General features: G+C 44.1%; 2 protein-coding genes and 1 long non-coding RNA gene across 21 annotated transcripts; 1 reads left to right on the top strand and 2 right to left on the bottom strand.

Annotated features, from left to right (window-relative positions):
* Positions 1-3585: 3585 nt before the first annotated feature.
* On the top strand, positions 3586-51772 carry epb41l2 (erythrocyte membrane protein band 4.1 like 2). 19 transcript variants are annotated; one of them, XM_076756457.1, is made up of 26 exons: positions 3590-3743; positions 4596-4928; positions 19495-19733; positions 19883-20068; positions 21506-21745; positions 24994-25098; positions 25276-25318; positions 28323-28398; positions 30476-30572; positions 30694-30818; positions 30983-31070; positions 32797-32949; positions 33053-33150; positions 33628-33803; positions 34849-34922; positions 38905-38955; positions 39161-39193; positions 41856-42023; positions 42565-42741; positions 43740-43808; positions 44197-44832; positions 46054-46182; positions 46486-46584; positions 46818-46898; positions 48050-48164; positions 48456-51772. In XM_076756457.1, the coding sequence occupies exons 3-25, from the start codon at positions 19509-19511 to the stop codon at positions 48152-48154; spliced, it is 3234 nt and encodes a 1077-aa protein (XP_076612572.1). In that variant the 5' UTR covers positions 3590-3743; positions 4596-4928; positions 19495-19508; the 3' UTR covers positions 48155-48164; positions 48456-51772. The 19 variants fall into 19 exon arrangements, 18 of the variants coding, with proteins under 18 accessions (XP_076612572.1, XP_076612575.1, XP_076612574.1 ...); XM_076756459.1 differs by lacking the exon at positions 42565-42741 and having other exon boundaries at positions 3592-3743; XM_076756458.1 differs by lacking the exons at positions 3590-3743; positions 4596-4928 and adding an exon at positions 15210-15462.
* Positions 49325-55022, bottom strand: LOC143336353 (uncharacterized). The gene is made up of 3 exons (XR_013078517.1): positions 54676-55022; positions 53839-54026; positions 49325-52236 (listed from the first exon to the last, which is right to left on the bottom strand). It is a non-coding gene; the product is annotated as an uncharacterized LOC143336353 (long non-coding RNA).
* Positions 55023-83713: 28691 nt separating this feature from the next.
* Positions 83714-99956, bottom strand: tmem200a (transmembrane protein 200A). Its single transcript, XM_076757092.1, has 5 exons — positions 99164-99956; positions 88427-88564; positions 87951-88189; positions 87673-87836; positions 83714-87030 (listed from the first exon to the last, which is right to left on the bottom strand). The coding sequence occupies exons 2-5, from the start codon at positions 88555-88557 to the stop codon at positions 85912-85914; spliced, it is 1653 nt and encodes a 550-aa protein (XP_076613207.1). The 5' UTR covers positions 88558-88564; positions 99164-99956; the 3' UTR covers positions 83714-85911.
* Between the last annotated feature and the right edge of the window lie 2232 nt (positions 99957-102188).

Raw genomic sequence — 102188 nt, 5'->3', positions numbered from 1 at the left:
CCTGTGACTTAGCTCCATCCATCCAAGCACACACAAAGACACACACACACACACACACACACACACACACACACACACACACACACACACACAGCAGAAACCTTCAATGAAATGAATACTCCTGTTGCACAGGCGTATGATGATTGAGTAACATTTTAATTATCCTTTACTGCCCCTGATAAGGTAGAGATGCCTCCCATATCTCTCTCTCTCTCTCTCTCTCCCTCTCTCTCTCTCTCTCTCTCTCTCTCTCTCTCGACCACTCATCTCTTCCCTGTCCTCTGCATCTTTCTTTATCTCTCTGAATATCAGCCAGTCATTGTATCTGTTGGTCCATTCTGATGTTTCTCTTTAATCGTCTTTCTCTCTCTTCCTCTTCTCCTTAGCCGACATTTGATCCCGGAGTTTAGAGTTACCACACACACACACACACACACACACACACACACACACACACACACACAGAGAGAGAGAGGTGTAAGAGGAAGAGAGAGAGAGGGAGCTGGTGGCTGACATGACATAAAACAAACAGGTGTGAAGTATTTGTTCAGTATTGTGGTATTTGTACAGTTCAGGTTAAGCTAGAGAGAGAGAGCGTGAGAAGGGGAGTCACATGACAAAACAATCCAGTCAAGCAGCTCGTCCCAGTCACTATCGACTGGCTGTCAGGTAACGTACAGTTTGTTGTGTGTATGTGTGTATGTGTGTGTACATTCTGTTAACATGTTTGGGTTAAAAGCATGTGCATGTCTTCAGGTTGGATGTGTACATTTGTGCTTGTGTTTTCCTATCCGTGCATGCTGAGGGTGAAATTTGTGAAATATGTTCAGCCAGTAGCACAGACACCAGCTTCGTCCATAGGATTGTACTAAACAGCAGTTGGGTTTGTGTTTATGGCAGTAAAATGTCAGAAAATGAGCAATGAGCATCTCCTGCATTACTGAGCACACATGGTGGTTTGCATTATGGACACTGAGGTATGTGCTGAGAGTTTCAGCGTATTTCTGATGATTAATAAGATCTGTGTTTCCTCCAGTGGTGACTGAAAATGACTGAGAATCCTTTTTAGGAGCTTAATCCACATTCTTCCATGCACATGATTTACCAGACATCAGTTTGTTTAATACGAATGTAAAAATAGGCTTCACTCAAGTAAAGTGGATAATGGCCGGTGAAGATGTGGTAGCGTTTTTGTACAGTACAGTTGTCTAATTGCACTTTAATGAAGTCAGCTGACTTCTTATGGAGCACATTCTTGAACAGTCATGGAGGCAGGGAGGGTCCCTGTAGAGAATGAGTAAGTACAGGGTCGAGAGTTTTCTGCTACACCCCTGGAACTGTAGCTGACACCCTGAGAGCACACTGCACAGACTAAAAGAGGAAGAAAATAAAAACAGAAACATTAACATTTTTGTATGCTAACTGTATTTCACAGTAGCTATACAACACTTGAATATTAGACTGATAATGAATCACTATTTATATTTCAATCATGAATATAAGGTGCTTCAAATCAAATACCTTTTTTGCTCCAATCAGCAAAACACAGAACAAGAACAGCAAATCACACATGAAATGCAGCTTTAAGCCACTTAATTAAAGCGTGCTTTCATTCGCTCTGCAGCAGCTGAATGGATAGAGTACAGCTTTTAATGTTCGGGTGACTGAGCCAGTTTACTGCTTTCTTAAACCAGGGTACAGAGTTGAATGAATTGGCTGTCTCTTAAATCCGGAGCGGAAGGATGAGTGGGCGATAGCTTCTTCAGATTAGGGCACAGAGTTGGCTGGACTATGCTCGGTCTAGTGGGCAATGTTATGCTGTCCAGATGGCTGTGTCAGGGTAATTCTCCTCAGAAGGGCTCGCCACTAATCCTCCAGAGAATCTGTACCGGCTTGATCTCATGCCTGCATGGGAAACTGCTAGCAGCTAGCCTACTGTAGCTCTCTGCCTGCAGGACACTGTGTTTCTGCCAGGTCTTTTTAGCTTGTGGACACTAGCACAATGTGTTGGTATACAGTGAGGACACTGCAAGCGTGGACGGTCAGCTCGGCACTGTGAGGCCAGGCAAAGAAAGGCAACGAGACAACTGCTGTGTCCACTGGGAGGTTACTGTAGATTAGGACGCGAGACGAGGAAGTGGAGAGACGTAGCAGAGAAGAGTGAGAGCAAGGGCAGAGAGATACCCTCCATCAGGTCAGGCTGATTAGGTTTAGAGTCAAGACTGACAACTGTCTTAATCTCAGTGTGGGAACCATTTCTGCAACATGGGACCTTTGACAAGCAGGTACAGCTTTCTGACTTTCTTGGCTTTTTGTGTCAGTAGAGATGTAGAAAAACACGGAGGAAGCTAACTGTAGTTAAGTGTCTTCATTGTGATCTTATCACAGCTGTAAATGTTACATCTCAGGAATGGATGATATAATGAACTGAACCAAGAAACCGTCAGAAACTTTCGTGATGCATTTACTGACTCATAGACTGCATCTGAACAAAGCACTACAGGTAGAAAATAAGAGTTCTGTTGTTTGTCATTCAGCAGATTTTACAGTGTTCCTCTGTTGTTCTACCTCTCACATTTTTACTATTAATGAAGTGAAATTACCCTCCAGGCATTCTGTATTTTTACACAGCAAAAAACATGATCTAAATGAGAAAACATCTTAAATCGAGGCAATACATGCTTGTTTTTTGTCAAACGAGGATTTTCTTCTTACCAAGCAGATTTTATGTAAGAGCTTTTCATGTGTTTCAGGCTTTTTTGTCCTTAATAATCTTAATAAGATATTAGAACTTCTTACTGAAATTTTATTGGTGGTTCTGAGTAACATAATGATTGAAACTTGAATTTCTAGAATAATAAAGCTGTTTGATCGATGCTGACGAGTACAAAATTGACTTGATGAGGTCAGAATTTCTTGGTATCCAGGCAAATGTAGTTATTTTTAGCCTGGTTGCATTATTTTTGAGACAACTGCAGGTTTTTTCAGACTAGATATTTTTACTTGTTTTAAAAATCATAGTATGTAAACGTTCCTGTTCAGTTGGCAGATAACTTTGCTTATCTTACGTAACGTTTCCTCAGTTTTATTACTCTTTTTTGCTTGGTTTTGAGAGCTGAGTTTGTGCAGCTTCATTATGATCCAATCTGAGAGCGATAACGGTCCTCAGCAGGTTGCAATTCAATTTAAGGGCTGGTGAGTCAAAAAGGGTCGAAGACTTCAGGGACAGAGGGAGGGGACTTTAATTCAACTATCCATTTATTATTTGTGTGATTAAATGTTTCCTGTTAGTGCATTTCCTCTCACTGCCCTGACATGCGGATATTATGTCAATAAAACGACTGTTTGCTAGAAACCAGACTATTTGCTGTCACGCCAGAGGGGAGATCTGCTGTGTGCTGTCTTTTCCTCTTGACTGCTCCGGGTGTCTCATGTGTCACTCTTTGCCTCACTCATTCCCGTCATACTGTATGGATCGTGCAGCTGGAATGAACCAAACAGCCAGTAAAATCAGCGTTTTCTGTGTAATGTAAGTACATGAAGTGATACTATAATCCCTCATTACCTTGATTTTCAGCTAAATCTGAGGTCTGAGACTGTAGCAGGTGCAGCTCATAAAATAAACATGTCGGTGTGATGTGCACTGTCTAATCGTCTTCTCCTCTGCTCTCTGTTCTTTTTGTGTGTGCACGCTCTGCTGGACTGCTGGGTTTCTCTGCTGGGTCCATGCTGCTCCACTTATGGTGAGTCCACTAGCAAACACCCTACCTGCCTCCTGGATACTGAACTGGGACCCTAATCAAGTTGCATAATGTGATAACTGACTGTCTTACAACCAAACTGCCCCTTTTCTCTTGCTGCTGTTTGTCACAAAATCTTTTAATTCGCTAGTATTTATAATACTTCACTCACTGAACTTCCTCTTTAGGTTGTTTGTATTATTCTACTGTACATTAATGTTGTTCATATGTGGTTGTTTACTCCACCTCTTTCGGAGATGTCAAATCTTCACACTGCCTTACACTATAAGCCAATTACTTCAGCTTCTCTAATCTGGGTGTGGGTGTGTGTATATATGTAAGAGGTGTGTGTGGGTGTGTGCAGTGGCAGTAACCATGCCTTATGTTAGACAATGACAGGAGTGTTCCCTTTGTTTGTGTGTGTGTCAGTAAGAACGAGTGAAGAAGTAATCAACATAATTCAATAATCAGTTATATTCATATTACTGCACTGCAGTGTTTCTCAAAGGCTCAGTTTGTGTCAGGTTGGAATTTAACTGTCTGTGAAAGTTAAGACTGTAGGTGCGAATCACCAATGCAGACAAAGCAGCTTTGCACGAGAAAATAAATGTCTTGACAGGAGGCCATAGCCAGAATTTTAGAAACAATGAGGTCCAAGCAACCTTATCAGCCCAAATACTGGATTAATTCTGACCAAAACTCATCCACTTTAAAGACACTGATTTTAAAAAAGCATAATGTATCCACTTTTTAAAAAACATCAGTGTGTCCCATTAAAAGACTAAAAACAAAACAAAAAAATAAAACAGTTATGTGCCTCATCAACATACTGCAGTGATCCTATTCGTCCTCTAGAGGGAGCTGCCTCGCTACACTAGCACTGCCACATCCGCATCGAACGGCCCTCAAATGCGAATGGACAGCGCGGACGACCAATCACATCTCAAGATCTGATACAGTATCCCCTCTGAGCCAATGGGAGACGGCCAAGAGATGTTTTTCACTGTATGGGGCGGGTCTTGGGGATGATGGACACGTCTGACTTGAGCCCCGGCCAGATTTTCGATGTGTGGACTGTAGTGGAGATTTTTGGAGGCTGAGGGACGTACGTTATTTTTTGGAGGAGAACAGAAGTGAGAGGCCACGTTTGGAAAAGTTCCCCACACGCGTCGTTGGAAATTACAACAGGTAACATTTGATTTTACCACCTTTTAAATCACGTGATATAACATTATCGACTGCGGTTGGTCCAATGCTTTTCGGGTATTTAGCGTTTTCTATTGTTGATTTTGTTTAGGTGAATTAAGCTGTAGGTACTCAACCTGCACCAACGACCACCGTCATTAGACAAAGCTTTTTGAAACGGTTTGCAAACCGCCCTCTTCCCTCTCAAATCCGTTATCCGGGCTTGAAATCATACCTTCGGCGGCGCTTCATGGCGCCTATCTCCCTCCACATTATCCCTGTTATCATCACTCAAACTACTTTCATGTTTCTCTGTGTCCCGCTTGGCTGTGTTTGATGTGGTTAGCATCAAAGCTTTCGTGGAAACCTTTAGCGTAGCCGAAAACAATGTCGCTGACACGTTTAAAAGTCATTTTCTGGCTAAATGACTGGTCCCCGCTCGGTTGCTGGTGGTTGTATTTCCTGGTGTAGGTGAAGGCTGCAGCGACGTTCACGGTGATTTAACGTCGGCCGTTGGCTCCTCTAATCATGCTAACGTCGTCGTTACGTCTCAAAGACTCAGACTGATCAAACATCCGTCTCAGGTTTTGTGGGGCGGTTCGTGGAGCTGCTTCCGACCGCCGAGGTAACAGGGAGTAGACGGTTGTGAGAAAGCGTGAAGCTGTGGAGAGCAGCATCTCATTTGAAGCCGTTTGTGAAGTTGTGTCCGCTCCATGATGTACAGGCAGCGCCTCCTCCACGGGCAGCAGCACCGCAACACGTTGCTTCACTGCTTTTAAATCATCTGGTTTCATGCTGGGAAGTGATTTACAGGGATGTTTGACCGTAATGAAAGAATGGCTCTGATATGGTGATGAAATTAAAGATGGGACTGAGGCAGCCGAGGTGTTAGCAGAGCATCTAACATCCCAATGAAGGAATAACAGTGTGTGTGGAAAGGCATCATTTATTAGGTATTAGTCTGCTGTGTGTGTTCTTGATAATTTAAATATAAGTTGTCAGCACCTCGCCCATATCAGCTTACCAGAGCCCAAACTGATGTGTTAAAACAGCTTCTAGTCTGACCAACATCAACAAGAGATGCTCTTCAATTTATAAAGATAAGAAACAGAGAAAATGAAGCCAGTCTTTCCATTTTCGTGTTCTGATCAGCTAATATTTTACAAGTGCCTCAAGTGATCAGTTTAGAGCTGCAACGATTAATCAGGCCAGCTGATTTGATAACCGATGAATGAGTAATGAGTAATTTGTTAAGGAAAAGTCAAAATTCTCTGCTTCCAGCCTCTTAAATGTGAGAAAATAATCATCACATTAATTGACATTGGAAATGGTCGTAAGTTGCAGCCCTAGATCAGTTGGACTGTTGTTTAATTTGATCACGTTGGGTTGATTTTAATAGCCTAAAAGTGGACTTTAAACTCTCAAAAGTTAAGATTTTCCCTATGCTTTCTGTAAATGTGCCTGCGTACATTCAGTCCTTTACATGTGCGTTTCCACACGCAGCCTTAGTGTCATGCTTCGTTGACAGATGGCAGGGTTCAGCTGGTTCACACACAGATAGGCGGACAGGCAGACCGGACTGAGGTTAGATTGTGCTGACTTGTAAAAAGTCAGCTGCCATTGGCAATCATATCTATTAGATCAGCCTAATTCAGTTTTCATCAGTTCAGTCAATGTCTGCCTGGTGCCACAGTCAGACGTAATGTGAGTGGCTACCTCTCAAGTTATCTCTATTAGTCTCTTTCTGAACAAACATACCTGACTTTATCAATATATCTGATGTATGCCTTTTGCAATTCATTGTTTGACGTGTGCTGCAACTTTCTCATGACTTACCATCACAGGCAAGTGGTTAGAGTTAGATTTAAGGGTGATTGTTAATAGCACAGCTCTAATATTAGTCTGCCTACGCTGTGCGAGCGTGTGCGTGTGGCCTCACAACTCCTCTTTGGTGCTCAAAGCCTTCTCGTCGTGTCTCCTCAGGGGGAAATGAAGGTAGGTTAGATAGAAATGGAGGGCATCAGGGCAGGGACAGACAATGTCATGGACAGAAGGACTGTGCAGGCTGCAGTATGTCTCATCATGTTTTAAAGCAATTTCATTGGATTGTTTTCCATGAATGGCCCAGACCCTGTTTGACTTTGCATCACAGTTTATTCTCCTGTGATGGGCATAAACTACACTGCAGGTGATGCCACGCTTAATTCTCTCTATCGTGGTCTTTGTGGTCCGTGCTGGCCCATCTCTGTTTGAAAATGGAGCACAAGGCTGTAATCTTTCTGCACAACCCTAAAGCTCTCTAACAGAGGAGTGGAAACCCTGTGGAACTGAACAAATTACATAACAGTGTCGCCATCCATCCAGCCACGCCGCCCGCCAGCGACATTAAGGAGAGAATGAGTTTTAGAGCTTCTTGCCCAGTCATTTTTATGGAGATGTCTGCTTTTAAAATTTCATTGTTGTGATGCTTGGCGTGCTGATTTCGGGAAATATCAAACAATCAGACTTTCTTAGATTCTATGTTGGCATTACAAATGTGTTCCCATTCGTTTGAGAGTGGAGACAAATAATCCAATCAGCACAGAGCTAAGGACCTGAAAAATAACACCTTTCTCTCTATACTCTCAGCATCTTTTGAACGTCACATGCTTCACAAAGGTATTATTTTCTGCTGTGCTATTGTGTGGGATTGTATTGCATTACAGGTGTTGTTTAGTGCAGCAGTGCATGAGCAGCTTCAAGTTTTCACAATGTGCAGCCACGCTGGATACTGAACAAGCTAAAACATTTACTACTTAACATAACTTAGTGCAAGCAGGAAGGATTCTTGCTTTGGTAAGCTGGAAGGGAAATCCAGCAGTGAGCATGTCTGTCGCTCTGGTGTGCTTTTCCTGTCAGGCCCCTCTCTCTGTGTGTATAGTTTATCTATAATCACTGGGGGCCATGTTCATTCTCAGACTCTCAGGATGTGTAGAACAGTGGCGGCACTGTCAAACCCACTAATGAGAGAAGCCTTAATTGGTTGTTCTGGTGGGAGAATCTGCTCATTAAAGGTAGCTGGAACTAACTAGAATAGTGCAGGATTTCTTTTTTCCTCTCAGCATGGCTGTTGTCAGGCAAAAAAAGGGTACGTTCACAGTCATTCTGGGATCATGTGTATTTTATGAAATGATGTTTTTGAATGTATTTTCAGTGGTTTGGTTTTCAATGTGTTGCAGCATGCAGGGGTCAGAGCTGTAGCAGTTGAAATTAAAGGTCTTGCACTGAGATAAAGAGACTGATTTGTCTACTTTGTCTTAAGATGGCTGATATATAGTCATATTTTAGGACTTCTTAAGGGTTTCTAATGTGTCACTGCTGCATTAGTTGAAGGAAAACACTACATATGCACCTTCAGATTCACCCACTGTACCCAATTTCTCTCTCTCTCACCTTGTGAGATGCACAAAGGCAAGATGGAGAGACGTGGAGACAAAAATAGGAAAATGGGAAACCAGAGATGGAGTGACAAAAGCAGAAAGGAAGGAGCACAGAAACGAGCAGAGAGGAAGAGAGGCTGAGTGAGAGCGACAGAGAGTGTGAGCGATATTGCTTAACCATTCGGAAAGGCTATGGGAACATCCCTGTGTGTGTGTGTTTTCATCCTGACCCTGTCGGTTCAGCAGGAGCACAACACGTCACTTCAGCTCAGGCACACACGGACGTGGCCCCCACTGTCCCACGTGGAACCGAATGACCAGAAAAGAAGCACATACAGAGAAAACTTCATCCTCCCGCAAGGTGTCACTTAAAAAATCAAAATGCAAAGAGTTCCAGTTGATTACATGTATCGTGGATTAGCACATTGCATCGTCCTCCTCTAGTCTATCAAAGTGGTTTAAGACTGTAAATCCAAATCACAATCTTGCATTTCCACGATCGCAGCAACACAGGGACAGTCACAACAATTACCAAGGTGGACATATTCTACAGTGTAGCAGTCGGCCGTGACCGGCAGAGTATTAGCCTCTAGCTTTCAGAGCCGCTCGGCCGGCGGGCACCGCGGGACTTGCATTCACGCAGAGAAGATCAGAGAGGCATGGATGAATGGAAACTGTAATGCAATGTTCAGCTTATTACCGCTACAGAGACAGTGAGGGAAGGAGGGGGGTGAGGTGGGAGAGTGAAAGAGATAGAGATGTAAAGGATGTGTCCAACAGAGGGGACAAAAAGGGAGGCAGAGGGAAGAGAGTTAGCTAACTGCCAAAAAATGTAAATGTATAAGTGTAAGATAAAGGCTTAAAATACGCTGTTATCTTAATTGCATTGAGCCAAAAAGCGTAATGGAGTTTAATAGAATAGTCGTAGATTAGCAGAGTCATGTTGTTTTGTTAAATAAGAGGGTCTATTAGAGGAGAATAGAAAATCCTTGTGTTGAAGGGGGACATTTTTACACCAGAGAGGGAGAAAAAGAGGGCAAACCGCCTTCCCCAGCAAGTGTCCGGCTCTGAAAGAAGCAACAGAATAAAAAACAGAGAGAGAGTGTGGGCCCGTGGCTTTGGCGGGGGGCCAAACATAGTTAAAAACAGATTAATCAGCATAGGGTCACATTCTCACAGAGAGAGGCTGAACGGAGCATGGCACGGCGGGCCAGAGCCTTCGTCTTTTTAAAGGCCACATCTTAGGGAGCAGCACGACAAAGTGCTGGCACCGAGGTTTATATCGGCAGAAAAGTGGGTCATGTTGTGCTTTCGGTGCTGATACCTGATCTAAACATCGGCGATAGCGTGGTGACACATCATCCACACAAGTTCAGAATATCAAGCAAATTGGAGAAGATGAGATTCTTCTTTCCGTGTGATCAGCGCAGTTCATTTTTCTGAGCCAGCTCGTCAGCCAAGTCTCCTTAATCATCCAAGATTAAGGAAAGACATTCAAGATATTTGACCAAGAGCACAAGAGAGTGTTGAATGCCAAAAATGGGATAATGAACCAATTAGGGATGCATGATAGTGGATTTTTGCCAATATGCTGATATTTTCCTGCTCATTTTGGCCAATAGTCGATGCTACGACTGACACATGCACGTATTTTTTCCACCTAATTGCAGGAAACAAAACAGCACTGAAGAGGTAATAATATGGCTTTTTTAAAAGTGTGATCAGACATTGATTTAACCAGATAACTACAGGTTATTTGTGTATAACTCCAGTTAGATTTTTAGATAAAAGGATAAAAGGCCACCTGTGTTTCCAAACATCCGTTCATGCTCAGAAACCAGTAACTTGAATTGAATTCCCCGCCTAATGTGACCTAACTACCACATTTTTGTGGTGGATTGTGCCTTTAAATCTGCTGTCATCTGCTAAAACAAAAGATTTTCTTAATTTTATTAGGTCATTCATTCTTTCACTGATGGATTGATGGATTCGCTCATTCGTCATTTCATTAATTTAATCGTTCATTCATTCACTTCATTCATCATGTGTTGACCATTCACTCACTGGGGCTGTCAGAAAAGAGTCGGGGAAGGGCTTGAGAAGAGAGGAGGAGGGGGAGCGCAGAGGAGGTGGGATATCAGGGCAGAGTGCTGAAGAGGAAGGGATGAGGGGAGGAACAGGAAGGGAGAGGAGAGGAGTGTTTGGGAGTCCAGACCAGCTAACTTGTTGTCATTAGTGGCCTTTGAGAAGCTCTGAAGTTTGAGAGGTCCACCTGAGACAAAGGGAGGTCCGGGGGAAAAATCCCTGCAACACATTTTAGATATGAGGACGCCTGTGAAGTAACAGCAGTTAGCTGAACAGAAGCTCCATGGGGAGGAGGTGGGACTTGGGAAACACTCAGAAAGATGTGTGACTGTTCCTCAATCAATCAGAGAACACAAATGTTCAGAGACAGACACAAAAACACGACTGTACGGATGTGTTGCACTCCGCTCATTTCCTGTTTTTATGGTCCCTGATAAGAGACACACGCATACTGAGACGCATGTGTGGCTAAAAATGAGCACTGAAGATAGGCTAAAGATGGAGGGATGGGAGATAAACAGAGTGAAACAGGAGAAGGGTTTGAAGTTGCCCCCTTCACCACACTTCCTGTTTCCTGGTTATGGGTCAGAGGTCAGTGGTCTGGGATTAACTGATACCAGGCGCCTAAATAATCTGTCTGATCATGTCATTCAGAGACGGCGGCTACAACATATTTCACATGATGACGTGCACGTCCAGACTTTAGTGGCAACAGTGTCCTCACAGTAATGGAGAAAACAGGATGAGGTTCTGAAAATGAGGACATCTTCTGGTGTTCACAAGGGGAACATCTAATTTTAGAGTTAGGGGTTAAGGTTAGTAGTTAGAGCATTAATGGCAGGCAGCTGTGAGTTGATGTGTGTTTAAGTGCTTTACATTGTCTCTGTGCTTACATTGTGCTTTATATTCAGGGATGCACGTAGCATTTTTAGACTCGCGATGGCTGATATGACCTAAAAATTCTACAAACCCCTGCAGAAAACCCCGTGAAACACATCTCTGCAGTCAGCTCTGTGCAGAGGCAGAGATATGAGTCCCTGCATGTGCATCCACTCGCCACATCAGGCAGCTGTGATAATGAGCCTTGATGCCCATGAAGTCATTTGTTTTGCCAGAGCACCTGTTGTTACCACCCTCTATGGGATGTACGTCGCCATAGCAACACCACACCCACTGCTACTGGGGGGAGCGCCTCCATCGAGCTGTGCGTCTTTTCACCTCAAGTTTCGCCATTTTTCTTTTTCTTTCACTCACTCGCTCTTTCTCCCCCCCCTCCTCAAGCCAACGCCTACTTTCTTCCTCTCTTTTCACTCCCTCTCTCACACATGCAGTAAACTGTATCACCTCTCATGTGCACTCGTGTGACCCACCCATACTTTCGCTCTTTGTCCCTCACACACACACACACACACACACACACACACACACACACACAGTCACTCGCACATTCACACAGACAGGCCTCTCGCGCCTGACTGCTTTAATCGCTGAATAGGGGAGTTTAGCGGCTAACAATAGTAGTTATGAGCTGACCCATTATTCTCACTCACACACAGAAAGGCAGACTTGTAGTGCTGGAACATAGGGTTCATGAAATGTGATTTAATTTTAGTAATAGTAACATCAACAGCCTTTTTCTTCTTTCAACATTTGCCACATTGATTGTTCTCTACTTTGCATTTAAAGCATCAGCAAAGTACCAATAATGCTAAGTAATGGTGATACCGTGTAACAGTAAAACACTGCATCCATACATTAGCATTAAATCAGTGTTTGGTGGTAAAGGACATGCTATTACAGTCGAATGAGGCCGAGCCTGCAGTATTATTACTGAGTTATAGTAGCATTGAGCTGAATAGAGTGTGTTGGTGTTTTTTGAAGAGGAAAACTCAACGGTTTTACTGCCATATAGTTTTGCAGCTGACAATAGCAGTTATGAGCTGACAGTAATGATACGGTAAGAAAAGTAATGACATAGGATCTGTCATTTAAACACACCTTATGAGCTGACCGTTCATTTGCTGAGCTCAAACTGAAGGCGGCAGGGGGAATTTGTGTCAGCGTGTGTGTTCTTTGAGAGCAGCGAGGTGTCGATCAGGTGTAGCCGGGAGTGGAAGAGACGCGCAGAGACGGAGAGGAAGATGAAGGGATGAATGGACGGACAGACAGGCAGGCAGACAGAGAGACAGACAAACATACATGGGGATTATCCCTTGTGTAATCCTCAGTTTGAGGGTCAGAGTGCAGCGTAAAGGGACGGGCATGTTCCGAATTTTCACACCAGCAAGCCCGTGTGTGTTAATGTGTGCGTGCACGAGTGTGCGATTGACAACACAAACCCACAGCGAGTGTGTTTATCAGCGATTCTCTGTGTGCGTTTGTCTTCAAATCCCTTCACGTGTGCGCGTGTAACTGTGTGTTTGGTGTATCTGTGTGTGTATGTATGTGTGTGTGTGTGTGCATGTGCCATTGCGTGACAGATGGACAGATCGTACAAGAGAACAGCACAGATTAGGATTCTGCGCTCTTGTGTGCGTGCATGTGTGTGTTATTTCAAAACCAAACTGGGGCTCAGTAACTGTCAGCTGTTGGCCTGTGGTGGAATAGTTTGAAAAGCTGTTAGCTTGTTGCATCAGCGTTCAGCGTTTTGGGATGTCCCGGTGCGATCTGCTGGATTGGATTTTTAATTCATTAGTCCCGGCCGTATGATGGCCAATTGATTTCCAGTGCGTCGTTCATTGAAACCCATTGAACTTGGCGCACACCAGCTGTCACCAGCTTTATAGCTCAGTTGAACCACTAACACAGCCTTCGATCAAGTGAGCTCGTGGAGTGACCACGAGCTAACTGCAATTAATGATATCCAGACTGACAGCAAGCAGTGCCTAGTAACGTAGGTGCTGTTGTGTGTGTGTGTGTGTGTGTGTGTTTCAGACATGAGGTTGAAAGCAGCTGGTTCTGACAGCTAATACACTCCGCTCTTACACTAATCCACACTGCACAGCACCCAACACAAGCACACGTGTGCACACACTCTCACACACATATCTCAGGATAAGATGTATAAAGTTATGATGTAATAACACCTGTTACTACTTTCACACACAGGCTGTTGACCCTGGTTCTAGACCGCTGAATCACTTCCCACATCGCAGATCTTATCAAGCGACTCATTTGGAAGAGCCAATCGGAGCCTTTAGGTGGGGCTGAGATTGGGAATTACATGTGACTGCGCCAGAGTCCGAATCTAAACATGTCGGGTGTCTGTTCTGTTGGCTTTAGGAATAGTTTATCACTTTTCCCCTCTGGTATTTTGTGAATTGGGTTGGAATGATGCAGCGATTCTAATTGTTCCTCCCTTGATGGCTATGATGAAGGACTAGAAAAGTGCAATGCCAACAAAAGAATCCACCAACACTCGTGTGACTTCCATGTAGCGCAAACAAGATTCCAAACTCAAAAATTGTGAATCACTGTCACAGTCATAAATATGCACAAAAAAATATTAGGCTAATGGGTCCAGTAGTATGTGAAATTACCCAGGAGCACACCCACACACAGACATATGCACACGTGACCAAATGCACGATCCCCTCCAGGCTAAGGCGTGGCGCAGATACTGTGATTAAACAGCTCCACACAACATGTAACAAGTGCTACTACCAGCAACCACAGCATCTGGTTTGAGAGAGAATGACAGAGCGGATGGATACAAGCCTCATTAGCATCATTCAGAGAGCTGCTGCAAGCGAAGCACCGCTCTCTAGAGGGTGTGGTGCATGAGCGAGGATGAGCGTGTGAAGGGGGAAGTAGCTCCTGCAGCCCCTGTATGTCCAGCATGTAATATCTGCAAATCTGATGTGCTTCAAAATGGGTTTATGCGCGGTAATAATCTCTATTGTCACTTTTACGCTACGTCCACTAATCTGTATTTTTGCTCTGGTAATCTCTTGTCTCCATGGGGACTTAGAGTTGTAGACCGTGAATGTTGTTGCAATGGAACCCCCCACCCCACCCCACCCCACCCCACCCCCAGTCTGCACCTTAGAGTTGGGGGTGGGCGGTGATGTACATGTTTTTTTAATAGACTCAGAGTTGTCACACCTGCTTTATCACACATGGGAAAATCAGTGAAGCCAGTGAGTTAAATCTGGCTTTTCTCCTCATTTCTTGACTCCACTCGCTCCTCCTGCGTCTGCCTGTCATAAAACTTTATCTCTCAGCCACAGGTCAGGTCAGGAAGTCATCGTTGCCATGGCAGCAACCCCTAAAATGCAGACAGACCGCAATAAAGTTGTAAGAGGGAGAGCCGTGGCGCTCTTAGCTGTGTGACTTGTGTGCCTGCGGTGTGCTGTGTGTGTGATAGCGCGAGGGGTAAAAACAGCAACACTTTGAATGTGGACATGAGGATATGATCTCATTTGGAGAATCTGGTGTATATAAAAGTCTGCAGTGCTCTCACCGCAGGGATTTTTAGTTGTGTTATTGTCTCTGGTTATCAATTTGGTAATGTTTTCATTCCTTAGTATGTAATATGTAATCACAAAATATTGCAGGCCAAGAGCGTGATGTAATGGCTCAGCGTTGAAGAGCTTCTCAGAGGGATTGTGGATTGTCCACACTAGTTTGCATTAGTAATCTGGCAGCGTATTCATGCGCAGTTGTGCTGTGTCTCTCTCTCCTCTGTCTCCATCCATCTTTCACCTCTCTCCGTCTCGCTCTCTTCCTCCAGTACTCCCTTTGCCTCTGCTCCTCGCCTCTCTCACTCTTCTCCAGCGTCTCCACCCCCACCCTCCCCGCTCCCTCTCGCTTTCTGCCCTTGTTTCTCTGAGCGATAGTCTCGAGGGAAGCGGGCGCGGAGCTCTGAGGGAGGATGGAGGAGAGAAAATGGCAATGGCAGTATTGTAGGGCAGGCATTTGCTGAGAGGTGGGGGGACGAAAGTGAAGGAAAGAAAGACGAGCGCAAGGAAAAGAGAGAGTAAGAAGAAGAGACAAAGGGAGAGGAGTTGCAGGGAAAAAGAGAGCAACGATAGGTAAGGCCATGAGTGTTATGCATCAGCTCATTTAACCATTCATTTGGAAAACTGAAACTAACACAACAGGTGGTGGAAGGATGCATTTAGTGTCTTGTGTGTTGCATCAGTAAAGCCTGGAGGAGCTGTCCAGTCCATAGGAGTCATATAATTTTTCATCTTCGCCGCAACAGCTGCTCATTGAATACTTAAAGTCGGCACAATTTGTGTCAAGAAAGCATCATACTCTAATCTGATTGAGTCAAGCAAATAATAAGATTAAAAAATACTTAGCAAAACCAAAATAAATACTGATAAGCTGCTTCCAACAGCAAGTAGCCAGCAAAGTATGTAAGCTTTTAGATAATGATAAGATGAGGAAATAAGTTGAGATATGTGACCCGAGTGCTGGAGAGAAACAGTCGAATCAGAAAATCTTGCGAGCATGTGTACAAAAACAGAAACGACTCGTGTAATCGGATGCCTCGATGGACAGCTGGGTTGCTTGAACGCTGCTAATTGCCTGTGAAACAGTCGCAACCTCAGAGGAAATGTGCAGCGCTCGCCTCCAGACAAAATCTGAGTCACTTTCTCGATGGAACAGCCGAACACATCTGGCAATATCGTTCAACCCGCGTTTGACCCCATTCAGATGAAAGTGCTGTCACAGCTCAGTCATATACAAGAATACCGCGCTGTGGTGACGGCCAGCGTCCCAACACCGACTCACATTAGATGCTTTGCAGATTCTCTTCCCGCCATAAAGCATTCAATGTGTGCGCATATGCGTGTATGTTGAATAATTGTGTAGGCTGTAATAATTTCACTGCTATTGTTTATATGGACTGTGGGAAGAAGAGAGGGCTTTAGGGAGAGATAATGCAAGCAGATGATTGGAGGGGATTGAAAGAGGGCCCGGAAGAGAGGGATAGAGAGAGGAGAGAGATGAGTGCAGAGACTTAGTGAGAAAGAGAAAAGAGGCACCCTGGGTCTGAGAGGAGAAGAGGAAGATAGATAGATAGAGAGAGATGGAGAGGGTGAGTTAGAAGGTTGTGAGAGGGGTAGAACAAGGTTCCCGGTGTTAAACAGTTGTAGAGAGAGAGCGAGGGCCGGTTTAAAGCAGGCCTAAGTGGCCGTGACGAACATCTTGCAAAAAGCTGCACTCTGATGCCAACTCACACAAACTCGCACATTCATTACACTGCGGGCTAGTTCATTGAGAAACGGAGTGTCTTAGAGGAGTGGGAATGGAGGTCAGGAGGTAGTAACAGACCTGTTTTGATGACTCTACTGCAGGGTGGGAAGAATGGGCAGATCCACTGCCTCGTACACAGGGACAAAAATATGCTCATTCATTTCATTGAGTATTAATGATAATGATAATAAGTGTTATTCCTTGTGCTCTTTCATATAACTTGGCAAGGCAAGTACAGACGAGGGCACTGCAATAAGAAAGAATGCAAATAAAGTGTAACCATATATTTGATCAGGTATTGCTCATGTTTCTGTTGTTAGGAAATAAAGGATTGACTTTAGACTGTCTCTGGCTGACTCATGCTATGAAATAGTCCAAAAACTCCATGATGTTACATTATACCCCAGTGTCTCTCTGGCCTAATTTCGGCTAATTAGTGTTAGCTAAATCTGCCGTCTCCAGCAGATTTGTGTCCATTTTGATGACAAACACACAATTAATAAAGAAACACCTACAGTCTGTTTAATCTCCAATTGGTGAGGATCAGGCTTTATCAGGGGCGTTAGCTTTGTGAAGCGTTATATTTAGAGTAGCTTTATGAGGGGCCCGAAAAGGAGGGAAAAGTCACAGAAGGCATTTCTATGCGTTACATGTGCTTTCAAACTAAAAGCTGTTATCATACATCTCTCTGCTGTATAATTAGTCTCTGCCTTTGACATGCTTACCACAGAGACAAAGCAGATAGCGTCATTTCCTCTAATTCATCACCTGCACAAGGCTGTCTTACTGCCCCCACCTTAACAGGCGTTGCCACAGTGCGCTTCGTGCATCAAAGCGTAGACCCAAATAATCGACTATGAAATTTGTTGCAAACTACATTTGGAATCGTTTTAATCGATTAGTTGTTGCAGCCCTAGTACACTGTGCCAATGCCAAGGTTCATGTTGGATGGTTGCTTTACGATATACATTGTACTAAACACTAAGGCTATGATTCTCCAGCCATGAGCGTCGTCAGCACCACGTCAACATGCTGATGTTTAGCAGGTATAACCAGTAACACGCTGATCAATCGGATAATGTTTCAGGATGCAAACATTTTTCAAACACGAAGTAAAGCTGAAGGTTGCAGTATTATTAGTGCTGCAGGTATTTGGTCATCAACTAAGTCAAATTATGAATTCATGGCAGTGCATCCAGTAGCTGTTCAGATGTTTCAGCCTGGATCAAAGTGGTGGACTTAACAACGATGACATCCCTATAGCCAATAATGTATTCGTGACCTGATTTAAAGATTTTCATCATTAACGAGAAACAGTTTGCTCGAGGCTGAGTGCTCATTGTTTAATGTCAGTGACACTCCCTCTCTCTGAGACAGCAGTCAGTTGTAAGTCTTTTCCTCTCCTCATCTGCACGAGCACATACGGTGTTGCCTGTCTGACATTTGCACACACCTACACCCACACCTCTCTCCATCCCTCCCCCCTCCTCCCCTCCCTGCCTCATTAGCCGATCATGCGTAAGGAGACCTGTGCTATTTTTACTCCCGCCCCCTCCCTACACACCACTGCTGCACTTTGGATGTGTGTGTGTGTCCTCTCTTATTGAAGGCGGCAGGGCAGAAAAGAGAAAGTCAAGAGAACTGCTAAGACGGTCAGAAAGTAAATTGCAGACGACGTAATGAATAATAGAATCAGAGGGAGAGGCCCAGAGAGTCGCAGTGTGAGAAAAACAGGCTTAGAAAGATTCAGAACAACTGAAAGAACAGTGAATGACAATGACTTCACAGCGTATGAATCACGCTTAACCCTCAGCTCGAAGCTGCTCGTGTGCAAACGCTCAAACACACACACAGCAGACCGAACGGTGTGTGCAGGTAGACGCCCGGTAGGTAGGTTTGCACGTTCTGACCTCAGCTTCACCTCAAGACCAGCGTCATGGTCATCTAGTGTTATCGGCAAATTAGTGTCACACTGAATAGCTCTGTCTGTTGCTGTGATGGGGGGGGGGGGGGGGGGGGGGGGAGGTGTGGACAGCACTGACAAAGATATTTGGGTTGAAGACTGTGTTGACCACAGCTGCAGGGTAAAACCAATGAGTCAGATATTAAGACTTGAGTAATTCCCCCTCCTTCACTGTGTGTGCGTGTGTGTGTGTGTGTGTGTGTGTGTGTGTGTGTGTGCAATTCCTTGGAACCAGCTGTTGAGCTGTTGACCCAGATGAATCTCGTTGTGTGACATAATGACATCCTAAACTCTTGTGTTTTTGTGTACTTGTGTAAAAGAGACTTGGAGGACTCCAACCCAAAGAGCGAATGCTTTAAACAGCTGTGAGCTCATGTGCCAACAGCTATGAGCCACATAAGCCTCATGTGCTTATATAAGCCGAATATATTTGATTTTGGTGCTGTGTTCTCTACATAATGTGAATACGGTACCAAATAGCTTCATATTTCCAGAGATATTTTTCTGTCTCGCTCACACTGTAAAGGGAAACATTGATCCCTCTCAAAGAATCAAAAATGGGACCATGTGGCTCATTTATAAAAGATACTCCAGAGTCAGACTCAAATCCAAGTTGCGTGCCATGAAAAATTCATGTTCGTGCCTAATTCAGTGTGGCAGTCTGATTTTTGTCTCGCTCACTGTGATATACCAGCAGCCAAAACAAAATGAATGCCACCGAGTATCATTTTAATTTCCTTTTTGGCTTATCTTTTAGGATGATGATCCAGTGAAATGAACCCTAAACACAGCTATGTATCATAAAACAGCAAAGAAAATGCTAGAATATTTTTTTCACTATGTGATGCTTGGACTCAAACTCAAATCTACCACCTTTCCTCTCCCCGCTCTGCAGGCTGACGTGTCACAATGACGACAGAAGCGGGCTCTGAGACCGAGGTGAAGGAGAAAGCCGAGGAGTCGGCCGCTCAGCCTGACCCGTCGGAGAAGGCCGCAGAAGAAACACGGGAAGTAGAGAACACCGAGGGAGAGGAGAAGGAAAAGGAGAAGGAGAAGCAGAAAGAGGGGAAAGAGGGGAAAGGAATATCTCGATACCTGCCAACATGGCTTAAGAAGCAGAAGTCTCAGAGCCAGGTGAAATTCCTCTTGTAGGCTCATTAATGTCACGGCTGATTAGAAAACCTTGTTTAAATTATAAAGCAGCAATCATTTTTTTATGGTCTAGACTTTGAGTTTTTAATGGTTTTTTTTGTGTTTGTTTGTCTTTTTTTATCTACACGAAGACCTCCCCGACCAAGGAGGTCCCCCCCTCAGAGGAAGCTGTTAACGAGGTGACGCAGGAAGAAAAGGGGCCTGCCCCAGAAGTGAACGGTCACTCAGAGGAAGTGGAAGAGAAGGAGGCAGTGAAGTCGGAGCAAGTGACGGAAAAGGAAGCAGAGTCTCATTCCAACGCCAGTGCAGACACTGAGGTATTGGTCGTACCTGGCCTGATTTCTCTCCACACCCCACTGGTACACATGCTGGATGATAAAGTAGACAGGGGGGTCTCTCAGCGCTGTGCTTGCGGCTTCACATGCAGGTTCACGAATGAAACAAGTGTGAGTTATTAAATGAAAAGAAAAGAGAAGGTAGGAAAGAGAGCGCTAGTTAGTGGCCGGACATAGATTTCGTGTACTGCTTAGTGCGAAAAGGTGGTGATAATGGACTAGGTAGGTCAGTCTGTCGTTACTGGGGCATGACAGAGAGTGAAGAGGAAAAATACAGCACAGGCTGCACCAGGTTTACGTTATTCCAGCAGAAATAGCCTGTGATTGTGCATAAAGTCATATAATTATGATTCAACTTTTATGCCTAATTGTATGTTTTTTTTTGTGGCTCAGTCGTAGATGCTCTGGATGCAGGTATGGTCTGTGGACCAAGGTTGGGAAATCTTGGAACTAAAGGCATAAATAGAAAAAACACCCAACCCTTAAAGCAGCAGTTCAGCTTTTTTGAAATGCACCTTTATGAGCTTTCTGAGAGTTCAATGGGAAGATTGATTAGCTTAGCGTAGCATAAAGACTGGAAGGTGGGGGAAAACCGCTGGCGTGACTCGGACCAAATGTAACGAAATCCATTCAACAGCACCTTATTTACATGTTATCTTGTTTGTTTGATATGTGCTGGATTCTTGGAAGTGCGCGGTCACTTCCTGGATTCATGTCATCACCGTGAGGCTGCCAGGCAAGAGGCAGAGACTCCAGGAAGTTACTGCTGCCAGCCAAGAAACAGTTCAGTAAACATGAACGGAGTATCAACCTTCTCATCTAACTCTTGGCAAGAAAGACAAAGAAATTCAGTTCCCAAAAATGTAGAACTATTCCTTTAACATAATCCTTTGACTAAGAAGAGCAACGGGTTTGGATCGTCCCTGCTGCAGGTTAGTTAGTAAACACAGCGGTGAAACCACCACCAAACCTGTCCCCCAACAGTAAACTGATGAGAAGTATTTTGCCTAAACAAATTTCCTCCTTTGCCCAAGCCACACAAACACACACACACACGCACACACACAAACACAAAGCCATTCTCCCTCGTGGACATGCACACATGTTCCATCCAGTGATCACATTAAGGCACTCAGGCCCACCCAGTGACATCAACATTTCAGCAATCAGGCCAAAAGAAACGCCTGCAGTTTCTAAGAGCAGATTCAGACGAGAGGGGGAATTACAAAAGGGGAGTGACGGAGAGAGAGAGCAGGGTTCCTTCTGACTGAGTTTGAACAGTCAGATCTTCAGTGTTTTCCTTCATTATGACCTTTTTAAGAAGATCGTAAGCCTTAAATGATGGCCACAGTGAGGGGAACACCGTGTGCAACGGCGGTTTGATGTACCTTTTCTCCTTTTTTCTTGCAAACTTGTCAGCCTGCCAAGGAAGAGAAGGTGGAAGAGAGTCCTGAGAAAAGTCCTGAAGAGGCCAAGGTGAGAGCAGAGGGAGAAGGAGCAGAGAAGCCGAAGGAGGTGGAAGGTGAAGAGGAGGGAGGAGGAGAAGGTCAGACCTCCATTTTCCAGTCACCGCTTCGCCTGGTGAGGAAGACCAAGATGAAGCTGGTGGTGTGTCACGTGACCCTCCTGGATGGGACCGACTTCACCTGTGAGGTGGAGGTAAGACTCGGGCGGGAAAGACCCAGAGACAGGTGCACACGCAGCGTAGAGCGCCATGATGTCATTTAAATGTAATCCCTTAAAAGGTCTTGGATGCAGCTCGTTTGAGCAATTTAAGAACTATGTTCCCCAACATTCTGTCCAATGTTCGAGTGTTCTGTCATGCTGCTGCAAATGCTTAAAGCAGCCCTCTCACATTCCCTTTATATCTTTTTAGACGAGAAATAAGTGGATAAGGATCAAACCAACGTGTCATGGCTGATGTGTGCAGAATTACTGAATGTGATAGAACATAGAGGATTTTGCAGCTTTAATGATTTCCTGGAAAAGTGTCATGGTGCAAGATCCACAGTAACTGTCAGCATTTCTGCATTTGATGTGACTGATTCAGTGTGTGAGGGGCTGATTAGACACAGACACACACACACCATCAACAGGTTACCTTTTTTTCCCACAACATCCTGACAGAGAGGGTTGACACATTGTCCGTCATATGTTCTTCGGCTAGTCAAGTAGGCCACACGTGAGCGGCAGTGTGTCAATGATGTAATCTCTAATAGGATCAGATCTGGTATGAGTGTGTGTGTGTGTGTGTGTGTGTATGTCTGTGTGTGAGCGGGAGGGTAGGGGTGTTTAACTTTCCGGCTCAAAGTGCAGTAACGGCAGAAGCACCCGCTCACCGTGTTTGGGCGTGGTTTAGGGGATAAATGCAGAGCAAAGCAGAGCACGCTACAGGGGCTTGTCTGGTGACCAGAACACACACACACACACACACACACACACACACACACACACACACACACACGCACACTCATGAAAACCTTGCAGATTATAGGGGTCCCACCAGATTAGTTTTCTGCGTCTGCTACTCCCAAAAAAAGCACGTGCCCCACAACCCCCCTACACACACTCAAACATGCCCGCACAGATCCTCACAACATCATGTGTTATTCATGCGGGTGTACAACTATTTCTCTAGTAGGACGTCTGGGAGGGTCCCTGAAAAGGATAAACAAAACACGCAGAAGTGTTTTAATTTGGTATTTGCTTTAGTGAGACAGGGGGATAATATTTGACCAGAAATGTCTCTCCACTGTTGCTTAGTGACCTCTTTTCTCATTATTTCTGCCTGCTCGTGGTTAAAAACGTACGTTTCCCAAGCAGCATGTGCTTTTTTAGCAATACCCCTCCTCACATTCCCACACTCACTCACATTCAGTGGTAAGATGCCCAGAATAGCCGCTGTGTAGGTCCACTGGAGCTGTCAACAGTTCAGTGCCGGGTTCGAGGGCCCTTCAACAGAGCAGCCTTCAGCATGTCTAGATTTTCTCACTGGGTTTGGGGATTTCAACCGGCAACTTTTACCACAGCGAAGCCCTCTTTCCCTTATCGACAGCATGCCAACGCCCAGCAGCGTGCCTGTGAGTGTCTACGGTCGTTTGAACAGTAGCGGCTTTGTCTCGCTACAGAAAACGCTGATACTGCAGCTAACTGCTATTGTCCTGAAGCGCACACACAACCACACACACACTCTTACACACATATCTATCCATCCCTCCCTCCACACACTGGCATAGTTAGGTCGCGAGAGGGAGAGATGCACAATGCATTCCAGAGATTAAATTTTCTGTTTTGCCCAGCAGGCCTCGAACACACACACACACACACACACACACACACACACACACACACACACACACACACCGGTTTCTACTCTTACTCCATGTCCATTCATCTATCATCCTTGTGTCCTATTTGTGAATCTTTGGCATCACATTTCTCCCCGTGTAATAACTTAATGCATATTTTATTAGTCGTAGTTCTTTGACTGAACTTCTTGCCCAGGCCTGTTCTGACTCTCTTTAAATAGAAGGTTTTCAAAGGAGAGTCTTAGTGTCACATGGTCTTAATGCCGTTTCTAAGAATTTCATTAGTATTGGTTTCAGCGGGATTTGAGTGTCACACGGTTTAAAGCACCGTTTCATAGGATTTCATTAAGATTCAGTCAGACATGAGTCAAGTAGTATTTGCACATATTATGCACAGTTTTGGTTTTGACACGTAGAGCTGTGCATTTACTGCCACTTGTTTACACAGAAAACAAGATACAGACAAGCACTCCAGCTGGTTTATGGTCACTATATGGTTTCAGTCTTCCCCATGATTTATGATTTTATGACTCCATTCATGTGAATCTTGTAATTATGGTAGTTTGGAACTTGGCGATGTGGGTATTTAAGGTCAGTCAACCTTGATAGTGCTTTATGTTGCCGGGGATACAAGCCGTAAAGTGGGGGAAGTATTTCAAAGCCATTTTTGTGTATCGTTAATGATCAGCAGTTAACATGGCGATATGTTAATAGTCCTGATAAGGCCTATCACATCAGGGAGTCACAAAACTGTGAGTGACAGACACCTCGAAATTCATAGATAAAAGGACAGACTCTGTAGCTGCAGTGTTTTTAGGCAGTGCCTTGCTTGGAGACACACTGGCTCAGACGCAGAAACCTTGAAAGGTCACATTCTCACATTCATTGGGGCGTTCAGAATGCAACTGCACTGTGAGTTTCTGTACATGGTGCATGTGCTTGACCAAGTATAGGAAAATACCGCAGATGTTTTCAGTTGTCGCAGGACAAGGAGAAAAATGCACTCTTTCATCCTCTTTCCTTCCACTTTCACCACGCTCCCTGCTCTGTCTGTGAGTCTGTCTGTGAATGCCACTGTCGTTTGGTGCGTCAGGCCGAGGCTGCGCTGCCTCACTCCAAAGAAATGAATATCATTTGATTATTTCATTCTTTCTCATCTTTTTTCCCCCCTTTTCCTCCCTCTCTCTGTCTGGCCTTCTGTCTGTCTAAAGGGCACTGTTGTGTGTTTGTGTGTGTGCAATGCTCGTGCACGCAGGCACGGATGTGTGCTAAATGTCATTGTCATAGTTGAGTGTGGAGGTTTTTTATGGCTAACGCTCCCATCGGGCCTATGAAGGAATGCGTTGCCCAGAGACAGTTGGAGAAACTGAGAAAGAGAGCAAGAGAATAATGGAACAGATGGAGATGAAACGGACCAAACAGAGATGCATTGATGGAGAGGATTGAACAGTGACGCTTAGAGTGGCTCACTTTTTTTGGAAAATGCACATTTGAAACTGGACTGGAAACTTTATTTAGCAGCTTTTAACTTTGTTTCATTATGAAAAAGCACCATAACGTACAAAGCTTCATCTTGAATCTCTGTCTGTCTCTCTGCAGAAACGTGCTAAGGGTCAGTACTTATTCTTTAAGGTGTGTGAGCACCTTAATCTACTGGAAAAAGACTACTTTGGTCTGACGTACACGGACAGCCATGAACAGATGGTATGTATTCATACACGCACACACACACGATTTACTACATGCCAAATAAGTCAGCAGTGTTCACTTATAAAAAATCCAGACATTGATGTCTGTCTGGTGCCTTTTGACACTGTTTCATGACATAAGTTAACTTTCTTCCTCCTCTATGTCTCGCTACCTTTCGCCCGGTCACTCCAGTGTTGGTTGGATCCCACCAAGGAAATCAAGAGACAGATTCGCAGTAAGTTTTATTTATCAAACCACACTCCTGCTGCCTTTTGCAAGTCTATCTATCCATCCATCCATCCATCCATCCATCCATCCCTCAGCCTGCAAGATGTTTCGCATAACACAGGGGCCACAATTAAGTCGAACAATGCTGGAGACATCTGAAACCAAACGACAGCAGTCTTGCTGGAGAGTGTGGCGAGGAAGAGGTTACCAAAGTGTGGTCGCTTTGCTTCATTATTCATAGATCTCTGTATTAACTGTTGCGCGTTTCTAAACGCAGGGTGAGGCGCGGCGGCATCTTTTGTTGACAGGCAGCTATCGAGCGTGTGGAGCGGCCAAGCATTGTTAAGCCTAATTTGATTTTAGAATGCACACACGCGCCTGTAACGATTAAAAAAGGTTTCCTCCATCTGTGACGAGGTCCATGATCATCAGGACAGAGGACAGCGACAAGCAGGATTGTGTTCAAATTGAGATGAATTTGTGGTATTTGGAATAAATTATTGGATTATTTGTTTGTCTTTACATCTTACATTATTATTTTTGTGAGGGTTTTCAAAGAATATGTCAATAGTAAACCCAAATCTTTACTCCTTTTCTTTCGCTGCTTATTTTGCCGCATATCCTTTCACAATAGAAGCCGAAACAGGTCAGCCTAAAACTTCAAGTTGCACTTTCAAGAGGAAGCCTTTGTAAAAACATGTCATTTTGGCTCATAAAGTGTTATTTTAGAATTAGTGTATGCGAGCTCGTTACATCTGGGTGTGTGCAGCCTGTGTGTGGTTCCACGCACGCCTGTATTTTTGTGGCTCTGTCGCTGTGTGTGTGCTTGCGGCTCGTGGACCAGAGGTATGCCACTGACCACATGTGTTCATTTGTGTACATTTTTCTGTGTGTGTGTGAATGTTTACAGTGTGAGAGAGAGGCCGTATCGTGTGTGTTGGATACTTCGGTGTGTGCAGAAAGCCCCACATGCTCGTTTACGTCACTTTATACTGCACCAGACCACCCTGGCAAAACAATGAAGATATGTCCTAAGAAAGGTTTGACAGACGTGTTTTTTAGTTGATTGTTGTTGAGTGGTATGGGTATGGAGGCTCTGTCTGTGCTCTACATCTGGAGGGACGGCTACCCACAATGCAGCTATGACCGAAGCCGTGTGGGTGTGTCTGCTCTTTGTGTCTGTGGCATCATGGTTTGAGGGCGGGCTACAGAAGTGGTGAAAAATCATGTAAAAAGAAACAAAAAAAAAAAGGTAAATCTGATCAGAATGTGGTGGATAAAAGCTTGTCGGTCAGCTGATTAAAAGAAAATAAGAGGGAGAAGTTTAACCCAAGAAGCTTAAAGTGAAAGAGAGACGGTAAAAATGAAAATAAAACCCAAAAGTCATAGCTTTCTGCAGTCGAATCAAATCTAACAAATAGCACAAAAAGCATCAGTCCTCGAGACCAAAGTGAGCACCACTGAAAAAAAAACCTCTGATCCACATAAGTGAGCTCCTCCTTTGATTTCACTTTGATAATGAGAACAAGATTTCGCTCTAAGCTGAATGTCGCTGGAAGCTGAACGGAAAGGCTGGAGAGTCTGGACTTAGTCCAGTCAGTAGACCTCTCCAGTGCGTGTGGTCTCTGCTAATGTTTAACTGCAGCCACACATGTTATCTCTCCACAACCACACTAACCTTTGTAGTGCTGAGTGTCTCACCATGCTGTCATAGTACATTTGCAGTCAATTGAATGTGGAACAACCCTGTTTAGCCTAAAGTGACAGGATCATAAGGGCAAGCATATTTTAGATTTATCCTCAAATCCCTACATTCCTCCTAATCAAATATTTACTAAAAATGTGGGTTTTTTTTCATGTTATATAGACAAAAATCACCCAAAAAGGCTTGGCGGGAAAAATATGAAGTATGAAGGCTGGAGGGAGGTAAAGAGAACGTGCTAATATGAAGACAGTGGAGGAGAAGTGAGGAATTGTTGCCAGGAAGAGTGCAGGGAGGTGAGGGAGAGGATGCGTATACCTATCAGAATGTGTTTATTCTGTGCATCATGGGGCCGATTGATGGGCGGCACGTGATCGCATGGAAAGACGAAATGGTCACGAGAGACGCCCAAAAGCACTTAGTGCTGCTGACAAGACATACAAACTTAATCCCACTCTCAGACATATTAACAGACATCCACACAAGGCAGTGGAAAGGAGATATTTCACCTTGGGTTCACCTCATGTGTTGCATCTTTTTGCTGCAATGAGAGAGTGTCAGTGTCCACCCTTCTTCCTGCTCCTCTGGGATGCAGCTGCAAAGGCTCTGCCTCTGCACTTGTGTGTGTGTGTGTGTGTGTGTGTGTGTGTGTTTCTGTATGTGAGGATTCCTTCCCGTGTGCGCATGTGTGTGTGTATACTTGGATGTGTGTATGACCTTGGAGGAAATGGTCTCGATGTGATGTCAGCTTTTCCCGGATGGAATTTTCCAGATGATGTGATCTCCATCTTCTATTAAGTGTGTGCACACGTGCGTGCGTGTATATGTGTGTGTGCATGCACACGAATGCCTACATGTGTGTGTTGTTGTGTGGAGCCAGATAATACAGAAAGTGTGGAGATGGAGAAGGTGGCAGGCGATATGAGCTCCTGAGGGAATGGGAATAGGAAATGTGATGTCTTGATGACGATAAACATTACGGTTTGGCATTTGGTGAAGCTAAAATGAGGTTATGCAATACTAGATCTGTTTCATACTTGTGTGTGCATGTGTGCATGCATGCGTGATGCACCAGGCTTAGCACGGTCTAAAAGCTGTTCTGCATTAGACAGATGGGTGAGATCGGCAAAGGGATGGATGGAATTGCATAGAAATGCAGGCTAACTGCATTAGAATGCTGGTATACAAATCAAAGAGGTTCCCCTTTTTGTTTTTCTAGTTCTCATCATGTTTATATGTATAATGCATTTTCTTCTACTTATAATACATATCTAATGTCACTGTGTTGTAAATCACTCTCTTTCTGCAGGTAACAACTGGCAGTTTGCATTCAACGTCAAGTTCTACCCTCCTGATCCCTCACTGCTCACTGAAGACATTACCAGGTACACACACACACACACACACACACACACACACACACACACACACACACACACACACACACACACACACTTACTGGGCTTGTAGCAATGATTTGCTTCAACCCGCATTAATAAATTTCTTTTAATAGCCCAATATTGACATATCGTCATCTCTTTAAAGGACCAGTGTGTAAGATTTAGGGGAATCTATTTGAAGAATATTGCAAAAATGGTATATGATAATATTGTGTTGTTATTACCTTAGAGTAAGCTCTTTAAAGCTGCAGAGGGAGTGGGTCCTCTTCCAGGCTGCCATGTTGGACTACCATCCTTCTACAGTAGCCCAAAATGGACAAACCAAACCCTGGCTCTAGAGAGAGCCCTTTGCATTTCTCACGAGTTTTCACAAGCTCTCCTGCATGCTTGCCACGGGAGAGTGAGGGATATTCAGCTGGTTGTAATCTGCAACCTCACGGCTAGATGCCACTAAATGCTGCACACTGGTCCTTTAAGTTGTTATGCTGAACTTATAAGCAAACAGTTGCACATTTCCACATTCAGCAGACATGGAATAGCGGCTATTTGGGGTTGTGTTTGTCGATCTGATGAATTTATGTCCAACATTGTCCCTTTGTTTTAGCTCTGTTTTTGGTCTGCACTAGCTCTTTAGCTGCTAAGTGCCGCACTACATTCACCACCTAGTTACCAGCTTTGTGCGGCTTTTGGTGCAGGGCTGGTAGCATCTGCTTATCTGAGCTTTTTTCACTAAAAGCAGCTGACCACAGATTTTAAAAGCACAGTTGATGAGAGCATTGAGAGTGGACTGAAACATTAAAGTCGTGTGCTCTGAAACCAAAACGATGAGCTGAAAGATGCTAAAAGGCTCCATAGAGCTATGGGGAACTGCAGATTTGGGTGATAATTCTCTGTGGGATTGTTACTCTAAGTGACCCCCTTCACATTACTGATAATCATTCGTGACCCATTGTTGATGTAGAAATATTGACGGGTGCAGCTTTAAAACTGAAGTGCATGTCTAAAGCAACACAGCAAAAGCAAAGAAAACCACAAAAAGCAGCCGTGTTTGTATTGTGCACACAGTTAATTCATTAGTTTTTGTACATATGCATGCACACACACATAGACTCATGGGTTGCTCCAAACACACATCATTTAGGTTGCAGCGTATGTCTAATGGAGCGAACAACCTCTCTGATGGTTGGGCTGTAGCTAAAGGCTAATCGAGGACACGCAAATACAGCGCACTCACTAACACGCACTCACTTGGACAAGTACCAACAACTGACCTGCCTGGCTGCAGTAATTGATTATTCATGTTTTGCTGACTTTCAATAGACACATTAAAGGCAGTTTCATACCTGTTTTTCAGAGGATTTCTGTGTATTCACGTATAAATGGAAAGTTTGCCTTTCATTTAAGATACTTTCAATTACTTTTCATTCTGTAATTACCAATATTAGCAAGGTAGAATACTCTGTTGTCCTGGGGCATGCAAGGTGAGGAGAAGCCCTGTAACTGGATGACTGGGGGTTTAAGCCTCCATGTCAGCAAGTGTCCGTCCCACTAAAGTGACTTTGAATGACATTTTTCAGCACACAGGATGATACATTTCCCAGCACCCTGAGGTGTCTGAATTAGTCATCCACACAGAGGCTCCATTCACATAATGAATTCTTCCATGAGGGTTCGCTGCAGAGGACATCGTCGCACTCTGCCGTAAATCCTCACTACCGCTGCACAATACACTAACTGCAAATGTTCATGTTATGCAACTGAATTCGGGTATGTCATGGTGAGGATTAGACATAAGGTTATCCCAATAAACCAGTGTACCAGCCTACTAAGAAAATTATACAACACACACAGCAGCAACAAAGACATTTAATCCTCACCAGCTGACCCTGGCCTCACAGGAGGAGAGGCACTTTGGCCACTGGGATCGTTTTATTATTATCATGAAGAATGGAGACGCTTGCAGTTCAAATACAGGCTTACAACAGGCCTTTGTTTTTTTTTCTTTTCTTTTGTGAGTGGCCTTGTTTTCCACTAAAGCCCAGCCTGCTCTCCTCCCCTGTAGGTACCTGTTGTGTCTGCAGCTCCGTGAAGATGTGGCTTCGGGTCGACTGCCGTGCTCATTTGTCACTCACGCTCTGCTGGGGTCATACACGCTGCAGGTAGAGTGCACTGTGTGTGTGGATGTGCACGGCATGTGTGTGGTGGGCAGTTTTCACCTGCTTATGTGTCTCTGTTTATGTATTAGTATGTATGAAGTGGCGGCGTCCTTTTGGTTTACAGGCAGAATTTGGCGACTATGAACCCGACCAGCCTCGACCTCTGGACTACATCAGCCAGCGGACCTTTGCGCCCAATCAGAACAAAGAGATGGAGGAGAAGATTCTTGAACTCCACAAGTCTCACAGGTCAGCCATAAGTTTACTGTATGTCTTTCTCTTGCCATCAAAAGCTGTAGTACTGGCTCTTTTTCATCTATTGTATAATTCAAACATGGATTTATGCCTCCATGCTGCTGTTAATCTGAGGGTGTTTGACATGATTTTCCTTTTTTTTTTTTTTTTTTTTTTAGGGGAATGACACCAGCACAGGCCGACGCCCAGTTTCTAGAAAATGCGAAGAAACTGTCCATGTACGGGGTGGACCTGCACCATGCTAAGGTCTGAGTAAATGAATGAATTCTCCTTTTCTCTCCTCTCCTCTCCATTGTTGCTGACATCAGGGGATTAGCACGGTTTCTTTGATGTGGAAAGAGTGTGTCTGCATGTTTGTGTCACTGTATCTGTGTGTGTGTGTGTGTGTGTGTGTGTGTGTGTGTGTGTGTGTGTGTGTGTGTGTGCGCATGTGCGCATGTGTATGTGTGTCAGCTGTACAAACACTCAGGGAGGCCATTGCCATGGGAACAGCCCCTCTCTCTCACTGGGATAGCAGGTCATCAGCAGACAGCGTGCATGTTTCCGTGTGTATCTGAGTATGTTTGTGTGTCTTTGTGCAAGACGGGCAGAGAAAATGGGGGAAATATGCATGAGAGAGACGCAGAGTTTGAAAATAGAAAGCGAGGATGAGGATATAGAGAGGACAAAGACATGACGGACAGAGATAAGATTAGAGGGAGATGGGGACAGATCCTTGAAAGAGAGAAAGAGGCGAGTGCCCTTTAAGGGCACGCTCCACTTGTTTTAAACACAAAGGAGAAGCAGGGGGAAAGAGGAGAGCAGCAGCGAGAGCGTTTCAAAACGCTGAAAATCTTTTTTTTATGACATACCAAAGTTGTGGGAATTCATGGGGCAGATCTATTTCTGTCGTGTGCCATTAATTTGTCTTGCAAGTTTCATGACCTACACAGAAGCAAAAGAACAGATGCATAGTATGCAGATAAGTAACCAGAATAGTATCTACATTATGAGCATCTGCTGTACTAAATGAAGCATAAGAATACAAAGTACTTAAGAAAAAGTATTAAATACTATATACTCCAGACATAAATACTGTAGTATCTAAGAGGTATATTGAGTAATAAGAATATTCTCATTAGGAATAAGAAAATTAATGCAAAATCTGGACATGAGCAAAAGTTGCACTTCAGGGAATTTGATTGGGTAATTTGTGTAATGTGTCGGCAGAGTTAGCAGCAACAAAAGCAGCTGTTTCACAGCAGTTGTCCTCTCATTAATTTGTAGTCCACTGGCTGTTTTGATCTGCTGAGGCTTTAATTTGAGATTGAGCAGTCAGACTGCAGCAGGGACAGAAACAATAGAGCAGGTTCATTAATACAGCAAATTGCACAGATTCATTTTCATTCTGCAGGTCTCCACAGTTCTACAGAACCTCAGGTTTCAGTTCTGCCATCTTTTATTCTGTGTTCACTTATTTGGCATTACATTCAGAACTGAGACAAACTCTTCCAGAGCTGCAGTCACTGAAGATTGAAGTTTACACTTGTCCGAAGTGCCAGAATCAGATGTGCCTCTGCTCAGAGCACAGAGATCGATGACCAGCTGCTAGCATGGCAAGGCCATGTGACATGTTTGTGTGTCCCAGTAAAACTGTCCATTATCAACATATTGCATTCTCCATTAGTCCAACAGATTTTTCCTGTTAATTTACTGCTTTAATCAATACCAGCCCTTACATTACCAGATGGCCTTGGACTTAAAAGCTTTGTTAGTGAGTTAGCCTGTCAGCTAACCCTGTTAGAGTTGGACTGACCGTCAGTGTTTGTGTGTGTGGTAATTGAGTTTCTGTTGACCTTTAGCAGGCTACTTTAGAAATCAATGGATGTACAGTATGATCTGATTTACGCCAACAGGCTGCGCACATAGATGTTTCATAGAGGTCAGTGATGATAACATGTATGTTGTGTATGTTTGGATGTGACTATCGCAGGATTCTGAGGGTGTGGACATCATGCTGGGTGTGTGTGCCAACGGACTGCTGGTTTACAAAGACAGACTGCGGATAAATCGTTTTGCTTGGCCCAAAATCCTCAAGATTTCATACAAGAGGAACAACTTTTACATTAAGATCAGACCAGGAGAGGTACGCAAAATAAAGCGATAATAATGTAATCCTAACCAAGGTTCTTTTCTTCTGTGGTGGATAAAAAGTCATTATTTCTGTTGCTCTGCTGTTTCTTTGTTAGACGGAGCAGTTTGAGAGCACGGTGGGATTCAAACTCCAGAATCATCGATCTGCCAAAAGGCTGTGGAAAGTCTGTGTGGAGAATCACAGCTTCTTCAGGTAGAAGCGCACCAGTCAAACACACACCATGAAGCAAACACGTACTGTGTGTGCGCACGGATTTCAGAGATTATCCTGTCGGACTTTAGGGAAAACGAAACAGCTTGTTAGGTAACGTTCAATAGAGAGATGTGTGCTTCATCGTGCTCGACACAAAGCTGGCTCTCTTCCCAGACAATAAGTCGAGAGTGTGTATCTTGTGGCTGTTTAACCAGTCTGATGCCCGGGGCGATGAATACATGCACACACAAAGATGAGCCAGGTGCCCATCCTTGCATGTTTGTATGTCTGTGTGTGTAAGAGAATAAGAGCGAGTAAGCTTTAATATCCTGTTGAGCTGGAAACATTTTTGCCCCCCCTGCACATGCACATGTTGCGACTGTTACGTTTTGACCCCCTCTGAAGAAGTTTTCAAATTCATGTTTCTCTCCCCCACGTCCCCGTCTGTCTCTCCCTCCCTCTATCTCTTGTCTCCAGGTTAAACGCACCAGAGCCTCCCACCACCAAGGCCCGCTTCTTGACTCTGGGCTCTAAGTTCCGTTACAGCGGGCGAACCCAGGCCCAGAGCCGCATGGCCAGCTCCCTCATAGACCGACCCGCACCCAAGTTTGAACGCACCTCATCCAAACGTATCAGCCGCAGTCTGGATGGAGGTAATGCACCGCCACTCGTGTGATTCTCTCTAAACGATGAGTAGTGAATACATAGATGAGAGTAGAGGAGTGGAAGGAATGATGGGCAGATGGAAGCGGGGTCACAGATGGAGGGTTTGTATGGGGTTGTGTGTGTGTGTGTGTGTGTGTGTTTGGATGTCAAATGCTAGTGTCTGACCAGATACAGGAAATAGCTGCAGCATATGTTTCCTGTCACGCAGCGAGAGACGGAGGAGGAGAAAGAAAGAGATGGAAAGACGTGTACGCATGTTATGTGTGTCTAAACGAAAAAACGACCCTCGTGAAATCCAGCGTGTAAATCCAGTCACTCTCATGTCACTCCAACAGAGTGGAAAACCAAAGCAGGCCTCACCAAATCCCCCCCTGTCCTTTCATTCTGGGCCGCACAGAATTCAGACATAACTGAGCAGTGATCACATTCAATAATTCAACTTGAGCTAATATCTTTTACATAACCAATAATTAAGTGCATATTTTATTGTCTTTGGCCAGTGGCACACGCCGTTTTTCTGGGCTTTTCAGGATGTGGCTTACAGATCCCACTTCATGCAGCCGTGCACTTCTGTGTCACATGTGTCAGGGTCTTCCACTGTCTTACATTGTCCCCTGCTGGACACAGTGTTCCACTGCAGGTCGACGTTCTTGCTAAACTGTTACTACCTTTTTCCCACTTTGCTACAAGACCAAAACGCAGTGTGTGAAACGTTGAACTGACAATAAGAGCTACGGCACTTGCATCCGGTCCGGCGTCAAGTAGAGGTCACAGTAACTGCAAAGTATTCAGCAGAGGAAAGCAATCGATTTAGCTTGCCCTTGTATGGGACGGATTGAGAGTCAGCTCTGACCTTCATGTGCAGAAAGTGTTTTATGTCTCTGGAGAAAAGCAAACCATAGATCTTGAACTGAATGAGTGCACCCTGTAGCTATCCGGCAGTTTTTACTCTGTTAAATTGTAATAGAAAGTCATGCGTATTTTTAATCGACTTCATTGATAATTTTATTTTGTGCTCTCCGCCTTCCTTAGCACCAGTGATCAGCATAACTGAGGCGGGCAGGGACATGGCTGAGAACGGACGCGAGCTCCACTCCGACTCTAAGGTGTGTGTGTATCATGTTTTCGTCACGTGTGGATACATGCAGGGAGAAAGAAACAATACAAGATTCACGTTAGACAGCGAGTCTTTTTGTGTCTTCACTGTTGTGTTTACATGTTTGTGTATCAAAGAGAGAGACATTATGTTTCTAGCTGTGACGTTTTTTGGTTTGTCCTGAGGTGTATATAAATATTTCAGAGCTTTAATTTTGCATTCACGTGTTTTTATTGTGTGTAAAAATCAACATTGTATTGATTCTAACATTGTAACAACATGCATTTGTCCTGGGTTGGGATACTAATATTGTAACAGGAGGTAGCAGCAGCAGTCTGTGGGCGACTCTCACAGGACTGTGTATCTGTATATCTATTAGACGACGGTGGAGTCGTGCATGGGGAGGGTGACAGTGCTTTTATCTGGTTACTACTGAGGCTGCTACCTATAGATAGTAGATGATAATCGTCCGATGCTAACATCATTTCTGTTTCCACAGGATCATTTAGATACTTAGCTTTAAGCTGTGATTATGTGAGTGAGTGAGAGAGGCACACAGACCAACAGGACGTCCTCATTTACCTGACAAACGTGATGGTTTTTGGATTTTTAACATTTGCGGCTACAGCTAGCCTTCAGAGCAGCTATAACAGGTCGACGTGATGCCATCTTCTAGCTCGACTTTGCTGAGCGTCCTGTACCGTAGCCAGGATATGATGTCCACTGCGCCCGTCTGCGCTTAGCACCGGCGTGTACAGCACATATAGAGGATTGCTGTGTGTTACGCATGCCTCCTGCTCCCACCACCCTCTCCTCACTCTCCCTTTTCTCCGCCTCACCCTCGCTCACGCCCCGGCCCTGTGGAACTGACCTCTGTTTCAGCCTTCGTTCAGTGGTGGCACCCTGTCGACACTGTTTCTGCTCGCAACTGTACTCTGCACAACCCTGCGATGTTCACTTTTAACCTTATTTTGGTGTGTTGTTCACTGACTAATGTTGTGTCTCTTTCCCTCTCTCTTTTTTCCTTCACACGCTTCCCTTTCCTCTTCGCTTTCGTCACTCCCCCCCTTGCATGCTCACATGTTTGTCATCATTTCATAAAAATGAAAAATGAAATGATGTTTTTAATGCACATGGCTTCGGTTGATTTGGTTTTCTGTTGAACTTGTTTCTTCACTGCTTGCTTTGTCAATGTGTGCGGTCTCTCCTTTCTTCTCTCTCTCTCTCTCTCTCTATTTGTTATTTTCTCCTCTGTCTTTCTGTGGCCTTCTCCTCCTTTTCCCTCTTCCTCTCTTCTGGTGTGTGTGTGTGTGTTCTCTCATGCACTTTCATCAGTCAATCTTCATGTTTCCCCTCTCTTTCTCCTCATCATCCTCACTCTCCTCCATCCCCCCTTCCCTCGACTCCATCTCCGAGCACGAACACGGCCTGTCAGACATTTCTGAAGACGAAGACGTTATCGACGACGCCACCGCCTCACACACACTGTGGACCCTCCCCTCAAACACCCCTTGTCTTCTCTCTGATCAGCAGCTGGCTGATCTTGAACGCCTCACACAAACCCCTCCGGCCTCCCGCCCAATCACAAGCCCCCGAACATACAGTTCAGAGCTTTTGGGAGTTGAGGAGGGCTGCTGGGCTGAAACCAGAGCGACAGCTGGAGTAACATATGGGTGGAGCTGGCTCTCTCTGAGGGGTGTGGTTAAATGTGTTTCTTTGGTCCTGTGTTTTCTTTCCCTTTTGGGGAAGAATGCAACCAGGTGTCTGCCCACGAAGCTGTTTCCAAGATTAACAAGGAAACTGAGCGTTTTCACTCCAACTGTGGCCAAGCTGAAGTCAGCAGGGAAATTAAAGATGCTCGCTGTCAGTGCCCCCAGATGTATGCTGTCCAATGTGACTGCACCCAGGCTACGTCAGATTCTTAACATTTTGGCATTAAAATGGGCTCATTTAGTGGCATTTATTACCAGAGATCTGCCTACTAAATTCATTCGTTTGTTTCCTGTTGTTCTTTGGCACCCGACACAACTCCACCTGCCCTCCATCTCCTCTCTTACCTGTTCTTCAGTTGTCTCCTCCCTCCCCCCTCTCTCTTCTCTGCCGTCTTATTTCTTTTCTGTCCCACCTCTCTCCTCCATCCTCTCCTCCTTCTCTTCTTCTAACCTAACTCTATCCGTGCATCGCTACCTCCTGAATCCTTCCCCTCTGTTCCTGCCCTGCCTGTTAGTGGTTTTCTTGTTGGTTGTCATGCTGACAGCGAGCCAGTCCTTGGTCTTTGCCCTGATTTTAGCCACACCCCTCGGCCTGACCCTGTGTTACCTAGAGAACGTGGTCTCCAGTCAACGGAAGTTGGCGTTGTTGCCAGTGTTTGTCAGTGAAACCCCAAACGATCACTCTGAGAGTCACTTAAGCTCTGGTTTTAACAAACAGGCCTCTCCTCCCACACCGACACACACACCTCCACGCATCAGGCACCACACTCACACGAGTGCTACCTGGACGCAAGAGATGTGCGACCCCGCTGCGTGATTACAGCACACCATACACACCCTCCCCCACTACCTGACCTCCTCTGTGTTTGAATGATTGAACTGAATGTCTGTGCATTCACTCCCATCACTCCCACCTCTTTTTTTCTGACCCCCCCTGCACCCCGCCAACCCCACTGTTTTGTTTATAATAATGAGCAAAGATAAGAATAAGTAAGATTAAGTATTAAGTCACAACAGAGTATCTTTATTGCTAATATAGAGAGAAAATAGGTATATTAAGAGATTTAAATACTGTACAGAGAGTTTAACTTTCAGTTTGAAGGCACAATACAGCTCCAGTGAGTGATGTGCAGAACACATTTTGAGAGTAGTTAAAATCTTTAAAAGAGTCATTATTAGTTGTTCCTCAAAACGACTTCTCCACTGTGCAGTCGCTGTGTGTTTAACGCTCAGCAGATTAATGTCACACTCATCAAATGGAGTGACATAATGATAGAAATTTCTAACATGCAGATAAATAAGCACTTAAAGCTGCAGTAGGCAATGCAACCCCCCCCCCGCCTGTCTTTCTGCTGCCTGGTATCACTCGTCTGAACCCCTAAGGATTCAACCAGAGTTATAATGACATGATGTTGTCTACTGCACCTTTAACCAGTAAGATATTCTTTTTAGTTCCTGCATTTTGCCTTTTGTAGTTCAGAGAAGGGGCAGCACTGAAAGATAAGCTGCCGATTAAATGTTGTATATACAGATAGACACCCAGGATAGATCCGATAACCCCGTCAGCCCTATAGCGCGTAGTATTGGTTTGTATATAATTGCTAATGAATGTTAAGAGTTAACAGTGTTACGCTTCCCCTGATCCCTAATGCTCAGGACTCTCTCCTCAACCCCCTGTCCCTTGTTCCCTTTGTGTTAAGTCAAATTGTAATGGCAGTTTTGTGGTAGCTGTTTGGCATTTTCTTGTTCGGATGAAGCTGTGGTGTGTGATCAGAACACCGGTCGGCTGGCATATTCAGCTCACTGCCAGAGAAACTAAGTCTTAGTCTGCTGAAGTAAAGGCTGGCCTCTGGTGGAGAATACCGTAGTGTCCAGAGAATAGTTCCATAATCTTCCTGTTTAAAACTCACAGGGGAGCCGCAGCAGTCGTAGCATTTCACTTGCTGTACATACAGTGAATGTGACTCTGTTACCAAACACAGTACTGTAGATTCGTCAGCTAGGACAGAAAATCCACTCCGACACCGACTGTGAGCCTTTTTTCTAAAACAGGATGAGCAGTCAGTAGCGCCTGCTGTCTCCCTCTATTGACCTTTCATGTTACTGCTCCTCTGGGTTTGACGCAAAGGTCACAAGACCAGCAGTACTCCCTGGTGCCAAGGTTGCTGGACAAGAAACCAGCTTTTCCCATCATCCATTTCACTTTTTTCTTTCTCCGTGCCCCCCCCTCGCCCTCCTCATTTTGTCATGACCGCCATCTCCATGTCTGCGACACTGAAGGTTAAGGAGGTGGACTTAAGCCCTGGTGATGCGGAAACCTCGCCCACCCAGGTCTGTAGGGCCGGTATCTACAGCATTTACCAGCATGCTTTGCAAATTCATGGGAGCATAATGGAGGGATGATAACAGATGATGCTTTGCTAAGAGCTAAGATGGTTTTGGGTATTGAATGGAGATGGTTTTATGGTCTGGTGGAGCACACATGCAGTAAACCTAACCTGTGTTTACTTTCTCCCTGACTTGACCCCGTCAACAGTCGCTCGGAGCCAGTGAGCTTCCCTCCTCTCAGGTTCACACACTGTTATTGGTTATTTGATTGGTGTATTTGGTCTGTCGGTGGTTTGCTCTGCCCACGTCGGCTGGTTTGCTGGTTCGGTTCACTCTTCTGGGGTGAAGTTGCCCTTGCATGATGATACAGAGTCAGTTTTTTCAGACACAGATTTGAAATTTGTACAAAATGTGTATATTCACATTGAAAACTGATATTTAGCTGCACATTTGTATCTGATTATACCCTTTGTTGCTGAGCCTAAAAACTGATCCTGGATGGGCACTTTCACCCCAGATCCTCACTTTGAGCTGCTCTGCTGTGGTTTCTGGTTTCACAGTTTTCAGTTTGGTTTGGGTGTAAGTGTCCGCTGCTGTTGTGATGTTTTGAATGCTTTGAATTTTCTGTGTATTCACATGGAAATGAGTGCCACCATCAGCGCATCCAATGAGAAATACCAGGGTGTGTTTAATGTGTGCTTGTACCCATCCTCCAGCCTTCATCACAGTTTGAAAATCTTACATTTTTTTTCATTCTTCTGTTTATTTATTTGATTTTGATCGATTTAATGATTTATTTCATTTGGTAGTTGTTTTTGTTCCAGGTTTTGTTTTATTTTGTAGGGTTAAATGCATTATTTTTTTAATTAATTTTCTCCATTTCATTTTTTTTGCTGTATGTCTACCTTACAGAGTCCAATGAGAGTGCATGGGGACAGTATTTATGTGAGGCACAGTAATTTAATGTTGGAGGTTGGTACTGGCATCGTCTGATGGCTGAAAATAAGAACTACATGTTTCTGTGTACTCTGACGCCATCAGAACTACAACTTCCTCTATGCAGAACTGTACAAGACTGCAGCCCTCTCGCACTCTCAGGCTCTGTGTGCATGCCTGCGTGTGTTCACGTGTGTCGACGCTTGTATATCAAGTCAATCCCAGCTTTTTCCGTTTTTTTCCTTCGTAATTCTAGCATGAATGAAAATGTTCTGATATTAAAAGGTTTCAGCGCTGAGTGTCTCATTTCACATGGCAGCTATTTTGAAGACGAGCAGGGAGACCTTTCAGCTCGTTTCCAGCTTTTTAGCAACAAAGCTTTGATAAAGCCACTGATAAACACCACCTGCCCGGCACCAAACGGCAGACAGACAGCTAGCGACGAGCAGAGAACTACTTTTAGATAAGGAGCCAGATATTTCCCTCATCAGGTGACAAAAAATGCTAACGTAACAACTTCACAAGCCCATGATATATGAAATATGTGATTTTTGGCTTGTTGTGGCGTTATGTGCCCTCATGGCCAATAAAAAAGGATGAATGCAGCTTTAAACACATTAATTAGAAGGTCTTCTACACTACTAGCAGGCCTTCTAATTGCTAATTATTAGATCAGCAGCAGTTTCCAGGAACAACAACCACAGCAACCGCTTGAACTGAGCACATCAGGCACGTTAACTGGAGGCCGTGCATGTTCCCTGAACACTCCACATGCTGATGTGTTGTTACCAGAGTGGGTGTACCAGAAGAGAGCTAAGATGTTTTCAGTGTTGAATCTCTGAAATGCTAAATATTTATTTGATGTGTATCACATCAGTACAGTAGAGACTTTCTCCTCCAGGAAATTTCCCAAGCCGAGTGTTCACAATGGCTGCTTTGTGAATGGAGTCAGCGGCGCGTGAACGTGACTTTGATGCATGCTCTGTGCATGTCGACTGCTGTTTTGTGACCTTTTTACATTGTTTTCTAATCCTCGTTTCATCAAAGACTTTGATTATTGCCAGGCAGCTGCGTCTAACCTGACTAATCCTACCTCCCTAACACACACAAGGAGCTTTCTTCCTGCTCTCTGGTGATTGGCTGCCAGCGCCGAGCGATGCGTGGTTTGATAACGTACTAAAACATGTCTGTTTTTGTGCAACATGGGACTGATAGTGATGCATTGCCAGCTGGTGTTTGTAGAAAAACAAAGCTGGAATTGAAATGGAAAAATGGAGCAAGAAAAAGACCCAGAGAGAAAGAAAAGGATGGAAGTGAAAGTGAAAAAGTCAAACTTACACGTGGATGCAGTGAAGGAGGGAGAAAGTGTGATCACCACTATCAGCTCCATGTTCTGCTGTTCCTGGCCTGGTTTAAGGAAAAAATCCTCACAAGATGGAGAGGCCATATTTCACTGCAGCCTGTTAAAAAAAACACAAATTCCTTCTCCCAGACACACACACACACACACACACACACACACACACACACACACACACACACACACACGCGCCTGAACAATATACAGGCGATGAGCCAAATTAAGAATCGAGGCTCCACTGAGGCATGGTTTCCATCTTGTCTTCCTCCTGATTGACAGACTAATGTTCCTGTGACCTGTTGAACCAAATTCTTCCCTTGCCCCCTTCCCTCTCTCCTTCCCTCTCTCCTTCCCTCTCTCCTTCCCTCTCCCCTTCCTTTCCTCCCTCCTCTTTTCCCTATTCCCCTGACCTTCCATCATCCCTATATCATTCTAATCATTTCTTCCTCCTCCCTCCTGCTTCTTTTTCTTTCCCTTCACTCTTTTCTCCTCTCTCCCCTCCACCCATCATCCCTCATCTATCCATGCTCATCTCATTTACTCTCCCTCCCCTGCCCCTTTACCCCCTCCTTCCCTTCCTCTCCTCTCCCCTCCACTCCCTCATTAGGACCATGATAAGACCCAAGAAGAGGTTCTGAAACACCAAGCTAGCATTAGCCAGCTAAAACGCTCCTTTATGGAGGCGCCACCTCCCTCTCCTCCTCAGCCCAACCAGTGGGAGAAACGCCTCACCTCCTCTCCCGCTACAACGATACGTATTCAACAGCATCAAGTGGTACGTCTGTCTGGATGTTTCTGTGTCAGCAGCTTGAGAAAAGAAGGTTGAATTACAGATGTTACTAGTAAACATTGTCTCTCCTCTCCTCCTCTTACATAAAAGGGTGTTTTCATGTGATGCTTCTGCCATGGTCGGGTCTCATGTCCTGCTGTTTATAGCTCACTCATCACTTGATGGATTAGATGGGTTTTTCTTCCTCTGTGGGAATTTTTCCGACAGAACTGACCCAACTGTCACTGCTGCCCTGCTCTCATTCTTTATCCCTTTTCAGCTGGACTCGCATCCCGTTTTCCATCATTTCCATTTTCCTGCAGCAGAAGGCTTTTATTTGCTCTACGATGCTGTTTTCTGATCTCCTGAACAAACCAGTTTCACTCTGCTCTGGTTGATATGATCATTACAAGAGGTGGAGATGCTCCCTCTGTATTTGGGTTTGTTTTTATGTCTTTGTTCTGTGCTTGGAGGGATTTCTTTTCTCTGTCTCCTCTCAACTGTCTCTGTTTTCTGCATTCTCTGTGTGTCTTGCCTGTTGCTGTAGAGCCTTGAAGAGGAGATAGCTTCTGTACTGTTCAGTAGACACTCTGGCGCTGGCTTTTGTTTGGCTGCAGCGTCTGCCTGCAGTACTCCTGAACCAACACTAGATGCTGCTGTAACTACATGCTCATCTACTTCCACTGCTGTCTGCAGTCCAGCTGCCACGCTCTCTGCCTCTGAGGTGCTGCTGCCACTACTGAACATTTAGGAGTCAGTTCACTTTCAGTTGCAATTAGCACCTGCTGATTTAGAGTTAAATCAGTGCTGTAGCCAATGCGGCACTTCATGTGGAGAGTCTCTCTTCTCCACAAGTCCGCCACCTTGAAACTGAACTGACACCCTGTAATGCCCCACTCATTTAAAGATGCTTGCCAGATGTGTTCACAAGCCACAGTGAAGCAATGCGAGCCGTCCGTAATGCCTGCCGTGGATGCTGGATGAATGGTGGTAATCCTTGTGTTGTATCAGGCGCCATTCATCCTGAATGATGGGCACGGTAAATCTAATCTCAAAACAGCTAACAGCTGTGAATGCCACGGATGTTAGGATGTCATCTGTCTGTTTTGTGATGGTAATTGTGTGTGTGGACTTGAATGCAAATGGGACAATCTGCTCTTCAGAAGCTCCTTTAAGCAAAAAGCAGCAAGTATTGAAGCAGCAGTTTGCATCACGATTCGGAACAACCAAGGAAGCCCAGAATGGGTTGAGCCGGGAGCTCTTTTTCCATATAAACTCTTAAGCCTGGACTTTGAACTAAATTCATTATGGGATGCAATGTGTAATGTGGTCACTGTCCTAAAGAAACTGCTGCTTTCAATATCATGTTTCTTTTTATTTTAGTAAAGACAAGCTTCTTTGTTCATCGATGGGATATTCTCTTTAATCCATCGTCCGTGGAGCTTTTTTATTTTCCACTCTTTCAACTCTTTCATCCCATCTCTATTGCCGCCTGCAGCAATGATCTTGATGCTGTATGGAAATGACTGTGCATGAAAGACAGTCCGCCGGGGACAGAGAGGGACATTGAAAGACGAAGAATCAGTGACAAATTGAACCCTTTCCCCCGTGCCGCGGTAACAAGCATCACAGTGTCGCGATGGTGTTGTTAAATGCTAACCGTGATAATGTCCCTGCTGGTGTGTGGTTGATGATTGTCATGGTAACTTCTCTGTCACGCAGGTGAGTCAGCCCCAAACGGAAGCCGCCGCTGCTGATAACACGATCTCTGATACCAAAGAACCTTCAAAGGTGGTCCTAACTTCCTTCTGTTAATCCATCCAGATCTTCCATTCATGACGCTTTTCATCCACCGTGTCCTTCACACCTCCAGCTTGAGATTTCCTCTTCTTTAAAGCCATCCGTTCTTTTCACTATTCATTTGTGTGTCTTCCCACTTACTCTGCTTACTTTCTTCCATCTTTGTCCACAGTTGAACATCTTTTTGATTTTTATTGTGTATTCATTTATTTTCATTTAAGGTAGTTTGTTTTAATTTATTTATGTTCAATGATCATGTTATGCTTTTTTTTTTTGTCCCCATGCGTTTGTTGTGGATGCGTGTGCACCTCACTGTGTGTGTCTGTGCACTACGTGTACACGTGTGCGTGTGTGTGTGTTTATGTGCGCGTGTGTATAGACAACCGAAGTTGAAATTGAAGAAACCGTTGTCGTCCAAGAGGTTTCCAAAGCACCCAAACCTGGACTTGTCAAAGTTACTATCAGCTCACCTGCAGAGCAGGAAACAAGAGAGCAGGAAGTGAAAGTTGGACAGGAAGTAGCAGTAGCGGTGGAAGCAACAGCAGCGAAGCAGCCGAGCGTCTCATCTGAGAGCGAGAGTGAGGAAGAGGCAGAGTACCACCCAAACGTCTCCGTATCCATTTCTCACACACAAATACCAGAGGAGAAGGAAGAGGAGGAAGAGCAGCAGAAGAAAGAGGAGGATAAGCCTGTGGAGCAGGACACCTCGGTTCCAGACGCTCCTTCCCTTCCAGCCGCAGTCAGCCAGCCTGTAGAGGCGACCAGCCGAGAGGAAGAGGAGCCCAGGAAGGAAAACGCAGGGGCAGAGATGAAGAAGAAAGAGGAGGAGAAAGAAGGCGAGCGAGAGACGGAGGAAAGCACCGATGATCCCATGGTGACACCTGAAGAAGCCCCGAATGGTCTCACCCTGCCTGAGGAGAGCGTGACCGCCCCTGCACAGGAAGAGCCTAAAATGAACGGAGAGGCCTCTCTGGTTGAAGCAGAAGCACGGCCGCAGGTTATTTGTTGCTCTGAGGTAAAGTCTTCACTGGGCCGACTGCGGAGCTTCCCTGGGCTTTGATCCCTCCCATCAACTGTAGAAAACACCCACCTTTTTTTCCTTCCTGCTTACCTCAGTGCCGGTTTCCTTCCTGCTTGCGTGAATATTTAAGCCCCATGTACATCCTCACTCTCATGTTTGCCCCATAAGAACTCCAGAAGCACAGTTAAAACTCCCTTAAAGAGTTCTTCGGTGATACAATCCACCACCAGTGTTTCAGTGTTGGTACCAAGTTACCATCCTCCTACATAATTCCTTTCAGTCTTCATTTTGATTTTCGCCATAAGTTCTGTCTACTGTCATCACTCTTCGTACCATTATCGACATGCCTAGTTCACTCCTGCCCCACATAGTGCGGCGTGTTGCTGCCTCCTGCTCTGTGTTGTGCTGTAGTGTTGTGAAGTAAATGGGGCCTAAGTGGGAACTGCATGATGCTTTTAGGTGTATATTTGCTTGTTGCTCTGCATGTCATATTTCACCTTTCGGTGCATGCGTGTGTGTTTTTGCATGCTTGTGTGTCTTCCCTGTGTTTGGCAGTGATGCTCCTCTCTCTGTTAATTGGCATGCCGCGGTCACCATGGCAACAGTATTGTGGAAATCATCACTGCCAACCGCTCCGGAAACGCCACCCGTTCATCTGAATGTCATCTTTGCATGCTGTTTACATATCAATTGGCGTCGCGCTCGCAGTCCTCTGAGTGACGCTTGGTTTTATTGGCTCATGTTTTATGCATGTTTCATTTCTGTGTCGTACTCTGAGTTGCACGTCGACACCAAAGGTATTGTTGTAGCCGTGCCGCCGTTGTAGCTGTTGCTTTTGCACCGCTGGAAGTAGTGGTTGTCATGTTCTGTGTTTCGTGGTGTTGACTTGCATGAGTTTGGAAGCTCTTGATATGTTTTTGCTGGTATTTTGCTGCATATATTGTGTTTCTACGTCAATGTGTACCACTGTGAATCACTTCCCTTTCAATACAGCACATTACAATGCAGTTTGCTGGTAATTAAGCACATATTTAGTGTTCACATTAAAAAAAATTAAATTAACAACACATAAACTGATTGAGTTGGGAGTGGCTTTGCAAAGCGAGTGCACACATGCCAACATGTTTCTTTATGTTTCCCCTAACTGTCTCAGGTTTAATGCATTAACCCTCTTTCCTCCCCCCCCCCTCACTTCTCTCTCTCCTCCCTCCCCAGCCACCTGTGGTAAAGACAGAAATGGTGACTATATCAGACACGTTTGCAGCCCAGAAAACTGAGATAGCCACAAAAGAAGTGCCCATCGTACATACGGAAACCAAGACCATCACATACGAGGCCGCACAGGTGCACGTTCAAGAAACGCAGGCAGCTTTTGTTCATGTTGTCCTTACGTGTGTCAGTGTTTGTGTTGTGTTTTTGTGAAACATATCCGTTTTATCAGCTTCTTAGTTTTAATGCTGTGTCCCAAAGAAAAGCTTCTTTTCTCGCAACAGTGCATGCCGCCGCGATTCATTGCCTCTCCCTCAGGGGAATCATGTTTTTCTAAGTTGCTGACAAAAGCGTTCATATTAAACATCAAACATCCAGCGGGGATACTCTGCTGGTAGCATCGAGCTAACGATCTCTGTTTGTCTCCTCTGCTGTCAGTTGGATGGTAATGGTGACGGCGAGCCCGGAGTGTTGATGACTGCTCAAACAATCACCTCCGAATCTCTGTGTACCACCACGACCACACACATCACCAAGGTACAGACGAGCACACACACACACACACACACCCTCCTCTTCGTGCACTGTGACATCAACCCCCGCTGTTCTTATGTGATGGGACTCTGTGCGAACATAAACACATTTGCTCTCTTTAGAATTCCATTTGTTCTAATGTCACACTTTATATTGTTGTTCATTGTGTATTAGGGTGCCATGGTTATTGTCATCATAACGAATCCATTGTGAAGTTGTTGCGTGCTTTGTTGCAGACGTTAAAGGGCGGCCTGTCGGAGACGAGGATTGAGAAACGCATCGTCATTACTGGCGACTGCGACATTGACCACGACGAGGTCAGTTTCCCGTGCGATGTGTCTCAGCTGCTTGGCTGATGGCTCGCTTTGTTCTGGGTTGTGTGAAAGGCTCTGCAAGTGTCTTTTTGCAGATGTGTAAATCAAATTTGAAGTGTGAATCCAAATTTTGCACCTTTTACATGTTGTTTTTTTGAATTGAAAAACGTTATCCGGGGTACGATGAAGCTGCGAAATCTGCAGCCCCGGCTTTGCTTTCATTTAGCTTTTTTCTGAATGGGCGTCTGGTGACATGTCCATCATGTTGCTCGCAGTCTAAACGCTCAGTTTGATTTATTAGTCACTTGTTCGTGGTAGTACCGCTGGGATCCCTACAGATCTCTTCACTTACTCATCCATGTAGAAAATGGCGTCTTAACCTTTTCTGTTGTCGCCACGCTGTGTCTGATTTTGTTGCTCGTCCTGCTTAGTTTGATTTTCTGTCTTTGTCTTTGACCGTCAGATGACCGTAGAAAATCACATTTGTACTTTTTGGTGGGCCAGATGTGACGAATACGACATGTTAAAGCTGCACTGAGGAGATCACGTTTATAAACCCTGGCCTCTACGTTTCTTTTAAGACCTGATAAAATAAATGTAAAGATTATTCAGATATTTGAAAGTGATGCTCGATTGATATTTATTTTGCTCTTTGCTGATTCCTTCTGATGGGTGGCTTTCACTCGTGCCACGAAGTCAACAACAAGTAAAACAACAGCGCACGAAGCGCCCACAAAACATCTCAAATATCTGACCAAGAAAAGGATTTATTTTGCTCAGGTCTGGATCTTTATGCACGATCCCTCATCCAGTGGTTTGTTTAAGTTGCCTTTCTTGTCTGATCTGCTGGATTTATGCGCGAGCAGTGTCACATGGAGCTGGAAATGGGATTTATTTTTGAATAATTTCTTTTTCCACTCGATGTGCCCGCTCCACCTTAAGCCATTTTACTTCCTGTTTATGTTCCCCAGTTAACCCGAAGAAGTAAAATAGCACGTTTATCGTAAATCCAGCATTCTTGTCATTTTCTTTGTGCTTCTTATTTAATTTTTCATTTAACTCCATCATCTCCCCTCCCCCTCCTCTCCTTCCTCCACCTCCACTGCCTGCCGTGCTCGGTGCTGCCACTGTGTGGTTGCCCCTCTGTACTGCAGGCACTGGCCCAGGCCATTAAGGAGGCCAAAGAGCAACATCCTGACATGTCTGTCACCAGAGTGGTGGTTCATAAAGAAACTGAACTGGCTGAGGAGGAGGATTGACTGAACTCAGGTAATAATAATAATAGTAATGGATTATTATTATTATTATTCGTGGTGAAAGTGTTTTAATGACAGCGGGGGTGCATAGACTGGTTTATATACTGAAGACAAAAAGTGAGATGAAAGAAAAACTCCCACACGTGAAGCTGCTAAAACCATCAGCCTTTATCACACTTGCGAAGCTGAAGGAAGAGAAAGGAATATTAAATTTAGGAAGGTATGCAGTGACAGATGGTGGTCTGCGTGTGGAGCACAAAGCAAATACTTCACTAACTACTGCTGATCGCCTCTATATCCCCAGAGCTGAAGGGCCCATCGTGACTGTTTTCTCTGTTGACGTTGAACGACATCACCCTACGACAACCAACCTTGACTGACCGAAGAGGAGGAGGAGGAGAAATGGAAGAGGAGCTGAAAAACAGGAGGAGAAGGGGTGGACGAACGGAGAGAAGTCGGCGGTGTCTTCCCAGACGGTCTCTCTTATGTCCGCGGTGCATCTAAATCCCTCACTCCGAAACCAAGAAAAAAGAAAAATAATATCCTCTCTCTGTCTGAGAGAACAAAAAAGAACCACTTTGTTAGCTTAACATTCGTAGCGTGTTTTATTTTTTAATAGTGCTTTTTTTTTTTTCTTTAACTGTTTTACAGAAAGAGAGAAGGTAGTGTGTTTGTCATGTATTGCAGAAAGAAAAGCTGTAGGGATGCACTGATGACCAATCCTCATGAGGTACCAGCGACCTTCAGTAACGCTCAAAAGACAAAGCAAATCCTTTTATTGTCATCATAATCGTCAAAAAGTGCTAAATTTGACTGCAGTTTTTTGTACTTGGATTCTGTGTCAGCATTGGAAAAGTGGTATTGGTGCATTCCTTTTAAAAAAAAAAAGTTAAATTACAGCTCCCTCCTTCACTTCATTATGAAGAGTAACATAATGTAACAGTAATTTCAACAGTTTTACAGTAACGAGTAGCACTACAGGAAACAGGGAGGCACAACTTGGTTTTTTTTTTTTTTTTTTTTTATGTAACAAAATCACTCACAGTCAGACGAATGGTAGAAGCAGCCGTGTCACATGATCACTTTATATGACTAGTGATTACAGAGAACAGGGAACTGTAACTTAAGATATTGCAGTAAAAACCAATCAACCAGGTTTATGAATTTTTATGATTCTGTCTTTTTTTTTTTTTCTGTGTTAGTTGATATTCATCCACATTCCTTGTGTGTTCGACTAGCGGCCGAGTGAGTTCATGTTCAGTTCACTTCACTTCTTGCTCTGCGAAGAGGAGACATTTGACGATTGACAGTAGGAGGGAATGGAAGGAATCTTAATTGGGTTTGTGGGTTTGACGTTAATTAAGCTCGAGAAGCCAAATGATGCAGGTGGAATTAATCCTTTGTGATATATTTGTAAGTTTGACTGTATTTTAGAATTTTTACTACATTGAAATAATTTGAACTGAAAATGAACTGACTTCAGAGCTGCTGTATGCGACTCTGTGTACAGTACAAATGAAGGTTATTAGATGGGAGCAGTAATGCAGCTTTTCAGTAGCTAAACGCTCTCCCTGGGCCCGCCCACTGTACGACACTAGCCATTCCTATTGGGCCACAGGGGAGCAAGGGAGCAGACTTCTGATTGGGAGAGAGGACCAGTAAACTGAGGGATAATTGGGAGACGGAGGTGGTGCTTTGCGGCGCCAACCAACAACTTGGGAATGAACGAGAATCTGAACATTGATGCATGTCGGCCTCACTCCTGCAGCGAGTTCATTCAAAAAGAGAGAGCTTTGTGCTACAACCAGCACAGGTACCAAAACAAGGACATACAGTCGGGACAACTTGAAACCAGAATTCAGACTAATAGACTTTCTACCAGTTTGCTGACTCTGCATCAGAGCCTTTTTTGTCGTCGTAGTTCAGCACTTATTTCACTTCCAGCTTCTTTTCCACCACCAGACTAGATGATACTGACGAAAACCTGCTAGATATAAAGCGATCTGGGACTGAACTCAGCATGTCTTCACACACATTTTTATCTTGCAAGAGTATTTTGAGCGAGTCTAGATAGAAGGCTACTGCGTTGATTGGTTTGAGAGTGTGTAGATAACAGATTATCTCGGCTCATACAGTACGTCTAGATAAGATTATCTCTGAGCGGACGCTGGCTGTGTTGGAACTGTTTCACCATGACCAAATATGCTTCAGCATTAGGGTGATTTTAGATGTTTTCTGCCACACAGAAAAATCTGACGGTACACTAAACAAAGACGTGGAAACAGTCACGACATTAAAATGCATCTTAAAGGGAAGTGTATCCAAGGGTTTGAAGTGCTCTTGAAACCCCGAAATGGCTTGATGTTTTCTTTATGTCTCGTGTCCTTTTACCTAAACGCTCAGCAGAATTCCACTGAAATGTGACTTTGTGTAAATATCGCTGGCATTAAATTGGTTCGGACAAGGTGCGTTCAGCAAAAAAAAAAAAAAAGGTTTTCTTGCCAGAGATTAACATGAAAAAACATTCCACCTGTACCTGTCTGCATTTGTCTGAACCCTTTTAATGAAGACGTGTTGACGCACTCTCCACATTTTCAAATCGTACGAACCTCTTAGACTAACCCCAGTTCAAGGCTTCCTTGCTGGACTGAGGCGCGTGCAGACGATGGAGCCGTAGCGACTGTCCAGGCTTTCTTTTGGGGAATGCTGGCCTGACCTCTACTATGCATTTAAATGACATTCCAGATGAGGGGGACGCTTTAACCTCTAACCCTCTTGCAAAGAGACAAAGCAGCAGAAAAGCATTTAAAAAGCAAACAAACCATGCAACACTAGGCAGCTTTGGAGGCTTTCGCTGTTCCAAAAAAAAACAAAACAAACAAACATCTTTTCAAAAGCATCGGTTATATCACAACAGCTATATTTGTAGATGTTCTCATCATTAAACGTTGTCTTTTCTGTGATCTAGTTGTTGAAAGGTGGGATTTATTGTGCGCCCGCTTGGATGTTTTGAATATTGTCACAGTGTTTTTGACATTGAAGGAACACCACTACAAATCAAATTTTCTGCCACCGTTTCCTTTTTTTTTTTTTTTTTTTTGTATTTCTGGCCCCCAGGCTTAACCTCTTTTCCCAGGGGGGGTTCTGGGCTCTGTTTTAACCAATCACAGGAGCTTTGGGGGGCTGCAAGGCCTGGTTTTCCAAAATGTTTTGTTTGGCACCTGCTGATTTTAACGCCGTCAGGGATCTCAACATGGTGTGCAATGAACAATATACTTCTATTAGATTAGATCTAGTTCACGCATCTCTTTCTGATGAAGATGTTTTAAAAGACAAACGCTAATTGGACCACATCTCCACAGTTTCTCAGGCTTTGTACTACAGTTTGGACATAGACCAGCACAATTTTTGTATTCTAACAACTTAAAACTCACTTTCAACTGAACTTTGTAACGAAAGACATTGTGAGAAAACCAAGCGCAGCTGCCTCATCGTTCCCTGTCAGCCGATCACCGGTAGGATTTTTCTATCTAGCAGCTTAATTGTCTCGTGTCTCCCCCACACACAGCCACTCCTCCCCTGTGTAACACTGTTTAAATAAAGGATTGTTATACTCTGAAATCTGGTGGTCCTTTCCATTTATTGATCGGAAATCCTGTATGTGAAAGTACATAAAACTGTTATAAGCTGCAGTCTCTTGGAATTTCTGTTAGTCCAGCAAGAAATGTAAATGTACAATCACAGCCTGTAGGAAACTGATCCCAGATTCAGGTGGACATGCTTGAATAAGAAGGTAAAAAAAAAATATATAAATTCATTCAGCTGTTAAAAAGATGCCTGAGATGTGGCTCTCAGGCCCCTGCTGGTGTTTGCATTGATTGCATTGCCCTGTAGAGATGCCCATTTTGACAGCTTGAAGCAGGAAATTGTTCATTTCAACACGTGAGGGTAATCTTCCTCCTGTGTGCCCTGTCAGGTGTGCGCGTGCTACCCGACACTCCTCCTCCTCCTCAGGTGTGTGCTTTCCCGTCGGTGCCTGTAGATGGCGTTTCCGTCCTGTGGAAACCCCGTTAGATCAGCCTCAGCTGCGGATGAAAGAAAACATCAAGAGCAGCGTGTGATGAGAGATTAAAATGGGCCACAGAATACTGCATGGATAATAGTCTTAACGCTATCGTCGTTCAGCTAACACAGCTGAGATCACAGGAAACACGGAAGTATGAACCACCTCATTTTCACAGCAAGTTTGAGCAGTTTTTTTTAAATATATTGTACTTTTACCTCTGAATTATAAATTCTTTTAATGACTAATGAGGAATGGTTAGGATGGTTTTAGGTCTGCAAAGTTTGTTTTATAATAACTGGTCTAATTAACGAGGAAACCCTTCATCAAACGTTGATTATTAGTTATGATTTACTGTTTACGCATGCGCAGTGAGAGCCATAGTGACGGTTACAGGTATAACAGCAGGTAATAAAAGGTATAATTTTAACTTTTTTAAAATGTAGCGTCAGGTAAATTAAATTAAATAAAAACTGGAAAGCTACCACGAAAGCTCAAGCTAGCTAACTCCCTACTTTAATAGATATGTTGCATTGTTAGCATACATCTTCTTTGCTAACAAGTTAGCTTAACATGAAGCTAGCTAGCACTCTAAACACTGTTAAGTAAAATAATTCATTTCCAGTTTCCTGCTCATTGTTTTTGACGTTGCACGCCATACTAGTGTGGAGCTGTTCACGTCCTGATGCTGGAATGAGGTGTTTTATTAGAAACTTGTAATGTTTCAGAAGCTTTAGAGTTGAGCCTGTGTTTTGGTGAAGGATGGATGACACCTCAGTAAAACAATCAGCTGGGAAAAGGCAGCAAGGAGGAGCACCACGTTAATGGGTGAGTATATATTAAAAGTGAAGTGAGTGTGAGTACATCGATTACCCACTTAGCATCTGTCTGTTAGTTATTTTGGATTTAAATTACCAGCTGTTGGACACACTCACACAGAAAAGCCATTTTTCCTCCATTTTCCTGCTTTCAGGACTCTAAATCCCGCAGTCACCCCCTCTAAACACTCACTGTCTCTCTCACACATTGTCATGTAAACACATACACACAAACCAGGCCAGTGTCGCTAATCGTCTTATTGATCTTCACAGTCAAATTTATTGTAATCCTAAAAAATGTCACTCTGCCAAGTTTTTTTTCTCCCCTTGTAGCCATTTTAGGATGCTTTTCATTATTTAGAGTCCAGCTTAGCTCTGCGGCCCCTAAACATTTTTTCTGCCTGTTAGCGGCATGAGCTGTCAGGCATTGTTCAAAAGACAATGTGACTACGAGACTTCTACATGACACTGATGGTTGTCTGCATGTTTGCGGATAGAACCGGGCTCTTTTGGTACTTTGTTTTATTTTGCTGTGGAAGCCAGTGTGAAATTACTTTCTTAACAAAGGCAAAATGGTGTGTTGTAGTTGCTGCAAGGATTGTGACATGTAGTGAAATGTAGCCCGGCTTTTGGAGTAAATTTTTATGCAGCAGTCCTTACACTGTGGTGATGAGTGTATTTATAGTGTGGCCGTGGAGAAAGGCATCTCCCTACAGTATCCATCTAGCTACACAGCAGCGCAGTAAATGTAATATAGCAAGAGGTCTGAACATGGGCTGGACATGAAAAGTTAATGACGTGCCTACCCTGTCTGAGTTTCCAGCTGAGGTAGACGATCAGTTGCAGCAGCAGCAGACTCACAGACAGAAACAGCAGCAGGCCGAACAGCCAGAGAGGAAGAAAGCTGTCCGTCCCTCTGTCCGTCTGTGTGATGGTCTGTCGAAGGAGCAGAGCTAGATCGGCCCAGGGGCCGCTCAGCACCTCCATGCTGCTCCTACATGGGGAGAAGGAAAGGGAGAAGAGAGGAAGGAATTAATTTGATTATGTGATACTGAGGCATGATCAGATAGCGCTTCAGTAAGCATTCATTTAGTGATGTGAAGTTCAAAAGACAGCTGGGCACCAATCTTTAAAAGTTACCTCAGTAAATTGAAACCTAATGCAAAGTATTTGTAAGAATGTCCCACAACAAGGGGTTACAAAGCAAAGCCGACACGTTTGAGCCTTTTAATTAACTACAGTAATTGGAGCATTTTAACAGTGATTGCTAAATAAGGAGAAGAGAGAAAACCACCGAGCAACTAAAATTTACCATTGAAAGTGAGACTGGGGAAATCATGTAGTTGCAGTTGTTTTACATTAGTAGTTATTCAAACATCTAGTCAGAAGCACAGGATGCTCCAGCTTTATCAACGTTTGAATGGCAGTATGCACTGAAATACAGTCAGCTTGCCCGTTTGATTTTGCATGTGTGCAATTTCTTACAAATGCAGAATATGTTGGCCTGCAAAAATTTCTTAATAGAAGCCACCAAAAGTAAATACAGAGGAAGAATCTCCTAAAACAGCTTTCGACCCTCAAGGCATAAACAGTCTGATTTATTCAAGCAGTTATTACGTAGTACATTTCAAAAATCTACTTACAGTTTTCAGGATCCCCAGAAAGACAGTTTAATGGATGTGCTGTAGGTGGAAATGACTCGCAGACGGCTGCCAAGTACTATCAGCGAGCTAATATATACTTGTCCTGACAGTTGTCCTTAGTGATTTGAGGTTGTCTTCAGTTGCCAGGATTTGAGTAGAGGTCGAAGGTGACGTTTCAGCAAAGGCACTCACATAACTTTCAAGACTTAAAAGTTCGATTTTAAAATTCAGGCAGTGTCAGTGTGTCACATCAGGTTTCACTGCAGAGCTTAGTGAGATAATCCACAGAAGAGTTCCACGGGGATAAAAGCTGGTCCAGAGGTAAAAGCTGTGATTTCCTCAATGTTCTCTCCGTCTCCTCTCTTAATGTCTGTCTTTTCAGGTTTCTCCTCTGACTCCCATTTGTAGAAGTACCACCTCTGTTGTTGTTGACGATGTGAACTTTGTTCTGTTCCAGCAGTTGAACCTTGTGATTGCTAAGAAGATTATCTATGGGCCTTTGTCTGTGTGTGTGTGTGTGTGTGGGATGCAGTACAATATGGAGTGTGGTGTTGGGAGGGTTGCTGAGGGTTCAGTGTCCTTAAAACATGAAAATGTGGAAAAAACAGGAACTTTTCGTGCTCTGTGTATGTTTGCGTTGAGGCCAGGGGTAATGTTTGATCACTGACCTTTGTGCTGTCATATAACACACACACACACACACACACACACACACACACTTTTTTCAGCTGCTCCCTCTCTGATTAGAAATAGGTTTCTAATGTGTCTTATCTCCCTGTCTGTTCTGTCTGTGTGTGTGTCTGCTCTTTGTTTATCTTGACAACAAACACTGATACCTTACTGAGCAGTGGCAGCATTGATTAAACAGAACTGACGGCATCAACCTTGACTGTGTTGCTGCATCAAAATGAAGAGAGAGACAACAGTCAGCTTCCAAATAAAGTTTAAATACCAAGCCGTAGTGTAGCGCCTCCTGTTGGAATGACATGCACATCTTTGGTTTTACTCTACACATGACTTTCAAGGTGGATGATTGTTAATGCATGCATTCACTGTTGTTTGCATACATTGGCTTCTTTGAAAAGGCTAACCGCCTCAATGTTACAATCAAAATGTGGCATCTCAATACCAACACGCTACCGATTACACCAGATGTTTTTACCTGCAGTTTTATTTGACCGCATCTTAACGAGTTAACAAGCTGCCGTTAAACCAAAAGCAGGCTGTGTTTGCTCTCATGTCCCCAGGAGCATCAGCAGACTGCTGTTTTATGCAGCAAACACATCTTTGTGCTCACTTGGAAAAGCAGCAAGTGCTCCTGCCCTCGGTGCAGTTTGACACTTGCTCGCTCAGATCTCAGCATCAGCGCTCTCGTCATGTAGAGACTCACTTAAACACACCAGAGCTGTTGTCTCACGGGAGAAGGCAGGGTTTAGGTGACAAGATCACAAGTGTCATTTGGCTCCGGCCGGTGAGAAGCATCGACAGTGATGCTGTCACTGGGATCAATGGAATTGATTAGCTTTGTTGTTTCTCTGATTGATCGGGAGATGTGTTTATTTTTGGAACAGAAATCTTTTCTTGTCTATTTGTGTGCCCGAGTGCTTGTTTTCTGATCGACTCGTGCACACTGGAGCTATTTCTAGAGAATTCACACACACCACCGTCTGTATGTGTGTGTGTGTGTGTGTGTGTGTGCATTCGTGTGTGCATGCATGTGTGTATGTACACATGTATTACTCATGCTGTGCGCACATAAATCTGTTTACACAGTCACATCGTGGGGGCTCGCCTTCTGTATGGCAAGTCCCCATAATGTAAATTATTCAGTTTTAGGTTGACAGCTTCGGAGAAGGTTAGGCAAGTAGTGGTCATGGTTAGGGTCAGTCTGCAGGAAATGAATGTAAGTCAATGTAACGTCCTCGAAAGTAATGGAAGCACAACTGTGTGTGTGTGTGTGTGTGTGAGTGTTCTTTGTGTTTGTGCAAATTAGTTCTTTGAAATAATTAGCTGGGGATCAGTATTCTCGTGTGTGTTTGTGTGTCTGCTCTCATATTGATCAGTTTGTGCTTGTGAGAGACAGACAGAGGCGTCTTTGAAGTCTTTGTGGTGTTCTTTTTGTATTAGTTTGATCGGATTTTCTTCCTTTCTTTAGTCTACCTTATATTCTAAAATGCCATGTTTAATTAAATCAATAGAGCAAGAAAATAAAATGGAGAAAAAGAATGTGGAAACTCGCAATAAAGACAAACTGTGCCGCTCTTCATTATTTATTGTACACGACTTATGAAACATTTAAGTGGCTCCTGTGGAAAGAGGAAGTGAAACTCTGGTTTAAAATCTCTTGGAAAATCTCCTGTGAGCAGCCATAACTCTGGCTAAGTGTTTCCTCTCCATCTGATTTGACTGCTGATTCCTGGGAGGAATTTGGGTTCATTTTGCCAAATTCCCTGTTTGGGGGAAAAAAAGGATTGTATTTGTGTTCTTTGCAGCCGGTCCAGTGTTGCTGTCAGGCTAACAAGCCCTTCCATCAGCTTGCTTTCTCTCTCATTATCTCATTTTCCTCATGTGTGCTGTCGCTGCCAAAGCACTCATAGATATTCATTGGAAGTATAGAAAATGTACACAAAATAGGAGCATCCTCAATTATTTATTGCCAAACTTTTGCAGAACAAAGTAAGTCAGTGGAAGTATACAGGAAGCTGCTGCATCAGGGTTGTGTGGGTGATGGATCAAGGTGTTGTGATGGTGATGGATAGCTTGTCCTCAGGGTTAATCTCAACGCTTTCTGTTCTTCTCTCAGGTTTTCTTCCCATCCTGCTCTGATGTCGGCCTCCTGTATTTTTCTTCGGTCGCTCATGTTGCCATCGCTCACCATCAGAAATTCTCCCTCATCTCTCCGTCTGTCTGCTGGTATGGTTATGAGGCAGCACCCACTTTGATAAGTGTGGTTGCCTCCATGTCTATGCGTGTGTTTGTGCGGTCTTACGTGTGGGTGGGTGGTTGTCTGTGTGTGTCGTCAGCACTGTGGGAACGGATCCTGTGTTTCATTGATTGTAAAGTGGGATGAAACCAACTCTCTCATGTCTCTTTCTCATGGTACCAAGGCTGCCTAATTGGTAGGAAACACAAATAAAATCTCCTCTTATCTAACAAATAAAGTGAAATGTCTCCTTTGCAGATGCGTATCTGCCAAATGATGGAACAGCTCATAAGCCTGTCTGACCCCACTTATGTTAGATGTTTGTGTGTTTGAACATGATTGGTATTTGTTGGTGATATGAAGCTTCCAAAACCACAAATGCTCATCATTGCACCAAACAGAATCTGTCTGTTTAATAGATATTTCTAGAGTGTTGTTTAATCACGTGGGGAAAGTCGCATTTCTGTCTTGCAGCACTGTTATCTTCCCTCTTTGTTATATGAGGAAAAGTGCTACGTTTCTGACCCAAACTTGCTTTCCACCAGGCACTGGGGAATTCCCACATTGATTAATTCTCTGCATGTGTAGCTGATAAAGAACCAACTTGCACTCAAAACGATATAATGTCATAAAGAGGAGATATTTATGGGAGCCGATAACAGTGTTGTGAGTCCTTCAGCAGACTCCACGTCATGGTCTGGCTGCGATGTGGCCGCCAGTGCTGATCGGGGTCATTACAGACAGCGCTTGTGGTTCCACCAGAAGCACGGCGGCACGTTGCAGAAGCGTTCTAGAGGTGGCTCTCCGCTCCGCGAAGAACATGCGTTTTTGACAGAAGCCACGTCAAGCTGCACAGAGCAGATTGAACCCAGTGCAGACCAAGCAGCAACCTTCAGGGCTGAAAATGGAGCCAGTGGAAAAGTGCCAAAAACTGCAGTTCCTCGAATGGCCACTTGAGGCTCGTTCAAAAAGCGTGTCAATCCCCATAGACCCCCATATTAAAATGCACAACTTTACAGCAGAAATAAACATGTTTACAGCCTGAGACACAAAAGGTTTTGCTCTCTATAGCTAACGTCCCTGTTCATGACACCTGTGCAGGGGTGAATCATTATATATGTCACTCACTTAAATAATATCAAGGCTTAAAGTTGAGTGATGGCTGCTTTGAGTGACAGCTATCTGTTTGGTTTCAGCAACCAGGTTTCATCCAGCTCAACCCACGCTCCACCTCTTTGCCCATTTTTGGATTAACCAAGAGAAGAGCAACACGCTGCAGAAAAAGTTGTGGATTTAGGCTTTAAAGTGCAAATACGATGTCAACAGACATGTAATAAGCAAGTATTTTGATAATTGATTCAACATTTAAATACGTTTTCAAGCAAAAATGCAAAACATTTCCTGTTTCCAGCCTCTCATGCATGAGGATTTTCTCTTTTTAATGCTGCTGTGAATTAAATCTTTGAGCTTTGGACTGTTGGTCATGCAAAACACACAAAAGGGCATTTTTGCTGTTTTTGAAGCAGTAATAGGCAGATAAATCAATAATGACTTAGTATTAATTGATGGCCTTTGTTCATCCATCGATCCATTGCATCTGACTGTGTAATGCCTCTGTGTGTATACACTCAGTTAAACACACGCAGTAGAGGACAACGCAGGGAAAATTGTAATTATACTCATACATATTTTATCTCAAATGACCTCTCTCAAATATCTGCTCTGTTTATTTGAGACTGACTCAATTAATTTACATGTAGCCATCCATTTTCTTTTTTTTTTTTTAACTTTATTATTTTCTTTTTAGAGTGTAATTACAGAGGGTAAAAGAGAAAATAAATGAAAAGGAAAGAAAAGGGCCTATAGGGAGGAACAGTCTGCATTCTGTTTAGACAATATTTATTCTGTTTTTAAATGTGTGAATTAACCATTTTCCCCAGCGTTTTGCAAAAATGATCATCATTTTTACTCTGCAGTATATGTGAGATTCTCCATCGCTAGGCTGTTATCTATGATGCTCAGCCGTCGTTTGTACTGTAGTGCATCAGTCTAGAGCCACTTCTTTGTGTTTTCTCCGACATAGACATTCAGGCAGACGTGTGTCCAGGTATGTTTTTTGGTTTGATGACCCCGTACCTCACACAGAACAGAACGTGTGCCGTCCCATCCGAGTCCAATTCTCACGCAGCTCTGCAGATGCATGTGTGATTTGGTTCCATGCGGTCACATAATCTTGTTGTTCGATATTCATTTGTTTAAATTTGGTCGTGATAATGAATTTGATTCTTCGACCATCCGTTTTCTAAATTGACTTAAAGTAATTCATTTACATCTCATGAGTTAAAATAATCTGTTTTCATAAGCGCGGCCTCTCCCGGGTTTTTATCTGTGCCTGTTTTTTGTCCTCCTCTGCTGCAAGTTTGAATTATGTCTCTCATCAGTTATGTCTACACCTCACATGTGTTTGAATTCATGCCTGAGCAGCTGAAGCTAGTGTTGCTGGTTTCGTTGGTAGGTGTCAGTCGATGATCTGTCCGATTATAGCGCGTAATACTTTCCTCTGTGGCAGTCCATTATTAAAAGATGAGGGGAGACACTTCTGTCACTACACGATCTTGTAATTAGCCCACACAGTTGGCAGGAGGCTGTCAGATGTTTAGGCGCAGACGAGGAGAAGACACACTCCTGGATGGTCTATGACACATCCGTACAGAAACAGATTGGTGGAGCGCAGAGAGCACGCAGTCAGGTCACGTGTTGCGGTGTGCGTTTCTGCACAGTTTCTCATCCATCAAGCAAAAAGAGCATGATAGAGATGGAGTGATACGGAGAGACGGCACAGAAATCAAAAGCGCGGGGTTTCCAGGAACTCCACAGTCTGAGATGACAGGATGGAACAGGTTCTTTTACAGCAGAACAAAATGTTCACATATTACTCCTAATCAGCATTCATGTGAATTTGCTCCAAGAAGCTGCAGTCAGGCTGTCACTGCAGTCTCACTGTGTGTGTGTGTGTGTGTGTGTGTGTGTGTGTGTGTGTGTGTGTGTGTGTGTGTGTGTGTGTGTGTGTGTGTGTGTGTGCGCGCGCCTGTGGATACATGCTGGGGATGGACCTGGAGCAGAAGATGATGATGATAGAAAGGGACTGGAAGCAGCAAACTAACATGTTAATTGTCGTTCTTTATCATAAATTAACGTCTTCTATTGTTTTGTTTGCATGCCTTGAGGTGTTTTCTTGTGTGTGTGTGTGTGAATTTATGCAAGCTTCAAGAAAGCAGCTCCAACTTCCTCTCCCTCTCTCTCTTGTTTTCCTGCCAGTTGTCATAGCAACCTCTTGGCCTTTTTAGCATAAGTTAACATTGGGGGTCGTCGACGATGCTCTTTGTCATACCTACCGGGGCTTTGTTAATGAGATTTGCTGCTTCCAGCGTTATGCAAGATATATGACATTTACCTACAATAGCAGAGACTCCACTTGAGTGTGGGTTCACTGAGATATCAATGAGTGCTGATGCACACACACACACACAAAAAAAACCCCTCAGTCAATCCAAATGCCTACGGTGTAGCTGCTGTCAGTCCTCGCCTCGGGGCTTTGAGGTGGATTTATGCTCCTGGGTCAAGGTGCTCTGGTGGTCTCTGTGTAGAAGCCTCTGGCGTAGGAATCGATTTATAGATCATGTGGGGTTTAGTCTATTGACTGTTATTGCCTTGCAAAATTTCTTATTATATTTCTCAACTAATTATTGTATTTCCCCATAGATCACAGTAAATGCAGCCGGTTGCTGAGCCGTCTTCAGCTCGAAAAATAAACATACTGCGATAGAGGATCGTTAATTACCCGTTTTGAAGAAACTGCCCACGCTGATCGATTGTTGTTGTCTCCGTGTGGTGACTCCCACCAAACTGTGATTATACTTTTGAGGAAGTGAACATCTGCTCCATTGTAACACCTGTATCGAGCCTCGAGCCGCTTCTGCGTCATGACGTTGTGCAGTCAGACGACATGAAAGAAGGTGCTGCTTTGGCATGTGGGGGTGGTGGTATATTCTCTCTGTATGAGACACATTGCTGATCTGTGCGTAATTAGGCAGCTTGCTGAGACAAATTAGACGGCATTGTTGTGTCGTTTTGTCAGTGTTGTTACGACTCCTCCTGGCTGCTGATTAAGACCGTGCAGGTTACTGAATACCTCTTAACTGGAAGAAATCGCTTCAGACTTGCTTCTTACACTTGTGAGAAATGTCCAAAATGTAGTTTTTTTTTTTCTGTACATCATTTAGTAATGCGGAGGAAGTCATTCCCTCTTTGATCTCCTTGTATTTAGACTAGTGCAGCTTTTTTTATTCCGGCATTGATCAAAAGTAGCTGTCACACCAAACTTGTTCAACTTCCAACAGCAGAAGTTTTAAGTGCTGCAGATAGATGAAATCACCCAAATCCTTTTAGCACCTTTTTACCTGTTAAATGTTGGTGAAGCGTGATCAGAGTTACTAAATCTACAGTGACAGCTTGTTTTTCCTGAAATCTCACTTTTCATTCTACGCTGATTGCTCGCTTTGTTTATTCACAGCAACAGAGCTGGGTGAGCAGAAAGAAGTGAATCTGGAAAATGAATTTTATAGGATCTGTTTTTGCACAGCTTCTCTGGAGCATTAAAAAAAAGGAAAAAGGCAGAGGCAAGAAGAGCAAATTTTCAGGATTGAAAAGAACAAAATGGAAAGGAACATCGAGGAGAGTAAGCGGTCAGACAGAGATAAGCAGTGAGAGGAGGGTGACAGAAAGCAGAAAATCAGTACATACTGTTCATTACTGCTCTGCTGCTCTCTCTCTCTCTCTCACAGACATCCACATCCTGATGCTCGAAGGTAAAGCTGGCGTGAAGGAGAGCCACAAAAGACAGTGAGATGCTGTAATGACAGATTAAATTAAATGCCAATCAGCCTGCAGTGGCTGAGATAAGAGATTGACGGGTCTGAGGATGAGGGGAAGAGGAAGTTAAAGTGGGAAAAGGAAGAAAATTAGGAAAATCATCTTATATTAGTCTGGCCATGATTGATCTGTTGGTAATGGCAAAGGAGAATGAGGAAGTGTGTTCAGAGAGATTGGGAGCTGCTGGGGGACTAACAGCGAGACCAAAAATGAGAAAAGATGGTGGGTGGAAGTGTGAGACAGAGGGAGAGGAAAAAGTGGTGGAAGTGAAGAAAGAGAGAACGGAAACCAGGCAGAGAAATATTTGGCATTTTATCTCCCGTTAATTAAATTTATCACATTGTCAGTCAGGGAGAATGAGAGAGGGATTGACAGGGACATGTAGGGGGGGGCAGAGAGCAGAAGAGACAGAAACAGTTACAAATAATTAATCAGTTAATTAAGCTGTTGTTCAGAGAGGGATGGATTGACGGGGACGACACTGACGAGCAGGAGGGAAAGAGAGTAGCAGACAGTGAGGGAGGACGTGGAGCATGAGTGGTAGAGAGACCTGGTGGGCGGATGTGAGAGAGAGAGATGTGATGAAAGAGACCTGAGGGAATGAGACGTGGGGGAGGAGGGGTGAGGAGAGAGAGAAAGCAGTTGGAAGTCAGGAGTGTACACTGTGGCGGGGGGGGGGGGGGAAGATGGGAGTGAGTGTACTTCATTTCAGCGAAGCCCATTTCTATTGAGTTAAAGCTAAGAGAGGAGGGGGACAAGGTGAGGAACAAAGGTGAGGACAGAGAATAAAAAAGCAGAGGAAGTGAAAGGCAGAGAGAGGCCGGCATGCCTGGGGGGGGGGGGGCGCTTCGCAGTGGCTAATTCTGTTGCTATGACGACGGTTTAGCATCAGGGCCGAGAGGGTTGTTATGTAAGAGTGGCCAGCAGCATCCTTTATTATGTTTACACAAAGACGTGCACGCAGCGAGGGCCTTCATCAACCAGTGACTGCGCTGTGTGTGTCTGTCTGTGTGTGTGTTTGTAACTGTGGAGGAATTTAAACACACTGCCCACACACACACACACACACACACACACACACACGCATGCTCCTGCACAACAGAGACGAAGGTAAAATTTCATAACGCAGGTTTCATCCTTTAATCTCCACATCCTAGACACAGATCTGCTGCTGTAATCCCTCTGATTAATTACAATCATGGTGGAGATAAACAGTAATAATATTCCAGCTGGAAATGGGAAAAATATCTGAAGTACACAATATTGCCCATAGAAGGGATATGGATGAGCTGGTGTCTTAAATGGATCAACATGGGCTGATACGAGAGACAAAAGTTGATTAAAAATGACTGTTTGTCTTAAAGTCTGTTGATGACATGAAGCAGGACAGAAGACATTTGTCACATAAGCACTGTTTACCCGCTGTCTGGCTTTTCTTTATTGTTAACAGGTGCATTACTCATGTTGCTCCAGAAAAGTCTCCACAATATCACTATTGGCTGAAAGAAGGCGGCACAACACTCTGTGCTCTGTAGAGGAAAAGACCCATTTATTGATTAGCGGTGAGTGACACGAATACACTTGCTATCACAGTATCTGTACATTTTAATCATGATATTAGTGCATAGAGTGAGCATTTATAGATGAAATTACCAGATGGGAATATTTATTCCTGCATAATCCAGTGGATTATACCTCATCACACTGATGCAACAATCCTGTTAATCCAATATTGTCATGAAGTGATATTAAAGAGATGCTTGTGTGCATATAAATGTTAAAAAGAGATCAGACAGCAGATATATTTCTGCTTTCTCCTGATATATATTGTCTCCCTCTCCCTAAACATGAACACACGTCCCACATGGGGGGAAAATGCACCTTAGACGCAGCAGTTTGCAGGTTATGCAGCTAATTAGCATCTCAGCTGCGGCACATTAAACAGCATGCAAACCTGCAAATGTCACTGCGGTCCAGTTAGATGCTGGTGTGGTTGTGCTCATTCTTCAGTCCTATTAAAAACAAGCTCTCCGCCTATGGCACCCAAGTTCGTCTCTCCTTCCCTGCGGTGTAACACCAGCACTCTGGCCGCCTTCCAGCTGCTGTCAGTCAAACACAGACACCGACCTCTAGCGAAGAGGATAATTTCTGATACTTCCCCGAAGACCAATAAAAAAGCTATTAACATGATGTTTAAAGAACACGTTGACGCTAATTTTGACTATAAAAAAGGACAGCTACATGTGATTTCAGTTCAACAGTGTCACATTTCATTAGCTCAAAGCACAGCTGAGTACATACAGCTGAGGCTCAGAACAAGTCGTCCACTGCTCAGAGAATAAACATTACCTTTCCTATCACACCACCACAGGCCAGACTTTGACATGTTAGCCCCGCTCGTGGTAAAGATCTAAGAAGTGTGAGGTTGTCACTTCATTTCTCATCCATCCACCAATGTAGTTTTCAAGCATGCGGAGTTGTTTGCATCCCGTTATGAAGTGTCACCATGAGGGGAGTAGTTGCAGGAGGACAGAGCGGTGCATGAATGAGTGAGTATGTCCTTTGGGGAGCGGGGGCGATGAACTGTACACACGACACTCACTCACACCGGGGAGCTGAATCAACAGTCCAGCAGTACGACCACATTCCTGTACTGCTGCCCAGAGACGAGCAGATGATGAGCTCCAACAAGGAAGGCAATAATTCAAATATTTCTCTCGCGTGAGCACTTTGCCGAGGCACCTGTGTCACCGGCGGCACAATCGCTTCGAGGAGCGGAGGGAGAACACGGGGAGAGGAGCTGAAGGAAGAAAGCTTTTACTTACAAGTTTCATGTAATATTCACAAACATTAATTTGTCTCAGAGGGAGAGAGAGCAGAGATGTGATAGGGCGGCTTGTAATTGAAGGCTCTTCTGTTAGTTACTATGAAATTTGATGCTGCTGCACGTGTGCACACGTTCACACGCAGGCAGGGAGTGGAGGCTGATGGAGAGGAGAGAGGGAGACAGGAGTGCATAGACAAAGAGGGTGTGTGTGTGTGAGAGAGAGATTAAAAGGATGGACTAAAAGGTTATCCATTCCCCCAGATGATGCTCTTGTACTGAGTCGGGTCATTTAACCTCAGACAAAAGAGGTGGTGTTGAGAGAGAGGGGGGAGAACTGGGAGAGGGAGGAATGGTTTTGGTGGTGAGGCTGAAGAAGTTACAATGAAAGAGAGAGAAAAAGAAAAGGGAGTGAGGAAGAGGAAGATGGAAAATGGGATTAGTTCCTGCCTGTCTCAGTTTCACTCTTTCATCTAATTCTCCAGCTTTTCTCTTCGTGTCCACATTCTGAGTCCTCTCACTTTTTTTCTTTTCATCTTCCTCGTCTGCGTGACACTTAATTTTGAAATTCACAGACAAGCGCTGTGCTTACTGCGTGAGTCGTTACTGGAGCCGTAATGTGAGGTTACATCTATAATAGCCACGATTTCAACAAGACCGTACAGTCTGCAGCCACACAAGCAGCTCTTTGAAGATGTATTTATGCGCTGCAGTGCTTTGAGCTGAATGCTAAGGTCAGCGTGCTAACAAGCTCACAATGCTAACAGGCTACTGCTGCAAAGAAAACAACCCAGCCCACCGTCAGATTGTCATTACTTTTGCAGGTATTTGGTCATTAAGCAAAGTGCTGGGCAGTTTTTTGACCTGATCATAGCACAAAATGAAAAATTGATTCATTACAATTCATCCCATAGAGGTCATGAATGTCTGCACCAAATGTCATGATGATCTGTCCAGTAGATCTCACTTAAAACCACAAATGAGAACTTAATAGTGGCACTAGTGGCGTATAGGATCCATCATTGTCTTTCATGCCAGTCCTTCAAAATTACATGCCAGTTTATCCAGTAGATATTGACATCTGCTGGTGGTGCAGATGGGAGGGAGTCTGAACAAACTTTCAGAGCAATCCATCCAATAGCAGTTGAGTTCAGTGTGGACCAAAGTGGAGGGCTGACCAATAGACCAGCATTGCCATCACCCAAAAGCTTAATAACAAACTGCCTCATAAACAAACAGTTGCCAGTAAGGCTCCATCCAGAGAGAACTGAAGCCAGATGCACCAATCTCTATTGATGAAGGCTCGTGTTTTCTCCAGCGTTGAGGTGTAGATGTTTAACATGTTATTCATTATCCATCATCAAAGTGCACACGTGCTCAAGCCGTAAATAGATGTGAGTAAATGCCTGTTTAACCTTATTTGGATGTAAACCAGATGTGCTCTGTTGTAGCTTTGACGGCACGAAGGCAGCCTTTCACTTTGCTCACGGTGGAATTAAATGATGATTTTTGAAGAAATATGAAGCTAAACATTTCCCGATGACGCTCTGCTGAGACCTGTGATGTGCTGAGAGGATTAAACTGCCGGCGAAGTTCACACACAGATCCTAATGACGCGTTACTCTAACGAACAGAAAGTGCACACGCATTCCTTTTGTGTCTGTACGTCATCTTGCCTCGAGACTGTTGCAGTAAATCTTTTGCCTCTCTCATCCCTTTGGTGTCTTGAAATCATCACGGGCCCGGCAGTTTTCCAAGCTGCTATTTCTTGCTGCTATTTTGGAGCGGCGTGGATGAAAAGTAGCTTTGTGTAGTTTCATGACAAACAGTTGCTTCTATCTGTCCAGTGATGAAGGATCACTGTGTCTTTAATCCACTGTTGCATTCAGAGCATCTTTCAAACCATGTGGTATCTACATTGCACCTACTGTTTGCTGTCTTGGGTTCTTTCTGTTGCTTCCATACTGTAGTTATATTGACCTTCTGCTGTGTTTTGCAAATCACAGTAATGAAGACCAAAGGATGGTATCAGATTGTTAACTATGATTGTTCACCCTATGTGACACCGGTGGCAGCAACCATCGCCACTTACCTGAACAGCCTCCATCCTTTCTACCACTCCATCCCATGTTTTTCTTATTACAGACCTGTCGCCCCGCTATACTGCTCAATATTTAAGACCATTACCGTTTGGTACTGATTATTCTAAACTTTTCCACAGTGTGTGCAAGCGTTTGATCTCCGCTAACAGCTACAGTCATATCTGCACAGTCAGAGAGAGGCATGAGTCCAAGCTTTTCTGCTAGCTTAATGCCTTTTTAACTCCCTTCTAACTTTACACAAGTTCAGCAGCTACAGAACAAAGCATGCCAGACAATGCACAGCCCTGCCTAATTCCCGGCTTAATAGAAAAAGGAGCACTTAAGCCACCATTGACTTTCAGTAGATGTTCACTCTCCTTTTAGATGAGCCAGTAAACACTCCAGAGGTGCTGGTGTTCCACTGTGTCGAAAGCATTTTCCTTGTCCACAGCAAGAAGAGCAAAATTAAGACCCAATGATCACAAATCAGGGATATATTACCCCTAATAGATTTGCCAGGAATACAGTAAGTTTAATCAAATGTATGGAGAGGTCCATTACTTCTTTTCAGTCTATTTGAGTCCCATCTTTGGCAGCACAGTGAGTGCAGCTCTTCTGCAGCTCAGTGGAGAGACATCAAGTACATCCTCTCCATATGCAGACCAAAAAGCTTTAAGCTAAAGTCCACGCCTGGGAGAGCATCAAAGTCAGGAGCTTTTCCATTCTCCGTACTCGAGACAGCTACCTGTGATTCTCGAAGAGACGGTTCGAGACAGTTGAGCGTTTGTTGATGCTGACGCCTTGTTGGTAGGAAGTCTTGAGACACGTCTTTGTTCTCACTCACTGCTGCAGAGCTCAGAGGGCAAAATCACAGCAGAAAAGTTCATCAGCCGTCCAGATGTCTGACCGTCTGCTTCTCTAAATTAAGGAACAGTTCTGAAATCTACATCTAATCAGTGCTCCAGTGATCCTGAGCAGATCTGCCTGTGCGTTTCCTTTGTCTTTGAGTGCCTCAACATGGCTTTGATCTCCCGTGGAGTTCCACACTCTCCGTCTCTGGATATTTAATTGATCATTTATGTCCTTGTTGATGGTACATAATTATCCTTAGCATGATTGCTGCTTTGAGCAGCCGTGCTTTGAACGCCACACATCAACTAGCTTATAGCGTCTCAATAACGCGCTCGGCTGTGCATGTGGTCACAAGATGGTCCCTGTCTAGATGATCAACAGTACAATTAAAATCTCCTCTCAAGATTAAAGGGGAAGGAATAGTTGATCTCTCATGTTTTGCACTGAGCATGCATCCTTTAATGACCCATGAAGTTGGTCAAAAGTTTTTAAAGAACAAAAATCTCCTCCGCTAATTGTTATGACTCAAAATAACATGTTAATCCTCTTGTATCATCGCTGGCACTTGGCTGACTGGGCTCTGGAACAGCAGCAGTGGAAGCGGTGTCTCATATCTCCCCCTGCCCCGTCCTCCTACACCCCGTGCTGCTCTCTGGATTGTTCTGCCTAGTTACTCACAATGTGCCCCTCATACACTTCAGAGGCTCTGATGAGGCAATTACTGTGCACTCAAAGCCGCCGTTTCTAAACTTCATTGCAACATTCAGCTCTTCATATATATTATTCAACACTGTGTACACTTGCCTCCTGAAAGACACTGCGTTTTTCAGTTTGGGGTGATTTAGAGCCTGATGAAATCATGTTGTCTGCTGACACAAGCTTGCAGTCTCGCAGCAGTTCGCTCTGTGAAACTGCACTTAAAAAGAAGGCCTGTTAGAAATAGTGACCTTTTTTTTCCCGCTGCGTTGATTAGTGGGAAAGCTGTTGCGTGTGTGTTTCACGTGACTATTCAGTGTTCATCTAGATCAACTTAACCATGTTGCTAATTATTTATTTACAGTCAGGGAGGAGGAGGGACGGGTTGGATTGTGAGCGTATGAAGATGGAGGGAGGGAGGAATGAGTGGAGTATGAAAGAGAGATGCGTGAGACTGTGAGAGGAGGGAGCTGAAGGGAGGAGGGAGCTGAAGGGAGGAGGGGAGGGGAGCTGATTTAACTTACTGTACATTCATGATTGAACAGCGTATCACAGAGGTGCCTCGCTGCTTTCACTTTTGGAAAAGAAAACAACAGTTGAGCAATTTTATCACAGAAGACATTTTGATGCGTCACAGTAGGTTAAGCGCAGGTGTAAATGGCTGAATTCCATTTAGCTGCTTCAGGTTCAGGGTCCTGGTATCGTTCACGCCGGCCCACTGTCTCCTGGCTCACAGGGAGCCTGTGTTCACCTGCCATTAACGTGTGTGTGATCCAATCCCTCAAACCGCTAGCCGAGGTCGTCCGGGACCACGTGACCTCGTATCTTTTGTAGTGTAAATGCTAATGCATCCTGATGCGTCCCTGACAAGGACATAACAGGAACATTCCTCATCAATGCAGGACGTGGTGGTGGTGGTTGCTTTGGTGACAGCCCACCAAAGCAGCCCACTAATACTGTTACAGATTGTAAATTACTACTCGTGTGTTATTCGTCTGCTCTTGTCTTCATTTGTTTTGCTCTACTTCCACACTCCCATCCAGAAGGAAATATTACCGTCTTGTTTATTGCCTTCTGTCTTTATTGCCCAAACCTGCTCCTGAACCCGTGTTTCATCGTGATGGTTAATAACATCAGTGTCCTGCAGAAGCCTCATTCTCCATGTACAAAAGGGCTTTTACTAGTCTCACATTAGATTTTATTGGGGAACATTTTGCTCACGGGTGCCTTAACGCACAGTTTTTTCAGCGCTGTCCATCATTATCATTGACTCAATTTCTTGTTATTGCTTTTCACTGAACAGACATTTTAATCTTTATTTATTTATTTATTTTAATTTGTAATAACTACTGTATTTCTAACATGGAATTTTTCCTTCCGTTATGTTACAGCAGTGTGTGTAAACTTTGACGAACACCACACGCTCATTGGTTTCTGCTCTTCGTGTCTATAAACGCCGGCTTTCTTATACTGTAGATTAAGCTTACACTGATTATCATGTCAAAAGATTTATTTTTACGTTTGTGCCTTTTGTCCAGTGGTGAAGCGGAGTCAGAGGGGTGGATGACACGCTGGGATTTGAACCTGGACGTCGTGCTTATACAGTGTGTCCACCTGAACCAGCTGAGCCAGCAGGACACACACTCTGTCCGTCAGTTGTCAGAATCAAAGACTTTGGCCTGCTGTGTGTGTACGTCTGATTCTCTCTCTGTTCCCCTGTAACACACACACACACACACACACACACACACACACACAAGCACACACAAAGACAACGCAGCTTTTAAGTTCTGTGTAGGCTGCTCTGTGTATAATTCATAACTCTGTGACTTCAGATCAAATATGCATTATTTTACCACTGGAATGGTGTGTTTGCTCGTGTGTGTCTGTGTGTGTGTGTGTGTGTGTGTGTGTGTGTGTGTGTGTGTGTGTGTGTGTGTGTGTGTGTGTGTGTGTGTGTGTGTGTGAGAGAGAGAGAGAGCAAGGGTTGCAGACACAGAGAGCATACGAAGGAGAGAGGGGGAAATGGACAAAGGACAGGCCTTAGTGAGTCAGTGTGTTTGTGTGCATGATGTTGACATCCCTGATATTGTGATATTGTATATTCCCTCTGTTGTCTGTCCCTGCAGGTCATAATACTACACACAGCGAGCTTCACTTGTCTTAGCATAGTTGGGAGCATCCTGGTTTCTTTAGACTAATTTAGCCTGGTTCCTAATGAGTCACTAGCCGCGGCAGAGCAAAGCTAGAGAGCGGAGCTGGACTGACGGAGCTCAGCTGATGGAGGATGGAAGCGGGACACTGTGGTGGTGATCTTTTTCTGCAGCAGTGAACACACAGCATTCTAACGTTATTATGCTGCAACCTGAGCTTATCTGACACTTTTACACCGACTATTATAACTCTAACCTGTAGCATGTACTTTATGATGCAATGACATGCAAGTACTCTTCATTCTCTCACACACACAAGAGACAGAAAAGGCGATGGTGGCATAAACTATTGTTTTTTTTTTAGTATTTAATGACCATTCCAAAATCAGGAGCCATCGCTGGTACTAAAATGGGATCTGTACCTGGAGAAGTTATCCGGATAATGAGTGATCTGATGTTGCCTTTGCATTTACACCTTTAATGCATTCTCGCTGTCCTCATTGAGGTCGAGTCTCGTCCTCGGTTCTGTTGGGTCGTGCATCTTTTGTGGCCAGAACAGATGTATTATCATTAGTACGAGGTGTGTCTCTTCGAGCCATCTTGCAAACTTAAGCATGTGTGCTTATTGTTTTTGGTTTGGACGGCTCATTGTTAATTTGCCTCTTGTTCGGTGCTGGGCAGGTTGTGCACAGTGTTTCTTTAAAGCACTGATAGAAGCGATGAGAGTAAACCAAAACTTTCTTGTTCACTTATCCTGAGTCCGTCTCATTGTAAACACTTAGAACGTCCTTTTGTTATTTGTCCCCGTAGATAACGTAGCTTTAGTAACTAATGCTGCTGAGTGACTGTTGAGCAAACACAGGCATGGATGTACTATGTGTGTGTATGTGAGAGCCATATCGCAGAAGGCTAATTGCTGCCTTCAACCTGAGGAAATGTCTGAACATTTAAAGGCACTTTTGGTTGCTATAACGTGTGTGTGCACGCGTGTGTGTTTGTGTGCCTAGCACTGAGTGAACAGTCATTGTCCCAAGTGAACCAATTACGGCAGACAGCTGGAGACATAACGGATGTCTCTCTCTCTCTCTCTCCCACTTTTTGACTAATTGAGACGATTTGAATCCGGTCTCGTCCTCAAACCCTCTCTGCCTTTTTCTGTCGGCACAAAGACTTGACTTCAGTGCTACATCCATGCTAAATCATATCACAAAGTCATTATCGTCACACTTGGATCAAGTCATATTGAACTTCCCTTTGATCTTTGCAAGAAAATAATTATTCTATATATTGGGGGACAGGGCTTGACTGCCTGTCATATTCTGGTCAAGAGGAGGTTGACAGACCATAAATGTTTAAAATCGTTTTCCTTATTTTGTTTGAACATTAATAGCGTAGTAAAAAACCATGGCTTTCCAGTTTTTTTTTCCTTTCTGAACTCGGTTTTTGTAGCTGCGGTTTGGTATTTTACATGCACGAGATGTCGAGACTCGTGATCATATTTTAGCCGGTAAGATCATTTATATGGATTTAAAATGATTTAGAGCAAAAGGGAGGCTGAAAAGCCACATCCAAAGGAGATGAGTCACATGACCCCTTTTTAGTATGATAGAATAATGATATGAATCACACAGGACCGCAGTCTTAGCCATGAGTCATTGTTGGTCATTCGCTGGGTTTAAAATACTTCAGCTGGGTCTAAGGAGCAGCACAGCCTCTGGGCTTTTGAACCAATCCTGTTTAAACATATATATATATAATGACCTTTCTCCGATCTGGAGCACAAAATGTGATCTTGATACCTATTGACAAAATCAGATGTTGTGTGTTTTCTTCCCACTTAAATCCCAGCCACAAGAAACACTGCAGATGTCTTCTTACATGAAGAATGCTAAGCTCAGTTTGTCATTATTGTTGGTCAGATACTTTACAAAAGCTTCAAATGTGCATAAAAACCAAGCACAAGATCCTCATGGATCACTTAAAAGCATATTTCACTTCTTGCAGATTTTGGTGGTTTCTGTTCTGTGTCTAACTGCTAAAGGACACTGGAGAACATGTTCCTTCACCTGGTCAGCAGCAGTCTTTACATTATGGTCTTCACTGTGTACTATCTCAGACCACTGCACCATCTCTACCAGTCTGCACTGCACACACAAGTCATGGTGGACTCATGGATTTGCGTTATTTATGCCAACTTCTCAGCCCACTTTCAGCATGTTAGAACAGAAACCTGCATTCATCAGTCACTGTTTACTGTTTCATTATCTTATTCTTAGCTGTCAGACTTGGTCTTCTCCTGCTGTCCATCTGCTTCAGCATGCAAAGAGTTGTTTGTTCTGAGATGCTCCACATCACATCTACTGAGACGTGTTGTTTGCAGACTTGTTACCCGCCTGTTGGGTGGAATAAATCTTGCCATTCTCCTCTGAGCTCACTCATTATGACAGCATTTTTGACCTCATGATGGCAGCTAACTGGACGTTTTCTGGCTCTTAGCACGGTTGTTGGTGAACGCCAGGCATGGTGGTCAGTGATAATTCCAGATCAAATGTGTCTCTGCTGTTTGAATCAATGTGTCTGACACCAGCAGCTCTGTGATATGTAGTGTAACAGGTTTGTACAGACGGGTGAGAAACAGGAATGCAGATGCCTCCGTATAATGCATGAGGGGTGACTGGTTTGATGGGTGTAAAATGATCTGACTCACATACTGTGGCCATTACAGTCGCCAGATCTCAATCCAATTCCACACCTTTGCTCTTTCCATCACCATTAGCAGGTATATTGGATGAATGCTGTTTCATCCCTCCAGCAGGAGACTTGAGCAGTCTGTGCCAGGCAGCCTTGAAGCTGCTTTGGCAGCATTTTCCATTTCATGTGTCACCCATCTGGATATATCACACATGAAACCACATTCAGAGTTGATTGATTCATCGTAGCTTGGCTGAAGGGTAGAAGAACGTCTTTACCAACAGCAGGGCCGAACACGATCGTTTAATAAAAGCTTGGTTACAACAAAAATGAGTTTGAAGAGGTCAGGGAATGGCACGTCTCGTCCTTCTGTGCACCAATCAGGATCGAGCAATATTTGAATCAGGATCTAATTACAGTTAGTAGGTTGTTTGGTGACTGTCCGTCAAATCTGATCAAAACACACCCACACGGTCCTAATGATGCAGACTGCCTGCTTGTTGACTCATCAAGCGCACAGGGATCAGCGTAGCGTTCATTTGGTGTTTCGTCCCGCTGATGTGTGGAAGTCACAACTCGCTCTGCTTTTAGCTCCTTTTAGCTCAGTTTTGTTTTCCGCCTTTTGCTGTCAGAAATGTCGCTAATAAGAGATGAAAATGACAGAAAACAGTAAAGTTACTGTCCAATCAAAATAATGATCTGCAAGACGCTGGAGGGGAACTGCTTTGGGTCAGGGTAATCATTTGATCCATCCTTCATTTTAGAATATTGATACGAGCAGCTTTAAAGATTTAACTACCAATTTGTGACTAACTGGTTGTTTAATCACAAAAGGGCACTTTGTGTGTGTGTGTGTGTGTGTGTGTGCGTGTGTGTGTTTGTGTATCTCCTACTGCCAATCTATAAGACAGCTCTTTAAGGAGAAGGATGAACGACCAGTCCAATTAAGCTGGTCAAGGTAAAAATTGATGAAGGACACGAGGGCAGAATAGCTAGAGAGCAAAGGAGAGAAACATCTGTTGAGACGGAGAGACCGGTGAACACAGGAACACAGAGAGACAAAAAGATGAGACGAGAAGAAGGAAAGACAAACATCAAGGGAGTCACAGATGGGAAGATAATAGAGGGAGGGGGAATAACAGTTTAAGAGAGAGACGGCTCGAGAAGAAGAGAGAAGCAGAAGGAGGAAGGGGGGTTAGTGCCCTGAGGTCATTTCTTTCAGCAGCACTAATTTAATTGGCTCGTTAAGAGAGATGTGGGATGCATCCTTTTGATTGGTTGAGTAGGCAGTTGATGCCTGCAGAGACAGGAAGTACAGGAGGAGGCGTTTAAACTTTTAACACACACACATAGAGTCACTAAGATGGACACACACACGCACAGCTGTACCATAATGGAGATGCGGTACATTTGCTCACAGTTGCACACACACACACACACACACACACACACATACACAAATAGAAGTTCATATACACATGTATGAATGTGTCTGTGTGTGTGTGTGTGTGTGTGAATTAGTCCTCACATCCATTAGCACACAATGAAAGACACAGAAACACACACACAGATTAGCCCGTTCATGCATGCACTGTAGTTTATTAATGAGGACAGAGACCAAACATTTTCATGCTGCAACTATAGCTGTGTGTGTGTGTGTGTGTGTGTGTGTGTGTGTGTGTGTGTGTGTGTGTGTGTGTGTGTGTGTGTGTGTGTGTGTGTGTGTGTGTGCGCGCTGCACGCCACAGTGTACAGTACTTAATGTACACTGTGTGTGGTAAAGCAGTGCACACAGAAAGGTGTGCGTGTGAGAAGAAGCTTTTAGTTTGCTGACTCTTAAGAGTTAGTGAAGTCCCACTTGGAGACCACAAGCACAAGCCCAAAACACACACACACACACACACACAGCTGGTTTTGTGACCTCTCTGTCAATCTACCCACGCTCGCTCACTCTCTTCCCATGGATGCAACCGTCCACAAACCTCCAGAATGTCTTAATTTCCCATGAGTCTCTCTGTCTGTCTGGGCTCCTCCTGTCCTCCACTTTCATTGCCTGGATACACTTGAACAGCTAATCAATTGAATGTATTACTATTTCCCTTCGTACCCATTTAATATTTATACTCATGTAGGGCATGACATTTGTAGAGCACTCCTCATTATAGCCTCTGCTATAAATTAGCGTTGTAGCTAATCAGGCCACTAGCTGCCTGAATAACTGAGCTAACTAGCTAATGGCAGGAATAAGGAATTGAAAAGAGCAGTATAATGTGTCCTGGCCTGTAATGTGTGCCATCCTGATATGTCAGATTATGTTTGAGACTACATGTTACACACTGGACAGGAAGAGTTTGGAGCAAGGAGGGTCTTAGGAAAGATGCTAGTTAGATCCAGCATTAGACTGCCCAGTACTTGGGACTGAAAGTCAGGATATTTTGGCCTCTGCTTCACTGAGTTTGACCATTCCCCTCTAAACATTATGGAGTGCAATACTTAATCACTGGAGTACCCTGTAATACTAGTTTCTTCACATCACTTAAGATACAAAGAGCAAGTCTAATCTGATTAGATGGTATTGATGATATAATTTGCCAGAACGGAGATGAAGCAGCAGCAGATAGAAAGAGACAGCGCCAAGGTGAACAACGAATAACGGAGACAGTAGCTCTGATAGTTTTATCTGTTTCTCTGGTTTTGTACCATTGTAAACTCATCAAGGTCTTCTCATTAGCAGCTCTCTCCACCTGCCTGCCTGAGCAGCACTCACTGAAGAGCCATTGAAATATTAACGCAGTCGGCCTCTTAGCTCACAGTTCATGTCGGAGCTCTCTGCCAGTTTCTGTAATGTTAATACAGAGGAGAGACAGAGAGACATGTAGTACCAGGGCAGGACTCGTACCACCGCCAAACAGCCAGTGCCGTGGATGACCTACCACACGGCAGTTTTGGCATGTCCAGTCTTGAGCTGGCCGTTATTCACCTAGAAACAACTAAAAGACAGTTTGACCAACACACTTTGCACAGCCGACAGTTGAACTCAAAAGACACACTGACCATGAAAAGATGCAGCAAAGAGGAGGATTTGAACGCACTATTAAGGCTCAGTTTAACAGCCTGAATTAACTGCACAGTTGTGTCTTTGGTCCAGAATGTGAATTAAATTTCTGGACCCGTCTCTGTCCACTGTCTGGATTGGCCATACCAATAAACAGTGCTACTGTACTGCTTTTATCGTAAGGCACAGCAGCAGTGAATGAAGCCTTGTTGCACCCTCATTCTCATGGGTGTGGGTGCTTTATAGATGGTGAAACAAGTTGCTGGTGTTGCCACCCATCCTGTTTTGCCTTCATTGATATGTCACTGTTGTTATTGTGTTGGTTTCGGCCTTGATGCCTCACACTTTGGCTGCAGTGCCCCAATAAATTTGTATTTGTTAAAGACCAAAGTGACTTCGCCCTAAAAATGACTTCATTCCAGGCTGGCAGTAGAGGGAGGAACAAGAAAAATAAGGGAGAAGAGATGAACAGGAGACAAGGGGGACGTCAATACGGAGAGAGATGAAATAATTGAAAGGCATAGGAAGAGAGCAGTTGAATGGTGAAGGCGGTTACAGAGCGAGAGAAAAGCAACCGATGGGTGGAGAAATAAAAAGACAGACTGTATTTAGAAAGGAATATGGAGCAGATGCAAGCCCACCGGTGACTCACCTGGTACTGGCACGGTATGTATATGTACATCTGTGTGTGTGTGTGTGCGCGCGTATGTGTGTGTGTCTAATGAGCATCGTTGCGGAGGCCTTGGGTTTTCTACTCAGCAGCATTAAAGCATTTTTAGACATCCCCATATCCCTGTCAGATTAATTTGATACTCAGACACAACTGCAGTAAAAAACACAGTTGGTAACCTCACCCCAGTGTAATATTGTTTCACAGATTTAAGTCCTGATGCAAAGGGTCAGTTTTTACTTGGTGGCGTTTTTTTCTCTCTTGGCATTTCGCTCGTTCCCGCCTCTGCCGCCTGTAAAGGTTTTGACTCGTTTGCACAGCAAGACCAGTGACCTTTTACCTGTTCTGTGCCATGAAGCAATCCCGCGGATCCCCCATGAAATGTCTGCGTGAAAGTTTTACTTTCCTGATTCGAGACACCTTTTTCACCAGCAGTTACTGTGCCACCACACACACACACACACACACACACACACACACACACACAGGGATCTTGGTCTGTACACCTCAAAAGGTAGTTGAAAATCTAATAAACATTTTATTATTTACATTATATAAAGAAGAAATCTCCTGAGTGGCCGTTTGAATTCAAGATGTCACTTAAGACTCAAGGAAGTTTGAAGAGAAAGCAAACTGAATATTCATGAGTATGATAATACAGTACTTATGTCTGTAACACTGAACTATTTCACAGTGTTACCTGCAGGTTATGATAATGCACCTGTCTGCTAAAACAGCTCGGCCCCTGCAACAGTTGACATAGTTTCACGTTTAAATGTCAGTGTTAATGCAGGGACTGCAACTGTGAATTACACAAAGGATACAGCAGTGATTTTGTGTTGCACCTCTGCAAAGTTTGTTGACTTACAAGAGACAAATTTAAAAAAGAAGAGTTCAAACTGACGCAGCAGAGGCTGAAATATTCTGACTTTTATGTGTAGGTGATGGGATGCAAAGGTTCATGTCAACTGACGCCCTGAAACGCACACCAGAGTAGCAGTTTGGCGTGTAGTCAGGGGATGTGCTACTCCAGGAAGCGAATGTGATAAAATGTCGGCTTTTCTTCAGAATCAAAATGTGTCAGCGCTGGGAAAGAGGACGTGGGCATATCCTGAGGAGCTGACACACACTGACACACTGGCAGCGTCTTGACATGAGTCATCCCAGGTTGATGCCTGTTAGGAAGCCGCCAGCGCGCAGGTTTAGATGATAAACAATGGCTGCGGGCGTTTTGACACTCATTATATGCCGCCGTTGTCTGTTGCCCTTCTTTAAATAGGGTCAAGCTCCAAAAATTATGGATCCTACACATTCTGCAGACTACAACTTTGAAAATGTAGTCGGTGGTGGAGATGCATTAGTGTGGGTGCCAGGTTTTAAGAAGAGAGAAAGTGTGAAATAAGGTATGTAAGTAATATTTCCAGGAGTGCAATGCTAAGTGCTCTTTTAAACTTCACAATGCACAGTGCTCTGTCTTCAGAGTGAGATGACTCTTTTCTAAGTTGGGACACTAAAAGCCTTGAGGATGAAGCTGAAAAGGTCAAAGCAAGTTGTAGAACTTGAAAGCTGTGATTAATGTAACAGACTTATTTGCATAATGCTGTTATCATCACTGAGTGCACGTTGATCTGCAGATGGCCCACATTACATCTGATGTTATTACGACAGCCTGCACTGTATTCTTTGATGGCATAGCAAAGCAGCAGTGGAGCAGGTACGGGACAGCGGGACCTCCTCTTAGCCTTTATTTAGAACAGGCTGCACGTCTTGAATATAATCATACAGTACACTACACATCGTTTTTACTCCCTGCCAGCAGAGACTGGACAAATCCAGGTCAAGTACATTAGATAAATTGTGCTGACCTTACCTGATCTGTCCATTATCACTGTGGGACAGAGCAGCAGCCAAGTGGATCAATCAAATTTTTTTGCGGGCTTTATTTAATGTCAGCCTGTTATATTGTTTTTAAAATCTCAGTTTGTGGTGTGTGTGTATGTGTGAGTGTGAGTTTACTCCTCAGGCAGGGGTCCAGAGCACATCTCGGGCTGCTATGGCAACTAGGCTGGCACCCCCACTGCTGCCTCATGGCAAGTGCACACACACACGCAGACAGGCACATGAACACACACTCGCACACTGGAACTGTGGCCACAGGGCTCTTCCACAGTGACACACACCGCGGGGAGACTCAGTTTTCCGCTTAATTACCCAGGATTCAGTGCAAAGGGATAAGGACAGACTGGGAGAGGGGTCAGTGTAAGATAATGACTGCATGGCAGTGATTGAGGATGCCTTCAGCCACATTTTGGAAGGAAAAGACCTTTGACACCAGAGACTGCCCTCTGTTCTGTAGCAGTGATTCTGGAAACACGTGAAAGAACCTCAACATGTGAAAGTGACTTACACTAATCGACATTTCATCGCTCTAGAAACCAGTTTGTTACTGGGCGGATGACTCACTCCCATTACTAATTCAGCACCGCTCATCCCAAACCACGACGTGTTGTTTTTATCCGTAGCAGCTGTGCTAATGCAGTTCACCCTCATGGCAGCCATTGTCCTTGGCTAATCTGCAAACCGTTCAGTTTACCCTCCAGATGTGTCGGAGTAATTAGTCCGTTTATTAGCTGATTATGTGAGTAAACTGCCCACATATCTGCTGTCGTTGCTGGCAAACACACACACACACACACATACACACTGTTTTTTAGAAATCTGATAACACACATCCACAAAATAATTTAAAAAAAAATCAAAATACCCACAAAATGACACCCTGTTATTACTGAGAGAGAAGAAAGAATTGAATGAATGGATGAAAAATCAATCCTCCCCCCGTCTCCTCTGATGAGCTCACTTGTGCCTCGGGTCTTCAAAGTCATATTTTTCTATTGATGTGGATATAAATATGTGATCTAGATGGATTTAGAGATGGTCATTTTCATCTGGGTGCCTCTGTGGGGGTTATTACAGTCCTCCTTCGTTCCCAATGTTGAAATAAATAACACAAACGAGTGATTGTGGAATGTTTTTGTTCCTTCTGAACAGCGTGTCCTGTCTGTCCACAGTCTGTACTTACATTGACGTGTTTTTTCGTAAAGCATTACACGGACTGAGTTTCTGCAGCTTGTACTCTTTTCTTTATCTGTGCAGCCTTGGTGGCTTTCACTGCTCAATGTACAAGCCAGATCTTTTTTTTCTGTTTATTCCAAACTGCTGTAGCTGCCCTGGGAAATGTGAAAAGACTCACTCTCCATACATATTTTCTATGAAAGAGCGGCTGAAAAGCAGGTATCTAGAACAGCAAATGTAAGAGCATTCACGGCATGAGTACACTTTGAAAATCAAATAGTCTTTTACAAGTAAAAAAAGATGAGGCCGCTTTCATTCTACATTTTGTCACATTGCCAACAAATCCCGTGAAAAGACCAAAACCAGCAATGTGTCAGTCTGTCTCTAACCTGCTCTACTTTCTGACCCCTGTAGCTCGTCTTTGGCATTCTGCCACAAGCTCATTCGTCCCTACTGAAGACATGAAATGATATGGAAAAACTCAATCTTTATAAACTGGACAGAAATATATATGTCTCAACAACTATTGTATGGATTGTCATGGAATTTGGTAGATATTCGTGTCCCTATGTGTCCGCAGCATCTGGGACTCCCCACGACACCCCGACGAAAAGTCTCACATGTAAGACTTTTTTTTTGTCTTTACACACTTCCTTAGTGTTGACCTATCAGGTGCTCTCTCCAGAGCACAGCCAGGTAACAAACATGGAGTAGATCTGACATGGTGACCATAAAAGTATCATGTAGTCTGATCCATGAAGAAAAGGCCCAGTTATTTCTTCAAACTGCTAAAGCAAAAGTAAACAGGGCATTTTTCTCTGTCCTATTTTCATCCGTGCTTTACACACATTTGGTGCTCCAGTGAGTATTTACAGGAGTGAACACGTCTGCCAGTGCAAGAAAGAATGTGTCTCATTTATTTGTTTTTAATAGTTTTTGGACAGTGATAACGATCCATGGCACAGAGAAACGAATTCTGTCAGACGTGGGACGAACACAAAATAAACTGTTGTAGGATAAATTCATAGTTGGTTTTGTTTTTATCATGTTGACAATCAGAAAAAAAAAAAACATGTCGCTGGCTTATCTCTTAAGACCCTTCAGTAGGTCTCAATAGAGTCCCTCTTCTCTCCACTGCAACACCCTTTGCTCCTGCTTCAGCCAAAGCTCACTGCATCACCTGCAGCTGGAGCATTACGAGGAGATTTGAACACATCTCTGTGGATGAAGCTGCACTTCACCGGCTTCCAGACGAATTTAGAATTGATTTTAAGATTATGGTCTGGCATCTGGCTATCTCACTGAGCTCCTCATCTCTCGTGTGCCACTTCATAACCTGAGGTCTTCTGACATGGCTGTGCTGGTTGTGCCCAAATCTAGGCTGGTGACTAAGGGTGACTTGGCCTTTGCTATCAATGCAGACTCTGGATCTGCCTCTTGGCTTAGTGCACTTGTTTTAACAGTTTAGGTGCAGTTAAAGAACATTTTAAACTGCATAGGTTGCCTCATGAATGTCATGCAAATTTACAGAATATTTCAAGGCCGTGAGTCCCTCCAAAACAGACCCACAGTCCCTCAGCAGGCTGATGTGTGTGACACAGCCGAGGAGGTGAGAAGGCGAGAGCTGTCTCTCCGTAACACATCGGCTGGGGATCGAACAAATGCCCAGATGATGCAGAGTGATGGAGCTCGTGCACGTGCCTCGCTCTGCTTGGTCACAGTGTCCATCAGAAAGAGGAAGCTTGAGGCGTCAGGGATTACAGAGAAAAGGCGCTTCCATTTAGATACCGTGGATTTGTTTTGGTGCACAGAGTAAAACATTGGGAACATTTGATTCAGTTTAAGTGCTGAGTCATCTGTCTTAACGGGAGATGCTCTTAGCAGCCGAAATGTACTTACAGGAAGTTCTCCATCCTAAGTGCCTTTGATGATTTCACTTCAGTGCGACTTTCAGGGAAACCAGGCTTGTTTTTTGATCAAACTGCACAGTCTGAAGGGTTAAGTTTGTCTCATTTAGTTCTTATGATAGTGCTGTAGAAGAGACACAAGGTTAGCATCGTGTCCTAATGTTTCCCAGCAACAAGATGCTCCAACAGTCTGTGATTAAAACGACAACACTGAGCTGACCGCTGAAGGCGCCGCCGTGGTTTCAAAAAAAGCCTTCAGCCTTAAAGTTTATATTCACGTTAAAATCTTCAACTGGTGCAACAAAGAGAGCGAGTGCGAGTCTCAGCAGGACGAGGTAATTTTAGTTTAACGTTAAGAGGATGCGACATCATCCATCTCTGCTGCCTAAATATGTTTCCTGCCTTCAGAGAGGGTTAGGATTATCATCTGTGCCCTCGGCAACACAGAGGATGAGGCCGCATCATCAGCCTTCTGCCTCTGAATTGCATTGTAAGTATGTGTGTGTGTGTATTAATGCATTTGTGTGTCTATATTTGCGTTTCAGGAGGAATATGTATGCATGCTTTCCTGTAGGTAAAGTTGTTGGTGCTTGAATGTATGCATGCGTGTGTATGTGTGTGTGTTGTTCCCACAGAGCTGCAGAGCATATGATAATTGATGATGACTCATTCAGACCTTTGCTTATTTTGTATGCAGGAGACGAAGAGAGGAGGAGGAAGAAAGCGAGAGAAAGACAGGGAATTAGTGATGTACTTGGGAGTATTGTTAAGGTGTGCGGTCCGACTGCGTGTTTGTGTGTGTGCTTGTGAGTGTACTCGGGTCGGCCAATGATATGTTACAAGCGGCCACTGTCGGCCAAACAACCGGCGATTGGCGATATACTCGCACAGGTGTGTGTCTACCCCAGAACCGTCTTTGTAGTCCAACAATTGGCAGTTCTGTTTGGTCAAAATAAACCCCTAATTCACCTCTTTTTCCCTGCTGCCTCTATCTGCCGTTGCTGGTCTCTTATGCTAATGGATTCATCCAACCACCCCAACCCCTGTGTGCATATGTTCCCAAGAGATGATGTTGTCTCCCTCTGACCCCTGAAAAAGGCCCTAGAAGAGCTGCTGTGTGTGAATCCATGTGTACGAATCAGTATCGGTTAAACAGACTCATTAGGACAAAACATCTTTCAGTGAAAATACTGTTTATTTTGAGAGAGGCTAAAATTGAACATTGACTCATCAACTGCTGGGAACCAGTTAATGAAGCTCTCTGGCAAAATGCCTGCACTCTTAAAAAGGGCTCTGTCTTTTTCATGTGGTGTTGATGTTCTGTTGTTCACGAGTCCTGCATTAAAAGTAGCACAGAAGATGTTTTAACTACATTAATTCATGTGTTACGGTAGCTGGCAAACCAAACAGAACCTGAAACAGAGATGTTGAGCCATATGGAGGCAACGCATCAGCTCATATACTGAAGATAGACAAGAGCAACATGTGTTAAGAACAAAATATGCTGAGACATCCAACCACTGTGTTGGTTAATAGCTGAATTCCTGAATTCAAACCTGCAATAGTCATCAAATGGTGAATATTGTCAGTAAGAAAAAATAAATAAGAAGCCGACATGAGGTGGACTGTAGCAGAAAACAGCATGGCTCACGCTTTAAAGTCTGACTGAAATCTCTTTTGGACATCCCTTTTTGTGGTCAAAAATGTTTTTTTTAGATAGTATTGTTCATAGTTTTTATCACTGGGGGTTTTCAGAAATGTGATATTTAAGAGGAAGGACCACAGCAGCGTCTAACAGACCGATGTTAGCAGTGCACTTTTCCCCGGAGAATATTTGTTTGGTTGTTCGTTCAGGAGGGAGCCATCATGAAACCAAAAAAGTATAAGAGGTGAATTTACTGAGCAGATATATTTGCTGTAGCAGACAAAAAAAAAAAAAAAAACGCAATTTCATTTCAGCTGGACTTTAATATTACAGCTCCCTGGATTTATAAAGATGAATGTGTGCATTGTGATTTAGCGTTGGCTCCAGTGTAATGCCACGACTTCATGCTCTCTTTTATAATGATTTTTGGTTTCAGGTATCGATTTTTCAATAATGCACAGCCAAAATGTGTTGGCTGCCTTAATTATAATGTTGGAAATATTAAGCTGTTATCATCTCATCATTCCACTGGTCATACTCAAAGTCAATAAATACTCAATAATTTGGGTTTTTGCTAATACTGAGTAGGTTCGTGAATACATCTACAGCATATGATCAGTCTATGAATAATAGACTGCGTATCCTGAGTGTTTGTAGTGGAGCCATAGATGGAGATTGTTACTTCTAGTCTTCAGTAGCAGACACACAAACCTTATTGTTCTTGGGAAAGGGCAGCAATATTGTGACTGCAGTGCAGCATGGACTCCCTTATTGTATTTCCCAGTCTGGTATCTTGATTTTAAGTCACATCCGCACTGTAGTGTATTGATATTATAGTAACTGTTTTTGTCTGAGTTTGCACGGATCTGCTACAATCTGAGGATCAGACGGACACACAAACGTATTAAAACCACCATTAAAACAAATACTTTAGCGCTAATATCTATATCTTTTGGATTTACGAGCCTCATCGCTGCAGAATGCCGTTACATTTTCTTCTATAGGTCTACACCAGGCTATAAGTTATAAGCTGATTCCCTGTGGATTTAGTTTTCATATCTGTTTCTGTGTCAATACAGTTAAATTAAAGGTGACTGTTTTCAGCCTCATCGTCTGTATACAACCCTATTAAGCACTTTGTAACTTTGCTTCCAAAGGTGCTGTACAAGCAAAAGATGTAGACCGCTGTGTCACTGCTGCCCGCTGAGGACAAACTTGGTCAAAGCGCTTCCAGTGTGTCCTCGAATCAAACCTTGTGGCAATTTAAGAAAAGCAATTTTCCAAACCTTTTGTAATGAAACATTATCGATTCGAAAGCGTCTCAGGTTTGAGATCCTGTTAAAACTTTATTAGAACTATGTTTGTGTAACGACGGCGGATGATGTAATGTGGTTTATTTGTATTGATCCCTGAAGGGAACTTCTGTTTTCACTTGCCTCCCTCCACAGAGGTCACAGGTCAGGGTCAGCTACAGAACAGCACCTCTGGACCTGGTACTGCAGGCATTTAGTGTCTTGCTGACATGAGGCCTGAAGCTGGTCCATTCGTAACTACTCTCCAGCCTGCTGCTCAGAAAAGTGTCTTCAGAACCACTTTTGAGTTTCCTCTCTCCAGTGTGCAGCTGTTAAACTCATCACTCTCCCCCCGATGCCAATGCACTGTACACTCACACTGTCTGGAGAGCAGTTTACAGAGCAGGACAGAACTGTCTTCAACCTTTCGTTCACGGTCCTCAGAATCGAGTCTCAGAGCTGCCCCTCTTCAGTGTGCTGCTGTTAAACTCGTCATGCTCAAAGCTCAGATTATTGTGCGACCTCGATATCATTAGCAGCTTCTCCCGCTTACTGTAGTCGCGCCTCTCTGCCGCGGACGGTGACACATCTGACAGCCGCTCCCCTTGCTCGTCCCTGTCCTCCAGCCGCATGTAGCCTTTACTGCTGCCCCGGGTGCCGCTGTTGCTGCGGCTGCTGTTGCTACGGTCGAGGCGTGGCCAGCTGGGGTGCTTCCGCTGCTCCGGGTGCACGCTGAGCATGCTCGGCCTGCGCTCCAGGTCCAGGGATTTGGAGTGGCTGCTGAGCATGTGCAGAGAAGAGTTGGAGCCAAAGTCAGTCCTGGCTGCTCCCGGGGAGAGCCAGCAGCCTGAGGTAGAGGAGGGCGCGGGAGAGAGGGAGGCAGAGGAGACAGAGGACCAGTGAGAGGAGGAGGAGGCGGAGTTACTCCGGTGTAAGCCTGGTGGTTTGGAGGCTTTGGCAACAGATGCTATGGGAACCACCAGAGACTCCATGGAGCTCAGAGGCTGTGACCTCTCTCCATCTCTCCTCTCTCCTCCTCTTTCCTCCTCAGTAATCGCCTCCATCTCCGGTTCGTCAATAACGCAGTTGTTGAGTTTTATAACCGGGAGAGTAAATGCAGAGATAGAGGAGGAGACGATTGAGCGTGCATGGTGTCCTCCCTTCTCCCCGTCTCCGTCCACTGACCACTGGTGGCGCGCCGAATCCGGGCGAGCCAACCCGAGCCCCGGGCCACAGAAGGGGCCATCCTTGTAGAGCGGCGCCAGCAGCCCCGCAAAGGTACAATCCAACTTAGCTAGTTCCCCGTGTCTGTGAAACTCCTCGCCCCCTAACAGCACCTCCTCCTCTTCTGTAGACACTCCTCCGCCACCTCCAGATCGAGAGGAGAATGCGAGGAGGGAGTTGCTGGCCATCCGTGCTGTGTTATCGCCATCAAAGGCTCGGAGATCCCCAACTTCTCTTGCATAGGTGCTGTTGCGGTGATGGTGTTGTTTCTGCTCTTTCTGCCTGAGGCGATGGATGTCGATGACTGTGGAGTACATGTCTCTCATATGGATGATCTAGAGAAAAGGAGAAATAGATTAATAGTCGTAGCAGTGGTATTTGTTTTTGGATTACCCGAGAAGATGTTTAGTAGTCCATTATAACATACAGTATTATTATTCTATCTACAGTTTCGTATGGTGGATGTTTATGACCTTGGAAGACATATTTTTCACATGGATTACCTGAAAGGGGGGAGGGAGGAGGAGAGGACTAATCGCATCAAGGAAGGGAGGGAGAGGGCATAAGAGCAGAGGAAATGTGATCAGAGGAAAATTGCAGAGATATGGGTGGAAGGAGGATGGCAGAAATATGATTTGCATGTTAGTTATGTAGAGATGATGAATATGGATGACTGCAGTGTGCATGCCCCTCATTTTGTAGTGAGTGGAGGAAGAGCAGAAATGAGAAAACAGGGTTGGGACAGAATGCTAACTACATATTCTATTGACTTAGCATTTGTGTGTCACAACTGAAATATTGTCAATATTCCTTGATAATCTAGATCCAATTTCTGCACAAATCAGTGTTTCAGACCTTGCAAAGCAGTATGAGCTCTGTCTATATTTCCTGTTACAGCTTGTTGGCTTGTCTGTAGACCCTCAAAATCCACGGGAAAGGCTTGTATTTCATTCTCCAGCACCTGATTTCAGCCCTACCTTAGTTTCTCTGTCTCTGTTTTCATGAAGAATGGCATTAGCACAGATGAAGATGAAAATCCCAATGCCCATGGTGAAGGGCCCAAACATCTTCATCCTCTCGGAGTGACGATGCTGTTCCAGGAACCGTGTCAGAGCGCCCCCAGTCTGCTTGGAGGGCGTACCTGCATGCAGAATGCATGGAGAGTGGGAGCCATTTAATATCAGGAGTTTGAGTTTCTAAATCATGGAGCAAGTATCTAAGTTTTCAGAGGTAGCTTAGAGGAACTGACTCCGACCTTGCACGTTATGACTAGTGCTGGAATTCGCCACAGCTCCCTCTGTGGCAGCCATCTTGGCTCCTTCAGTGTGCGATTTGGCTGAAGGCACAGCTTCACTGTGCGGCCAGTAACCCAGGGTTGCCATGCCAATCCCTATAGCCAGGATGACGAGTCCCAGGAGGAGGAAAAACCCAGAAGCGGAGTAGAGGCGGAGCCTACCGCGCACTACCACAACATCAGTGCGTCGTTTCCGTTTTCTGATTGAAAAGTGTGGAAAAAAGAGAATTGAATGTTAGTAACATTAGAGCCACCAGGTGTTAGACTTAACTTTTCAGTCAGTGCTGGCTTTTTCTAACATTAAAACGAGCACTGCTCATGAGTCGCATGCAATTAAACTGCAGGTTCCTGTTTCCCAAAGAAGTTGCACTTGCAACTGCCAAAGACCAAGGGATCCTTGCATTTACCTTTTCATCAGTAACTACTAAGATAATCACCTGGGGGCAGACTCTGGGGCGGGGTTTCCCAGGCCTGGTGATGCAGGTGGTATAGGCCGGTGCTGCGAGCGAGCAGAGTCTTGGCGTTTTAGCTTAGCCAAGCCTGTTAGCACACCTGCTGCTGCAGTCATACTGAACCTGCAGATACACATACAGAAACAAATTAGTAATGGCTTTAGCATGTACTGTACACAGACATAAAAATATGCAACTGAAAAAAAAACAGCTGCAAACATCCATTTAGATGCACAAGAAGAAAAAAAACATGACCAACAACCATATTTAAGAACAGGTCTGGGGATGCACATATGTATTCCTGCATAACCCACATCTCCCAGATGCTCTGAGTATAGGTGTGAAGACACTTAATATTCAGAGTGCAGCATCACTCACAATCAAGCAGATTGAACCAGTTACAGGGATCACAGCTCTGTTTATGTCACGCAGGCATGTCACCTCATGCACGGCAGTGACTTTTGAAAAGGTGCAGGTGACAGTTTTTTACATACTTTTGCAGAGAAACTGTCAGACTTTCAGCGTCTTTCCAAGTTTGAGAAATGCTCTTTAAATGTTAACAGTACAACAGTCTCCTCTGTTTACTGGTGATGTTTTGTTGTTGGAGGCCAGACTTCAGGCACACACTGGCAGGGCTGAGAATGTGTGTGCGTGTGTGTGCTCACTGTATGTAGTCACACACTCCTGCTGGATGTTTGTTTACTGTATTCTTCCTGTGTGTGTGTGAGAGAGAAACTCAGGAAACAGGATGATAAGAGATATAGAAATAGAAGGCAAACAGACAGAGAGGAACACATGTTGCTTGTCTTTTTTCATCTCAGTTCTGATCAGTAATTTGTTTATATTTTGTCCTTATTTATGTTGTTGCACTCATAAAATTGGAAATATAGTATGTTCTGACATAATATTCAAATTAATCATAGACTATGTGCTCACCAGCTGCTCAGACGTCTATTAATAGTTATTAAAATGAAGAGGGCTTAAAACAAACAGCCTTATTCCGGGAGCCTTCATTTGGGTTTAAATGCCTGTTAATCTTGGTGCACATGCACATTAGCATTGTCCTGTTTAGTACCAAGAGGATTAAACTGAGTATGTTTGGTGTTGAATTACAAAGGTGCAAAATTTGAATGTAAATTTCAATTATTGTTTTCAGATCAAATTCAAGCAACGTAACATCATCATACAGAAGAATCACCAGTGGAAGGTAGCATTACAACCAAAGAACATGAATTTCTCTGATGTTGGCTGCGAGAACCAACACAAAAGCCTTCATCTACTCCCACCATCCAGTGAATTAACTTGATGGAAATGTCCCCACAACAACTGGTAAACTCTTTGCTTCAAAACTGAAGCTCAAGGATGGTTTGATACCAACTTCAAACTTCAGACATGTAAGTTTTGCCATTTCTATGTTGCTGTACTGCATATTTTGCCAGTTAGCCTGTTGAATGTGGCATTAGCATGTTCCACAGCTAATGTGGCTATTAGCAGCTATTGTTGAGCCACACGCTGGAGCAATATTGGAGCATTTAATAGAGGGACAGGCAGGAGAAACTGTGACCTTTAAGCCTCATTTGAAGCCAATTAAATAACCAGAGTAGCAGCTTGGATATGGGAAACTGTTTTCATGTTGTTCTGTCATGCCAGAGCTGATGTTATCTCCACACTTCATACTGCAACACAAGCTCAGCTGGTTTTGTTGTTACAGGAAGCCCCCTCTGCTGTGTGCCACATACGCTGTATGTAAATGTACTTGATAGACATGCCCCATGGTACACTGACTGCTGAATTCATTTAACATATTTTGGGTTGTTTGTCATTTAAATGCTATTGAAATGCTTAATTTTAGTTCATATCATTGTCCCCTAGCACCAACACGTCCTCATACCTAAACAACAGAAGAGACTGTTCGCCAATGACTCCAAAACATCATGTGTAACTGTTGGAGCGTCTCAGCGACAGGTGCACATACTCAGAGAGCTGGAGTTACATTCAGTAAACACTGTTTGACATTATGAAGCAGTCGCAGTTTTAAACATGGTAAATGTTTGAGAACGGTTGCAGTCTGCTTAGGTTTCGGCGACGAGACTACTTGATTGCGTTTATGTACATGATGTAACTTAAGTTAAAATAAGTCAAGAGACGAGCAGTGGTCACCTGACTTCCTCCTTTGCTCCCCTCATGATTATTACAGCCACTAGTCGCTGCCTAACACACATAAATATGAGTTGTAATGAGCTGCACAGACGACCTTTACGGACGTGTTTCTGGGAGGATGGTCTGTGGCACAGTAGTAATTGTAATGTCTGTGTGTATAAAAGGAAAAAGCAGATTTAGCATGGGAACACGAGGACACCCATGACCTTTGTCTATTTTGTAATCTCATTCTCCCTCCTCGCTTCCACAACTCTCTTTTTATTTCTCCAAGAACACACTATCTGTAAATCTCCCCGTCCCTCCTCCATTCTCGCCCTCAGTCTGTTGGCTAATGCATTCTGGTTGTGATCCTGAATAAATTTTTCCTTTCCGCGCTTCCTTCTCCTCCACCCGAGCTTTTCGTTCTCATCTCATCTCTCTGTTTGTCTTTCTCCTCCTCCTACCCCTCTGTCTTCTCAGATCTATTTTTAATCTGTCTCTAATTTTAATTTTCTTTTATTTGGTTCCTTTCCTGTTTCTCACTGCCTTCCTTTCTTTTCTTCTACATATCTCAAAGCGGTAAAGTCTGTTTTATTGATTAGAATCAGACAAAGCTTTTAGTATTTAAAGTAACTGTGAATCACACAGAAGACCAGACGCACTCTCCTCCTACCCTCTTTTCTCCTTCTCACATCTTAATGTATTTTTCATGTCAATCATCTTACTGGTAATTCTGCTGTAGGAGAGTGCTTTACCACAGATGGTGAATCACACAAGGACAAACACAACCAGCCTCTTCTCTCGGGTTTTTCTGCGCTCCCTCTCTCTGTCTCTACTTGATTCTCTCCTTTCACTCCTTGGTGTGCGTCACACGGGAACCCACACAGTGTTTCAAGAGCAAGGGGAGAGATTTCCTCCGTTTACTGAAAAATGAGAAGGGGATGGATGGGAGTGCAGGGGAAGGATAAAGGAAAGGAAACAGGGGAGACGAACGGGAACAGGAGGGGGTGAAGTGGGATGGAGAAGACGATGAGGCACATATCGCTGTACATTAGTGGACCTACCTGGGTGAACACTATGTTTATGTGGAGCCTAATATTTAGATTATAATCAGTTTAAAAGACCAAACAGATAAAAAAAAATCCTGCATATAAACACCTCAAACAGAGTAAACAGGCCCAAACTGATTGAACATTCAATTGGTTGCAGAGGGAGAGCTTAAACGTGACTCCATCAACTTCCCTTTTACAAAAGCACGAAGTAATGGGAGTGCGACCTCCGGCAAACGTCACTGACTGTGGCGTGGATGTGGGTTTGGAGGATGAATCATGTGATGGAGAGACTGAATAGTTCAGATGAAGTTGAAGATAGCATTTCTGGAAAGTTTACCTGACAACACCGCCTCCCCCATCCAACGTTAGGCAGCGTTAGCTACACTAATACCAGTCTCATGTATTAGATCACATCCCTGTGAACAGGTGACCCGAAATCTTCGATTCAGAATGAGTTCAATCAAGATGAAAAAAAGTGGGCATGTAACTGCAGCTACTGAGTCATGACGGCAAACTGAAAGCCTGCGCAAAGAGCTGAACAGTAAAAAAACAATGGTAGGAACTTTTGAAGGAGACAAAGTGTGGGGGGGGGGGGGGGGGTAGGAAGAGGAGGCACAACAATAAAGGAGAGCAGAGTGCTGTTCCTGCCAGTGATGACAGACCAAAACAAGCCATGTGCATCTGTAGTTTTAACAAGGCGGGCGTAAGAAACAAGCGCGGCTGAGAGAACAAAGTGCTGCCGTAACAGACACAGCAGCAGCCTAACGAGAAACCGCTCAGGCTCTGACACAACAAGGCTCTCTGCTGTGGGGAACATGCTGGACCTGTGCAGTGACCACAGCAAATGACAAGGTAATATTCAGCAACCGCACTCGACACCTAACACCAATCAGCGGGTCTGCGCTGGGCGTTCGTACTGTGTGTGAACCTGCTTTTTTTTTTTTTTTTTTTTTTTTACATGCAGAATTAAAGAAATAATTCACTGTGTTATGTTTGAGTCTGTTAAGAGCATCAAAGCGGCTGTTTTCTGGAGCAGCATTGCCCTTTTTTTGCTAAATATATCATGATCGTACAGACTGTATGAATGTTAATATACATATTTTTCCACCACCTATTAGATAAAACTTATGAATAATGCGAGATCCACTGCTCCATTTTCCACTTCACGGCCTTAATAAGCACTTTTCTAAATGAGTCTTTAATGAATCATGAATTAGCCTCTATGTGGTCATGACTCAAATCTATGCATCCTCACAGTAAGGCAAGAAAACTATTAGACTATTATGATGGTACCTCCCCCCCTTCAGGGAGCAGATTGATTCTGTTACTTTGAGACTTTTAAACATTTTCAGACGCACTTGCACGAGTTCCCATTTTAAGAACATCATGTCACGCAGAGCGGAGATTTCCCTCCGCCGTGACATCCCTCTACACGTGTCGCGTCCTTGAGCAAGGAGATGCCTTTTGTAGCACGATAACGACAAGTTACCTATCTATAGGAGACGTCACGTGATGTGTTGTCCCTATAGCAACAACATGTGCTGCTGCAAGGTGACACGTTTCTATAGCAACTACCAGCTGTGTGCGCAGGAATGACAGCTATATCATTAACACTACATCCCTGTGACAGAGGGGCATTTCCCATGGATCATTCTGATTCATATTTTTATTCCCTGTGTGAGGATACGGGGCAAAAACAAACCTGTATATCGCCACTGATGCTTTGGAATGATTTCAGTCTCACCCCAGTGAGACAGGGAGGAAAGGGGGAGATGGCAGAGGATGCTGGATTAGAGCTGGGAGGGAATGGAGGGAGACAATAGGGATTTGGCAAGTGGGATGAAATGAGAAGAGGAGCTGGTGAGAAGGAGACACCAGGGATGAACAGTTTGGCATGAAAGATGCTTACAAGAAAGAAAAAAAAAAAACCTTGCATTTTTTTGCACTTTCAACATTTACACATTAGCATTGCGTTCGGGGTGTTAATTATCTCTCATCTTGTTTCGGTGATCTGCGCTGAAGCTCTACAATTCTCTCTGAATTCCACACATGAGAGAGAGAGAGAGAGAGTTTGGACAAGGAAAGAGGACAGGACAGGTGGGATGGAAAGACAAAGCAAGAAGACGTCAGGGGTAAAGATACGAGAAGCCAGGAGCTGAAGGAGACAGCTAGAGGGGAAGACGGGAAGCGAGAGAACGGAGGAGGTGCTTTGAACTACACATAACAAACTCCAGGGGCTTTTTTTGACTCTAGAAGGAAGCCGAAAAAAAGTTGGTCTCAAGTGACTCACTTCAGTGAACTGTACGCTGATACGTCATGGAGAAAGGCATTTAGTATTGACACAAATAGAGTAAAAGGGAAAGATGTAATGAGAGAGGAATGAGCAGGAAGATAAAAACGGAGCGTGCTCAGGAGGGAAAAATTTGTATCCATCATGCCTCCCATTACAGCTAGAGTGGGTCATGTGTTTTTGTTTCTGTATCAGAAACCGCTCTGCTGAGGTTAAGTGAGGCCAAATTGCTCTAATAAATGCAATACTGTATCGTTGTCCGCCTAAATGGATTTAAATGGCGAGACGGACAAAATGCCCCCTGCTGCAGCACTTAAGGTCACCTGCCATGACATCACGAAGCTGGGAGTCAAACTACCACTAATGCTGGGAAGGCGACCCTTAGAACGACACTCATAAGAACTATTTCAGCCTCTCCAGGATGTTTTGTTTTTCCTGAGTATTCCTGCAGAACTCAAGTTTTACGTTCAGAATATCAAAAGGTACTTTACTTTCTCCTCTATTGCAAAGACTGAAGGAAATTACCTGCACGCGTCAAGGGCAAATATCCAGTGAACAATATGTGATCTTTTGACAGCCTGTGCTAGATACTGCTTTTAACTTCAAATGCTGAAATAAAGGGACTGTCAAGTTTTAACGCCCAGTTCAAACTAAGTACTTTCTTTCAAAGTACACCTACGCTGTCAAGCAAAATTGTACTAACAGAGTTCAGGTGACTGGAAAAGAGCATGTTCATACACTGGTTTTATTAGATACCAGTGAATTTAGTGCCATGTTTGACATTTCTTTTGTTGTTGTCAAGAAAAAATTTTATTAGTGGGACAGCTGCCGTATCTGCCATTTCATGTTAGGTCAAAGAAATCACAGTATAGAGCAATATAGTACAGCAAAGTATAGTGCAGTATAATATATATAGTAGTTTAATATAGTATAGTGTTATATAGTGCAGTATAGTATAATTTGGTGCACTACAGTATAGTATAATATATAGTATAATGCACTATAGTGCAGTAGAGTATAATGCAGTGTAGTGTAGTATGCTATGTAGTATAGTACCATGTACTGTGGAGTAGTATAGTATAGTAGTACTGTATAATATAGTATAGTTTACTACATTGTATAGTAGTTTGGTATATATAGCTCTACTACACATACATATGTATGTATAATATAGTACAGTGTAGTATTGTGTCAAATAATGTAGTCCAATCTCATACAATACTGTAGTACCACAGTAATATAGTATAATATGGATTATAGTACAACATAGGATGGATAGTGACAAACGGACTAAGGGCATAGTTTTATGTGAGTATTAAAGAATCATGCTGTTGGTTTTATGTTGTGTTTCAGCCCGTTAACTACACATTGTGTACACTTTACAGTGCATAAATAAGTAGATAATCACTTTACCAAATGGGCACTGGGAGTAAATGCAGCTACAATCAGAGAGTTTTTGGAAATCTTCTTACCACGCACCTTCCAAAAACCCAAAAACCATCAACCTGTAATGGAAGAAGTTCACATGATCCTTTTTACAAGGTTCATGATTGCTTTTTTTTGCCTCCTGGGTTTTATTTTCCAGACAAAATCGCTCTCTAATGTGAAGCTTTTTGGCAGCAGAGTCTTGATTGTCAGATGCTCTTAAAGCTTCCATAAACACAGTAACATGGAGGAGTATTCAAAAGCTCACCCTTCTGCAGTTAATGTGACTACACAATGACAACTCTGACAAAAATGAAGAGTTTCCTGTGAGGGATGATCTTCACCACAAATGTACACAACTTTCCTAAACATTACTTTTTAATATTGTAGTTAGTGACACATAATACGCTGCCACACGCGAGACCACGACTCATGTGTTCCTTAAAAAATGGTTCTTCTGCTGCCCTCGGCAGTGTGTGACAAGAGCGATATAACAGAGATATGATGTGACACAAAGCTGTGAGACGAATTACAACGCGTGATGTGCCTTACAGCAGGTGCAGCTTTTTTTTTCTTATCGCAGCCACTTGTGTGTACACTGAAGTGGAATTCTGTGTTTGCTTTTCCGGAAAGGTCAGAGGTCAGAGTCGGCCGCAGAGAAGCACCCCACAGCTGCCTGACCAGACGAGGTGATTTCAGTCACTCTGCTGACCAGAGATCCCTCTGCTACCAGCTGATCGTGTTGCTGTTTGCTCCCTATATCCAGGCGAAACGACGCGGGGGTGTGATCCCTGACCGGCTGCCCACCCATGTGAACACAACTGGAAAGAGGAACCGCCATCTTGGATTGAAGGAGTCTGCAGCAGCTGGCGAGTGTTGAGCAGTGACTGTGAATCCACAGTCCATAAAAGCTTCATGTTACTTCAGGAACGTCCGACTGATGGGCGCTTTTAGTGTTTTGTTTTGTTTGGTAAAATTAAAGAAAAGGTTTAATTGAAGAGTTTGACTTCATGTTGTTGTCAAAAGAAAAATGGACTATCTGGAATTTCCATATTTCAAGTGTCAAGTTGGATATATTGGCGCTTTCAGAAATCTCAGCTTGAATGCTGACTTGAACACAATTAGAAACTGGTAATTACAGTAACTCTGATATGACAAGAAGATGCCATTAACCCTCTGCTCAGGCTGACAGAGTGAGACTGTGCTGCGAGTTATATGACGCCACTATATGTCACTCTAACAAATACAGGGAAGGAGGATGTGAATTAAGCTCGGTCGGTAAGCACACGCAGTCCTGAGAAGAGCTGTAATCAGGCAAAAAACACCTGTGCAGCCGGACTTGAGCTGAGAAAATGGCTTTTTTTAAACTTGCAGCGATCATTTTCCACGGCTGAGTGGGTTCACAATGTTCAACGTCCTGTTTTCTACCGTGCCACTGATTAGAAATGAGTCACAGAAGGGACTGAAATTAAATATGATACCTGGAAGTTTGGGTCTGGCTGGATCCAGAGTTATCAGACCTCTACATGAGCCCGAGGCAGAACCCTGACTGGAGTCCCCATCCCCCTTGTAGCTCTTTAAAGAAGCAGACTGCCATTTGGATTAAAACAGTGCTTCATGTTCATTTGATTGCAAGTTCCGAAGTAAACTGGAGCTCATTCGAGAAGAACCAGAGGGATGAAGACAACTGAGCGGGAAAGAGGAAGAGGAGGAACAAGAATGAGCAAAGGATGAACAGCGAGCTCGTGTTTGTGCATCACTTTACTCCTACAGACTCACGGTCAATGATGAGTCATCTGTCTGGAGAATATGTCACTTTGTGTTTTCCCGCTGACCTTTCCGCAGCACATTTTCTGATGCGAGCACTCGAGTGTCAAATCCCGCGCCCTCCTCACCATCTTGTCTTCTTCCTCATTATTTTGATCATATGTTGTTGTTTTTTTAAAGTCTCGCGTCCTTCACGCTGCATCAGTGTCACTGCCTCCTGTGATCAATTCAGCACTTCTCAATTGAATCAACTTTGGAATTGAATCATCAGATGTTCATGCCAGGAGTGTGTGTGCGCGTGTGTGTGTGTTAGTGTGTGTGTACTGAAGTGAGCCCCCTGTTGATTCCAGCAGAATGACTCACTCTGTCTTCCTCACCGTCCTGATCTTCCGTCAGTCATCCACACTCATCCTGAGGCTGCCCCCATCTGCCCAGCAGCAGCGGCACCCAATCCACAAGCTAACAGTTCTTATGTAATTTGGCCTTTCAGGCATTCTTAGCCGAAAAATTTAAGATAAACAAGAATATTTTCCTCAGATGGGGTCTGAAGGATGGACTATTTTTGGGGGGGGGGGTGGTTTGTGGGCTTGCACATCTCTCTGTGGGAGGCTTTGCAGCCACAAAGTGAAGGAACTGCTGACCTAGGGGTATTTAAACGGGATTATCCAGTTAGTGGAAATGTGTGAAGGGGGATTATCTGATATGTCGCATGACTTCTTAATGATTCTCAAATTAAACCGCAGAAAATGTTTGGCAGCGTCTCACAATGAGCCATTAGGCTCAGTGTGTCACCCAAACAGCTCTCAAGGTGAGAGTTACTCCTAATTCTCCATCCTCGTTCAAATCACTCCAAAGACAATAAAGCCAGAGGCAAAGCACCACTTATTAAATCCTCCTCCACTTAAAAATCTATTTTTCTTGTTCTTCCTTCACGGGGATGTTTGACCTTCACTGTGCAGAATGATGTATGTGCAGCGTTTGACACCAGAGGGCTGTTTTCACATTCAACACATGTCCCTGCGCTCGTCTTTCAAAGCATTTTCTGTTAAACTTGTAGAGAATCTCTTAATGTCCCGACAGCAATCGATAAATCAAGTGTTCTGACAAAAAAAATAAATAGCACCCTGTATCTTGCATGTCAATGAGACACAGTTGGACTTGGTTAGCGGTTAACGCTGCACTGCGCTCGTAGCACAACACCTAGGCCAAAGAACGAGTGAGCGGCTGCAGCAGCAAAAGACGCTCATTTCGTTTGTGTTTATATGATTGTGGCATTTAACTGAGTTGTTTCATAAATATCCAACTAAAAACGCTGAGAGCTTAGCAAATGCGCTTTTTTCCCATTGGATGGAATCCAACATTACCAGCTCCATCTTTCAATCTGAGGACATGCACATAGGAGCGGGATGTGACATCACAACTGGGAGCCAATCATGTTCAGATATGCAACTTGCACAACTTGTTCCCATCAGTTTCTGGATTTTTCAATGTGGGAGAGGGGGAAGATGTAATTTTCAGATTTTTGGACAAGTTCATTTTTTTTTTATGTCTTCAACGTGTCTGGTCTTTAATAAAGTTTGAAGGTTTTTTTGTTTTGTTTTGTTTTTTTTTACTGAAAATGACCACTGACCCTTTAATGATGACCTTTGACCCATCTTCAAAGCATGAATACTGACATGATGCCTTGTTTGGCGACTGAGAAGTGTGAATTACAGTAAAGAGATAACAGGCAGGGATCATCTCCCCCTTGGCACAATGAGCAGATCATAGTGTTCCCTCTCCAATAGATCCAAAAATACCTAAAACAGACAGTAACACAACAACAGATAATATGCTGGTCAAGTCCTGTCCATCAATTAGGCTGCTCCAGTAGAACTGAATAGAATAGATGTGGCCTTAATGTTAAACTTCCTCGTTCATCAAATATTAAAGGGAACGTGATTAAATATGGATGGTAATAAAACAGACAGACTGCTGGGCTGTCAAGTTGAATCGTTACAAAGCCAGTGTGTTAAGAGTTGGAGAGGTCAAACACAGCGCAGTTCTTACCTTTGCAAGAAGCCGAGTTTTCTCTGTCACTGTGCCATTAGGCATGGACTGGGATCAGGCTGTAACCTGGAGGGAAGTAAAAAGCCATCTTCCACTTTGAAGGCTACTTCCACTGAAATGCCATGCCGGAGAAAATGCAGATGACACGGGGACGGGTCAGCTCCCATGCAGTGTTTGGAAACAGCAGCACAGTCCTTACTCCCAAGCAAGATCCTCCATGGAGACGACCACAGTTTGTCTGGGTCAAAATAAGGTTACGAGCTTTCAAAGTGTCTATTTTAATGACTTTGATAGGCGAGGAGCCCGTTTTACGCCTTATGGAGCGAATGTGCGCTCAAGATAATGAGGGCGGTGAGACGCGCTCCTAATTACGACTGAAGGAAACCCCTTCTAAACATTCCGCCTATTTAAAGTCGTAAACGCTCACTTGTAATTTCCCATGCAGCGGAATATTCGTTGTTTTCACTGGAAAAAAAGACGCTGCTGCTTCGTCCCTCCTGACTGTAATGCGTAAAACTCGCTATCCCGATTTTCGCGTCCAAACAACTTGACTCCAAAAAGAGAGAGAGAAAAAAAATACAACTCTTTCTAGAAAAATCTCATCTTTTGTTGTTGGCTTTTTAAGAAAAGATGGTGAGCAGAGTAAAGCTGCGCGTACAGCGTGTTTTTATTCCTCTGAGCCGGAGAGAGAAGAGGCAGCTCCATCCAGTTTCTCCAAAGCGCTTCTACGCTTGTGGGAATGCGAGAGGCTTTCACTGAGGGGTGTGTGTGTGTGTGTGTGTGTGTGTGTGTGAGACAAAGAGAGAGAGAGAGAGAGAGAGAGAGAGATGGGGGTGAAGCACTCGGAGGACGTATGCATGTGTGTTTTCTCGAGTGTGCGCGCGCGCCTTTATGGAGTGAAACGAGGCACCGTGCCATGCTTTTCTTGCATGTGCAGGGCGCAGGCGATAAGGGGATGGCTAGTGTTGAGGAAGGACAGATGGAGAAGAAGCCTGAGTGAGGCTCAGCTCAAGGAGAAAGAATAGATCAGCTTGTTATGATGAATGTACCTCTGTGGGAGCAACAAGCAGCAAGACTGTGAATACATTATTAGCACGCAAAGGTCAGGAAATCCAACATTCCTGCAGTGTGGAAGCGTGTTCAAGTGTCTGACAGCTGTAAGATTGGCAGCGCTGGCTCCTTGAGTGTTTTCGTGTAAGGTATGCAACAAATACCCAGATGTTCGGAGTTAGAAACACACACACACACAGCTCTGTGTTTGTGTTCAACTGTTAAGCCTTTGTGTCTGCACACACAAGCAGAGGGAGAGGGCAGCAAAAATGTTGCAGATGTTGGCATGCGTGCCATTTCCTGTGTTTACATGCTGGAATTGATTCAGGGGCAATGCAGCAGACATCTCGAACAATATAGCCTGACGTGCATGTGTGCATGAGAGGGAGACAGAAGGGCTATTATTTGTTCAGATGGCTGAGATTGAGTTGGCCAGAAATGAAACACCCTGAGGGCAGAGCGGTACAGCTGAGGACTGGATGGATGCTTGTGTGCAGTCATTAGGGCATTCTGTCCATTGTTGACTTCAGACCTGACTGTAACATGCCTGACCTTAACCTCAACCTTAGCTCATTACAGCACCACACACACTAAAAAAATAACCCCCCAGGCTCCTTCAAGCGTCGCCACGCACATCTGGAGCCAGTAAGATCGTAAAAAACCCGAAGCCCATGCCTGCTCTGAAGCTCTAAAGGGAGCGAGATTGAAGTTGAAGTCCCTGGCGCAGTGGTCAGTCAGTTGCTGTATTTACATTCCATGAGAGATCGAAATGAAAACAGAGGGAAGGGGCAGAGAGAAGCAGAGCAGGAGGGAGACGGCGAGGTGTGGAGAGAGTGTGGGAGACGAGGGAGAGGAAAAACAAAGCCTTACATTGTTGGCTGCTGCCTCTCTTGTTTACAAGCCCACTTTGGATTATGGGATTTGCAAAAATGCGTTGACTTTTTGTGTTATACTTATTGTAAGCAGCTGTGGACGGGAGTCTGCAGCTAAGTAATTAAAGGAGGGCTGTAATCGAGAGGAGTTTTGGAGAGAGAGGAGATGAGGCAAGGGGAGGAAGTGGAGTGCAGGAGGTGGGAAACAGAGAGGAGGCGGGGGAGCAGAGAGTTTTTATCGTTTGAAGAGAAATCCTTTCAGGAGGCAACGCGCCATTATTCTCATCATTTAATCAGCACTGTTAAAAAAAGGGGCATCACAGATACTTCAGATCTTGTTTTGTCCGACCAACATTTCAAAACTAAAGCAAATTCAACATAAAGTGATATAAAATATAGAAAAGCAGCAGAGTCGGATATTTGCCTGAAAAATGAAAATGATTAAAATACTCGTTCTTTGTTTCTGTCTTTCACTTGTCTTGCAAACCCTCCCTGTCTCTTCTCCTTGTTGCCTACTTCTGTTGATGAGACTTTGACGTCAAAATCTGCACCACACACACACACACACACACACACACACGCAGGCTGAGTGATAATTACAGCCTCTCTGCTCCTACAGCACACCATGTTGACATGTAGGTCAATAAGCCTGAGTGTCCTCTCTCTCTCCCTCTCTCTCTCTCTCCCTCTCTCTCTCTCTCTCTCTCTCTCTCTCTCTCTGTTGAATTGATTGTCAAACAATTTAAAAGCTGATCAGGACTTCATCTCTCTGCTCCTACGCAGATTGTTAACACTCACTCATGTGCTGTAAACACTCGATACACTCTGCTGAATTGTCCCTCCGTCCCATTTTTTCTGCTCGTATCAGGTCTGCTAATGTGCCTCATGCTGATATCTAAGTGTACTTCAACCGTTTCATTCATTCTAACTTGATATGCTTTGTCTTCACCGCGCTCCCTGAAGAAAGAAAGCCTGTTTGTCGTTTGAGCTTTAGTAGGGGATTAATAATTCATAAGTGCCTTGATACCTATAATGCTTTTAAGCTTCAAATGATTCAGTGTTCTTGTTATTTTACTGCTGCTGAGCGTTGCCTGTGTCTGGCT

This window comes from Chaetodon auriga, chromosome 18 (assembly GCF_051107435.1).
Source record: "Chaetodon auriga isolate fChaAug3 chromosome 18, fChaAug3.hap1, whole genome shotgun sequence".
Classification (NCBI taxonomy): domain Eukaryota; kingdom Metazoa; phylum Chordata; class Actinopteri; order Chaetodontiformes; family Chaetodontidae; genus Chaetodon; species Chaetodon auriga.
Note: the sequence above shows the minus strand (reverse complement) of the source record. Positions and strands in the feature narration are given on the sequence as shown.

Coding starts and splice junctions, on each gene's coding strand:
- epb41l2 (XM_076756457.1), top strand. CDS start 19,509: ATGACGACAGAAGCGGGCTCTGAGACCGAGGTGAAGGAGAAAGCCGAG. Junction 28,399..30,475: donor CTCACTGAAGACATTACCAG/GTACACACACAC, acceptor CCTCCCCTGTAG/GTACCTGTTGTGTCTGCAGC. Junction 39,194..41,855: donor GTGAGCTTCCCTCCTCTCAG/GTTCACACACTG, acceptor CTCCCTCATTAG/GACCATGATAAGACCCAAGA.
- tmem200a (XM_076757092.1), bottom strand. CDS start 88,557: ATGACTGCAGCAGCAGGTGTGCTAACAGGCTTGGCTAAGCTAAAACGC. Junction 88,190..88,426: donor GCCCCAGAGTCTGCCCCCAG/GTGATTATCTTA, acceptor CTTTTCAATCAG/AAAACGGAAACGACGCACTG. Junction 87,837..87,950: donor CACTAGTCATAACGTGCAAG/GTCGGAGTCAGT, acceptor TTCTGCATGCAG/GTACGCCCTCCAAGCAGACT.